Source organism: Cherax quadricarinatus, unplaced genomic scaffold, assembly GCF_038502225.1.
Source record: "Cherax quadricarinatus isolate ZL_2023a unplaced genomic scaffold, ASM3850222v1 Contig792, whole genome shotgun sequence".
Taxonomy (NCBI): Eukaryota; Metazoa; Arthropoda; class Malacostraca; order Decapoda; family Parastacidae; genus Cherax; species Cherax quadricarinatus.
In genome coordinates this window covers 1-131,501 of record NW_027195818.1, presented here as the reverse complement: position 1 = coordinate 131,501, position 131,501 = coordinate 1, and the positions used below count along the sequence as shown (strand labels likewise).

At 41.9% G+C, this 131,501-nt stretch overlaps 1 protein-coding gene across 1 annotated transcript; it reads left to right on the top strand.

Moving 5' to 3' along the window:
- The first annotated feature begins 30,239 nt into the window (after window positions 1-30,239).
- LOC128703042 (uncharacterized) lies at window positions 30,240-110,767 on the top strand. The gene is made up of 8 exons (XM_070080692.1): window positions 30,240-30,386; window positions 41,800-42,028; window positions 50,814-50,923; window positions 55,982-56,092; window positions 75,519-75,579; window positions 101,829-101,975; window positions 109,517-109,725; window positions 110,750-110,767. The coding sequence occupies exons 1-8, from the start codon at window positions 30,240-30,242 to the stop codon at window positions 110,765-110,767; spliced, it is 1,032 nt and encodes a 343-aa protein (XP_069936793.1).
- Window positions 110,768-131,501: the final 20,734 nt, after the last annotated feature.

Here is a 131,501-nt window from a genome sequence, read left to right as displayed (position 1 = left end):
AGGCAGTTGGAGGCAGTGGAGATGTCCTGTCTAAGGGCAATGTGTGGTGTATATATTATGCAGAAAATTTGGAGTGTGGAAATTAGGAGAAGGTGTGGAGTTAATAAAAGTATTAGTCATAGGGCTAAAGAGGGGTTGTTGAAGTGGTTTGGTCATTTAGAGAGAATGGATCAAAGTAGAATGACATGGAAAGCATAAAAATCTGTAGGGGAAGGAAGGCGGGCTAGGGGTCGTCCTCGAAAAGGTTGGAAGGAAGAAGTAAGGGAGGTTTTGTGGGCGAGGGGCTTGGACTTCCAGCAGGCGTGCATGAGCGTGTTCGATAGGAGTGTTGGAGTGTGAGCAGGGTAATATTTAGTGACGGGATTCAGGGAAACCGGTTATTTTTATATAGCCGGACTTGAGTCCTGGAAATGGGAAGTACAATGCCTGCACTCTAAAGGAGGGGTTCGGGATATTAGCAGTTTGGAGGGATATGTTGTGTATCTTTATACGTACATGCTTCTAAACTGTTGTGTTCTGAGCACCTCTGAAAAAACAGTGATTATGTGTGAGTGAGGTGAAAGTGTTGAATGATGAAAGTATTTTCATTTTGGGGATTTTCTTTCTTTTTGGGTCACCCTTCCTCGGTGGGAGACGGACGACTTGTTAAAATAAAAAAAAAGGAAATGACAAGATGGAAGGGATAGACTCAGAGGTGTCTCTGTTCGCAGATGATGTGAAGTTAATGAGGAGAATTAAATCAGATGAGGATCAGGTAGGACTTCAAAGAGACCTGGACAGGCTGGACACATGGTCCAGCAACTGGCTTCTAGAATTCAACCCTGTCAGATGCAAAGTCATGAAGATCGGAGAAGGGCAAAGAAGACTGCAGACGGAGTATAGGCTAGGGGGCCAAAGACTACAAACTTCGCTCAAGGAGAAAGATCTTGACGTGAGTATAACACCGAGCATGTCTCCGGAAGCACACATCAACCAGATAACTGCTGCAGCATATGGGCGCCTGGCAAACCTAAGATAAGCGTTCCGATACCTAAGTAAGGAATCTTTGAAGACACTGTACACCGGGTACATCAGGCCCATGCTGGAGTATGCAGCACCAGTTTGGAACCCACACTGGGTCAAGCACGTTAAGAAATTAGAGAAAGTGCAAAGGTTTGCGACAAGGTTAGTTCCAGAGCTAACGGGAATGTCCTACGGAGAAAGGTTAAGGGAAATCGGCCTGGCGACACTGGAGGACAGGAGGGTTAGGGAAGACATGATAACGACATACAAAATACTGCGTGGAGTAGACAAGATAGACACAGACAAGATGTTCCAGAGAGGGGACACAGAAACGAGGGGTCACTCTTGGAAGTTGAAGACTCAGATGAGTCAAAGGGATGTTAGGAAGTATTTCTTCAGTCATAGAGTGATCAGGAAGTGGAACAGTCTGGCGAGGGATGTAGTGGAGGCAGAAACCATACATAGCTTTAAGACGAGGCGTGATGAGGCTCAGGGAGCAGGGATAGAGAGGACCTAGTAGCATTCATTGAAGAGGCGGGACCAGGAGCTGAGGCTCGACCCCTTCAACCACAATAAGGTGAGTACAATTAGGTGAGTACACACAAAAACCCATGTTACACAAATAACCCGCACATAAAAGAGAGAAGCTTACGACGACGTTTCGGTCCGACTTGGACCATTGACAAAGTCACACTAACAGAGGTGGAGCAGGACGGCTATATATAGGCAGGAAGAGGTGGAGGTAGTAGTAGTAGTAGTAGTAGTAGTAGTAGTAGTAGTAGTAGTACAAGAATTGTATATAATACCGACAAGATGAAATTAAGACACATGCACAACACCCGGGCATCCCCATCGTAGACGTTTCGCCATCCAGCCAGCCACTGAATGGCGAAACGTCCACAACAAAAACAACCAGACGCCGCACATGTGTCTTAATTTCATCAGTAGTTGTAGTAGAAGAAGAGGTAGTAGTAGTGGTAGTGGTAGAAGTGGGAAATAAGGATGACGAGCCAGTCAAAAACAAAGGAAGGGGAGCACTGCAAGAGAGCTAGATGCCCACAGAGGGAGAGCAAGCGCACAGAGGTGCGTGAAAGGGGAAGTGGTGAAATAAAATAAATGAAGAAGGAACAGAAACACGAGACAAGAGAGAGAAAGACAACCCAGAGGAGAAAAGGAAAGAGGAAAGGGGAAGAGGAAGAAGAAAAAGAAAGAAAAAATGAGGATTCAGGTTAAGTCACGGGTGTTCTGAAGTTTGGAGCATTTTACAATGTAGTGGGAGAGGAAGGCATCTACAGAGACGAAGCCAGGGCTAAGGTTCATACAAGGAAAGTTGTGTATTAGAGAGGATTCAACTAGACGGCGACTGTTCGAGTTGGAAGTAGGGAAGACAGTTTTAGCAGAAGACCAGTCAATAGGATGGCTATGATCTCTGACGTGACAGAAAAGAGCATTGTTAGTGTCGGCAAGCCTAACACTATTTTTGTGCTCCCTAAGTCTGTCAGAAAGAGATCGACCAGTTTCTCCGAAGTATTGAAGAGGACAGGAGGAGCAAGAAATAGAGTAGACACCAGGAACATCTGTAGAGGGAGGAGAGGTATGAACGAGATTAGTGCGAAGAGTGTTAGTCTGGCGGAAGGTAAGCTTGATGTCTAAGGGACGGAGAGAATTGTTGAGATTAGAAAGACCGGAAATGTAGGGAAGGCAGAGGATAGAAGAGTTCCCAGGAGTAGAGAGTTTGGGAGAGAAGAAATTGCGTTTAGCACGTGAGAGGGCAGAGTCTATGAAATGGGAAGGGTAGCCAAGACGGGAGAACGAATTATGAAGAGTGGAAATTTCTACTGGAAGGAACTGAGGATCACAGATGGGGATGCCCGGGTGTTGTGCATGTGTCTTAATTTCATCTTGTCGGTATTATATACAATTCTTGTACTACTACTACTACTACTACTACTACTACTACTACTACTACTACCTCCACCTCTTCCTGCCTATATATAGCCGTCCTGCTCCACCTCTGTTAGTGTGACTTTGTCAATGGTCCAAGTCGGACCGAAACGTCGTCGTAAGCTTCTCTCTTTTATGTGCGGGTTATTTGTGTATCGTTCCAGTCACGGTATTGTGCCTTTTTGTTATTTAAAAACCCATGTACTCACACACATAGACCCACACACACACACACACACACACACAAACACACACACACACACACACACACACACACACACACACACACACACACACACACACACACACACACACACACACACACATACACACACACACAACATCTCTCCATGGGTCCTTAGAGAGGGAGCAAACATGCTTTATGTGCCACTAACAAAAATCTTCAACACATCCACTGAAACTGGGCGACTACCTGAGGCATGGAAGATGGCAAATGTTGTCCCAATTTTTAAGAAAGGAGACAGACAAGAGGCACGAAACTTCAGACCTGTGTCACTGACGTGTATAGTATGCAAAGTCGGGGAGAGAATCATCAGGAGGAAAGTGGTGGAGTACCTAGGAGACACAAGCTTATAAACGACAACCAACACGGTTTCAGGGAAGGAAAATCCTGTGCCACAAACCTACTGGAGTTTTATGACAAGGTAACAGAAGTAAGACACGATAGAGAGGGTGAATAGACTGCATTTTCACGAACTACAAGAAGGCCTTAGACACATTTCCTCACAAGAGGTTAATGCAAAAGCTAGAAGATCAGGCATGTTTAACTGGAAGGGCACTGCAATGGATCAGAGAATATTTAACAGGGAGGCAACAACGTGTAATAATACATGACAAGAGGTCATGTATCATTACTAGTGCTGTTTTTGGTATATGTGAATGACATAACGGAAGGGATAGACTCAGAAGTGTCCCTGTTTGCAGATGATGCGAAGTTAATGAGAAGAATTAAATCGGTCGACGATCAGGCTGGACTACAAAGAGAGCTAGACAGGCTACAAGCCTGCTCCAGCAACTGGCTCCTTAAATCCCGGCCAAACGCAAAGTCATGAAGATCAGGAAGGGCAAAGAAGACCGCAGACAGAGTATAGGCTAGGTGGCCAAAGACTGCAAACCTCACTAAGTGAAAAAGATCTGGGGGTGAGTATAATATCGAGCACATCTCCTGAGGCACACGTCAATCAGATAACTGCTGCAACGTACAGGCGTCTGGCAAACCTAAGAATAGCGTTCCGATACCTCACTTAGGAATCGTTCAAGACTCTGTACACCATGTACGTCAGGCCCATACTGGAGTATGCAGCACCAGTTTGGAATCCACTCCTTGTCAACCACGTCAAGAAATTAGAGAAATTGCAAAGGTTTGCAACGAGCCTATTCCAGGAGCTAAGTGGATTGACCTATGAAGATAGGTTAAGGGAAATCGGCCTGAAGACACTGGAGGACAGGAGGGCCAAGGAAAACATGATAACGACATATAAAATACTGCGAGGAATTGACAAGGTGGACAAAGATAGGTTGTTCCAGAGATGGGACACAGAAAGAAGGGGTCACAACTGGAAGTTGAAGACTGAGATGAGTCAAATGGATGTTAGAAGTATTTCTTCAGTCAGAGTTTTCAGGCAGTGGAATAGCCTAGCAAGTGAGGTAGTGGAGGCACTGATTTTACATAGCTTTAAGATGAGGTATGATAAAGCTCATGAAGCAGGAAGAGAGAGGACATAGTAGCACTCACTGAAGAGGCTGGGCCAGGAGCCGAGTCTCGACCCCTGCAACCACAATTAGGTGAGTACACACACACGCACACATTTTCGTGGACTGTAAGAAGGCGTTTGACACAGTTCCTCACAAGAGATTAGTGCAAAAACTGGAGGACCAAGCAGGGATAACAGGGAAGGCACTATAATGGATCAGGGAATACTTGTCAGGAAGACAGCAGCGAGTCATGGTATGTGACGAGGTGTCAGAGTGGCCAACTGTGACCACCGGGGTCCCACAGGGGTCAGTCCTAGGACCAGTGATGTTTCTGGTATTTGTGAACGACATGACGGAAGGAATAGACTCCGAAGTGTCCCTGTTTGCAGATGACGTGAAGTTGATGGGAAGAATTCATTCGGTCGAAGACCATGCAGAACTACAGAGGGATCTGGACAGGTTGCAGACCTGGTCCAGCAATTGGCTCCTGGAATTCAACCCCAACAAGTGCAAAGTCATGAAGATTGGGGTAGGGCAAAGAAGACCGCAGACGGAGTATAGTCTAGGGGGCCAGAGACTACAAACCTCATTCAAGGAGAAAGATCTTGGGGTGAGTATAACACCAGGCACATCTCCTGAAGCTCACATCAACCAAATAACTGTAGCAGCATATAGGCGCCTAGCAAACTTCAGAACAGCATTCCGATATCTTAATAAGGAATAGTTCAGGACCCTGTACACCGTGTACGTTAGGCATATATTGGAGTATGCGGCACCAGTTTGGAACCCACACCTAGCCAAGCACGTAAAGAAACTAGAGAAAGTGCAAAGGTTTGCAACAAGACTAGTCCCAGAGCTAAGGGGTATGTCCTACGAGGAGATGTTAAGGGAAATCGACCTGACGACACTGGAGGACAGGAGAGATAGGGGAGACATGATAACGACATACATAGGAATTGACAAGGTGGACAAAGACAGAATGTTCCAGTGATGGGACACAGCAACAAGGGGACACAGTTGGAAGTTGAAGACACAGATGAATCACAGGGATGTTAGGAAGTATTTCTTCAGCCACAGAGTAGTCAGGAAGTGGAATAGTTTAGGAAGCGATGTAGTGGAGGCAGGATCCATACACATAGCTTTAAGCAGAGGTATGATAATGCTCAAGGTTCAGGGAGAGTGACCTAGTAGCGACCAGTGAAGAGGCGGGGCCAGGAGCTTGGACTCGACCCCTGCAACCACAACTAGGTTAGTATACACACACACACACACACACACACACACACACACACACACACACACACACGCACACACACACACACACACACACACGCACACACACACACACACACACACACACAGGCAGGAACCATACACAGTTTTAAGACGAGGTTTGATAAAGCTCATGGAGCGGGGAGAGAGAGGGCCTAGTAGCAACCGGTGAAGAGGCGGGGCCAGGAGCTAGGACTCGACCCCTGCAACCACAAATAGGTGAGTACAAATAGGTGAGTACACACACACACACACATGAAAATTTCACACATATCCTTATCACTATCAGTGACCTGACCAGAGTTACTCTTAAGTGTGCCAATCTTGTCCCTAATCTTACTTCTGTATACCTGAAAGAACCCTTTTGGGTTAGTCTTTGAATCCCTTGCGACCTTAGCCTCATAATCCCTTTTTGCTTTTCTTGTTCCTTTCTTTATTTCTTTCTTTACGTTAGGTTAGGTAATCGTGTACTAGCAAAAAAATATCAATTATAAAATGCAGCTATACATCAAGGTGATAAAGCTTTTCGGAGAGTGTCACAGTCACACATCTGACTGTTTAAGCTACAGTAATATACTGACTTTGATTATGATGAGGGGCTGCGGGTAACATTCCCTCCCTCAAGTCCTTAGCCTTCCTACATGTTTGTAGTTTCTCTCTTTCCTGTCAGTACTACATCTGTTGTTTGTTTTGTCCTTACAAAAATTGGAAGCTATTTTTGTCCTTTTCTGTTTAAGCCTTCTAGAGAATTTCATGTATTGTCTGCACGCACTCACACACACACACACACACACACACACACACATATACAACAGGCCTAGTGTCTAATCGACATGTGCCTAGTACAAAATGGTAACTAACACACACACACACTCATGCACACACACTCACATACACACACACATGCATGGGCGAAAGGGACTACTTAGTAGGAACAATCCAGTGTGAGGGCCATAATGTGATAATTGCAGTAATTTACAACCCACCACAGAACTGCAGGAGACAAAGAGAAGAATACGATGAGAGCAACAGAGCAATGGTCGACACACTAGCCGAGGTGGCCAGGAGAGCACACATGGGGGGAGCAAAGTTACTAGTTATGGGTGATTTCAGTCACAAGGAGACTGACTGGGAAAATCTGGAGCCCCCATGGGGGGTCCCGAAACATGGAGACCCAAGATGATGGATGTGGTACTGGAAAACCTCATGCATCAACATGTTAGAGACACTACCAGAGAGAGGGGTGAGGATGATCCAGCAAGACTGGACCTTATATTCACCTTGAGTAGTTCGGTCATCGAGGATATCATGTATGAAAGGCCCCTAGGAGCTAGTGATCACGTTGTTCTGTGCTTTGACAACATAGTTGAGCTTCAAGTGTAGAGAGCAGTAGGAATAGGGTGGGAAAAACCAAACTACAAAAGGGGGGGACTACTCAGGCATGAGGAACTTCCTGCAAGACATTCAGTGGGAGAGAGAACTGACAGGAAAACCAGTACAAGAAATGATGGACTGTGTGAAAACAAAATGCATGGAGGCAGTGGAGAGGTTCGTTCCCAAGGGAAACAGAAATAATGGGAAGAACAGAACGAGTCCTTGGTTCACCCAAAGATGAAGGGAGGAAAAAACTAGGTGTACTAGAGAATGGAAAAGGTACAGAAGACAAAGAACTCAGGAAAATAAAGAGATTAGCCGAAGAGCCAGAAACGAATATGCACAGATAAGAAGGGAGGCTCAGCGACAATATGAAAATCACATAGCAACGAAAGTCACGTCTGACCCGAAGCTGTTGTATAGCCACATCAGGAGGAAAACAACAGTCAAGGACCAGGTAATCAGACTGAGGAAGGTTGATGGGGAGTTCACAAGAGACGACCGAGAGGTATGTGAGGAGCTCAACACGAGATTTAAAGAAGTATTTACAGTGGAAACTGGCAGGACTCCAGGAAATCAGAACAGGGGGGTACACCATCAAGTGCTGGATGAGGTACACATAACCAAGGAGGTGAAGAAGCTGCTATGTGAACTTGACACCTCAAAGGCGGTGAGACCAGACAACATCTCTCCATGGGTCCTTAGAGAGGGAGCAGAGATTCTACGTGTGCCATTAACAAAGATCATCAACACATCCATTTAAACTGAGGTATGGAAGATGGCAAATGTAGTCCCAATTTTTAAAAAAAGGAGATAGACATGAGGCATTAAACTACAGACCTGTGTCACTAACGTGTATATTATGCAAAGCCATGGAGAGGATCATCAGATCATCATGGAGAGTGGTGGAGCACCTGGAAAGAAACAAGTGTATAATCGACAACCAGCACAGTTTCTGGGAAGGAAAATCCTGTGTCACAAACCTACTGGAGTTTTATGACAAGGTGACAGAAGTAAGACAAGAGAGAGAGGTGGATAGAATGCATTTTTTAGACTGCAAGAAGGCCTTCGACACAATTCCTCACAAGAGGTTACTGCAAAAGCTAGAGGATCAGGCACACGTAACAGGAAAGGCACTGCAATGGATCAGAGAATACCTGACAGGGAGGCAACAACGAGTCATGGTACGTGACGAGGTGTCAGAGTGGGCGCCTGTGACAAGCGGGGATCTGTGCTGTTTTTGGTAAATGTGAACGACATAACAGAAGGGATAGACTCAGAAGTGTCCTTGTTTACAGATGATATGAAGTTAATGAGGAGAATCAAATCGGTCGAGGATCAGGCAGGACTACAAAGAGACCTGGACAGGCTAGAAGCCTAGTCCAGCAACTGGCTCCTTGAGTTTAACCCTGCCAAATGCAAAGTCATTAAGATTGGGGAAGGGCAAAGAAGACCGCAGACACAGTATAGTCTGGGTGGCCAAAGACTGCAAACCTCACTCAAGGAAAAAGATCTGGGGGTGAGTATAACACCTAGCACATCTCCTGAGGTGCACATCAATCAGATAACTGCTGCAGCGTACGGGCGTCTAGCAAACCTAAGGATAGCATTCCGATACCTCAGAAAGGAATCGTTCAAGACTCTGTACACCATTTACGTCAGGCCCATACTGGAGTATGCAGCACCAGTTTGGAATCCACACCTGGTCAAGCACGTCAAGAAATTAGAGAAAGTGCAAAAGTTTGCAACAAGAATAGTGCCAGAACTAAGGGGATTGTCCTACGAAGAAAGGTTAAGGGAAATCGGCCTAACTACACTGGAGGACAGGAGGGTCAGGGGAGACGTGATAACGACATGTAAAATACTGCGCGAAATAGACAAGGTGGACAAAGACGGGATGTTCCAGAGATGGGACACAGAAAGAAGAGGTCACGATTTGAAGTTGAAGACTCAGATGAATCAAAGGGATGTTAGGAAGTATTTCTTCAGTCATAGAGTTGTCAGGCAGTGGAATAGCCTAGAAAGTGATGTAGTGGAGGCGGGAACCATACATAGTTTTAAGACAAGGTTTGATATAGCTCATGGGGCAGGGAAAGAGAGGACCTAGTAGCAATCAGTGAAGAGGCGGGGCCAGGAGCTACGACTCTACCCCTGCAACCACAACTAGGTGAGTACAGAAGTGTCCCTGTTTGCAGATGACGTGACGTTAACGAGGAGAATTAAATCAGACGCGGACCAGACAGGTCTACAAAGAGACCTGGACAGGCTGGATGTGTGGTCCAGAAACTGGCTCCTAGAATTTAACCCCGCCAAATGCAAAGTCATGAAGATCGGAGGAGGGCAAAGATGACCGCAGACAGAGTATAGGCTAGGAGGCCAAAGGCTGCAAACCTCACTCAACGAGAAAGGCCTAGGAGTGAGTATAATAACGAGTACATCGCCAGAAGCACACATTAAACAGATAACTGCTGTGGCATATGGGCGCCTGGCAAACCGATACCTCAGTAAGGAATCGTTCAAGACTTTATACACTGGAACTCACATCTGGTCAAACACGTCAAAAATTAGAGAAAGTGCAAAGGTTTGCAACAAGGCTAGTTCCAGAACTAAGGGGAATGTCCTATGAAGAAAGGTTAAGAAAAATCGGTCTGACATGAGAGTCAGGGGAGACATGATAACGACATACAAAATACTGCGTGGAATAGACAAGGTGGACAGAGACAGGATGTTCCAGAGATGGGACACAGAAACAAGGGGTCACAATTGGAAGCTGAAGACTCAGACGGGTCACAAGGATGTTAGGAAGTATTTCTTCAGTCATAGAGTAGTTAGGAAGTGGAATAGTCTGGCAAGCGATGTAGAGGAGGCAGGAGCTATACATAGTTTTAAGACGAGGTATGATAAAGCTCATGGAGCAGGGGGAGAGAGGACCTAGTAGCGGTCGGTGAAGAGGGGGTGCCAGGAGCTGAGTCTCGACCCTTGCAACTACAATTAGGTGAGTACAATTGAGTGCACACACACACACACATGCACACACAGGACTAAAATGATGGAGGTGGTACTGGAAAACCCCATGTGCCAACACGTATCGGACACCACCATAGAGAGAAGAGAGGATGAACCAGCGAGACTGGACCTAGTATTCACCTTGAGCAGACCCCTCGGCGCCAGTGATCATGTGGTTCTGGGCTTCGAATACATAGTAAAGTTACAGGTGGAGGGGAAGGAGGAAGGGCCAGACAAATGAAGCCAAACTACAAGAAACGGGACTACGCGAGCATGAAGAATTTCCTGCACGGGTTTCAGTGGGACAGAGAACTGGCATGGAAGTCAGTAAACGAGATGATGGAATATGTGACAACAATATGCAAGGAAACTGAGGAGAGGTTTGTACCCAAGGGTAACAGGAGTAACGAATAAGCCATGGCTCAAGCAAAGGTGCAGGGAGGCCAAAACCAAGTGTGCTAGGGAAGGGAAGAAGTATAGAAGGCAAAGAACCCAGGAGAATAAGGAGAGCAGTCGTAGAGCCAGAAATGACCCAGATCTGACGCAAAGCTGATGTGCAGCCATATTAGGTGGAGAACAACAGTCAAGGACCAGGTAATCAGACTGAGGAAGGAAGGAGGGAAGGTCACGAAAAACGACTGTGAAGTATGTGAGGAGCTCATCATAAAATTTAATGAAGTGTTCGCAGAGGAGACAGAAGGGACTCTAGAAAGGCGGAGAGGTGGGGAACACCATCAACTATTGGACAAAATATGTACAACCGAGGAAGAAGTGAAGAGGTTGCTAAGTGAGCTAGATATTTCAAAGACGATGGGGCCGGATAACTTCTCTCCATGGGTCCTGAGAGAGTAAACAGGGGCGCTATGTGTACCACTAACAACAATCTTCAACACATCTATCGAAACAGGGCGACTACCTGAAGTATGGAAGACAGCAGATGTAGTCTCAATTTTTGAAAAAGGAGACAGTCACGAAGCATTAAACTACTGACCAGTGTCATTGACATGCTTAGCATGCAAAGTCATGGAGAAGATTATCAGTTTGGAACCCTCACCTAGCCAAGCATGTAAGGAAACTAGAGAAAGTGCAAAGGTTTGCAACAAGACTCGTCCCGGAGCTAAGGGGTATGTCTAACAAGGGGAGGTTAAGGGAAATCGACCTGACGACACTGGAAGACAGAAGAGAAAGGAGGGATATGATGACATATAAAATACTGAAAGGAATCGACAAGATGGACAGAGACAGGATGTTCCAGAGATGGGACACAGCAACAAGGGGTCACAATTGGAAGTTGAATACTCAGATGAACCACAGGGATGTTAGGAAGTATTTCTTCAGTCACAGAGTTGTCAGGAAGTGGAATAGTCTGGGAAGTGATGTAGTGGAGGCAGGATCCATACATAGCTTTAAGCTCATGGAGCAGGAAGAGTGACCGAGCAGCGACCAGTGAAGATGCGGGGCGGGAGCTGTGACTCAACCCTTGCAACCACAACTTGATGAGTACAATTAGGTAAGAAAACACACACACACACACACACAAACACACACACACACACACACACACACACACACACACACACACACACACTTCAAAACAGCCATCTTAAAAAACCTGACAGTCTTGTATAATAGTCGGGAAAATAAAAGTAGTGAGCCAGATGGTCCTGTCACCCCTTGGTACTGACTTGGACATTATTATTATAACCAAAAAGAAGCGCTAAGCCACAAGGGCTATACAGCACTGCCTTGGACAATACCTGTAAGAGTAAAGAAATGAAAACCAGTGCACCGGAGGGGAACAGGAGTCCTGGTGCTGGGGAAACAAGAATACCTGGAGTGGGTTTCGGGGGTCAGCGCCGCAATTTAGGTGTTTTTTTGTTCTTATGTGTGCCGTGAAGGTTCTCTGTATATTTTCTTGGTCAACAATTTTGCTAGCCTTAAAGGGGGCAGTTAGTGTACAGCAGTATTCGAACCTTGATAGAACAAGCAATTTGAAGAGAATTATCTTTGGCTTGGCATCCCTAGTTTTGATGGTTCTCATTATCCATCCTATCATTTTTCTAGCAGTTAAGGTAGATACATTGTTGCGATCTTTAACGGTGAGATCTTCTGACATTATCACCCCCAGGTCTTTCACATTAATGTTACGCTCTATTGTGTGGTTAGAATTTGTTTTATATCCTGTTACAGTTTTAATTTCCTAAAGCTTTCCATATCTGAGTGGCTGAAATTTCTCTTCATTGAAATTCATATTTTTTTCAGTGGCCCATTTAAAGAATAGGTTGATGTCCGCTTTGAGTCTTGTGGTGTCTTCGATGGAGGACACTATCTTGGGTGTCCTCCACAAAGGAAGACAGGAATCTCTGGCTTATATCACTGTCTATGTCAGACATGAGGGTGAGGAATAGAAGGGGAGCGAGTACTGTGCCTTGTGGAAGAGAGCTTTTCACTGTAGGCGCCTCAAACTTTTTCACTATTTACTAGGAAATTATAGATCCATCTGTCAACTTTTCCTGTTATTCCTTTATAACATATTTCGTTTGCTCTTACACCATGGTTACACTTGTCTAAATCTTTCGGAAAGTCTGTGTATACTACATCTGTGTTTTGTTTGTCTGCTAGAGCATCCAGGACCTTGTCATAGTTTTCCAGTAGTTGGGACAGGCAGGAGCGACCTGCTCTAAACCCTTGTTGCCTTGGGTTGTGTAACCGATGGGTATCTAGATGAGTGGCAATCTTGCTTCTTAGAACCTTTTCAAAGATTTTTTTGCATGGGATGTAAACGCTATAGGTCTGTAGTTCTTTGTTATTGCTTTACTGCCCCCTTTTCGGAGTGGATCTATGTCTGTTGGTTTTAGCAGCTGTGGGATGACCCTTATATCCATGCTCCCTCTCCCTACAATGTTGAAATCACATGACAGGGGCTTATTATAGTTTTCGATGAACACAGATTTTCACGAGTCTGGGTCTGGGGCAGAGTGCATTGGCATGTCATTTATCGCCATTTGGAAGTCATTTGGTGTTAGAATGATATCAGACAGGTTCGAATCTACCAAATTCTGAATCTCACTCATAAAAAAATTTATGTCTTCGACTCTCAGTCTGGTTAGCAACATGCTAAAAACTCAGCCACACTGAGACTTGAGTAACTCACTCATTTCTTTGCCGTCATCTGTGTAAGACCCATCTCGTCTAAGTAGGGGCCCAGTACTGGATGTTGTTCTCGACTTAGATTTGTCATAAGAAAATAAATATTTGGAGTTTCCTTCAATTTAATTTATGGCTTTTAGTTCTCCCCGCGTTTCTTGTCTCCTGTAAGATTCCTTTAGCTTAAGTTCGATGTTTGCTATTTCTCTGACCAGCGCCTCCCTTCATATTATATATATTGGCCTGTTTTAGCCGCTCTGTTATTCTTCGCATTCGCCTGTATAGGGAGCGCCTCTCCCTTTCTAGTTTGCATCTTCATTTCCTTTTCTTTAAAGGAATATGCCTTGAGCATACTTCGAGTGGCACAGAGTTAATTTTTTCTAGACATAGGTTTGGATCCACGTTGCTTAGGATAGTTTCCCATCTTATTTCATTTAGACATTAACTTATGAGAATATTAATAATAATAATAATAATAATAATAATAATAATAATATCTTTATTTATACAAGTACATGTACAAGGTATACAGACCATAGCTGGCATCAATGACACACTACTATATAGAAAGCCGATTGTTATACAGAACATTTCTGGCAAGTTAGGTCAATTTTGTCCCAGGATGTGACCCACACCAGTCAATTAACACCCATTTTGTTGACGGGGAACACAGACAACCGGTGTAAAGAAACACACTCAATGTTACTACCCTCGCTGGGGAATCGAACCCAGACACTCGCTGTGTGAAGCAAAAGCTTTAGTCACCAGGCCAGGGGGCACCTTAATTAAATTGTCAGGCATACCAACTAAAGGGGACAAGAAGATACAGACCACTTAGACCATAGGAAACAAACCAGGGTTGCCACAACCACTCCAGAGATGGAGGTTTTTTAGTCTCAGGAAGGAAAAAAAAAGCTGGCAAGAAATGGCAGAAATCGTACACCAAATCAAATCACTTCTGGAGCGGAGGTACAATCAGTGACTTCCACTCCTAAACAACAGATATTAGTGCCAGCAAACAAAGCCTCCCTACATACCGTCAATACGACAATATTTATCGTTACAAATATACAGAGTTTAAATCCAGCAACGAACGACAAAATACCTATCATGAGAAGACTGCTGACAGAGTCAAACGCAATGTTTGACAACTAAATATGGATCCTACAAATGTGACAGAGTCAACAGGCAACAAGGAGGGGGGAGGTTGGCTTGTACGTCACAGAGTCGCTCATTTGCTCGGGACTACTAAACACCTCAAATGATGTAGTTGAAGTTCTGGCAGTAAAAATTGAAAACCAATGCCTTGTCATTGTGGTAGTATACAAGGCTCAGGATGCAACTTCCCAGCAATTCTAGGAACAGCTTTTGAAAATTGGCTACTGTCTGAAAAATCTCCCAACTCCTGCCCCAAGCATCTTGCTACTGGGAGATTTCAACTTGAGACACCTAAAATGGAGGAGTGTAGCAAATAATATTTTAGCGGAGATCACCCTAGGAAGCAGCTCAGATGAAAATTCACACACACACGACTATTAAATTTTTGCACCAAATTCACCTTAAAACCAGCAAATATTAGAGTCTACAAGACTAGAAAATACGCTGGACCTCATCTTCACTAACAACGAAGATCTGATACGTACAGAGGTACAGATATGTATGCACAGGGCTCCTGACCAGCAAAATGTGACGATTCATGGGGGTGCCTTCACAAAATTCACCTTCAGTAAAAAAACATACAATGGGAACAAGTCAACCATGTCCTAAATGAAACAAGCTGAGAAGATATCTGAAACAACATGGATCCGAACCTTTACCTAGAAAAAGTAAACTCTGTGGTTCTTGAGGTCTGCTCAAGGCACATTCCATTAAGATAAAGAAAGAGAAGATGTAAACTAGAAAAAGAGAGAGACGCTCCCTATACAGAAGAAGGCGAAGAATCACAGAGCTGCTGAGAAGGGCCAATATATCAGAAAAACGATGGGAGGCACTGGTCAGTTAAACAACAAATACCAAACTAAAACCGAAGGAATCTTACAGGACACAAAAATCGCAGGAAGAACTAAAAGCCATAAATTGAAAAAAAAAAAAAGACTTCATCTCTTTTGGCAAACCTAAGGGAAAAACAACATCCAGTACTGGGCCCCTATTTAGGCGGGATGGGACATACACAGATGACAGAAAAGAAATGAGTGAGATACTAAAGTCCCAATATGACTCAGTGTTCAGCGAGCCGTTACCCAGACTAAGGGTCCACAATGTAAATGAATTCTTTAGGAACGAGACCCAAAATCTGGTCATCTCAAAAATCTCTGATATTATCGTAACATCACAAGACTTCGAAAATGCAATGAATGACATGCCCATGCACTCTGCCAAAGCCCAGACTCATGGAACTCCGCGTTCCTCAAGACCTGCAAGAAGCCCCTGTTACATACCTTCAGCATTCTATGGAGAGGAAGCATGGCAACAGAGGTCATCCCACACCCACTAAAAACAACAGACATAGACCCACTCTAGAGAGGTGGCAGTAGAGCATTTGCAAAGAACTGCAGATACCCATCACTTACATAACCCCGGGCAACATGGGTTTAGAGCAAGACGCTCCTGCCTGTCCCAGCTACTGGACCACTATGACAAGGTCCTAGATGCTATAGAGGATAAGCAAAATGCAGATGTGCTATACACAGACTTCGCAAAAGCCTTTCGCAAGTGTGACCATGGTGTAATAGCACACAAAATGCGTGATAAAGGAATAACAGGAAATGTTGGTAGATGGATCTATTACTTTCTGACAAACAGAACACAAAGAGTAATAGTAAACAGAGTAAAGTCTGAGGCAGCACAGTACTCGCTCCCATCCTATTCCTCACCCTCATACCTGACATAGACAAAGATGTAAGCCATGTGTGTGTGTGTACTCAACTATTTGTAGTCACCTATTTGTGGTTGCAGGGGTCGAGTCCTAAGTCCTGGCCCCGTCATTTCAATGGTTGCTACTAGGTCCTCTCTCTCCCTGCTCCATGAGCTTTATCAAACCTCGTCTTAAAACTATGTATGGTTCCCGCCTCCACTACACCACTTTCTAGGCTATTCCACTGCCTGACAACTCTGTGACTGAAGAAATACTTCCTAACATCCTTTTGACTCATCTGAGTCTTCAACTTCCAATTGTGACATTTTGTTTCTGTGTTCCCTCCCCAGAACATCTTGTCTTTGTCCACCTTGTCTATTCCGCGCACTATTTTATATGTCGTTATCATGTCTCCCCTGACCCTCCTGTCCTCTAGTGTCGTCAGGCCGATTTCCCTTAACCTTTCTTCATAGGACATTCCCCTTAGCTATGGAACTAACCTCGTCGCAAACCTTTGCACTTTCTCTAATTTCTTGACGTGCTTGATCAAGTGAGGGTTCCAAACAGGTGGTGCATACTCCAGTATGGGCCTGACGTACACGGTGTACAGTGTCTTGAACGATTCCTTACTAAGGTATCGGAATGCTGTTCTCAGGTTTGTCAGGCGCCCATATGCTGCAGCAGTTATCTGGTTGATGTGTGCTTCCGGAGACATGCTCGGTGTTATACTCACCCCAAGATCTTTCTCCTTGAGCGAGGTTTGCAGTCTTTGGCCACCTAGCCTATACTCTGTCTGTGGTCTTCTGTGCCCTTCCCCGATCTTCATGGGATTAAATTCGAGAAGCCAGTTACTGGACCAGGTGTCAAATCTGTCCAGATCTCTTTGAAGTTCTGCCTGATCTTCATCTGATTTAATTCTCCTCATTAACTTCACATCATCTGCGAACACTGTGTGTGTGTGTGTGTGTGTGTGTGTGTGTGTGTGTGCGTGCGTGCGTGCGTGCGTGCGCGCAGCAAGTTTGATACGTCGTCCCATCTTAAGACAACAGTACAAGAAACTATTGGCTGGCACGTAGGTACCTTACTGCCCAGTGAGCACCAGACTTCCACTAACAGTTCAGTTTAGCAGACTACAAGCTGCACTGCAACAGTCACCATAAAAATACAAATGTAATAAGTTTATAATGACTAACATCATCAGATTAAATAAGTGGATCAGTTCAACTGTGACAGTGTTAACTGCACTACCTCAAGTGGATCAGTTCAACTGTGACAGTGGTAACTGCACTACCTCAAGTGGATCAGTTCAACTGTAACAGTGGTAACTGCACTACCTCAAGTGGATCAGTTCAACTGTAACAGTGGTAACTGCACTACCTCAAGTGGATCAGTTCAACTGTAACAGTGGTAACTGCACTACCTCAAGTGGATCAGTTCAACTGTAACAGTGGTAACTGCACTACCTCAAGTGGATCAGTTCAACTGTAACAGTGGTAACTGCACTACCTCAGGTGGATCAGTTCAACTGTAACAGTGGTAACTGCACTACCTCAGGTGGATCAGTTCAACTGTAACAGTGGTAACTGCACTACCTCAAGTGGATCAGTTCAACTGTAACAGTGGTAACTGCACTACCTCAGGTGGATCAGTTCAACTATAACAGTGGTAACTGCACTACCTCAAGTGGATCAGTTCAACTGTAACAGTGGTAACTGCACTACCTCAGGTGGATCAGTTCAACTGTAACAGTGGTAACTGCACTACCTCAGGTGGATCAGTTCAACTGTAACAGTGGTAGCTGCACTACCTCAAGTGGATCAGTTCAACTGTAACAGTGGTAACTGCACTATCTCAAGTGGATCAGTTCAACTGTAACAGTGGTAACTGCACTACCTCTCACCAAGAACATATTAGAAGACTCGGGAGGGAGCGGTAATGTTCAGTGACTTGCTCTTCAACATGTTAGAATCCTAGCTACAAAACAAACACCTGGATCATCATAACATTAATTAAAAAAGACCCAGGGATCAAAACAAAATCTTTCCTATCTCATCCATAAAACAACAGTTTTCCTATCTCATCCATCTGGATACCTCTCCAGACTGTGGAACAGAACTCTTCTCCAGGCTGAGGGACTGATCACCTCAAAATAAGTCTTCCAGGGTCATGGATTGATTACATCGTCTTTATATCTCTACTGCTTATGCTGCCTCTGTATTCGATTGAATAAGTCTACTGTGCAGGCGAAACGTTTCGGGATAAAGATGCCTAACTGTTGCATATGCGTCTTATCAACTTGCCACATCAACTATCATGAAGACGCTGATGAAGAAGTTAGGTCTACTCCATTGTTAAAACCATCCTGCTGAAGGATATCAGATCTGAAAGATTAGAAAACACACATACCCAGAGACCTGAGAGCTTTACCATTAGTATAACATGTGTATGGGTGATCAAAACTCACCAGATTATTTGGAAGAATGACTGCCATGATGACGCTGGGGTAACGTTACCCGTAACAGATGAATGCAGTTACCACATACGAGTCTTCCAACCTTGCTTATTACATATGAAAGCTCAGTGAAAATGATGAGGCGCACCACCTTTATTCATTATATAGACGAATGTCTAGTAGTCAGTGGCTTTAAGCCTGGTGGAATGGAGTAGCCGAATGTCTAGTAGTCAGTGGCTTTAAGCCTGGTGGAATGGAGTAGCCGAATGTCTAGTAGTCAGTGGCTTTAAGCCTGGTGGAATGGAGTAGCCGAATGTCTAGTAGTCAGTGGCTTTAAGCCTGGTGGAATGGAGTAGCCGAATGTCTAGTAGTCAGTGGCTTTAAGCCTGGTGGAATGGAGTAGCCGAATGTCTAGTAGTCAGTGGCTTTAAGCCTGGTGGAATGGAGTAGCCGAATGTCTAGTAGTCAGTGGCTTTAAGCCTGGTGGAATGGAGTAGCCGAATGTCTAGTAGTCAGTGGCTTTAAGCCTGGTGGAATGGAGTAGCCGAATGTCTAGTAGTCAGTGGCTTTAAGCCTGGTGGAATGGAGTAGCCGAATGTCTAGTAGTCAGTGGCTTTAAGCCTGGTGGAATGGAGTAGCCGAATGTCTAGTAGTCAGTGGCTTTAAGCCTGGTGGAATGGAGTAGCCGAATGTCTAGTAGTCAGTGGCTTTAAGCCTGGTGGAATGGAGTAGCCGAATGTCTAGTAGTCAGTGGCTTTAAGCCTGGTGGAATGGAGTAGCCGAATGTCTAGTAGTCAGTGGCTTTAAGCCTGGTGGAATGGAGTAGCCGAATGTCTAGTAGTCAGTGGCTTTAAGCCTGATGGAATGGAGTAGCCGAATGTCTAGTAGTCAGTGGCTTTAAGCCTGGTGGAATGGAGTAGCCGAATGTCTAGTAGTCAGTGGCTTTAAGCCTGGTGGAATGGAGTAGCCGAATGTCTAGTAGTCAGTGGCTTTAAGCCTGGTGAAATGGAGTAGCCGAATGTCTAGTAGTCAGTGACTTTAAGCCTGGTGGAATGGAGTAGCCGAATGTCTAGTAGTCAGTGGCTTTAAGCCTGGTGAAATGGAGTAGCCGAATGTCTAGTAGTCAGTGGCTTTAAGCCTGGTGGAATGGAGTAGCCGAATGTCTAGTAGTCAGTGGCTTTAAGCCTGGTGGAATGGAGTAGCCGAATGTCTAGTAGTCAGTGGCTTTAAGCCTGGTGGAATGGAGTAGCCGAATGTCTAGTAGTCAGTGGCTTTAAGCCTGGTGAAATGGAGTAGCCGAATGTCTAGTAGTCAGTGGCTTTAAGCCAGGTGGAATGGAGTAGCCGAATGTCTAGTAGTCAGTGGCTTTAAGCCTGGTGGAATGGAGTAGCCGAATGTCTAGTAGTCAGTGGCTTTAAGCCTGGTGGAATGGAGTAGCCGAATGTCTAGTAGTCAGTGGCTTTAAGCCTGGTGGAATGGAGTAGCCGAATGTCTAGTAGTCAGTGGCTTTAAGCCTGGTGGAATGGAGTAGCCGAATGTCTAGTAGTCAGTGGCTTTAAGCCTGGTGGAATGGAGTAGCCGAATGTCTAGTAGTCAGTGGCTTTAAGCCTGGTGGAATGGAGTAGCCGAATGTCTAGTAGTCAGTGGCTTTAAGCCTGGTGGAATGGAGTAGCCGAATGTCTAGTAGTCAGTGGCTTTAAGCCTGGTGGAATGGAGTAGCCGAATGTCTAGTAGTCAGTGGCTTTAAGCCTGGTGGAATGGAGTAGCCGAATGTCTAGTAGTCAGTGGCTTTAAGCCTGGTGGAATGGAGTAGCCGAATGTCTAGTAGTCAGTGGCTTTAAGCCTGGTGGAATGGAGTAGCCGAATGTCTAGTAGTCAGTGGCTTTAAGCCTGGTGGAATGGAGTAGCCGAATGTCTAGTAGTCAGTGGCTTTAAGCCTGGTGGAATGGAGTAGCCGAATGTCTAGTAGTCAGTGGCTTTAAGCCTGGTGGAATGGAGTAGCCGAATGTCTAGTAGTCAGTGGCTTTAAGCCTGGTGGAATGGAGTAGCCGAATGTCTAGTAGTCAGTGGCTTTAAGCCTGGTGGAATGGAGTAGCCGAATGTCTAGTAGTCAGTGGCTTTAAGCCTGGTGGAATGGAGTAGCCGAATGTCTAGTAGTCAGTGGCTTTAAGCCTGGTGGAATGGAGTAGCCGAATGTCTAGTAGTCAGTGGCTTTAAGCCTGGTGGAATGGAGTAGCCGAATGTCTAGTAGTCAGTGGCTTTAAGCCTGGTGAAATGGAGTAGCCGAATGTCTAGTAGTCAGTGGCTTTAAGCCTGGTGGAATGGAGTAGCCGAATGTCTAGTAGTCAGTGGCTTTAAGCCTGGTGAAATGGAGTAGCCGAATGTCTAGTAGTCAGTGGCTTTAAGCCTGGTGGAATGGAGTAGCCGAATGTCTAGTAGTCAGTGGCTTTAAGCCTGGTGGAATGGAGTAGCCGAATGTCTAGTAGTCAGTGGCTTTAAGCCTGGTGGAATGGAGTAGCCGAATGTCTAGTATTCAGTGGCTTTAAGCCTGGTGAAATGGAGTAGCCGAATGTCTACTAGTCAGTGGCTTTAAGCCTGGTGGAATGGAGTAGCCGAATGTCTAGTAGTCAGTGGCTTTAAGCCTGGTGGAATGGAGTAGCCGAATGTCTAGTAGTCAGTGGCTTTAAGCCTGGTGGAATGGAGTAGCCGAATGTCTAGTAGTCAGTGGCTTTAAGCCTGGTGGAATGGAGTAGCCGAATGTCTAGTAGTCAGTGGCTTTAAGCCTGGTGGAATGGAGTAGCCGAATGTCTAGTAGTCAGTGGCTTTAAGCCTGGTGGAATGGAGTAGCCGAATGTCTAGTAGTCAGTGGCTTTAAGCCTGGTGGAATGGAGTAGCCGAATGTCTAGTAGTCAGTGGCTTTAAGCCTGGTGGAATGGAGTAGCCGAATGTCTAGTAGTCAGTGGCTTTAAGCCTGGTGGAATGGAGTAGCCGAATGTCTAGTAGTCAGTGGCTTTAAGCCTGGTGGAATGGAGTAGCCGAATGTCTAGTAGTCAGTGGCTTTAAGCCTGGTGGAATGGAGTAGCCGAATGTCTAGTAGTCAGTGGCTTTAAGCCTGGTGGAATGGAGTAGCCGAATGTCTAGTAGTCAGTGGCTTTAAGCCTGGTGGAATGGAGTAGCCGAATGTCTAGTAGTCAGTGGCTTTAAGCCTGGTGGAATGGAGTAATTGGTACTGTGTAAACACTTCATCTGCTCTGGGGTACTTGAGTATATCCTCATTGTCCATCCTGAATTTGTTAGCATTAATTAGCTACCCAGTGGTGGCCCAGTTGTATATTTGTGGTGTATGTATGTGTATATGTTGGTATACAACATTAAAGAGGGTGTAGCACAGATACCTGAAAATTACCTGTAGTTAATGTTGTTTAGGCTAGCTTTTATGAGTATAGTGCAGTTATGTATCCTTAGGCATGACCATCATTCTACATACTTATGTTTCATTCTGTTCCTTCGTAAGTCATCCAAATTTCCCTCCCTCTTCCTCTTTTTCCCCCATTTCCTAAATATACTTTGTCTCCTACTCTCTAAGATACCTGAAGAATACATCCAGGGTTCAACGCTCATGAGGCCCGGTCCGAGACCACGCCTTCCGGTGGAGTGTACTCACTTAGTTGAGGTTGCGGGGGTCGAGTCCGAGCTCCTGGCTCCGCCTCTTCACTGATCGCTACTAGGTCACTCTCCCTGAGCCGTGAGCTTTATCATACCTCTGCTTAAAGCTATGTATGGATCCTGCCTCCACTACGTCGCTTCCCAAACTATTCCACTTACTGACTACTCTGTGGCTGAAGAAATACTTCCTAACATCCCTGTGATTCATCTGTGTCTTCAGCTTCCAACTGTGTCCCCTTGTTACTGTGTCCAATCTCTGGAACATCCTGTCTTTGTCCACCTTGTCAATTCCTCTCAGTATTTTGTATGTCGTTATCATGTCCCCCCTATCTCTCCTGTCCTCCAGTGTCGTCAGGTTGATTTCCCTTAACCTCTCCTCGTAGGACATACCTCTTAGCTCTGGGACTAGTCTTGTTGCAAACCTTTGCACTTTCTCTAGTTTCTTCACGTGCTTGGCTAGGTGTGGGTTCCAAACTGGTGCCGCATACTCCAATATGGGCCTAACGTACACGGTGTACAGGGTCCTGAATGATTCCTTATTAAGATGTCGGAATGCTGTTCTGAGGTTTGCTAGGCGCCCATATGCTGCAGCAGTTATTTGGTTGATGTGCGCTTCAGGAGATGTGCCTGGTGTTATACTCACCCCAAGATCTTTTTCCTTGAGTGAGGTTTGTAGTCTCTGACCCCCTAGACTGTACTCCGTCTGCGGCCTTCTTTGCCCTTCCCCAATCTTCATGACTTTGCACTTGGTGGGATTGAACTCCAGGAGCCAATTGCTGGACCAGGTCTGCAGTCTGTCCAGATCCCTTTGTAGTTCTGCCTGGTCTTCGATCGAGTGAATTCTTCTCATCAACTCCACGTCATCTGCAAACAGGGACACCTCAGAGTCTATTCCTTCCGTCATGTCGTTCACAAATACCAGAAACAGCACTGGTCCTAGGACTGACCCCTGCGGGACCCCGCTGGTCACAGGTGCCCTCTCTGACACCTCGCCACGTACCATGACTCGCTGCTTGTCTTCCTGACAAGTATTCCCTGATCCATTGTAGTGCCTTCCCTGTTATCCCTGCTTGGTCCTCCAGTTTTTGCACCAATCTCTTGTGTGGAACTGTGTCAAACGCCTTCTTGCAGTCCAAGAAAATGCAATCCACCCACCCCTCTCTCTCTTGTCTTACTGCTGTCACCATGTTATAGAACTCCAGTAGGTTTGTGACACAGGATTTCCCGTCCCTGAAACCATGTTGGCTGCTGTTGATGAGATCGTTCCTTTCTAGGTGTTCCACCACTCTTCTCCTGATAATCTTCTCCATGATTTTGCATACTATACATGTCAGTGACACTGGTCTGTAGTTTAATGCTTCATGTCTGTCTCCTTTTTTAAAGATTGGGACTACATTTGCTGTCTTCCATGCCTCAGGCAATCTCCCTGTTTCGATAGATGTATTGAATATTGTTGTTAGGGGTACACATAGCGCCTCTGCTCCCTCTCTCAATACCCATGGGGAGATGTTATCTGGCCCCATTGCCTTTGAGGTATCTAGCTCACTCAGAAGCCTCTTCACTTCTTCCTCGGTTGTGTGCACTGTGTCCAGCACTTGGTGGTGTGCCCCACCTCTCCGTCTTTCTGGAGTCCCTTCTGTCTCCTCTGTGAACACTTCTTTGAATCTCTTGTTGAGTTCTTCACATACTTCACGGTCATTTCTTGTTGTCTCTCCTCCTTCCTTCCTTAGCCTGATTACCTGGTCCTTGACTGTTGTTTTCCTCCTGATGTGGCTGTACAACAGTTTCGGGTCAGATTTGGCTTTCGCTGCTATGTCATTTTCATACTGTCTTTGGACCTCCCTTCTTATCTGTGCATATTCGTTTCTGGCTCTACGACTGTTCTCCTTATTCTCCTGGGTCCTTTGCCTTCTATATTTCTTCCATTCCCTAGCACACTTGGTTTTTGCCTCCCTGCACCTTTGGGTAAACCATGGGCTCATCCTGGCTTTTTCATTATTCCTGTTACCCTTGGGTACAAACCTCTCCTCAGCCTCCTTGCATTTTGTTGCTACATATTCCATCATCTCATTAACTGGCTTCCCTGCCAGTTCTCTGTCCCACTGAACCCCGTTCAGGTAGTTCCTCATTCATGTGTAGTCCCCTTTCTTGTAGTTTGGCTTCATTCGTCCTGGCCTTCCTGCTTCTCCCTCCACTTGTAGCTCTACTGTGTATTCGAAGCTTAAAACCACATGGTCACTGGCCCCAAGGGGTCTTTCATATGTGATGTCCTCGATATCTGCACTACTCAAGGTGAATACTAAGTCCAGCCTTGCTGGTTCATCCTCTCCTCTCTCTCTTGTAGTGTCCCTTATGTGTTGGCACATGAAGTTTTCCAGTACCACCTCCATCATCTTAGCCCTCCATGTATCTTGGCCCCCATGTGGGTCCAAGTTCTCCCAATCGATCTGCTTGTGGTTAAAGTCACCCATGATCAGGAGCTTTGCCCTGCATGCATGAGCTCTTCTGGCCACTCTAGCCAGTGTGTCAACCATCGCTCTATTGCTCTCGTCGTACTCTTGCCTTGGCCTCCTGCTGTTCTGTGGTGGGTTATACATCACTGCTATTACAACCTTGGGACCTCCAGAGTGAAGTGTTCCCGCTATGTAATCACTTTCTTCTCCGCTGTCTCCTCTCTCCAGCTCATCAAAATTCCAGCGATTTTTGATCAGCAACGCCACTCCTCCACCCCCCCTGTTCCCTCTGTCTTTCCTCAGGATTTGGTATCCCGTTGGAAAGATGGCATGTGTGTGTGTGTGTGTGTGCGCGCGCGCATGTGGAGGTGTGTGCGTATATATATATATATATATATATATATATATATATATATATATATATATATATATATATATATATATATATATATATATATATATATATATGTATTTTTTTTTTTTTACCAATAGGAATATTTTATTACATAATATGGTACAGAAGATTTAAGAGATACATTGTTAATATAAAGGTGGCATATAAGGTACATGTTGTTACGTGTGTATCACCGATTATAAGGCGAAAATCTCATCCAGCTCCTCAGAGCTGGGGCGTGTGCCCAAAATGCAGTATGCATTACCCCTTTGAACAGCCGCACTGAGCCGCTGGAACAGAAAACTAGCTGCCCTGGGATCCCTAGTTACCCTGATGAGTCTTTTTCCCAGCTCCTTAAGGAAATTAGATGCACTCTTTCCCCATGAGCCAAGGGTCTCTGAGCCTATGGGAACAAACATATAATGATGGGCAAGTTCTCCATATTTTCTAGACTTTTGGGACTCCCTGAAGCTGGCAGCTGCCCCTCCTTCCTCCCTGGTGTATTGGAGATAGGTATCAGCCAAGGTAGATGCACATGTATAGTCCCACACCACCTGCTTCCCATCTGTCCAGGCTTGAAGGGTGATACCATCTGGACGCTTCTGGCTGCCATCAGATCTGCATAGTTGGGGTGGCTCCCTTACTGCTGGGCATCCAGCTGTTGTGAGGCTCCTCTTGATAATGTTATTAACCTCATGTCTTGCAATCTTTCCCTCGGATTTACGGCACACAAGACCATGGTACCCGAATCGGTCTGCTGCTTCACTGCCACAAATACATCTGTGTTCGGCGAGAATAGGGGCGGCAAGTCGAAGGGCAATACCGATGCGGATGGTCTGTGGGTCGAGGCGTGTGCCAAGGTTGGAGTTGGGAACAGCCAACAGAAAGTCCCCAGCATGAGGGGCTCTCACTGCCAGGAGGCGGGCTCTATCCTTCCCTGACACACTCTGGAGCATTGTTGAGGCAATATTTTCCACTATTGGACCATCCCAGTGCGATTGTTTGTAGTTGTTGGGGGGAGCAGGTCTGGTTTCAGAGCCCGTTAGATTGTCCCAGATCATTGGTCCGTCAATGAATTTTTGGTCCTGGACTCCAATCTTGTCCCTAAGATGTTCAGGGAGAATCGCTGCTACAAGCTCTCTGGATGCAATACACGAGGACAGAAAAGCAGGTAACGCAATCTGTGATGACTTGCGGACACCAATGCCTCCTAGTCTGACTGGAAGTGTAGCTTGGTTCCACTGCCCGTCTTCTAGAGTAAGGTTAAGTACTTTCGTAAAAATCTGCCTCAGAATACTGTCATATTCGTGCAGTATAGGGTTATCATATGAAGGTGCACATCTTAGGAAATATGTCAACCTGGGCAGACTCAAGCACTTTGTGAGAAGGTACAAGGCATCGTGGGTGTCCAGATTGCCTATTCGTTGTTCCATTCTCCTTAACTCTTCCAATTTCTTCCTGAGAATTGTGTCAATGGCATTGCTTCCCAGAGGTGCTCCTAGCAAGACACTATTTGTGGGGGCAATGACTGCTGCTCCTACTAGTTTTGATCTCACTGCATTTATCACTTGTTGACTGACTGAGATGATTTCACATTTGAATGGATTCAGGATGAGACCCATTTCCTGTCCCCGTGTCATTACCTGTGTAAGGTCATGTAGGAGGGACTCCTTTGTACCTGCTAGTGTGCCATCATCTAGGAACCAGATGTTTAGCTCGCTGGTCAGTCTGACTGTGATTTCCCTAACTGCAATACAGAAGAGAAATGGTGCAAGAGGATCTCCTTGTTGGACACCCTCCGATGATGTGATTTCATGCTCTCCAAAGAGAAGCATTGATTCCTTGCTATACCCAGCTGAAACAAAAGGGAAGAGACCAGGGAAATGTTCTTGTACTGCTGCTAATACCACGTCTCTTTTCAGGAGATTGAACGCATTCTTGAAATCTAATTTTACCACTGCATTGTCCTCAGGCAGGTTGTTGATATACGCCCTTGTTGCATGAACCGCTGCTTCACTTCCTTGAGAGACCCCAAAGCCAAGCTGGTTTGGTTGAAGCATCATGGCTGCCTGTGCACGAATACTTCGGACAGCAGCTTTGGATACGAGGCGGCGTAAGGTGTTGCCTACTGCAATTGGCCGAATTCCTCCATCCTTCTTTTTAAGTGCACAAAGTGTTGCACCAAAAAATAAAGGTCTAATTTCATCAGGAATCAGACCAGCCAAGGAATTGTTGACGAACCTTGTGATCTCTGAAAGCAGTGTCTCTGCAATTTCCCAAATAACTGGATTAACCATTTCCTTTAAATGCTGTGGCCTTATTCCAGTGTAACACCCAGCAGAGCCAGATGGGAACGACATTATTGCTTTGTAAATGTCTGAGTCTTCCACAATCAATGGTTCCATAGTGGGGACAGAGGTGTTGGAACTGTTGGTGCCACTGGTTTCCCTGGCAGGGTGCTTTCCTCTAAGTGCTTCAGCCGTGTCAGCATCCCTGGGAGCAACTGTATCTTCACTGGTAATAATTCTGATTGCCCCTACTGTGTTGCCCTCTTCAATTTTCTTGCTCACATGGACTCTGACTTTTTCACTGTCAGTAGAGTGAGTGGGGGTTCTGCCTCTCCCTTTTTTGTGTTGATGGGGAAGGTGAATGAGGTTATCAACTCTAGGAAAATCTCTTAAGGATTTAATTATCATTGAGGCTAGCCTCTTTCCCCTTCTTTCCGGCACAGCTAAGCAGACATTGCCAAAAAGTAGCAAGTTGTGCCATGCCTTGATGGTTGGTGGAGCATTTAAGATAGTGGAACCATCGTTTACTTTTTTCAGGAGGTCTGTAAGTCTCCCAGCTGCGTGTGGACGGGCTGCTTTGGGAATATGTGTGAGTGTCCTCGTACCTGTTGCTTTGATTGCTTCCAAGAGATTGTCTGATGAGATGAAATCTGTTGGAGTGGGTTCAGGTGCCTGAGGTGGCTCTGGATCATCACTTTCCACAGGAGGACATCCTGAACCTGGGCAACTACCGTGTTTGCGGAGGAAACCATTAGAGTTGAGACAACGAAGCTGTAAGCATGACCGACACTTGCCTCTCCTAGTATTGCCAGCCGTGCCATTTCCCTGGCTGCTTGCTTCCTCCTGGTTGGCATCCATCTGCTAGACTAGACAAAAGGAGTGGAATATGACATGCTGGGTGGGTATGGTGCGCGGAAGGTAGTGAACTTGACCATGGTGGCCTGGTGGAGTTTGAGGGGCTGGGAGGGGAAGGGGAAAACTTCCCTTGGGAATTAGGTGGGGGAGGCGCAGGTTGAGTGGGGTTATCCCGGGGAGTACAATACACATGGACTTGCACACTATATATTGTTCACACTGTCTTACAATACACATAACTTTATTTGTTTCCCATGTACACTATGAACAATGTGGGTATGGGCACTGCTGAACCAATGTGTTCACTCACCATCTAGTTACACATCCCGCCTCTTCCACCCACCCCCGTGACGTGGGGGTGGATGCACTGACTGGTCACTCCCTCGTTAACATTAATTTCACATTGTTTTTCCATAACATACGCCTTTAAATAGTCCATGCATTGACACAATCATTTATTTCCACGTTAACTGGAAGCATGGTGCTGGATATAGATGTTTTTATAAGAGCTTTTCGAGGTTTGTATGTACGATAATCTTGGCCGGTACTCATAAACAGTGTAGGCCTTATACTCCCCCACCCCTCCACTGGCCGTCTTCCTCACTACCACTACCACTCATCAACATATTATATATATATATATATATATATATATATATATATATATATATATATATATATATATATATATATATATATATATATATATACTTACCTTGATTAGCAGGGGAGTCAGTGGTACCTTTAACCTCACTAACCACGGAAGCACACTCGTCCTGGAGAATAGAGAATCGATTTCCTACCTTCACATCTTCTATATTAACCTTCCTTATTTTCCTTCTTCCTGAATTGTGAACCACCCAATCCTACAAGAACCAAGCGCCCAGCCAAGCTAGATGTGTTACCCTTGATCCGAGGACATACGGTGGTGTGGGAGCTTTCAAGCTAATTTCATTCTCATGCCTGTTTGGTGTACTAGCCTATGAGCAGCATATATATATTATTGTAACCACGAACGAGTGGTATTGATCAATAACACTGTGCTAGCCAAGGATTCAAACCCATGTTGTACTGGCTAGAGCTGTGTTGTTATTGATCAATACCACTCGTTCGTGGTTACAGTAATATATATATGCTGTTCATAGGCTAGTACACCAAACAGGGATAAGAATGGAATTAGCTTGAGTGCTACTGCTAAATAAGCCATCATGGGGCCAAAGAAAGTTCCGAGTACGAAAAGTACGAAAGTGGCATACACGTGGTTGATCTCACCAGTATGTACGGGAAGGTGTCACCCTTTTTACCCCACACAAATCTGAAAATATTTGGGATATTTCAAAAAGTGCATAGTAATCTTGTAAATCAATCATTCTTTTATGTTTGTTGTGGAAATCATTTTAATTCGTTCATTATTAATAATGTTTCACCACAAAATAGGTAAATAACTAACTTCTGGAATAATGGCCGAAATGCGCACATGCCCGAGTACTCGGGGAATTATTTTTTCCCCTGAAAAGAATCGTTTTTTTTTCACTGTTCTCGTATGTTATGAGTGTCTATTACAGTTTACCCTCAGCTAGATTTGTTTTCTCTTATAAGAGTCACTAAAGAATGGGTAATAAGCCGTCATTTTATGCTAGATAGTATTTATACTGACGTATTTTTTTATGTTTCAATGCTATTAATATGTCACCTTATGTCATAATAGATCAATTATGATATATAAATAAGCCTTATTACTGATATTAGCATCAAAGGTCATGTGAGGTCACTGTCCAAAGCTGTCTGGGAATTAGCACGGGGTGTTATCGAGACCATGGCTTGCTGTAGTGTCTTGGAATCTGAGGGTAAGGTGTTTAAGAAGGGTAAGGTGTTTAAGAAGGGTAAGGTGTTTAAGAAGGAGGTTCTACTTCTTCAGGAGGAAAATAGGAGTCTGAAGCTTCGCATAGATGGCTTTGGGAGTGTGAGATGGTTGGTGCTGATAAGGAGGAAAAGGATACCAGCAGTGAGTTAAAGAGTTGTAGCTACTTTAAGTGGCAAGTGGTTCACAATTCAGGAAAAAGGAAGATAAGGAAGGCTAATAGAGAAAATGTGAAGGTAGGAAATCGATTCTCTGTTCTCCAGGACGAGTGACTCCCCTGCTAATGAAGGTAAGAATATTCTAATTGTGGGAGACCCTCAGGTAAGATATATGGACAGTGCTTTTTGTAACAGAGATAGGAAGGTCAGACAGAGGGTGTGTCTCCTAGGAGCTGGTGTTGGTGACATAGTCAGCAGGTTGGATAATATCATGTCAGGTAATGGGAACAAGCCATTATCTGTCATAGTGCTGGTGGAAATGACGTCGTGAAGGGTAGGAGAGAGGAGCGGCTGGATACATACAGGTCAACCTTAGATGTAGTCAAGTCTAAGGGAGGGATCCCAATCATATGAAGCATCTTGCCTAGAAGGGGAGTGGGCAATGAATGGATGTCTAGGACAATTGGTTTAAACTGCTGGCTAGATAGGTACTACAAGGAACTTGCAATCCCATTTATTGATAACTGGAACAAATTCTATGGTAAACATGATATGTATGCAAGAGATGGGGTTTAACTCTCTGGGGCTGGAGTGGTTGCATTAGCCATTTCGATTAAGGGGGTCATTGATGACTTGTCTAGGAATTTAAACTGATATGACTCACGAAATCGTAATGACACGATTGCAAACAAACCATCACATTGACGGCTCTGAGGGGACTTGAGCTAGAGTTCGTCACGGCCACGCTAGCTGGAGATTCGTCTGTAAAAAGCTGCATTTGTGGTCACAGTGGTGCTTATGCTAACCTTCCTATGGTGTAGAAATATACCTAGTTGTACGAATTTTATTGTGGCTAACTGGTCCAGTGGCTAACGCCCATGGTATGGTTTAAACTGACAGATTATAAAGGTATAGGTGTTTGTGGGAAACAGTCAGGCTGCAGTACTAGGGTTGAAAACAGTAGATATTACCAGGATACCCCAGGGATATGTTTAAAAGACAATATTCAAAATAAAGTTGCTAGCAATGGCAAAGCAATTGCTCAACAAAGAGAAACAGTAGAGAGCAACGAGTGACTAGCTCACTTAATCACTTAAGGTTTACTATACAAATAGTAGGAGTCTAAGAAATAAGATAGATGAGCTAAGATTACCTGCAAGTGAAGGTAATATAGATATTATTGCTATAATATTGGAACAATGTGACAGGAAATCTTGAGTCTAGTGACTTTATTGATACGGTTCAGGATTGCTTTTTAAAACAGTTTGTGACAGAGCCAATTAGAGGAAACAACTTGCTTGACTTTGTTCTTGCCAACAAAAAATCACTAGTTAATAATCTTGAGGTTAATGATGAGCTTGGGGAAAGCAATCACAAATCACTTAGTTTCAATATGTCATAGAATTACCCAGATAACTGCAATCAAGTCTCTGTCCCAGATTTCCACTTGGCCGACTTCATGGGACTGAGAAATTACCTGAGTGGGTTAAATTGGGATGACCTGACTATGAGTCAGGTAGGTGATGTTGGTTGCCAATATGACGTATTTCCGAGCATAGTGCTATCTGCCCAAACAAATTTTGTTCCGAGAAGGGAAATTAGATCTAACAAAACTGATCCCAAATGGATAAATAATAGATTAAAACATCAAAAGTGGGGATGGGCAGTTAAGAAATCATTATATTAAATTAAAGAGAGAAAAAAAGAAAGGAATAAGAAAAACAAACCCTGATTATGAGGCTAAAGTCGCAAGGGATTCGAAGACTAACCCAAAATGGTTCTCTCAGGTATACAGAAGTAAGATTAAGAAGACAGGCCCAATTACGAGTAACTCAGGTCAGATCAATGACAGGGTTAAGGAAATGTGTGACCTTTTCAATACCTATTTCCTCTCAGTTTTTACTCAGGAAGATACTAGCGAAATTCCAAAAATAATGAATTATGAAGATCAGGACGATAATAAACTATGCACTATTGGGGTAACTAACTTAGTCACACAGCACACACTCTTGCTGTGTGACTAAATTGATGGTTCTGTTCACCAACCCACTGGTGCAGCTGGTAGTGCTGCTGTTGTCGTACAGAGTGATGGTTCTCTTAAAGAAATTGGAGCACGCATCAATAATTGGGCCTCTACCCTTCAGACAGAACTGTTTGCCATACTCCATGCACTCAAATGTGTCCATGTATCTAAGATTGACACTTTAATTGTAAATGATTCTCTGTCATCCATAAATGCTCTCAACTCATTAAGTATAAATTGTGGCATGCTTGTGTCAGAAGCCAGACATAGGTATGGTAAGATTATGGACAGTGGAGTCAGAGTGCACATGCTGTGGATTCCATCTCACGTTGGTCTTCAGATGCATGATAAAACTGATAAATTGGCTAAGCAGTATGCTCTCAAAGAGGGAGTAGATTACAATCTTGGCTTGTCATGTAGTAGTTTGAGAACAATAATACGAAAAGAACTTCAACTCAATTTTATTGACTTAAGACTCAGGGAGATTGACACCAGTGAGCCCATCTATCATCATTCTATCATGCAGGAGGAGCCACATGTCTATGGTGCATCCAACAAAATAAGCAGACTCTTGGATGTCACTACCGCCCGGCTCCGGCTGGGTTACAAGTATCTTTGGCAGGTTAAATCACCACCACCAGATTTAGGCCAAGGGAATGTAAACTTTGCGAGATGGACTATTGTCACACCTTGCGTCATTATGTACTGGAGTGCGATAAAATTAATGAATTTATAGACAATTCACTCAGAAATGTTCAAGGAATGGCAAAGTATTTTATCCACAGTGGTATATTACAAACCATTATGGAGAAATACCCTGACTTTGCTCCCTGTAAATAAAGCATTACCACGTGTGTGTGTGTGTGTGTGTGTGTGTGTGTGTGTGTGTGTGTGTGTGTGTGTGTGAGTGTACTCACTTAATTGTACTCACCTAATTGTGGTTGCAGGGGTCGAGACTCAGCTCCTGGCCCCGCCTCTTCACTGATCACTACTAGGCCCTCTCCCTCCCTGCTTCCTGAGCTTTGTCATACCTCTTCTTAAAACTATGTATGGTTCCTGCCTCCACTACTTCACTTGCTAGGCTATTCCACTTCCTGACGACTCTATGACTGAAGAAATATTTCCTAACATCCCTGTGACTCGTCTGAGTCTTCAGCTTCCAGTTGTGACCCCTTGTTTCTGTGTCCCCTCTCTGGAACATCCTATCTCTGTCCACCTTGTCTATTCCCCGCAGTATCTTGTATGTCGTTATCATTTCTCCCCTGACCCTTCTGTCCTCCAGTGTCGTCAGTACGATTTCCCTCAACCTTTCCTCGTACGACATTCCCCTGAGCTCTGGGACTAGCCTTGTTGCAAACCTTTGTACTTTCTCTTACTTCTTGACGTGCTTGACCAGGTGTGGGTTCCAGACTGGTGCTGCATGCTCCAGTATGGGCCTAACATACACAGTGTACAGGGTCTTGAACGATTCCTTATTAAGGTATCGGAACGCTATTCTCAGGTTTGCCAGGCGCCCGTACGCTGCAGCAGTTATTTGGTTGATGTGTGCCTCCGGTGACGTGCTCGGTGTTATGGTCACCCTAAGGTCTTTCTCCCTGAGTGAGGTCTGTAGTCTTTGTCCACCTAGCCTATACTCTGTCTGCGGTCTTCTTTGCCCCTCCCCAGTCTTCATGACTTTGCATTTGGCAGGGTTGAATTCGAGAAGCCAGTTTCTGGACCACATGTCCAGCCTGTCCAGGTCTCTTTGCAGTCCTTCCTCATCCTCATCCGATTTAATTCTTCTCATCAGCTTCACATCATCTGCGAATAGGGACACTTCAGAGTCTATTCCTTCCATCATGTCGTTTGCATATATCAAAAATAGCACTGGTCCTAGAACTGACCCCTGTGGGACCCCGCTCGTTACAGGCGCCCACTGTGATACCTCTTCACGTACCATGACTCGTTGTTGCCTCCCAGTCAGGTATTCCCTGATCCATTGCTGTGCCCTCCCTGTTATATGCTTCTGATCCTCCAGCTTCTGCACTAATCTCTTGTGAGGAACTGTGTCAAAGGCCTTCCTGCAGTCTAGGAAAATGCAATCAACCCACTCCTCTCTCTCGTGTCTTACTTCTGTTACCTTGTCATAAAACTCCAGAAGGTTTGTGACACAGGATTTGCATTCCATGAACCCATGTTGGTTTTCATTTATAATCTTGTTCCATTCCAGGTGTTCCACCACTCTCCTCCTGATAATCTTCTCCATGACTTTGCATACAATACATGTCAGAGACACAGGTCTGTAGTTTAGTGCCTCGTTTCTGTTTCCTTTCTTAAATATGGGAACTACATTTGCTGTCTTCCATTTCTCAGGTAGTTGCCCAGTTTCAAGGGATGTGTTGAAGATTGTGGTTAGGGGCACGCACAGCATCTCTGCTCCTTCTCTAAGGACCCACGGGGAGATGTTGTCCGGTCCCATCGCACTTTGAGGTATCACGGTCACTTATCAGCTTCTGCACCTCCTCCTCGGTTGTTCGTATGTCATCCAACACTTGTTGGTATATTCCTTCATGATGTTCCCTTCTGTGCTGTCTTCCCAGAGCCCTTCCTGTCTCTACTGTAAAAACTTCCTTAAATCTCCTGTTTAGCTCCTCACATACCTCCTGATCATTTCTTGTGAGTTCTCTACCTTCTGTCCTCAGTCTGATCACCTGGTCTTTGACTGTTGTCTTCCTCCTGATGTGGCTATACAACAGTTTCGGGTCAGTCTTGATTTTCGATGCTATGTTATTTTCATACTGTCGCTGGGCCTCCCTCCTTACCTGTGCATACTCATTCCTGGCTCTGCAACTAATTTGCACGTGTTCTCTGCCTTCTGTACTTTTTCCATTCTCTGTTGCACTTTGTTTTTGCCTCCTTACACCGTCGGGTAAACCAGGGGCTCGTTCTGGTCTTCCCATTGTTTCTGTTGCCCTTGGGAATAAACCTTTCCACTGCCTCCTTGCATTTTGTTGTTACATATTCCATCATTTCATTTACTGGCTTTCCTGCCAGTTCTCTGTCCCACAGAACCTCCTGCAGGAAGTTCCTCAACCCTATGTAGTCCCCCCATTTATAGTCTGGGTTTTCCCATTCAGCTCATGTTACTCTCTCCACTTGCAACTCTACTATGTATTCAAAGCACAGAACCACGTGGTCACTAGCTCCTAGGGGACTCTCATATGTGATGTCCTCAATGTCTGAACTGCCCAGGGTGAACACAAGGTCCAATCTTGCTGGTTCATCCTCCCCTCTCACTCTGGTAGTGTCCTTAACATGTTGGTGCATGAGGTTTCCCAGCACCACATCCAACATCTTGGCTCTCCATGTTTCGGGACTCCCATGTGGCTCCAGGTTTTCCCAGTCAATCTCCCTGTGGCTGAAATTCCCCATAATCAGCAACTTTGCTCTGCTGGAGTGAGCTCTTCTTGCCACCTCAGCAAGTGTGTCCACCATTGCTCTGTTGCTCTCTTCATATTCCTCTCTTGGCCTCCTGCAGTTCTGTGGTGGATTATACATCACTGCAATGACGATTTTGTGCTCCCCAGACTGAAGTGTACCTACTATGTAGTCCCTTTCTTCTGTCTCGTCTATGCCTCCCATTTTCTCGAATTTCCATCGGTTTTTACGAGCAGAGCAACCCCTCCTCCCCCTCTGCCCCTTCTATCTTTCCTCATGATCTGGTATCCTGGTGGGAAGATTGCATCTGTTATTGTTTCCGTGAGTTTTATTTCTGTAACTGCTATGATGTCTGGGGACTTCTCATTGATTCTTTCTTGCCATTCCTCTTATTTATTCGTTAATCCATCCGTATTTGTGTACCAAACCTTCAACTTCTGTTCTAATACTGTAACTGTGGTCCTGGGGGAATACTGGGGTTGGGAGAGTAGGAGCCCTGGTGGGGGCCTGTGGGGGGTTGCAGTGAAGGTGGAGGAAGAGCTCCCATAGGGGGTTGCTGTAGCGGTAGGGTTCGTGGTGCAGGGGGTATGAACAGAGGGATCGGTGTGTGATGGTTGGTATGGATTGTTCAGTTGCCTTGGGGGTGTCGTGGCTGGAGTCCTTCTGCAGGTGTTTCTGGGGGGTGTGCTTGTCCTTCCACCTGTGACTGGGTTATTCTGCTCTTCTTTGTCATTTCCTCCCATTCCTCCTTTAGTTTTTGCACTCTCTCTTTCAGTATCATCCTTTCCTCCTGTGTTCTGTCTCGATCGAGGTACTAACTCATGAACTCCTGTTTGCCTCTCAGCCGTGCTTTCTCCTGCAGGATCATGGTTCGAGTTGATTCTGCCTTGAAAATTACTTTGAGAGGCCGTTTCCTTCTCTTTGTGAACCACCCAATTCTCCGAAAATTTGCCACCTGGGTCATGTCTCCCTCGCCTATCCCCTTCATACCTTCAATCGCTTTTTTCTCCTCCTGCTTTCTTTCATCATAAGTTTCCCCTTCAGCTTCGTCTAGCCCATAGACAAAAACTGATCTCTCCCTTTCCACCTCCCACTGTGACTCCCATTGCATCCTCTGAGGTGTTTTAGTTCCTTCCTGTGGAGTGTTCCTTCAGTCCCTTCCCTAGCTGTGGCCCCTATGCTCATTGGTTTGTCCTTCCTGCTCACCTGTTCCTGGCCCCCACAAGTGTCTGGTAAGGTCCCTGCACATGTCCTAGTTCCTTCAATGTCTTCCAACCTCTCATTCTGTCCTAGTGTGCTCCCTGTCTTTGTTTTGGCCCCATGGGGGTTTGACAGGACCTCTGCATACAGTTTAGCTTCAATGCTCCCTTCAGATCCTTTGTCTGTGTCTGATGTAAACATTGCTGATGCTACTTCTGTATTATCTTTGTCTCTAGGCTGTTTCAGATTTCTCAGCTCCTCTTTTAATCTCTGTATCTTGGCTTCTGCTACTCAGGCATGTTGCTCCCACCTTCTGCATTCTGCTGCTAACCTCTCCTCCATCTTCCTTGCAAGCTCATCTAGCCTCCTTCCCCAGTCTTCCTCCCTTTTTTTGAGCTCTGCCTCCCCGTCCTCCCTCCCAGAGTCTTCCTTCGGGCCCTTGGCTCTCATCCTAGTTCTAGGTTGCCCCATTGCACCACAGAAGGAAGGGGGAGAGATGGTTAGGCAGAGGGGAATAGATGGTTAGGGGGAGGGGAATAGATGGTTAGGGGGAGTGGGGATGGATGGTATGGGGGAGGGGGAGGATGGTTATTGGAGGGGGGAGAGGTGGTTGGGGAGGGGGTTAGATGGTTTGGAGAAGGGATTAGATGGTTTGGGGGAGGTGTTGGTGGCTAGGGGGAGGGGAGAGGTGGTTAGGGGAAGGGGGAGTACGTGTTTGTGTCAAGTGTATATGTGCTTGTGTATGTGTGCTTGTGTATGTGTGTGTGCATGTGTGGGAGAGGGGTGGGATTAAGGGGGAAGGGGGGAGGGGGAGAGAAGGATGAGGGTAGAGTGACACCTATAAGCAGGGGAGGTGTGTGTGTGTGTGTGTGATGGGATTAGAAGGGGAGGGGAGGGGAAGAGAAGGCTGAGGGTCGAGTGACCGTTTGATAACAGGGTCATTACGGGTGTGTGTGCGTGTGTGTATGTGTGTGTGTGTGTACATGTGTGTGTGTGTGTACCCGCCTAGCTAGGGTGTGTACTCACCTATTTGTACTCACCTATTTGTGGTTGCAGGGGTCGAGTCCTAGCTCCTGGCCCCGCCTCTTCACCGGTTGCTACTAGACCCTCTCTCTCCCCGCTCCATGAGCTTTATCAAACCTCGTCTTAAAACTGTGTATGGTTCCTGCCTCCACTACGTCATTTTCTAGGCTATTCCACTGCCTTACAACTCTATGACTGAAGAAATACTTCCTACTATCTCTCTGACTCATTTGTGTCTTCAACTTCCAATTGTGGCCTCTTGTTTCTGTGTCCCCTCCCTGGAACATCCTGTCCTTGTCCACCTTGTCTATTCCACGCAGTATTTTATATGTCGTTATCATGTCTCCCCTGACCCTCCTGTCCTCCAGTGTCGTCAGGCCGATTTCCCTTAATCTTTCTTCATAGGACATTCCCCTTAGCTCTGGAACTAACCTTGTTGCAAACCTTTGTACTTTTTCTAGTTTCTTGACGTGCTTTATCAAGTGCGGGTTCCAAACAGGTGCTGCATACTCCAGTATGGGCCTGACATACACGGTGTACAGTGTGTGTGTGTGTATGTGTGTGTGTGTATTCGCCTAGTAGAGGTGTGTGTGTGTATGTGTGTATATGTGTGCGTATGTGTGTGTGTTCATGTGTTTGGCGGAGATTGGTACTAGGGTCTAAAGCTTCTGTAAAGTGTCTACTCTTGTGTGTGTACTCACCTAATTGTACTCACCTAATTGTGGTTGCAGGGGACGAGACTCAGCTCCTGGCCCCGCCTCTTCACTGATCGCTACTGGATCCTCTCTCTCTCTGCTTCCTGAGCTTTGTCATACCTCTTCTTAAAACTATGTATGGTTCCTGCCTCCACTACTTCACTTGCTAGGCTATTCCACTTGCTGACAACTCTATGACTGAAGAAATACTTCCTAACGTCCCTGTGACTCGTCTGAGTCTTCAGCTTCCAGTTGTGACCCCTTGTCCCTGTGTCCCCTGTGTGTGTGTGTGTGTGTGTGTGTGTGTGTGTGTGTGTGTGTGTGAGTGAGGGAGAGATGGTTAGGGGGGTAGGGAAGGGGTTGTTGTGGTTGAAAGATCTATTATACCTCTCTGTCGTGTAGGTTCAAATTTAGTCCCAGTTGTCTTTCCTAGTATTGCTACTCTCTCCACTTATTGCCCTTTCTGGATTTAAGTATCAGTTACTGCTGGTTATTTTCCTATTCCTTGCTCACATTGAGAGAGGACTTCCTAGCTTCCTAAGTATTCATACTGCTAATAACTACCGATGGTAATACTACGTTACCCCTCACTGTGTTTGTTTAGTATTAAATTATTGTAAACAAATCTAAAATATATTTAGTTGGGTTAGGCTAAAATAAATTGATCTTTTTCTAATAAGGTTAGGTAAGTTTTCTAAGATTCTTTTGGTGCAAAATTAAAATTTTTTACATCAACATTAATGAAAAAAATATATCTTTAAACGTATAAGAGCAAATTTTAGAAAGGACTTAATTTTAAATGAGTTCTTGCTAAATGACCAGTTTTACATATTCGGCACGACATATATATATATATATATATATATATATATATATATATATAAAAGCATAGAAAGCCACAGAGTAATCGAATTTTTGAGGGGTATGTTTTTGCTGAGCGATTGGGTTCCATATCGGCTCCTAGTGATCTGGGCCAAAATCAACCCGGCTTCATTTCCTCGGATCAAGTCTAGCCGCTGAGAGTGTTAATGTCATATCTCACTTTCAAAGATCACAACGCTGTATCTTCCACAACTGCTAACAAAATAATAGGATGGATAATGAAAACCTTCAAAACTAGATATGCGAAGCCCTTGATTATTCTCTTCAAATAACTTGTTCTCTCTAGGTTGGAATATTTCTGTACACTAACGGCCCCTTTCAAGACAGGCGAAATTGCAGGCGTGGAGAATGTTCAGAAAACTTTCATGGCACGTTTAAGTACAATAAAGCACCTAAATTACTGGGAATGGATGAAGCCCCTTGATTCGTATTCTCTGGAATGCAGGGGAGAAAGATAATATATACTTTGAAAATCCTAGAGGGACTAGTCCCAAATTTGCACTCGAAAATTACTCCTTACGAAAGGAAAAGGCTCGGCAGGAGATGCAGCATTCCCCCAATGAAAAGCAGGGGCGCCACGAGTACACTACGAGACAACACAATGAGTGTAAGGTGAACAACACTGTTCAACAGCCTCCCAGCATACATAAGGAGAATTACAAATAAACCCCTGGCTGCTTTCAAGAAGGCGATGGACAGGCACTTAAACTCAATATCTGACCATCTGAGATGTGGTTCGCACTCTGTCCTCAATATTCAACTTATCCAGTTGTTGTAATAAAGTTGGTAGAATTACCGACAATATGTAAAGTAAAAGGACACAAGTGTAACTAATGTGACATTTTATTGTGGCAACGTTTCGCTCTTCAGGAGCTTTATCAAGCCATCGTAATGGCTTGATAAAGCTCCTGAAGAGCGAAACGTTGCCACAATAAAATGTCACATTAGTTGCACTTGTGTCCTTTTACTTATCCAGTTGTTGTAATTTATCCTGCCCTGTATACCATTTTAGACCCAGGTCCAGGATGAATATCACCATTTTGTTCTGTGTGATTTATAGTTTGTCTTTTATTTTATTTTGTTAAAGCAGAAAACCACGAAGAGCAAGAATAATCAACTTAATATTGTATGAGAGCTTCACTTGACACTCTGCCTCTATAATCTGTCTCGACAATTTGTTACCTGTTGCTCAAGTAGGACTTAAATCAGTTTACAGAGCCTATGCTGATAGCGTTTAGTTTCTTACATAATAACTAGCTGTATTGAAGGCCTTTTGCAAGTCAGGGTCATCATACCATTGAGATTCCCTAAAGATATCTGAGTTCTCAGGTAGTTCATCAGATTAATTAGGAAGGTGTCAGTCGAATAAGAACGCCTGAATCTTGATTGGTAACTATGAAGAACGTTTTTGTCAATAAGAAACTTAACTGCTTGACAATACACCCCTTTCTAGCAGGTTAATAGTTGCTGATATCACATAGCATTTCTGTAGAAAATAGGAGTAACTCTGGCCTCCCTGAACCTCTCTGGGATGGTATTGGTGGTGATGGACAAATTTATTATGAGCGCAACGGTGAGTGGCAATTCAGAGGCGCCATTTCATAGTAATCTGGCGAGATGTTATCTGGACCGGTGCTTTTAACTGACTTTAAATTAGTTCTTTTCGCAGGAAGTCATAAGATACATCTACAAGTTGGAAACTTCTTGGGGCGTTGCCTTCACTACTGTAGTAACTTTTAAACTTATTGTATCCTGTGTTAAGGGTATTTAATGCAGCTTAGTGATTAATATTAATTAAACAGTTATGTACAATGAATGAAAACAAACTGCCACTTTAGTCGTTATTGATATTTAACACTATGTAAGATTTATCTACGGGTTTATGGCAATACTCCAACTCTTCTAGTGTCTTGCCTTGGCTCCTTTTATAAGCTTCAACACTCTGTTACCGACCCTATGAAATCCATTTAGTGCTGTAACATCCTGTCTGTTTGACCTAAATCATTTTAGCAACTCATTCGTTTTGGAGACAAATTCTGTATTAAGTTGAGTCTGCTGTCAAATATATTCCGTAAAATTTGAGCACTGTGTAACATGATAATTTATCTTATGTACAGGTGTGCCAAGGTGACACCATTGTGGTCGACGTTAAAAACAACTTATTCGAAGATGGCATTACGATACACTGGCACGGCATGACTATGCAGGGACCCGAAAACTCTCCTGGCACTCCCTACATGGATGGTGTCCCATTCCTCACACAGTGTCCTATTCCTCCTGACACCTACTTCAGATATTCATTTTATGTTCCTGATGCTGGCACCTACTACTACCATTCACATGCTGGTTTGTATTCTTCTCTTAGTTGCAATGGGAAATTGTGATAAACTTTTGTAATTTTGGATAAAAGGTGGAATAAAATACAGACGAATAGGGATAGGACATATGTCAGTAAGTCATCAGTCCTGACGAAGCCATTCATGGTACAACATAAGAACATAAGAAAGAAGAAACACTGCAGCAGGCCTACTGACCCATGTGAGGCAGGTCCAAGTCACCTCCCGGCTTAAACTAATGGCCCACCTAATCAGGTTAGGTCACATCCGCTTAAGGAAAGAGCACAACATCAGACCTATTAACACAAGCTAGTCAGGTCCAACTCACACCCACCCACACCCACTCATGTATTTATCCAACCTTTTTCTAAAACTACACAACATCTTAGCTTCTATGACGGTGCTCGGGAGTTTGTTCCACTCATCCACAACTCTATTGCCAAACCAGTGCTTTCCTATATCCTTGCTGAATCTGAATTTTTCCAACATAAAACCGTTGCTTCGAGTTCTGTCATGACTAGATATTTTTAGCACGCTATTTACATTCTCCATATTCATCCCTGTTTTCCATTTATACATCTCAGTCACATCCCCCCTAATTCTTTTATTATTATTATTATTATAATCAAGGGGGAAGCGCTAAACCCATAGGATTACACAGCACCTGTGGGAGAGGGGTGGATGTGGAAAGTATTCAGGCCTAATTCAGGGAACCGGAGCACAGATCCAATTCCCTAGATCAAGAGCCCCTTATCAGTGTCAAGGAACCCCTAATTCTACGCTTTTCTGGAGAGTGCAGATTCAGGGCTCTCAGTTTATCCTCATAGGGAAGATTTCTGATACATGGGATCAACTTTGTCATCCTCCTCTGTACGTTTTCCAGAGCATTTATATCCAGAACTGTGCAGCATAATCTAAATGAGGCCTAACCAAGAATATAGAGAGTTGAAGAACAACCTGAGGACTTCCATTATTTATGTTCCTTGATATAAAGCCGAGGATTTTGTTCGCTTTATTGCAAATACTTATGCACTGTTGTCTTGGTTTCAGATTGCCGCTAACCAGAACTCGCAAATCCTTATCGCAATCAGCAATATAAAAATCTACATTATTTAGTTTATATGTGGCATGGTTATTTTCCTGTGGAATGTTAAGAACTTTGCATCTGTCTATAATAAACTGCATCTGCCACTTTTCTGACCACTGCATCAGTCTATTCAAATCATCCTGAGTGCTCTAATGTCTTCATTAGAATGAATTACGCAATGTATTTTGGTGTTATCAGCAAAATTGCTAATGTCGCTAATTACTCCCTAATCAATGACGTTAATATGAACTGTGAACAACAAAGGGCCCAATACTCATGACATGCCCTCACTCTGATTTTTACCAATTGATGCAAACTCTCTGCTGCCTGTCTGTCAACCACACCTCTTCCCAAGAAAAAATTTCTGCTCATATTCCACGTGCCTTAATTTTCCTCAATAGTCTTTGATGTTGAACTCTATCAAAAGCCTTACTGAAGTCCATATACACAGTATCATATTCATTACCATGATCTACCTCTACAAATACCTTGGAAAAAAAGTTAGTTAATTCGTAAGACAGGAACGCCCCTTTGTAAACCCATGCTGATATTCATTGATCAATTTATGCCTTTCAATATGGATACGAATTTCCTCGGCAATTATTGATTCCATAAATTTTCACACTATCGAGGTAAGGCTTACTGGTCTATAGTTCGAAGCTAAGGACCTGTCACCTGCTTCGCAAATAGGTATTACATTTGCCATTTTCCACCTGTCTGGCACTATGCCTGTTTGTAGTGATATGTTGAAAAGACTAGCCAAAGTTTGCTAAGTTCCTGATTCCTTTAAAACCTTTGCAAACAGTTCATCAAGACCTGGGGATTTGTACGGTTTTAATTTCTCTATTTGTCTGAGGACCGTGTCACTAGTTACCCTAATTGTGCATAGTTTACTATCGTCCTGTTCTACATAATTTATTATTTCTGGAATTTCGCTAATATTTCCCTGCATAAAAACTGAGAGGAAATAAGAGTTAAAAAATTCACGCATTTCCGTATCACTATCAGTGATCTAACCTGAGTTACTTTTGAGTGGGCCAATCTTGTCCCTAATCTTACTTCTATATACATGAAAAAAATCTTTTGGGTTAGTCTTCGAATCCCTTGCCACTTTAGCCTCATGATCTCTTTTAGCCCACACCCTCTTATGATACGCCTATATATGCTTCTCTTTTGACCAGTAAGATGTTTTTATCTATTGCTTATCCATTTTGGATAATTTTTGGTTGATGTAATTTCCCTACGTGGAACATAAGTTGTCTGGGCAGCTAGAACTATGCTCTGAAAAAGTCATATTGGCAACCAACACCATCTACCTGACCCATAGTCAGGTCGTTCCCATTTAGCCCACCCAGGTAATTTCTCAGTCCCATGAAATCGGCCAAGCAGAAGTCTGAAGCAGAAGTCTGAAGCAGAAGTCTGAAGCAGAAGTCTGAAGCAGAAGTCTGTAGCAGAGACTTGATTGTGATCACAAACTAAGTGTTTTGTAATCACTTTCCCCAAGCTCATCATTAACCTCAAGATTATTAACTAGTGATTCTTTGTTGGTAAGAACCAAGTCAAGCAGATTGTTTCCTCTAGTTGGTTCTGTCACAACCTGTTCTAAAAAGCAATCCTGAATCGTATCAAGAAAGTCACTAGACTCAAGATTTCCTGTCATACTGTTCCAATCAGTTTGTCTAAAGTTAAAATCTCCCATCAACTCAACATTTTCATGTCTAGATGCCTAATGAGTTTTGTCCCATAGCAGGTTACTGAACTCCCTATCAAGATTTGTGAGCCTATAAATCACACCCAGAATTAATTTGTTATGACTCTTGAGAAACTGTAGCCAAACAGATTCTGTGTCTGATGCTTCTGATCTTATATCATGTCTAAAACAATTTAAATTATCTCTGACATACATCGCCACTCCACCACCCTTCCTGTTGACCCTATCTGTGTGGAATAGCTCATAGCCTTGTATGTGACATTTAGAAAGCATTTCTCTATCGTTCAGGTTGAACCAGGTCTCTGTTATAGCAATAATATCTATATTGCCTACACTTGCAAGTAATCTTAGCTCATCTATCTTATTTCTTAGACTCTTACTATTAGTTTAGTAAACCTTATGGAAGTTAGTCACTCTCTGCCCTCTACTGTTTCTTTATTGATCAATTGCTTTGCCTTTATCAGCAACTTTATTTAGAATATTGTCTTTTAAACATATCCCTGAGGTATCCCGGTAATATCTGAGGTTTTCAACCCTACTACTGCAGCCTGATTGTTTCCCACAAACACCCATACCTCTATAATCTATCAGTTTAAAGTCCTAGACAAGCCATCAGTTACCCTCTCAATCGAATTGGGTAATGCAACCACTCCAGTCCCTGAGAGATGTACCTCATCCCTTGCTAAAAAATTTGTCCCAGTTATCAACGAATGGGATTGCAAATTCCTTGCAGTACCTGTCTAGCCAGCAATTTACATCAATTGCCCTAGACATCCATTCATTATTATAATCAAATAATAAAGTGCCCACTCCCCTTCTTGGCAAGATGCTACATATGACTGGAACACCTCCCTTAGACTTAATTACATCTATGGCTGACTTGTACTTATCCAGCAGCTCTTATCTCCTGCCCTTCCTGATATCATTTCCACCAGCACTAAGATAATGGGATTTTTCCCATTACCTGACATAATATTATCCAACCTGAGAGTAAGACACATGTGCAACATCTGGGTATCTTTATTGTAGACGTTTCGCCATCCAGTGGCTTTATCAATACAAATTCCAGGACATAACTTGAAGACAGTAGAACTATATACAGAAGATGAGGTAATCAGTCCCTCAACCTAGGAGTAGGTGCGAACAGCACCATAGTCGTGGAGATGGAGAGGTTGAGGGACTGATTACCTCATCTTCTGTACATAGTTCTACTGTCTTCAAGTTATGTCCTGGAATTTGTATTGATAAAGCCACTGGATGGCGAAACGTCTACAATAAAGATACCCAGATGTTGCACATGTGTCTTACTCTCATCTTGTCGGTATTATATACCATTCGTACACATTATCCAACCTGTTGACTATGTCATCAACACCAGCTACTGGGAAGCACACTGTCAAACGTTCCATCTCTGTTACAAAAAGCACTGTCCATATATCTTACTTGTGAGTCACCCACAACCAGAATGTTCTTACCTTGATTAGTAAAGGAGTTAGTGATACCTTTAACCTCAATAACCACTGAAGCACACTCATCTTGGAGATCACAGAATCGATTTCATACCTTCAGATCTTCTCTATTAATATTCCTTACCTTGATACTTCTACCTTTATTAGAGACACATTCCACTTGAAGTGGCTGCCACTCTTCAACTCACTGTTGGTAACCTTTTCCTCCACACCGACTCCACCCTTCGCACACTCACTCCCACACACACTTCACTCGCACACACACTTCCATCTACGCGAATTTTCAGCCTCCTATTTTCCTCTTGGAGAAATTGAACCTCCTCCTTCAACATTTTAACCTGAGATTCCAAAACACTACAACAACCCATGGTGCTCTATAAAGCTCCACACTAATCCCCCAGACAGCTAGGACAGGATGACCTTTCATGACCACTGACCTCAGCGTACGTGTTCTCATTTAAATTTTCTAACACTGTACATGTGTCTTATTTAAAATTTATAACTGTAAATATATGGGCGAGTCTCGAACACGCAATCAAGAAATCACCTGTCGCTAGAACTGTTACATCATACAGCAGTTTTAACAGGTGTTCCAAATTCAGACGACAAGTTTGGGTTATCAATATCGCTTCTTTCATCAGCATGTCTCTTTATGATCAGGGCCAAGAGCTGGATTTGAGAATACAGTTATTGATGAGAGAAATACTTTAAAAAACTGTAGCTGTGATCGCAGTTAGGGGCATTTGTTAACATTAAAGAATATTAAAGAATATTGGTTTGTGTTGTTCCTTAGTGAATTCTAGATTATAAGTTTGGGGATCGCCATTTTGTTAAATATTTTGCATGAACAATAACGAAATCACCAAAAGATTAATACATATCGATATGATTTACAAAGAGCGTCTTCAGCCCCGTTTAACAGCTGGACTCTTTCTGGTTTCGTAACAAGAAATTATTTAAGAATTCGCGATCATGCACCAAATAGATAAAATTTAAGATTTTTACAAGTAAAGTTGTTTAATTTATATATATATATATATATATATATATATATATATATATATATATATATATATATATATATATATATATATATATATATATATATATATATGTCGTGCCGAATAGGCAGAACTTGCGATCTTGGCTTAATTAGCAACGCTCATCTTGCCATATAGGACAAGTGAAAATTTGTGTTTGCAATAATTTCGCCAAAATCATTTTAAACCTAACGAGAAAAATATATTTCACTGTGTTTGTTTAGTATTAAATTATTGTAAACAAATCATTGAACGTAGCTCAGGTGTTGGAAGAGAACACCACGGATGCGAGTGATAGCGACGTGGTAGACTCATTAGCCAAGGCTTTAAATGTGCTATTGGATGACAAGAGTATTGGGCAGGTTGGGAGTCCAGACCTAGTTCTTGGGCCTGCTGTGGATCAGGGCATGGAACAGGGTAAGCGGTTGGCGCAGTTTGATATGAATGTCTTGATGCAAGCGGTGGAAGTGGAGGTCCACCGGGACACTGTAACAGACGACATGATGCAAGCAGAGGGAGCATCATGGAAGCGCGCTGCTGCGCTATCTGACTCCGAGGAAGTGCTTACACCTGCTCAGCGCACTGGGAAAAAGTCCTGGCGGAAGTTATGCAGAGAGGACCCAGCGGCCCTAAGGGGCAGGAGTTGGTTAATAGCGTTCCTAAAAGGGGGGGAGAGGGATCGAGGTGTCACGAAACGATCTGGTGGCAAGACAGTACCAGGGTCAAGAAGAAAAACCACTCTGTTGGCTTCAAGTGCATGACATTGAACGTTAATGGATTGCAATCAGAGAGAAAGTGTGTATGGTTAAGTGAATATTTAGTGCGTAATAGTGTTGATGTGATGTTCGTGCAAGAACACAGCTACAGACCAGGCTATGAGTTGAAGGTGATTGGGTATAATGTGTATGTGGAGCATGCGATAAGGTTGAAAGGAGGAGTTGCCATTCTGGTAAGGGAAACTAGCCCGTTCGTAGTGAGGCATTGTGAGGGTGGGGAGGGGGGGGTGATTCGTGTGGATGGGTGGTGGGGTAGGGTACAGATGAGTTTGGTGTGTATGTATGGTCCGGCAGAGGGAGATGTGCGTATTAAGAATAAATTTGTGAAGGATGTCATAGTATATTATTTGCGTGCTTTGCCTGGTGTAGCTGTAATTGGTGGTGATTGGAATTGTGTGATAAGGCGTAAGGACGTGGAACCTAGAGGGGCAGGGTATTGTTCGGGGATTTTGGGGGAATTATTAAATGGGGTGGGGTTAATGGACGTTGGGGGGGGGTTGAAGAACATACTTTTGTTAGATGTGGATATGCGGCTAGGCTCGATCGCTTGTATGTGCCCCAAACAGTAATAGCAGAGTGCGTGTGGTGGACGCGGTTTTTTCGGATCACAGGGGAGTACTGGTGGACCTAGAATGGGAGGGATTGCCTAGAAGGGGTCAAGGTTATTGGAAGTTAAATGTGAAGCTGTTGCAGGGTGAGGAATGTCGTCAGTCTTTTGCGCAATTGTGGGAACGGTTGGTGGATGAAGCGCCTGGGGATGATCAGGGCCGGATTAAGAAGTCTCCGGGCCCTAGGCTATTCGCTTACCCGTAACTCAAAGGGGCGGGGCCCCTTTGAGTTACGGGTAAGCGAAGCGACCCCTTCCAGCTTGGGAGTGGGGGGGGGTCGGTGTGAGCCTGTTCAAGGTCTAATTAAATACATTCTGGCTATTTAGATTAAATTTAATAGGGAAAGTACATCAAGACAACCAAAACCATTTACCAACAGCCATTATAACTATCTTGTTAAATCATGCATTTTAAAGAGAATAAACTCAAGACAGCATAGTATTACTAGATTAGGCTATTAAAGTAGTGACATCATGTACCTATTATATTCGGCATAACCACTACAGCACTATTATTCCCTTTATAAATCACTGACCATTATTGTTATCATTGCATCATGCATAAGACTATCAAATCATATAAACTCAAGAAAGTAAAGAATTGTTTATATTCACAGGCACTTCTTAAATAAACTTTTTTCTGGATTTCATATTGGCAAAATCATCAATTATATTCTGAAAATCAATATTTCTTGTTAGATCAGATTCAATGGTCAACAAGGCTAGGTTACACAATTTGTCTTGGCTCATTGTTGAACGGAGCTGGTTTTTCACTCTTTTCAAAACAGAAAATGAATGTTCTCCTTCACAGTTAGTAGCTGGAAGTGTTAGGTAAAGGCGATACACTATGTCAACATTAGGGAAGGTTTCTGAGATACCTGCATTTCTTAAATGTTTCAAAGCAGCTGAGGGCGCACATTTTTCAGGTGGAGCTTTAATCTGATTCATATACCCAGAAAAATGAACTATTTCTTCAACAAATGTGTCCTGAACATCTGCTGAAAGGTGTTGTTGCAACTTTAATGCAGCTTCTCTCAATTCTGCATCTGGCATAGTAGTAATTTTGAACAGAAATCCAAACTTGTCATTGAGATTCTGGTAGATTTCTTTTCTTTTCACCAATTCTGTAATCAGTGAATCCAGAATGACGAAGTATGTAGCTGTCTTACATTTCTGCCTTGGTAGCAACACAATTTCATTGTCTGACTCTTCAAAATTGCGTTTCCTCTTCCTTGACCGCTGATGATCAGCCCGGTAACTGTAGTCTTTCACCAGCAGTTTAGCTTTCTCTTCAAACATTTCAAAAGCTTCATCATTGCGAAGTGAGCTTACAAATTCCACTAAGCCTGCATAGAGGTTAGCACAAGTAGCCATTTCAATTTCAATTTTCTGAAGTGTCTTGTTCGTGGCATTTAACCGTTCCAGTATACAGTCCCAAAGCACACAGAGTAAGGCCAATTCAAAATCTTCCAATTTTGATGCTAAGCTGGCTGCTTCGCTTCTTGTAGTTGCTGTCTGGTCTTCATCCTCTGCTATTTGGATCAAAGCAGAACGTATTTCAGCAAAGCTGTCTTTCAAAGCATGTGTTGCATCATGCTGCGCTGGCCACCTTGTTGTTGATAATGATTTGATGACATAATGATTTGATGACATCTCCATGAATGGTTGACTTGAGTACACTCCACCGATGCGTTGAAGCAGAGAAAAAATTAATGAGTGCTTGTAAAAGTCCAAAAAATGAAACTGCAGCGACACAACACTCCGCAGCACATGACCCAACAAGATTAAGATTTGCATTATTTAGTTTATATGTGGCATGGATGAATCTTATTGTAGCTAGCTGGTCCAGTGGCTAACGCGTCGGTCTGGAGTTTTATGACTCCCTGAAAGCGGAATCTAACCCCACCCGTGGTACAGTTTAGGTCTGTATTAGTTGTATCAAGTAGTAGCAAAAATGAATGTTGTTTATCCTTCTGTGTCACTATATTAAAATGGCCAGAAAACCTTCCACTGAATATTTTGTTAAAAGTATTCATAATTTGAATTTTGTATTTGTATTCTCTTTTTAGTTGCAAATTTGTATTTTATCCTGGATATCTTTACAGAATTTCAGCGAGGTGATGGCCTGTATGGCGGCATCATCGTGCGTCAGCCGCCTGGGGAGGATCCCAACTATAACACCTATGACTTTGATCTTCCTCAACACACTATATTGGTATGTTATTGTAATGGATCTAATTATTTTATTATTTGTTATTCTCTTTAGCACACGTTAAGTGCTTTGTCAGATTCCCTGAAGAATCTTTGCGTAAGGTAGAAAGGACATCATATTATCTGGAGAGAGTTTATCTGGAGAGAGTTCCGGGGGTCAACGCCCCCGCGGCCCGGTCTGTGACCAGGCCTCCTTAGGTCAGTGTCCCAGGATGCGACCCACACCAGTCGACTAACACCCAGGTACCCATTTTACTGATGGGGAACATAGACAACAGGTGGAAAGAAACACGTCCAATGTTTCTACTCTGGCTGGGAATCGAACCCAGGCCCTCACCGTGAAGCGAGAGCGTTAACCACCAGGCCACCATGGGAACGACATGAAAGACTTCATTTCTTCTAAAATACAATTGTTTGATGCACAACCACACTGTTGCACAAAACGACATAGTTCAATAGGCTTTAAGCCCAATTAAGCTATAGACATAACGATATACACAGGAGTGTCTCTCTCACTGTTGCTGTGCAGTCTTGAACCTAATAAATCTAATAAACTAACCAGCCTGTAGACCCTGGGTTGTACTATACACCGAGAGGTACTCACCTATTTGTGGTTGCAGGGGTAGATTCATAGTTCCTGGCCCCGCCTCTTCACTGATTGCTACTAGGTCCTCCCTCTCCCTGCTCCATGAGGTTTATCAAACCTCGCCTTAAAACTGTGTATGGTTCCTGCCTCCACTACGTCACTTTCTAGACTATTCCATTTCCTGACAACTCTATGACTGAAGAAATACTTCCTAACGTCCCTTTGACTCATAGGAATCTTCAGCTTCCAACTGCATCCCTTGTTTTTGTGTCCCCTCTCTGGAACATCCTGTCTTTGTCCACCTTGTCAATTCCTCGCAGTATTTTATATGTCGTTATCATGTCTCCCCTGACCCTCCTGTCTTCCAGTGTCGTCCGGCCGATTTCCCTTAACCTTTCTTAGTAGGATAATTCCTTTAGCTCTGGAACTAGTCTCGTTGCAAACTTTTGCATTTTCTCTAATTTCTTGACATGCTTGACCAGATGTGGATTCCAAACTGGTGCTGCATACTCCAATATGGTCTGGCGTATATCGTGTACAGAGTCTTGAACGATTCCTTACGGAGGTATCGAAACGCTATTCTTAGGTTTGCCAGACGCCTGTATGCTGCAGGCATACAGGCGTCTGATGTGCGCCTCAGGAGATGTGCTTGGTATTGTACTCACCCCAAGATCTTTTTCCTTGAGTGAGTTTTGCAGTCTTTGGACATCTAGACTATGCTCTGTCTGCAGTCTTCTTTGCCCTTCCCGATCCTCATGACTTTACCAACTGCTGGACCAGGCTTGTAGCCTGTCCAGGACTCTTTGTAGTCCTGCTTGATCCTCGACCAATTTAATTCTCCTCACTAACTTCACATCATCGGCAAACAGGGACACTTCTGAGTCTATGCCTTTCGTTATGTCATTCACATATTCCAAAAAACAGCACAGGTCCTAGGACTGACCCCTGTGGAACTCCGCTCGTCACAGGCGCCCACTCTGACACTTCGTCACGTACCATGACTCGTTGTTGCCTCCTGTCAGATATTCTCTGATCCGTTGCAGTGCCTTTCCTGTTATGCGTGCCTGATCCTCTAGCTTTAGCTTTAACCTCTTCTGAGGAACTGTGTTGAAGGCCTTCTTGCAGTCCAAGAAAATGCAGTCTATCCAACCCTCTCACTCGTGTCTTACTTCAGTTACCGTAACATAAAAGTCCAGTAGGTTTGTGACACAGGATTTTCCTTTCCTGAAACTTGAGTCTTTCTAGGTGATCTACCACTCTCCTCCTGATGATCTCCACGACTTTACATTCTACATACGTCCGTGACACTGGTCTGGAGTTTAATGCCTGGTATGTCTCCTTTCTTAAAAATTGGGACTACATTTGCCATCTCCCATACCTCAGGTAGTTAGCCAGTTTCAATGGATGTGGTGAAGATCTTTGTCAGTGGCACACACAGCATCTCTGGTTCCTCTCTAAGGACCCACGGAGAGATGTCTGGTCCCACCGCCTTAGAGGTATCAGATTCACATAGCAGTTTCTTCAACTCCTCCTCGGTTATGTGTACCTCATCCAGCACTTGTTGATGTACCTCCCTGTTCTGAATTCCTGGAGCCCTTCCTGTCTCCACTGTAAATACTTCTTTAAATCTAATGCTGAGCTCCTTACATACCTCTTGGTCGTTTCTTGTGAACGCCCCACCTTCCTTTCTCAACCAGATTACCTGGTCCTTGACTGTTTTCCTCCTGATGTGGCTATACAACAGCTTCGGGTCAGACTTGACTTTCGATGCTATGTCATTTTCGTATTGTCGCCGTGCATATTCGTTTCTGGCTCTTCGGCTAATCTCCTTATTTTCCTGGGTCCTTTGTCTTCTGTACTTTTTCCATTCTCTAGCACACTTAGTTTTTGCCTCCCTACACCTTTGGGTGAACCAAGTACTCGTTCTGCTCTTCCCATTATTTCTGTTTCCCTCGGGAACAAACGTCTCCTCTGCCTACTTGCATTTTGTTGTCACATAGTCCATCATGTCTGTTACTGGTTTTCCTGCCAATTCTCTCTCCCACTGAACATCTTGCAGGAAGTTCCTCATGCCTGTGTAGCCCCTCCTCTTGTAGTTTGGTTTCCCCGTCCTATTCCTGCTACCCTCTCCACTTATAGCTCAATTATGTAATCAAAGCACAGAACCACATAATCACTAGCTCCAAGGTGCCTTTCTTACGAAATATCCTCGATGTTCAAACTACTCAAGATGAATACCAGGTCCAGTTTTGCTGGATCGTTCTCACCTCTCTCTCTCTGGCAGTGTATCTAACATGTCAGTCAGTCAGTCTCCTTGTGACTGAAATCACCCATAAATTTGATCTCCCCATGTGAGCTCTTCTGGCCACCTCGGCTAGTGTGACTACCATTGCTCTGTTGCTCTCGTCATATTCTTCTCTTGGCCTCCTGCAGTTCTGTGGCGGGTTGTACATTTCTGCAATTATCACCTTTTGGCCCTCAGACTGGATTATTCCTACTATGTAGTCCCTTTCGCCCATTCCATCCATTCCATTTCCTCAAATCCCCACCGATTTTTAATGAACAGTGCAACTCTTCTTCCCCCTCTGCTCCCTCTATCTTTCCTGAGGATTTGATATACGGGCGGAAAGATTGCATCTGTTATCATTCTGTTGAGTTTCATTTCTGTGCTATTATGTCTGGGGATGTCTCCTTGATTCTTTTATGCCACTCCTCACACTTATTTGTTATTCCGTCTGCATTTGTATGCCAAACCTTCAACTTCTTTACTAAAACTGTTGTCTTAGTAGTTGCTATGAAGGTGGAATGGTGGTTGGGGGGCAATGGGTATGGCATGTGTGTTTTGGGTTAAAATGTGTGGTTGTATTGGGGTTGTCCTGTTTGTGGGTCTTCTGTGTGTGGTTGTGAGGGAGGTTGTATTTGATCTTCCTCTTGAGTCTGGGTTCTGTCCATTTCCATCTTCACCTCTCTTTCCTCCTTTCATCTTTGTATCATCTCTTTCAGTTTGTGCCTTTCTTCTCGTGTTCTGTCGCAGTCGAGATTCACCTTCCGGTACACCATGTCCCTTAGTCTTGCTTTCTCCTGCAGGATCCTGTTTTGATCCGATTCTACCTTGAAAATCACTCTGACTGGCTGATGTTCATCTCTTAGTATATGTTCGCTGAGTATTCGCTTTAATTATAATTTTAGAGACTTAAATATCCTTGTGGAAAACAGAACAAGTTACATGCAGCCCTGATCATCCATTGTCTATTCGATATCCCTTACACGCATTTAGCCAATTAATATAAAGGTTTCTAACATAACAAGTGCGCATATTTCATTCTATATATGCTGAGAGTATACTTTATTTTAATTTTTAAAGATAAAATTATTACCAGCTGGAAGTGTAGAGGATACAAGTAGCTGTGATGACTCGTGTACTACATAGTCTTAAAGCTGAGTATACCAAAACAATCCAACAATGTTACATATATTATGACGTTTGTGTCTGTTATTATTATAATTAACATTTACTGGTGACTCATAGGGTAAACGCAGTTTTAATTATCCTTGTAAAGAGATGCTTTAATACCAAGTAGACAAAATAGACCAAGAGGGATATATATACAATGACAGGTATATATGTTTGTTCTGTTTAAATGAGAAGAAGCATTTATTTTCATTTTAGGGATGAAGAATTTGTTCACTAGTGAGTTGTAAGTGACTTTAATCCTTCATTACCCTTATATAACAGATAGGCTTCAAACCTAATTAGCTAACTTATAACACTCGTATATTTACAACTCTCGGGTGATATTTTTTTCAATATTTATTGAATAATTCATATTATGAATAATTCATCTTTTTAAAAGGACAATGAAAATTATTTTTGTGTGTTAACATTTTAAATTATTTTAAGATATTTCTCTACATATAATCTCATATAATTCATCATATCCTAAAAGATTATTGGGATGGAATTTTGGGAAACTTTCCACAAACATCCTGATGAGTTATAAATTTACATGAAGAGATCAAATCGGATCATTCAGAGTAAAGAATGTCAGAGACTCGATCCTGTTTCCAGTTAGTGCGATACAGACCAAGAAGTGTAGCTCAACTCTCAGAGACTTGCTTTTTTTTTTTAGATCATTTACGGTGTTTGTCTGTTTCACTCACAAGAAAGCATTACGGAACTTGGTAGACACCGACACAAACCGACAAGTAGTGATACCGACACAAACCGACAAGTAGTGATACCGACATTGTTAGATAAGTAACTTTCCAGTTCCTAAGTTTCAGGCTGGATTTTATTAAGTAAATCTCAACATGGAAGGATTTATTAAAAGGACCTTTTAATAAATCCTTTTTTTCCCGTTACAGAACATAGATTAATTATGAAAAAATAGTAAAAATGAGTTCTTATACATTAAAAAAAATATAATTACGGGTAATAGGTTAATTATCCCCAACACAAAATAATTTTTATTGCAGGTCCAGGACTGGATGCACAAACCAACAATTGAAAAATTTATTCATATGGCTTATGGGAATGGAAGTGAGTCTCCAGAGTCAATGTTAGTAAATGGTCGAGGCCCTTACCAGGTGGGTGCTACTGCTATATACGTATATGTAGTGCCGAATAGGTAAAACTTGCGGTTTTGGCTTAAATAGCAACGCTCTTCTTTCCGAAGAAGGCAAGCGTAAGTTTATGCATGCAATAATTTCACTTGCCCAACGAAAAAATATATTTCATTTTGTTTATTATTAAATTATTGTAACCTTATCTAAAATATTTTAGTTGGATTAGGCTAAATTAAACTGCGCTTGTTTGTGATAAGTTTTCTAAGGTTCTTTTGGTACAAAATTAATTTTTGCATTAACAAAAATATAAAAAATATATTTTTAAACGTATAAGAGAAAGCTTTAGAAAGGATTTAATTTTAAATGAATTAACATAAGAACATAAGAAAGAAGGAGCACTGCAACAGGCCTACTGGCCCATGCGAGACAGGTCCAATTCTTGCACCGGCTTAAGCCAATGCCATAATCTAGTCAAGTCAGGTCACATTCACTTAAGGAAGGAGCACGGCATCTGACTAGCACAAGTAAGTCAGGTCCAACTCACACCCACCCACACCCACTCATGTATTTATCTAACATATTTTTAAAACTACACAACGTTTTAGCCTGAATAACTGTACTCGAGAGTTTGCTCCACTCATCCACAACTCTATTACCAAACCAGTGCTTTCCTATATCCTTCCTGAATCTGAATTTTTCCAACTTGAAACCATTGCTGCGAGTCCTGTCTTGGCTGGAAATTTTCAGCACGCTATTTACATCCCCTTTATTTATTCTTGTTTTCCATTTATACACCTCGATCATATCCCCCCTAATTCTACGCCTTTCGAGAGAGTGCAGATTCAGGGTCCTCAGTCTATCCTCATAGGGAAGATTTCTGATACATGGGATCATCTTTGTCATCCTCCTTTGTACGTTTTCCAGAGCATTTATATCCATTCTGTAATACGGTGACCAGGACTGAGCAGCATAGTCTAAATGAGGCCTAACCAAAGATGTATGGAGTTGAAGAACAACTTGAGGACTTCTATTATTTATACTTCTTGCTATGAAGCCAAGGATTCTGTTAGCTTTTTTTGCGAGCACTAATGCACTGTTGTCTTGGTTTTAGATTACTGATAACCAGAACTCCTAAATCCTTTCTGCAGTCGGGTATTATTAAGATCTACATAATTAAGTTAATATATGGCATTATTTTCCTGTCCAACATTTAGAACTCTGCATTTATCTATGTTAATAAACTGCATCTGCCACTTCTCCGACCACTGCATCAGTCTATTCAAATTATCCTGGAGTGCTCTGTCCTCATTAGAACGAATTGGACGGCCTATTTTGGTGTCATCAGCAAATTTGCTTATGTCACTGTTTATTCCCTCATCTATGTCGTTTATTTAAATTGCGAACAACGAGGGGCCCAACACTGGCCCTTGTGAAACACCACTTGTGACGTGCCCCAAATTCTGAATTCTCCTCTGCTGCCTGTTTGTCAACCATGCCTCTACCCAGGAAAAAATTTCTCCTCCTATATCGTGAGCCTTAAGTTTCTCAATATCCTCTGATGTGGAACTCTATCGAATGCCTTACTGAAGTCCATATACACAATATCATATTCAGTACCATGATCTACCTCCTCAAATCCCATAGTGAAAAAGTTAGTAAATTCGTAAGACAGGAACGCCCCTTTGTAAAACCATGTTGAGATTCATTAATCAGTCTGTGCCTATCAAGATGGATACGAATTGCTTCGGCAATTATTGATTCCATAAATTTACCAACTATGGAGGTACAGCTTATTGGTCTATAGTTCAAAGATAAGGACCTGTCACCTGCCTTGTAAATAGGTATTACATTTGCCATTTTCCTCTGGTCTTATATATTGAAAAGATTAGACAAAGGAATAAGTTCCTCTTTACAGTCCATTAAAACCCTTACAAACAGTTCATCAGGGCCTGGGGAGTTGTTTGGTTTAAATTTCTCTATTTGCCTGAGGACCATGTCACTAGCTATCGTTCATAGTTTATTATCATCCAGTTCTACATAATTTATTATTTCTGGAATTTTGCTAGTATCTTCCCGATTAAAAACTGAGAGGAAGTAAGTGTTGAAAAGTTCACACATTTCCTTATCACTGTCAGTGATCTGACCTGAGTTACTTTTAAGTGGGCCTATCTTGTCCCTAATCTTCTGTATACCTGAAAGAACCCTTTTGGATTTGTCTTCGAATCTCTTGCGACTATAGCCTCATAATCCCTTTTTGCTTTTATTCCTTTTTCTATTTCTCTCTTTAATTGAATATACTGATTTCTTAACTGTACATCCCCTCTTTTGACTTGTCTATATGTGCCTCTCTTTTGACCAGTGAGATGTTTTAATCTATTGTTTATCCATTTGGGATCATTTCTGTTAAATCAAATTTACCAACTTGGAACAAAAGTTGTCTGGGCAGCTAGCACTATGCTCTGAAGCACGTCATATTGGCAACCAACACCACCTACCTGACCCATAGTCAGGCCATGTCAATTTAGCCCACCCAGGTAATTTCTGAGTCCCATGAAGTCGGCGAAGCAAAAGTCTGGGACAGAGACTTGACTGCAGTTAACTGGGCAAATCAATGATATTTTAAAACAAAGTGTTTTGTAATCACTTTCCCCAAGCTCATCATTAACCTCAAGATTATTAACCAGTGATTCTTTGTTGGCAAGAACCAAGTCAAGGAGGATGTATCCTATAGTTGGTTCTGTCACAAACTGTTTTATAAAGCAATCTTGAACCATATCAAGAAAGTCACTAGAATCAAGATTTCTTGTCACATTGTTTTAATAAATTTCTCTAAAGTTAAAATCTTCTATTAACACAACATCTTCATATCTAGATGCCTTATGAATTACGTCCCATAACAACCTACCACCCTCCCTATCAAAGTTCGGGGCCTACATATCCCCATTCAAAATCATCTCTATTTCTGTAACATATTGTTCATTATATCAAATGAGACCAAGAGAACGAGAATTCAATCACTGTGAAAATCCACCACAAAGTCTCTGTAAGTGTATTTTTGGGGCTCTGAAACGGATTAATCTGATTTACATTATTCCTTATGAAAAAAATTCGTTCGGCACTTGAACAGATTGGCACTCGAACAGCCTTCTGGAATGAATTAAGTTTGAGTACCCAGGCTCCATAATATATATATATATATATATATATATATATATATATATATATATATATATATATATATATATATATATATATATATATATATATATATATATTTATATATACATATTTATATATACAGTAAGATCACAGTAAACAGGTGATATCAGAATATGCAAAACAACCACTGTGAAAGAATAGTGAAATACCAAGCGCTTTCGTGACTTCTCACATTATCAAGGAACTATAAAGGACAAAACGTCAAAGGAAGGCAAATAATGGGTCAAGACTACACCTCACCATCACGTCACCTAATACTCTACCCAAGAATTAAGATTTAATGCTTGTCTAATGTATCATTAAATTCTTCCAAAATTTTGTTAATTATAATTGAATCCAATTTATATAAACCAAAATATTCATAGTTTCAAAACTACTTTTCATGAAACATGATTCAACTATATTCCTGTCGACCATGGATTTGTTTGATACAACTTTCTCAGCCTTTTGAAAATCAAATGGATGGTTAAAATCTCTCACATGAATAAATAGAACATTAGAATCTACTGTCATTTTGCCCTACATCGTATCTTGTATACTTATTTATCCTCTTTTTCTTAAAATATGTATTACCTATAATTAAATCTCTTTCTATACAAAGTTTATTCAAAGGGCCCTCAATATCATTTACACCTGGCACCCCAAACTTACCTATCACACCCTCACTAAATGTTTCACCTACTTTAGCATTTAGGTCCCCTTCCACAATTACTCTCTCACTTGGTTCAAAAGTTCCTATACATTTGCTTAACATCTCCCAAAATCTCTCTCTCTCTCTTCTCTACACTTTTCTCTTCTCCAGGTGCATTCACGCTTATTATGACCCACTTTTTGCATCCGACCCTTATTTTAATACACATAATTCTTCAATTTATACATTTATATTCCCTCTTCTCCTTCCATAACTCCTCCTTCAACATTATTGCTACCCCTTCCCTAGCTCTAACTCTCCCAGATACTCCTGGCTTAATCTCATTTATTTTCCCCAACGGAATTCGCCTTACCCCTTCAGCTTTGTTTCGCTTAGGGCTAAGACATCCAACTTCTTTTCATTCATAACATCAGCACACACACACATATATATACACACATTATATATATATATATATATATATATATATATATATATATATATATATATATATATATATATATATATATATATATATATATATATATATATATATATATATATATCTCCGAACCCAAGCTGCTTTGGCCCATCTCATTGTGAGCGAAAACGCATGATGCCTTAGACCACTAGACCACACAATCCTTAACAATGATGCATCTAGCCAAGCTTGATGTTGTACCCACCATCGAAGGACATGAGGTGGTGTGGACGCCTCTGATCTAATTTCATTCTACTCTTAAGAAAATCAGGAACCATGAACAGAAATACTCCTGATAAATCACCTTACCTGATCAGGAGAAGAATGGAGGTGAAGTGACTCTCCAAACTTCAACCCACACCAGGTAAGGTCAATACTACCAAGAACAGAAATTAAAGCAAATCACACCCATGGAACTGGAGTCTAGCCACAGCCCGCTAGATGGAAGTGCTGGCAGTAATGCCCTAATGGTTCCTGGGTGTCTGAACAACCATAACCTCACTTATTACCGGCTTTTCCTTCACACACACACACACACACACACACACACACACACACCAGGGGGAGAAGAAAGCGATCGAAGGTATCATGAAAGCAATAGGTAGAATCAGCTCAAACCAGGATCCTGCAGGAGACAGCACAACTGATGGACAAACCAGAGTACCGGAGCGTGTACCTCGATTGTGACAGAACACAGGAAGAAAGAATGATACTGGGAGAGAGGGTACAACGACGAAAGGAGGAACGGGATGCATTGATGAAGATGAGCACAACCTAGACTCAGGTGGAAGGTCAAACACACCCTTCAGAAACCCCCCGCAGAAGGATTCCAACCACGACAACCCCAAAGCAACTGAACAATCTCAACCAAAACCTGCTCACTGTTCCCTCTGCCCCCACCCCCCACATCACAAACCCCACCCCTGCAGCAGTCCCCTATGGGCACTCTGCCCCCATCCACCCCATCACAAACCCTACCCACACTGAAACAACCCCAAAACAAGTGAACAATCTAAACCAAACCTCACACACTGTTCCCTCTGCCCCCACCCCCCACATCACAAACCTTACCCCTACAGCAGCTCTCTATGGGCACTCTGCCCTCACCCCACCATCATAAACCCCACCCACACCGCAAACCCCCATAAACCCCCTCCAGGGCTACCCCTCCCCCCAACCCTAGTATTTTCCCAGGACCACCGTGATAGAAGGTTTGGTACATGAACGCAGATGGAATAACGAATAAATACGAAGTGAGGTGAGGTGAGGTGAGGTTCTGACGAGAGCTTTGGTGAGATGGGGAAGAAAGAAGGATGAGTAAGGATGGAATGTGTGAAAGGTTAAGGGGTGTGGGGGAGAGGTGGGGTTTTAAAGGTAAGTGGCCTATCACTTTGGTGCAATTGAATGCGTGTGCATACGTGTTGTGTAATTCGTGGTAAAGTTATGTTTATAGGATAGGAATACCTCCTACCCGTCAGTTGTACTCCGCTATATCAGGTGTATACCGGTGAGTCACTGAATTTTAAGGATGCATACTGTATGCAATTGCCTTTGTTTTTTTTTTTCCCAAGAGGCTGGTCGTAAGGCTGCAGCTGCAGGTGGTAGTTGCAGGTCGTTTGATGGAGGTTGGTTGCTCACCTGGAGTTGGCTGGCTAAGCAGTTTCTGAGGTTGTGTCTTGCTAGAGGATAATCGTAGGTGTTACAAGGTTAGTTGGGAGGTGTTGATTAATAGAAGTGAGTCACCCAGAATTGGGGAGCATTAGTCCATGTTACTGGACGTAGAATGGTTCTGGTGGTATCCATCCTTCATCGGGGAGGTCGCTTAGGATTTTTGGTCGAGGGAAGCTCTTCTTGTGGATGAAGCGTCGAACTCTTTGTTGGAGGGTCATTCTTTGGGATCTGTGGAGGGGGAGTGCTATTGGTGTAGTCGGTCGTGTTCGATGGTTGGGGAGGGTTCTCTCTGTCAGGTACATAGAGTTCCTGCATGTCATATAGTTGTCTCTTCATTAGTTTATCTAGCCTGACGTTGGTTGCAGTGATTCTCTGTTGTATGTACAGATCTTCGGTCCTGATTCTGTCTCTGAATCTAGCGCCAGTGATAAAGCGGAGGACTCTGTTTTGGACTCTTTGGAGTTTTAGCATGTTGGTTTTGGATGTTAGCAACATGGGTACATAAGGGTATTCTAGCAGAGGTCTGATCATCTTCTTGTACAGGTGTTGTTTGATGTGGGACGGGCTGCCTTAAATCGGTAAAGTTGGCCAAGGTGGGCTTTCGCTAGGTTCACTTTTTTGGTTATGTGGGATGTAGAGTTGAGTAATCTGTCGATCTCGTATCCTAGGATCTTGTTTGGATTCCTAATAGCAATTCGGGTGACTGTGATGGAAATGCCCCCTTTGTCTTCAATGGTTGATGGTAAGCAGCTGATGGTGCTGATGATGACTTTGTCTGGGTTGGTTGTGATTCTCCATTTCTTCTCCCACTTAGCTGTTCTCCTTAGTTCTTCATTCATTTTCTCTATTGCTCTCCTATGCTTATTTGCACCAGCGATGGGGGTAGAAGAGACTACATGGATAACATCGTCTGCAAATTGGGTGATGATGGTATCATTGTGTTCAGGCTGAGGGGAGGTCGTTGACGTATATGTTGAAGTTTATAGGACTGAGGCAAGAGCCTTGGGGTACTCCTGCTGTCGACGTGAAGGGAGTTGTTTCCGTGCCGTGGAAGGTGGGGATGATTCTTCTTCCGGTTAAAAAGTTGTAGATGAGCCTGAGAAAGGTCCAGTTGGGGTCAGGGAGGTCTGCGAGTTTGAAAATGAGACCATCGTGCCACAGGCTGTCGAAGGCTTTGTGTACGTACCTGGTTGCAATCAGGGCCAGGTTTCCTTGCTCCTCAGGTTGGCCACAGCATCGAGGATGATATTTATAGCATGCTGTGTGCTGTGGCGGGACCTGAAGCCGAACTACCTTTCAGAGAATAGGTGGTTGAACTCCATGTAGTAATTCAGCCTGCTAGAGATTATTCTTTCGAAGGCTTTGTCCTTGACTTCGAGTAGGGAGATGGGCCTGTAGTTTTCAGGGTTGCGGTTGTCCTTGTTGGGTTTGGCGATGAAGATCATCCTTGCCGTCTTGAATGCCACTGGGAAATGACCTGATGCCAAGATGGCACTGTAGATATTTATTAGTGACATCTTGCAGTTGCGGGGAAGGTACTTTAGTTGTTTAGCTGTTATGCCTGATGGGACAGGTGCTGTGTTTCTCAGTCGCCCAATGGCATGGGACACTTCCCTGAGAGTAATTGGTCTGGTTAGAGGGTGTTCGTTTTCGAGAGATGTGTTAAATGATGGTATAGGATGGAAATCTTCCAGGTTTTCGTCACGCCATTGGTCGACTCGCTGGTAATGGTTATTATTAAATCTTCTGCTGTCGTTGTGTGAGAGAATGTTCTCCCATACTTCGCCCATCAGCTTGGCTTGGTCTTGTGGGTCATCGAGCAGGGTAGTCACTTCCTCACCCTCTTCGTCGGCGAAGGAGTGTGTGAGGTGTTGAGTGGGAGTGTGGTTGGCCCTTAGGAGTCCACGGATCTTGTTCCAGAATTGGTCTGGGTGGCGTTTATACTGGTTTGCTTGGCGCACCAGATATTCCCAAACATCTTTTTTATGTTGGGTTATTAGGGCGATTAGCTCTCTTCTCATTCTTAGTAGAACTTCCCGGGTGGGTTGCACTGTGTGAAAGTGTCTGCTGCACTCAGATTGGTAGTTATTCATTCTGTCCTTGATTTCCCTGGTTGGTTTGTATTGTTGGTTGATCTTGGACGTTGTTAGTGCGCAGCATGCTTGTGTGGCTTCATTGATTCTGGCATGGAGGGAGTTAACCGCCTCATCTATTGCAATGGAGGGATGGTTTTCAAGAGGGATAGTTTGGTCGTTTCCTAAGAAGGCCCTGAAGGGGTCAAATCCTAGTGTCTTTAGGTTGGGTCTGGGGAGGGTGGGTGTTCAGAACGGAGTGGACTGGAGCTTGATTACGACGGGGATGTGATCTGGACCGACGTTGCCACCTGGGGAGAGACTGCAGTGGAACAGGTCGCAGTCTCTGTTTGTAAGTACTACGTCTGGGGCACCTGGGTGGTGGCCCACGAACGACTTAAAGAATGAGCCTTGGAATGTAAGGCCATTCGCAGCCATTATATTGAATAGTTGTTTCCCTTGTGGTCGCCTTGGGGATGGGCGGCACCACAGCTGAAGAGAGCGGGGTGGTGGACATTGAAGTCCCCTGCTAAGACAGTATGGATATTTCTACTGAGTAGTCTGTGTAAGGGAATAGATTCAGTATATGGTTGTCTGGGAGGGAAGTACCCTGTCCCTGCTAGAAGTCGCCTGTGTGATGTTGGCACTTCAATTGCTAGGAGGTTGTCCTCGTCGACATGTATACTGCGAAATTCATGCCCCTGTTTCACTAGGATGGCCACCCCGCTGTGGGGTTCCCTGGATTTCTCGAGAGTTGTGTACCCACGTATCTTTATGTGTTGGTCAGGCCTGGCTAATGTTTCGTTTAAAAGGATAATGTCCGGGTTGTGGCTGCAGAGTTCTAATTCAAGGAGGTAGCGGTTGTTAAAGAAGTGTTGGATGTTAATTTGCAGAATCGTGATCCCCATTATTTTACGTGTTTGGCGGAGTTGCTGTAAAACGAAGATGGGAGTTTAGTAGCACAGTCGCGCGGCGGTTGCATGCGCTTTCTGTTGGAGTTGCGGGAGGGAGTGGGTGGGGAGTTATAGTCTTGGGTGGACAACTGAGAGGAGAACAGGTCATCGTCTATGCTGTTTGCAATGGTGATATCCGATGACGAGTCTGATTCGTCGTCAGACGTCGGGGGCACGTCAGAGTCTACACTTTTTTGGCGAGTTGAGTTGTCAGTCACATCGGCTGCGGACATGGGGAATTATGGAGATTGTACATGGAAAAATATGTCCTGAAATTGGATTTGCTGCTCAGCGGTTGTCTCACACGGGATGGCGGTGAAACCAGGTTGGTCCTTTAGGACGGCCTCAGTGGCGGTGGGTTGTGCATCAGATAATGGTGCAGTTGCTGGAATTGTGGCTTCCCTGCTGGTGGTAGGTTGGTTGAGTGGGGGAGTTTTTAGCGCACTGAGTCGGGGATGATTATGGCTGAAGTGCCATTTGCTACAAACAGCTCATTGAGGATGGTGCATCAAAGTTGGTCATCACCCTTGGACCACTCCTTGGCCAGCATGAAGTTTACCTGGAGTTTGCCTGGAGAGAGTTTCGGGGGTCAACGCCCCCGCGGCCCGGTCTGTGACCAGGCCTCCTGGTGGATCAGAGCCTGATCAACCAGGCTGTTACTGCTGGCTGCATGCAATCCAACGTACGAGCCACAGCCCGGCTGGTGAGGTACCGACTTGTGTAAGCTGTGTTCTTCATAATCCATTCTTGGATGAGTCCAAAAGGGATGGGATAGGAGGGAAATCCTTGGGATTGGTGAGGACCAGGAGTGGGGTGGGGGTGGGGGGCTAGGGGGTGGGGTTCCAAGCATTACCAGAGTTCGATAGGTTGAGGAAAGATTCATGAGACATAGTGGGAGGAGACTGTGCGGCCTTTTTTTTTTTTTGGTGCTGGCCAGTTTCTTGTTTTCCAGGATTTTTGGACTTCAGACTGGTCACTGCCTTACCGAGGAGTGGCATGAAAGAATTAATGAAAAGTCCCCAGACACCATAGCAGTCACAGGAACGAAACTCATTGAGACAGTAACAGATGCAGTCTTCCCACCGGGATATCAGATCCTGAGGAAAGATAGAAGGAGCAGAGGGGGAGGAGGGGTTGCAATGCTCATAAAAATCCGATGGGGTTTTGAGGAAATGGAAGGCATGGACGAGATAGGAAAGAGGGACTACATGGTAGGTACAATTCAGTCTGGGGAACATAAGGTAGTCATTGCAGTGATGTATAACCCACCACAGAACTGCAGGAGACCAAGAGAGGAATATGAATAGAACAACAGAGCGATGATGGACACACTGGCTGAGGTGGCACGAAGATCTCAATCGTGCAGATTTAGTTGATAAATTAAGCACCTTGACCGACTTAAATGATTGTAACATGGTTAGTTTTGATGCTACTTCCTTGTTTATAAAAGTTCCTGTTGATGATTTATTAAGTTTCTTATCTGAAGAACTTGTTAATTATGATTTACCATTGCCAGTTCCTGTTATCATTAAACTTATTAAACTTTGCAGCATTGATGCAAAATTTGTATTTAATGATCAGTTTTATACTCAGAAGTTTGGTATGGCAATGGGAAATCCTCTTTCACCTGTTCTTGGTAACTTGTACATGGAATTTTTGAAACAAGATTGCTTAACACAATCCTCCCTAATAGAGCTAAATGGTTCAGAAATGTTGATGATATTTTGTGATTATGCCTAAGAATGTAGATATAAACCATTTCCTTGTTAAATTAAATAGCTTAGTCCATTCTATAAACTTTACTGTTGAGTTTGAAGAAAATAACTCACTGCCTAGATGTTTTAATTATTAAGGGTAACAATGACTTTAAATTTAAAATTTACAAAAAAAAAACTACAAATATCTGTTCCTATGCACACTATTATTCTTCACTGTCGGTTTTCTCATCAATGTTTTTTCAGAAATTTGCGTATTTGTAGTCCAGAGTTCATAGATGAAGAGATATTCAAAATTTATGATATAGCTAATGATCTGAAACATCCAAGAAACGTAATTGATAAATCTTTTAAAATTTCTAGAAATACTTTTTACAATCCAAAAAAGACAACCAACCTTATTCAACTAAAAATATGTTGGTTCTCCCTTACCATGAAAACTTGGTTGATATGCCTTCTCTTCTTAAGACTTTTAATATCAAAGTTGTATTTAAAAATCTTGATACAGTAAAAGAAAAACTTTTGATAGCGAATTCCACCCAAAATGCTGACTGATGTCTATAAGATTCCTTGTAAAATTTGCGATAACTTGGTTATGGTCAAACTGGTAAAAGTCTCGAACTAAGATTAAAGCAACATAAATATTTCATTAGAACTGGACAGGTTTTTAATGCTCTATTTATTCATGTGAGAGATTTTAACCATCCAATTGATTTTCCAAAGGCTGAGAAACTTGTATCAGGCAAATCCATGGTCGACAGGAATATGACTGAATCATGTTTCATAAAAAGCAGTTTTGAAAATGATATGTATATTTCCTTTGGTTTAAACAAATTGGATTCATTTATAATTAATAAAATTTGGGAAGAATTTAATGATACATTAAGCAAGTAATAAATCTTAATTCTTGGGTAGAGTATTATGTGGGTTTCACAGAGTCAGGCGTCGTCACGCGTGTGTGAGGTGTAGCTTTGCTGTGGTGACGTGATGGTGATGTGTAGTCTTGGCCCTTTATATGCCTTCCTTTGATGTTTTGTTTTTATTGTTCCTTGATAATGTGAGAAGTCAGGAAATCGCTTGGAATTTCACTATTCTTTCACAGTGGTTATTTTGCATATGTATATATATATGTGTGTATATATATATATATATATATATATATATATATATATATATATATATATATATATATATATATATATATATATATATATATATATGCAATAAGATCACAGTAAACAGGTGATTTCAGAATATGCAAAACAACCACTGTTAAAGAATAGAGAAGTTCCAAGCGATTTCGCGACTACTCACAGTATCAAGGAACAATGAAAGTAAAGCATCAAAGGAAGGTATATAAAGGGGTAGCCCACACCTCACTATCAGATCCCACAACAACGAAACACCTGGCGCGAGACAGCAGGCCCGCCGACCGAACTAGGCAGGTCCTTCTTACAACCCACCAACAAACTATTCTACTCAAGAAATAAGAAATTTAAAAAATTATTTGTCCAATGTATTATTAAATTCTTCCCAAATTCTATTAATTATAAACGGATCTAATTATAAATGGATCAGACCAATTATTAGCTCCATAGGATCAGTTTCATATAAATTATCCAAATGGCTTGTTGATATTTTGAGCCCTATTGTTGGCAAAATTTCTAACTTTAATGTTAAAAACAACATAGATTTAGTTGAAAAATTAAGCTCCTTGACTGACTTAAATGATTTTAACATGGGTAGTTTTGATGTTACTTCCTTGTTTACGAAAGTTCCTGTTGATGATTTATTAAGTTTATCTGAAGAACTCGTTAATTATGATTTACCATTGCCAGTTCCTACTATCATTAAACTTATTAAACTTTGCATTGTTGATGCAAAATTTGTATTTAATGATAAGTTTTACACTCAGAAGTTTGGTATGGAAATGGGGAATCCTCTTTCACCTGTTCTTAGTAACCTATACATGGAATTTTTTGAAACAAGGCTGCTTAACACATTCCTCCCTAATAGAGCTAAATGGTTCAGATATGTTGATGATATTTTGTGTCTTATGCCCAAAAATGTAGATATAGACCATTTCCTTGGCAAATTAAATAGCTTAGCCCATTCTATAAATTTTACTGTTGAATTTGAAGAAAATAACTCATTGCCTTTTCTAGATGTATTAATTATTAAGGGTAATAATGAATTCAAACTTAAAATTTACAGAAAACCTACAAATAACTGTTCCTGTGTCCACTATTATCCTTCCCATCAAGATAGAGTTAAACTGTCTGTTTTTTCATCAATGTTTTTGAGAGCTTTACGAATTTGTAGTCCAGAGTTCATAGATGAAGAAATATCCAAAATTTATGAAATAGGTAATGATCTGAAATACCCAAGAAATGTAATTGATAAATCTTTTAAAGTTGCTAGAAATACTTTTTACAATCCAAAAAGGGACAACCAGCCTTATTCAACTAAAAATATGTTGGTTCTCCCTTACCATGAAAACTTGGTTGATATGCCTTCTCTTCTTAAGTTGTATTCAAAAATCTTGATACAGTAAAAAAACTTTTGATAAAGAATTCCCCCCAAAATGCTGATGGATGTGTCAATACGATTCCTTGTAAAATTTGCGATAAAGTTCATTACGGTCAAACTGGTAAAAATCTCGAACTTAGATTAAAACAACATAAATATAGCATTAGAATCGGACAAGATTCCAATGCTCTATTTATTCATATAAGAGATTTTCACCATCCAATTGATTTTCAAAAAGTTGAGAAAGTTGTATCAAGCAAGTCCATGGTCGACAGGAATATAATTGAATCTTGTTTCAGAAAAAGCAGTTTTGACAATAATATGAATATTTGCTTTAGCTTATATAAATTAGATCCATTTATAATTAATAGAATTTGGGAAGAATTTAATAATACATTGGACAAATAATAATTTTTTAAATTTCTTATTTCTTGAGTAGAATAGTTTGTTGGTGGGTTGTAAGGACCTGCCTAGTTCGTTCGGCGGGCCTGCTGTCTCGCGTCAGGTGTTTCGTTGTTGTGGGATCTGATGGTGAGGTGTGGGCTACCCCTTTATATACATTCCTTTGATGCTTTACTTTCATTGTTCCTTGATAATGTGAGTAGTCACGAAAACACTTGGAACATCTCTATTCTTTCACAGTGGTTCTTTTGCATATATATATATATATATATATATATATATATATATATATATATATATATATATATATATATATATATAAAAAATATATATATATATATATATATATATATATATATATATATATATCCTCTTCCATAGCATCAAACGAGTTGATAAGACAAATTCTTCCTGATAACCTCGGTGACTCAGCAGGAATACAGGACCCTAGCTACACCAGGGCCATCACTGAATGGGAGACTCTTGCTGCTCCAGCACCAAACCCTAGTGCAGCACTGGTTCACAAATAGTCAAGCTGGGATGGCCCGATCGCTGAAAAGGTGCTTACCAACATGCTCAGGGCTGCAACATCACATAAGGAGACTGCCTATCTCCAGGCTGTGAGGGCACATCACTTAGGGGGCTTCCTCCAAACAATTCCCATATCGGCAATGGGAATGCGACTCGACCCTAAGACCCTCTGTATTGCAGAGTCTCTGCGCCTTGCTGCCCCAATTCGTACATAATATATGTGTATTTGCGGTGAAGCACAAGCAGACCAAAATGGTCTACACGGTCTTAACTGTTCCAAAACCAAGGGCTGGCATGTAAGACACAATGAGGTCAATGACATCATAAAGAGAACCCTTGCTACAGCTGGATGCCCAGCCGAGAGGGAGCCCCGATCACTAGCAGCCAACAATACACACAACCCAGAAAACCGCCCCGACGGGATCACCATCTATCCTTGAAATAATGGCAAGCTCTTAGCATGGGGCTATACCTGTGTGTCCACACTGGCTGACACCTATATCCATCACAGTGTCGGGCGACAGGGAGCAGCTGCTGACCACAGGGAGGAGTACAAAATCAGCAAGTACAGGGACGTAAGTCAACAGTATCAATTTGTCTCAGTGGGATCAGAGACCTTGGGATCATGGGGAAAAAATGCCACATGTTTCCTCAAAGAATTGGGTTCCAGACTCATCGACACCACCAGGGACCCAAGGGCAGCCACTTTCATGATCCAGCACCTCAGCATAGCCATCCAGAGGGGAAATGATTGCTGCATACTTGGATCGAGTCCGGCTTCGGAGGAGCTGGAGGAAATTCATGATCTTTAATACATTGTACAATTGTATTCATGTTTGTGTCTTCCTGCACATGTATTCTGTTTATCAGTAAATGTTCACATAGAATATAAAATATATAGGGGTGGTAGGAGAAGAAAATATTCAAACAGCTCCGAGGAGAACCTTGAGTTTTCCCTGAGGTACGTTTATTGTCTTCTTTGAGGATGAGGGTCCCTGCTTTTAGTATATATATATATATATATATATATATATATATATATATATATATATATATATATATATATATATATATATATATATATATATATATATATATATGTATAGTTAGTTTTGATGTTACTTCTTTGTTCACGAAAGTTCCTGTTGATGATTTATTAATTTTCTTATCTGAAGAACTCGTTAATTATGATTTACCATTGCCAGTTCCTACTATCATTAAACTTATTAAACTTTGCATTGTTGATGCAAAATTTGCATTTAATGATAAGTTTTACACTCAGAAGTTTGGTATGTCAATGGGAAATCCTCTTTCACCTGTTCTTAGTAACCTATACATGGAATTTTTTGAAACAAGGTTACTTAACACAATCCTCCCTAATAGAGCTAAATGGTTCAAATATGTTGATGATATTTTGTGTCTTATGCCCAAGAATGTAGATATACACCATTTCCTTGTTAAATTAAATAGCTTAGTCCATTATATAAACTTTACTGTTGAGTTTGAGGAAAATAAATCATTGCCTTTTCTATATGTTTTAATTATTAAGGGTAATAATGAATTCAAATTTAAAATTTACAGAAAACCTCCAAATAACTATTCCTTTGTACATTATTATTCTTCAAATCATGATAGAGTTAAACTGTCTGTTTTCTCATCAATGTTATTGAGAGCTTTGCGTATTTATAGACCAGAGTTCATAGATGAAGAAATATCCAAAATTTATGAAATAGCTAATGATCTGAAACATCCAAGAAACGTAATTGATAAATCTTTTAAAATTGCTAGAAATACTTTTTACAACCCAAAAAGGGACAACCAACTTTATTCATCTAAAAATATGTTGGTTCTCTCTTACCATGAAAACTTGGTTGATATGCCTTCTCTTCTTAAGACTTTTAACAACAAAGTTGTATTTAAAAATCTTGATACAGTAAAAAAAAACTTTTGATAAAGAATTCCCCCCAAAATGCTGACGGATGTGTCTATAAGATTCTTTGTAAAATTTGCGATAAAGTTTATTACGGTCAAACTGGCAAAAATCTCGAACTAAGATTAAAACAACATAAATATAGCATTAGAACTGGACAAGATTCCAATGCTCTATTTATTTATGTGAGAGATTTTAACCATTCAATTGATTTTCAAAAAGTTGAGAAAGTTGTATCAAGCAAGTCCATGGTCGACAGGAATGTAATTGAATCTTGTTTCATAAAAAGCAGTTTTGACAATAATATGAATATTTCCTTTGGTTTATATAAATTAGATCCATTTATAATTAATAGAATTTGGGAGGAATTTAATAATACATTGGACAAATAATAAATCTTAATTTTTGGGAAGAATAGTTCGTGGGTTGCCTAAAGGACCTGTCTAGTTGGGTCAGCAGACCTGCTGCAGTGTTCTCCTTCTTATGAGTCGCGCATCAGGTGTTGCTTTGTTGTGGGATGTGATGGTGAAATGTGGTCTAGACCCTTTATATGCCTTCCTTTTATGCATTACTTTTATTGTTCCTTGATAATGTGAGTAGTCATGAATGCGCTTGGAATTTTATTATTCTTCCACAGTTGTTGTTTTGCATATATATATATATATATATATATATATATATATATATATATATATATATATATATATATATATATATATATATATATATATATATATATATATGGGGTAGGTTTAAAAATGTAGTGTTAGAGTGTTCAGCAGAAGTTTGTGGTTACAGGAAAGTGGGTGCGGGAGGGAAGAGGAGCGATTGGTGGAATGATGATGTAAAGAGAGTAGCAAGGGAGAAAAAGTTAGCATATGAGAAGTTTTTACAAAGTAGAAGTGATGCAAGGAGGGAAGAGTATATGGAGAAAAAGAGAGAGGTTAAGAGAGTGGTGAAGCAATGTAAAAAGAGAGCAAATGAGAGAGTGGGTGAGATGTTATCAACAAATTTTGTTGAAAATAAGAAAAAGTTTTGGAGTGAGATTAACAAGTTAAGAAAGCCTAGAGAACAAATGGATTTGTCAGTTAAAAATAGGAGAGGAGAGTTATTAAATGGAGAGTTAGAGGTATTGGGAAGATGGAGGGAATATTTTGAGGAATTGTTAAATGTTGATGAAGATAGGGAAGCTGTAATTTCGTGTATAGGGCAAGGAGGAATAACATCTTGTAGGAGTGAGGAAGAGCCAGTTGTGAGTGTGGGGGAAGTTCGTGAGGCAGTAGGTAAAATGAAAGGGGGTAAGGCAGCCGGGATTGATGAGATAAAGATAGAAATGTTAAAAGCAGGTGGGGATATAGTTTTGGAGTGGTTGGTGCAGTTATTTAATAAATGTATGGAAGAGGGTAAGGTACCTAGGGATTGGCAGAGAGCATGCATAGTTCCTTTGTATAAAGGCAAAGGGGATAAAAGAGAGTGCAAAAATTATAGGGGGATAAGTCTGCTGAGTATACCTGGTAAAGTGTATGGTAGAGTTATTATTGAAAGAATTAAGAGTAAGACGGAGAATAGGATAGCAGATGAACAAGGAGGCTTTAGGAAAGGTAGGGGGTGTGTGGACCAGGTGTTTACAGTGAAACATATAAGTGAACAGTATTTAGATAAGGCTAAAGAGGTCTTTGTGGCATTTATGGATTTGGAAAAGGCGTATGACAGGGTGGATAGGGGGGCAATGTGGCAGATGTTGCAAGTGTATGGTGTAGGAGGTAGGTTACTGAAAGCAGTGAAGAGTTTTTACGAGGATAGTGAGGCTCAAGTTAGAGTATGTAGGAAAGAGGGAAATTATTTCCCAGTAAAAGTAGGCCTTAGACAAGGATGTGTGATGTCACCGTGGTTGTTTGGTATATTTATAGATGGGGTTGTAAGAGAAGTAAATGCGAGGGTCTTGACAAGAGGCGTGGAGTTAAAAGATAAAGAATCACACACAAAGTGGGAGTTGTCACAGCTGCTCTTTGCTGATGACACTGTGCTCTTGGGAGATTCTGAAGAGAAGTTGCAGAGATTTGTGGATGAATTTGGTAGGGTGTGCAAAAGAAGAAAATTAAAGGTGAATACAGGAAAGAGTAAGGTTATGAGGATAACAAAAAGATTAGGTGATGAAAGATTGAATATCAGATTGGAGGGAGAGAGTATGGAGGAGGTGAATGTATTCAGATATTTGGGAGTGGACGTGTCAGCGGATGGGTCTATGAAAGATGAGGTGAATCATAGAATTGATGAGGGAAAAAGAGTGAGTGGTGCACTTAGGAGTCTGTGGAGACAAAGAACTTTGTCCTTGGAGGCAAAGAAGGGAATGTATGAGAGTATAGTTTTACCAACGCTCTTATATGGGTGTGAAGCATGGGTGATGAAAGTTGCAGCGAGGAGAAGGCTGGAGGCAGTGGAGATGTCATGTCTGAGGGCAATGTGTGGTGTGAATATAATGCAGAGAATTCGTAGTTTGGAAGTTAGGAGGAGGTGCGGGATTACCAAAACTGTTGTCCAGAGGGCTGAGGAAGGGTTGTTGAGGTGGTTCGGACATGTAGAGAGAATGGAGCGAAACAGAATGACTTCAAGAGTGTATCAGTCTGTAGTGGAAGGAAGGCGGGGTAGGGGTCGGCCTAGGAAAGGTTGGAGAGAGGGGGTAAAGGAGGTTTTGTGTGCGAGGGGCTTGGACTTCCAGCAGGTATGCATGAGCGTGTTTGACAGGAGTGAATGGAGACAAATGGTTTTTAATACTTGACGTGCTGTTGGAGTGTGAGCAAAGTAACATTTATGAAGGGATTCAGGGAAACCGGCAGGCCGGACTTGAGTCCTGGAGATGGGAAGTACAGTGCCTGCACTCTGAAGGAGGGGTGTTAATGTTGCAGTTTAAAAACTGTAGTGTAAAGCACCCTTCTGGCAAGACAGTGATGGAGTGAATGATGGTGAAAGTTTTTCTTTTTCGGGCCACCCTGCCTTGGTGGGAATCGGCCAGTGTGATAATAATAAATAATATATATATATGGTTCAACGAAGCGCATTATGTCATTTTTATTTTAAAGGTGGACACCCATCCTGAATTACTTAAAAGAGAGAGAGACAAGCTGAATATTTAAAACAACAACATAGTTAATGATGTAATCTTTTATTCCTTCTTTCTTTATTCAATACTATTTATTTACATCAGAAAGTTTTAAGAAAAATTCAATCTTACCGAGTTATTGCCTCTGTTTGTTTGTCTTATACTCTGCACTTGAATTTTTTGAAGTACTGTTATTTTGTCATTATTTTCCAGAATGACAATGACTCATCAATCGAAGCTTCAATTCCTTATACAAGATTTAAAGTCATGTCAGGTAAAGTATAATTTTTTATTTTTGAAGATGGTCAGGGCATTTACTAGAAAATAAATTTACGAAATATTCTAACCTGAAATGTGCTAAGCTGTTCCTGTAACTACTAAGCCATGAAGACAAAAATAAAATTCTTACTTAGACTATGGATTCCAGTTCCTCAGCTTAAGTGAGATGATCACCAAAATAATTTACAACATTTCCCAATGTATCAAACAACAGAAGATTTAGAAAAACATTGCTGAGCAATCTATATTTCTCACTAGCCGCGAGTTCAACCCCCGTCAGTACGTGGTTTGGCCTAAATCTATGTTAACATTGCTAAGAACAATCTCAGTCACATGCGTCGAGATTTACACAGTATGTGATTCACATATTATGTGACTATGTTAAATACTTAGAAATTTATTTTATTAGACAACTCTCAGAGATTAAATTAATACAGAATATTAAACTGTATCACAGGTCCATATGTTTGAGCACATTTGACTTTAATGAGTGAGAACTTAATAAAGAGAAAATTATACGCAACTACGAATAAACTATAATCATATATGTTTAAACATAAATTTCCTCTAGTAATGAATACACTAGAAATATAATTTTAGCATAAATAGATATTAACCAAATGGTCAAACAGATTTTTGAACAACTGGTTACTAACAGTGTCATTAATGAGGCTCACCTCCTTACCTAGTTTTGTCCTGGTTTAAACTCTCTTTCTGATTCTATCTAATCCTATATGTAATATAATAGATCCTGTACATTGATCACCGACTACATGGAACATTTAGGATGCTTCCCAGAGTGTGAAGATGTGGTACAATATTGTTCCACCTGGAAACATATATTATCAGCTATACTTCCCAGAGTGTGAAGATGTGGTACAATATTGTTCCATCTGGAAACATATATTATCAGCTATACTTCCCAGAGTGTGAAGATGTGGTACAATATTGTTCCATCTGGAAACATATATTATCAGCTATACTTCCCAGAGTGTGAAGATGTAGTACAATATTGTTCCATCTGGAAACATATAATATTATGCAGAGAATGCGTTCACACCATCAACAAAATTGTGGAAAATAATGTATTTTCCAGGAAAAATACAGTGTATTTTTTTGTAAATTAGTGTAATACATTGTATTTAATAAAATTAATGTCATAAAAAAATGGGAAATTCTGCGCCTGCACAGAAGAGACTCGCCATTGTTGTTTGAATTTAGTAACAAACGTTAGTGAATAATGGGAAGAATTTTTGTGCTCTAGAGGTAAAATTGTTGGATGTGTATTCCTGCATAACTTGAGATATCAGGCGACTGGACAAGACAGCTCCATTAACCTCAGATAAGTTTATTTATGTTGTAACTCTGGCCAGTGTTATTTTCATGGATAGACAGTGAGGTTTTCTGAGTATGATACACATTAATCTCCAGTCAAATTGGTGAGTGATATTAAGATATATTCTCCTTCTATTATGTAAATGTGTGTATATATATAATCATTTATTAATTTTAATATACAGTCCACCAATTTTTAGATTTTCCAGAATTCCTGGTGTGTATGCATATTTCATTTGTAATTAATAGGTCTAGGGCAACTTGTGCACATGACAGTTGTAGGTATCGAAGGAGGACATTTTTGTGACCTAGGTGTCCCAAATTCCTTGTCTAAGTAACTTTGATAAATAATAATTATCTGTGTTACCATTTCCCCTCAAGGAAGGTTCCTTGATGTTGGTGAGGGGCTCTTGATTTAGGGAATTGGATCTGTGCTCCAGTTCCCCGAATTAAGCCTGAATGCCTTCCACATCCCCCCCCCAGGCGCTGTATAATCCTCCGGGCTTAGCGCTTCCCCTTGATTATAATAATAATAATGTGTTACCATTTACTGGTATGTACATTATGAGTTACATCCGTTGGTCTTTCTTGAACCGGATGTAATTAGTGAAGTCATTAATTAGTTAATTACTTAATAAGTATATGTGAAATGACAGATGGAGGTGGATGTTAAGTTCACAAATTTACTTAATGTGTAGTGGATTATAATTATTACAATATTAATTTGGATAAGCCAAGTGTGGCTAAAGATTATATTAATGTGTATAATAATTTTGCTATGCCAAATTCTGGCAAGGATTTATATTAATTTGTATAATATTAATTTTGATAAGCCAATTCTGGCTAAGGTTTGTATTAATGCACATTTAAAATTTATATTATAATTTTCTTACATGTAATTGCTAAGCTCAAGTGTAGCTAGGATTTATTCAAAGGTAAGTTGTATCAGTGTTGTAAGTTGTAATCAGTGTTATTAACTAAGTTGAATTTAATACATTACATCATGGTTGAAAATGAGGAAATTAATGTAGAAGACAAACATATGGAATATAGAGCAAAGAAAGCATCACTGCAGGCTAGAAAAGGGCATGTAACAAAAGCATACAATAAGTGTTTGGAATTAATGAATCAAGAAACTGTGAATACCGATGATTTAAAATTGTATTTAGATGCTTTAGGGAATAGATATGATTCATACAAATTATATTACAACAAATATGAAGAAGATTTGTTAGTAAACTGTGTAGATGAGACTGAAGTAGATCTTATGATTAATCAGTATTATGAATTAGAAGAAAAGATTCTTGTAAAAGCCAGGCTTTGAATAAATTAAAATGTGTAAACCAAGCAGTTAATCAGTCTGCACCAACAAATAAGATGTCTTTACCAAAACTCCCAGAATTATGTTTACCTGTATTTAATCCTGGAGAAAATTGGGAGGAATTTTGGTCAATTTTTATAGCAGCTGTGCATGACAGGAGTGACATAGCCTGTGTAACTAAATTATTTTACCTCAAAGGACAGGTAAGAGGAGATGCTCACATACTCATACAAGCCTTTCCCAATGTAGATGACACTTACAAGGAAGCAATTGACTTGTTGAAGGTCACTTATGGTAATATAGAACAAAGTAGGTTGGATCTAGTGAATATCAGGACATAACTTGAAGACAGTAGGACTATGTACAGAAGATGAGGTAATCAGTCCCTCACCCTTGGAGTAGGTGCGAAGAGCACCGTAGTCGTGGAGATTCTCCACGGTTGAGGGACTGATTACCTCATCTTCTGTACATAGTCCTACTGTCTTCAAGTTATGTCCTAGAATTTGTACTGATAAAGCCACTGGATGGCGAAACGTCTACAATAAAGATACCCAGATGTTGCACATGTGTCTTAATTTCAATATCATTGTTAATTTAAAATCTCCAGATTACACTTACAAAGGTTTACAGCAGTTTAGAGTTAAACTTGAGAGCACTCTCAAAACTTTAAGTAATAAATATAATCTGAAGGAATCAGACTGGTTATTGAATGCCATAGTACAGAATAAATTAAGCTATAAAACACTTGAATGACTCTCGAATAAATATCACAAGGACTATTTTGGACTGGAGGAAATAAGACTAGGTCTACAAGAATTAATTGTTCAGTTGCAGACCAGCCAACCAACTCATTTTAAAGATGCAACACATAATAACTCTGAGGTATCTGTCAAGTTTCACAAAGGGAAAAATTATGCCAATGTTAATAATCAAAATTCATTTCCTAAAAAAAATTGCCTAGGTACATATCAAGTAGCAGGAATCAGAAATAATGATTCTCCACAATGTAAGAAGAATAAGTACCCTCCTAAGGGTAGCCCAGTTAATAAGAAACCAGTCTAAGAAAAGAGAGATTGTCTTTTCTGCAAGGGTACTCATTTTTCTAAGAATTGCAACGCATACAATTCATGGAATGATAAAGTTGAAAGATTGGAGGAACTTGATAGATGTATCAGGTGTTTGGGTAATCACAATGTAAAGGATTGTCATGCCAAATTAAACAACTGTTATCAATGTCACAAAGGAAGACACCATATAGTCATGTGTAAGGGTCTATATGACAATGTTGATAATAATGATAATGTTGACAATCCTGACACAACAGTAGCTAATGTAAAAATTGCTGCTAATGTTAATAATGATGTTTTTGCTGAAGCAGCCTTACCTGTGTTACAGGTAAAAATTGATGATAAAAGGCATAAATCAAAAAATGTAACTGCATTATTGGACCAGGGATCCCAACGTACTTTCATAAAACGTAAATGTCTTGATGGTATGAAAGTACAGATGGGAGATCCCACAACTTTAAAATTATCTGGTTTTCTCTCAATTGTATGACACTGTTTATGTAACTGTCAGGTTGGGCAATGAGAAAAAAACGTGTTAATGCAGTTATTGTAGATAGACTTCCAGAGAAAATATCTACAGTAGGGCTTAGTAAAGCTACAGAAAGACTCTCACATAATGTAAATTTAGCACCTTCTGGTGTAAGTGATGATTCTGTAGGCCCAATAAATATTTTGATAGGTAGTTACTATTATGCCTCCTTTGTAAAGGGTATGGTAAAGAAATGTGGTGTCACCCTTTTAAAGACTGAAGGAGGCCATGTAATGTATGGTAGGATTCCTCGTAGCAATAATTCATGACTAGAGGAAACTACAAATACCATAACTGTGTGTCTTACTTATGAAGTCGTGCCCCAGTATAATTCTTCCATAGAAGATGGTGTTGAGCCAGTGCATAAATTGTGGGAATTAGGCTGCACTGGAATAAATGTAAATGAAGAAAGTCCAGACGATTCTTTTACTCTGGAACAATACCTGAGAGATGTAAAATTTGAATCTGGACAATACTGGGTACGACTTCCGTGGAGACTGAACCATCCAGAATTGCCCACTAATTACAGAATGGCATATGGGCAGTTAAAGGCTCAGCTCTGCTAACTGAGTAAGACACCAGAATTGTTAACTGCCTATAATGATATAATTGCTGAACAATTAATTAATAAATTTATAGAAGAGGTACCTCCTGAGCAAGCCAAAATTTATGGTCACTATTTGCCACATCACGCAGTGAAGAAGGATTCGATGATCACTCCTCTGAGAATTGTGTTTAATTGTAGTGCCAGGAGTAACAAAAATGTACATAGTTTAAATGACTGTTTGATGACAGGTCCGTCGTTGACGGAAAAATTAGGAGAAATCTTATTAAATTTCAGGGTGAAGAATTATGCCTTTACCTCTGACATAAGTAAAGCTTTCCTAAGAGTGGGTTTACAAGAGGCTGACCTGGATTGTACCTGCTTCTTATGGCCTGAGAATCCTAGTTACCCACTTAGCCCTCTGAAAACCTTTCGCTTTAGGAGTGTATTATTTGGTGCTACATCCAGTCCGTTCCTACTTCAAGCGACGATAAATGCACACCTTAAACGTACAGGAAGTCCTTTGAGTAAAGTAATGAGCAAACAATTTTATGTGGACAATTTCCTGGGTGTGACGTAAACTGAAGAGGAACTGTTAATGACTTATGGAGAGGCTAATAAAATAATGCAAAGTGCAAATATGCCTCTGAGGGAATGGAATAGTAACTCGTCCAAATTAAAGGTCAAAATAAGTAAAGATTACCCTGGAGATGAAGTACCAAAATGTAGTAATGTATTGGGTTTAACTTGGGATACTGAGAGAGATTTGTTAATGTTAAAACCTAATAATTACAGTATGCCCAATAAATTAACTGAGAGAGTCTTGCTTGCTGAAGTTTCCAAATGTTTTGATCCACTAGGTTTAGTGTCACCCCTTACTATAAGAGGGAAATTATTAATACAGGAAGCATGGAAACTTAAATGTGCTTGGGATGAAACTCTACCTAAGGAATTCATTATGTTCTTATGTCTCCAATTAAATCACGTACCTTACCTCAGTTGGAATTAACAGCCATTTATGTAGGTGTCAAATTAGCTAATTATGTAAGAAATAAGTTGCAAGAGATAAATATTAGCGACACTGTAATTTGGTCTGATAATGAGGTATCCTTACAATGGATTCGTAATGGAAACAGTAAAATTGTGTACGTACAAAACAGAGTCACTGAAATTAATCAGATACAGGAGAAGTATAATAGTTTGGGTCAGCATATGTTAACATTTAATCATATACCTGGTGAGGAGAATCCAGCTGATTTCTTGTCTCGAGGTTTACCTTATGCTAAATTTGTAAATGCTGTATCATGGTTTAAAGGACCGAGCTGGTTGGTAAATAAAGCTAATTGGCCCCTACAAAAGGAGTATATTGCTTCTGTTGAAATTACTGTGACTTCCCCTCCGATAGTTTGTCCTCCCTTAGCCATTGATATAAATAGGTATTCTTCTTTACCCAAACTAATCAATGTAACTAAGTTGGTGTTTAAATTTCTAAACAAGATGAATATCTCATATAAGTTTTCACATCCTCTTGAATATTGGATAAAGAGGGTACAAGAAGAAATCTATGGAAATGAGATTAAATTGATAATGGAAAGAAAAATTGTGAAAGGTTCCATAATAGAGAAATTGGGGCTGTATTTAGAGAACAATGTAATTAGGTGCAGAGGTAGGTTACAAAATGCTGAATTGGGTGATTATGCTAAACACCCTATCTTACTGCCCAAAACTCATCATCTAACAAATTTAATTGTTCTAAATGCCCATAAAAATGTAATGCATGGTGGGGTACAAGATACCTTAAATTGTATTAGGGAAACTTTCTGGATTCCACAAGGATGGCAGAGTGTAAAAAGAGTGATTAAATCTTTTGTAATATGTCTCCGTGTGGATGCCAGATCCTATATGTACCCAGGTCCTGCACCATTGCCAAAGGAGCATGTACAATTAGTGAAACCATTTGATGTAACAGGTGTAGACTACAGTGGTCCAATAATTTTAACAGGTACTTCAGATGGTGTTCCACTGAAAGTGTATGTTTGTTCACCTGTACTGCTACTAGGGCAGTTCATTTAGAAGTGGCACAGGACTTGTCTGCAGAACAGTTTATACAGCTGTTTCGAAAATTTGCAGCTAGGAGATCCTGTCCGAGATTGATGATTTCGGATAATGCCACAAATTTTGTAGCAGGTGCTCAACATTTGATAGAGTTAAATAACAGTAACGATGTTCAATCTCTGTTAACCCAGCGAGGGTGTACCTGGAAATTTATTACTCCTAGAGCCCCTTGGCAGGGGGGGCTGTACGAAAGACTGATAGGCACAGTGAAGCGGTGTCTCCATAAAGTACTACACCGGAAGAAAATTAATTTGGAAGAATTCCGTGCAGTGTTAGTGGAGGCGGAAAATCGGATAAATAATAGGACTCTCTCGTACATGAGTGATACTCCTGATGCAGATGTATTAACACCTTCTCACCTAATATGTGGAAGGAAATTGGAAGCTGCCCCTGTCTATAGAGATAATCCGGAAGAAAGTGATGAAGATTACAATGATGCGGCAGTGTTGTGTAATAAATTTAAAATGTTAAATAAAGTAATTGATCATTGGTCTAATGTGTGGCATAAGGAATATCTTCTTACACTACGTGAACACTTTTATGGTGCGACAGAGGCAGTAAATCGACAGAACATTCAACCAGGTGACATTGTGTTGATTGATGCTGAACAACATCGAACATCGTGGCCTCTGGGCAAAATATTGACATTGTACCCAGGTGCACAAGGAAAGTTTACGCACAATTAATAAATTGATTCCCTTGGAAATAAATGGTATTCAATCAAACGTAAATGAAAATCTGAGGGAAAGTGACACAAGTGATGAAGATAACGCTGACCAGGTGATGCAGGAAGATGAAATCGTAATAAGACCTACTAGGAGAACAGCCACTCAAGCCAGAACTGGCTGGAATCGTCTCCTAAAGGAAGGAGTAATTTAAGTCGTTTAGCAACGAACTCCGGCCTGCCGCAGTGTGGAAAATAATGTATTTTCCAGAAAAAATAGTGTATTTTTTTTGTAAATTAGTGCAATACATTGTATTTAATAAAATTTATGTCATTAAAAATAGAAAATTCGGCGCCTGCGCAGAAGAGACTCGCCATTGTTGTTTGAATTTAGTAACAAACGTTAGTGAATAATGGGAAGAATTTTCGTTCTCTAGAGGTAAAATTGTTGGATGTGTATTCCTGCATAACTTGAGATATCAGGCGACTGGACAAGACAGCTCCAGGAACCTCAGATAAGTTTATTTATGTTGTAACTCTGGCCAGTGTTATTTTCATGGATAGACAGTGAGGTTTTCTGAGTATGATACACCTTAATCTCCAGTCAAGTTGGTGAGTGATATTAAGATATATTCTCCTTCTGTTATGTAAATGTGTATATATATATAATCATTTATTAATTTTAATATACAGTCCACCAATTTTTATATTTACCAGAATTCCTGGTGTGTATGCATATTTCATTTGTAATTAATAGGTCTAGAGCAACTTGTGGACATGACAGTTGTAGGTATCGAAGGAGGACATTTTTGGGACCTAGGTGTCCCAAATTCCTACTTGTCTAAGTAACTTTGATAAATAATAATTATCTGTGTTACCATTTACTGGTATGTACATTATGAGTTACATCCAGATAAATGCAATTTTCCAGAAAAATTATGAAAACCCTAATTCTTAAATCTTATTCCTACAATTTACCAAAAACTGCGTGACAAAATTCAAAACAGGGGTCAGCGAACTTTTTTTGGGAATTACCCCAAAACAAATTTGTGTACAGTAAGATTCCCCACTAAACCTGAAAGTCTCACAGAATGTAGAAAAACACAACGAGGATTCAAATTCAAAACATTTTATTGAACCCATGTATGGAGAATAGTTACATAAACTGAGAAGTATTTATTATACGCGATAAAGCAAATTTAAAAATAAAACACAAAATTAACAAAATAATAAAATGAAAAATTAACTCCATAAAATAAAAAGTAGTAAGAGAAAAATATAATAACAAGTCTCATTAGGGAACTAAAGAATTTCGTTGTCAACAGTTTCATTTCAGGTTTTGGATCAATGATGTTGTTTTATTTTTAATGCATCATGTCTTTTTCCTAATTGATGTCATCTGAAGGATAAAAGTGAAAAATGATTGAAAAACGGATGAATAATGTGATTTTAGCATCTTAAATAATTTTAACATTGTTACTCATAAAGACCGGGATACAAAAAAAGAAATCACAGAAAACAGAATAGAATATAAAATTAATAGAAAGCTGCCAAACATTTATATCATTATTTGAGCACTTTCAAATATCCATAAATGAATCAAAAATTCTAAAAAAAAATAAATTATAATTAAATTATTACATTGTACACTCCTAATTGTTATGACAAATCACAAAACACTAACTTTCCTTGGTCATCGAAAGTCTTACACCTACTAACATGAACAATGAACTTCTATCGACTGCGAGCAGAGACAATTATTGATAGCGAGACAGGGCACTAGGCCAAAAATCAGGTGACGGTGTGTCAACAATGGGATGTGCGGTTGTCGTGCCGGCTCCCGAATTACTGCTGTCACGAGCACTGTTGCCAGCCACTACAGTCCTTACCCGTTTTACATCACTGCTAACTTAAGAAATGGTCAGTATAAATTAGATTTTTAATTTTATTAATAAACTACAAATTATTTGTTTGAAAAAAATATAACTCATTTATTAAATAAGGAAATTTTGTGCAATTTTATTTATGTTTATTGAGCCTTCATTACCCCGAGCTCTTTTATTTTTATCCCATATGGGGTAATTTACCCCAGTTCCCCAACCATTGGTCTAAAGTAATCTGGATATTTCATATAAAAATGAAGCTGCAGACTAATGCGAGTAAAAGCACTCACATATCTGAGGCGAAGACTTCAGAGCAGTAAGGTGTATGTAAACATGTTAGATCTGCCAGGGACATCGACATAATATATAACTTGCCCAGCTACTACTGCACACAGTTTTTAGAAGGTTACAGGTGGTGTGTTGCAAGACTGTAACATAAGTATTATAAGATCAGCAGTAAGGAAGCAGGCATGAGGTTCATTTAGGTACGGGTGTGCATGTGCTTGCATATCTCACATGACCTGTTCTCAGCAGTAGTAGTGATGAAGGCGGCTCAGTGACTCCTGCGGCAGAGTGGCTTCCTTTTCCTGAGCGGTCTCTGCGGCAGAGTGGCTTCCTCCTGAAAAGGGCTGCGGCTGAGTGGCTCCCTTTCACTCCTATATGCTAATGACCTTTTCACACATATATGCTAATGACCTTAACCCCGCCCACGACCCCCACCCATGACCTCCCCCACGACCCCCACACCCCCCCACCCACGACCCCCACCTGCGCCCTCACGCCCGCGCCCCCGCGCCCCCTCGAGCCCCCGCGCCCCCCGCCCGCGCCCCCGCGCCCCCACGACCCCCCACCCGCGCCCCCGCGCCCCCAAGCCCGCCCCTCGCGCCTGGCCATCGCCCCCCCGCGACCCGAATTTTTTTCCGATTTTTTTCAAATTTTTTTTAAATTTCTTGTGCTCTCCTCGAATCAAATTTTTGAGGTTCCCCTTCTCCCCCACTTTCACCCACACCCCAATTTCTCGAAATTTTTTTCTCGAAATCAAAGTCTCCATCTCCTCGGATCAAGTTTTTCTCGATATCAATAATACAAAGATTTCCCCCACCATCCACTTCTACCCTCTATGTCCAAGTATGTCTCCTCCATCTCCTCGGATCAAGTTTTTTGGATCCCCCCCTCTGGGTATAAGCATTCAAAATGGACTCCCACTTTCACCCCAATTTTTTTTCTCTCTATAATACAGACTCTACTTTCTCGGATCAAATTTTTGAGGTTCCCCCTCCCACTTTCACCTCCTTCCCCAATTTTTTTTTCTCGATAATACAAAGACTCCATCTCCTTTGATCAAGTTTTTGTATTGCCCCTCCCACTTTCACCCCCACCTCAAATTTTTTCGAATTTTTTTTTCTCGATAATATAAAGTCTCCATCTCCTCGGATCAAGTTTTCTCGATATCAAAGACTCCAATTCCTAGGATCAAATTTTTCTCGAAATCAAAGTCTCCATCTCCTTGGATCAAGGTTTTCTCCTCCATCTCCTCGGATCAAGTTTTTTTGGATTCCCCCTCTGGGGGTAAGCATTCAAATGAACTCCTCCTATGGGGCATGGTGCTCTCTCTTACTACAGGTCTAAACAAGTGTGACGTCACCCCACCTGTGTTTACTCGGCGGTCAGTGACGTCACGTGATGACCTCACACATACAGGCTGAATCTTGTCGACTTATCCCCTATGTCAGTGACGTCACATGATGACCCCCCACACACAGGCTGAATCTTCTCGACTTCCCCCCTACACATTTCATATACAACATAGGGAAAACATTTTCACTCTTAACCCAGGATAACCCAAATAATTTCACATTTTTTCGTTAATGCCCACATCAGTCCACAATTTCTTTACAAAATACAACACAAGTCTAGACATTTTTCTCGTTTTAACTATTTCATCTCAGGTCACTCCCCACGATGTAACCTTCTCTCTCTCCTTCTCCCCACCCTCCCGAACCCTCACACTCCCACCAACACCTCACAATTTTCACTCATAACCCCCAATTTTTCTCGTTTTAACTATTTCATCAGAAAAAGTCACCACAACACTTATAACCACTTTTCGATTAATTCACTAGTCACAATTTTACATATTACGAAGTTAATACGCACACACACCTCACTTTATTTTGAACACCTTCAAAACACTCTCATAAATCATTTGAATACTCACAAAAACACCTTTGAATAGTCTCAAACACCATTTGTGTACTACTAATACACCACTGAATTCAGTCAAAACACCACCAAAATCACCATAAACTAAGATCAACATAACAGACTAACACCCATTTTTCACACAAATCCCCTCAAATCACTATAACCAAGACGATTATCAATTTCTATGAGTACACTCTCCTCCAACTAAGATATAACATGAACGCAAAAAACATGAACACAAACCAAACACACACGAACACTTACAACAGAATCAAGTCTTTTTTTCGATATCTGTAGTTCGACAACAACACCCACAACACCCACATCCCACATCACCCACAACCCACATCACCCACACCCACAATTTTTCTCGTTTTAACTAATTTCATCAGAAAAAAAGTCACAACAACCCACAACTTATAAACACTTTTCAGCACATCCACAAATGCATCTCATCACCCATCTCAAATCCACTAAAATCACTGTAACCAAGATATTCACAAAATTCTGTAACCACCTAACACACACAGACAACTCACTTTACTTTGAAAACTACCAAAAACACCATCAATTACCATTGAATACTCCAAAAATATCATTCAAACACCCCCAAAACACCACTGAATACTACACTAAATTTCTAATAAAATCTATCTCCTCAACTCCACATAGTTAGTATTATACTCATAACCCCCACAATTTTTCTCAGTTCATCTATTTCATCAGAAAAAAAAAGACACCCGCATTTTTGACTCAGTAATATTCACATGTCACAAATTTTTAGAAAACACTCATTTTTTTTATAAATATATCACGAACACATCCAACTAAGATATGATATAAATCACATTTTTAGCCACATTCCCTCAATTTCGGTAATATGGACAAAATTGATTGGGATAACATTTAGAACATTTCCAAATTACGTTGGAGTATATTCAAAAATATATTGGAACACTTCCAAAATACATTAGAGTACTCCAGAATTACTTTGAACGACTCCATTTTTGGATATTTCCAAATTAGTTTTGAAAACTTTATCGTAAAATCGAACATTATTTTCTTGTTGGTAAACACACTCAATGGTAGAAATATTTACTCGATTTCCGAATAGAAACACATTCCTCGCTCTGAGAGACTCCTTGAGCTTATATGCCTTACCCCAAAGTATTGCATCATGATTTTTGTAGAATCCCCTCCAGCAAGGCCATGAAATTGTGTTCACACCCAAGGTAGATTTAAGATAATCATCTCTTTCCAGACCAACTGTGTCCTCTTGTTCTAAAATTTTGTGAGGTCACAGGGCTGACAGACACCATGAAATTAACTTAAATGAGATATAACATTTGTATTCTACCTCAATACTTTTTTTCATGGTAAGGTTTGATTGATTTAAAACTTCATCATGTCTTAAAAATTTTTATTAAACATTTCTCTTTTTAATGAATGAAACATCATATATTATTAATCTTGGTGTAACAACACGCTCTAAACATCATAAATCCTCCCCTCTAAGTCTTGTTCTTCCAAGCCCCGTCACATCGGTACCTGTAAATTTTAATATATTTTTTTTATTTCATTAGCATATAATGGGGAGAAATTTGCACCATCACCTGTAAAAGATATAAACCAACTAAAAGTTACATATTTTTTCACTATCCCAAACATATGCTTCTCGTTAACTTAAATATCTTCCCATTCTTGACTTAAAAGCATAATCGTACTGTGTCCCCTTATTAACTTTAATGAATTAAAAGCGTCTTGTTAACTTAAATGATGTAAGTATTATGGTAGACATGATTCTTGGTTTTCAGCTAGAGAGAGAAGGCCGGAATGGTAAGTGACACATTTCATGAAGAGATAAATATGAGTTATATATATTAATTCAAATATATCTCTCTCTCTCTTCAAGTTATAATTACTTCCTCATAATAATTTAAATGAATTAAACCACTGATACAAGGTAAATAATTTTGCTTACCTCATGAGGGATACCAAGCACTTCCTTCAATTCTAGAAGACAATAACTTCGAATCATCTTCTAATTCTTGACCTTGGTTAATGTTTTTCATTTCTTCTTTGACAACCATTGTTGATCGAATACCTTCTTCCTTAAATTTCATTATCATATCTTCGAGTATAGGTTTATAATGTGTATTCCAGATATAATCATTTGAAGTTTCATACCTCCCAATACCTTTCAGAAAGATAACCTCTCGTATATTTTTATTGTCTTTCACACTTTTTATGACTCTCTCAATGGATTTCTTGAAATATCTTATTCTGTCTGCGATAATATCTTTCTTTAAACCATACATCAAATGGGAATCTCTTGATTTTTCAATTAAATTTTGAGAAATGGTATTTTCCTCCAATGGTCCAGCAATACCAAATTGGCTTATTATGGCTGCTAAATAAGGAAGATTCAATTTTCTTTGATCCAGTGAAGGTTCAAACTGGATAACAGTTCCAGAAGTATCATGATCTTCAACTCTGCATCTTCTCAGATTAAATAATGGTTCTCTACTCCGATACACATCAGCATAAGGATATTTCTTACCCAAATAATAACTTGCACCATATCCTTTTATAGCAACACAATTCGCATGAAAAATAATGCAGACGTTGTCACGACAATATTTTTCATCGTACAATTTTCCTTCTTCAATTTTAAAATATTTTTCCATCCTATTGTCTGTCTCCATTTTCTTGAGATGGTTAGTGTCACCCTGGTGGAAGAGGTACTAATGTATGAACAAGAAAGAACAGAGATGTTTATACTCATCACCATTCCTGCCAGACGTATGATCTCTATTCAGTTGCCTAATAAGGTTTTAGAGTGCTGGTGAATAAAAAAAAAAAGTATTATAGAGATATTTTATTTGTCATATTTTACAATAATGATAACAGTATTTCTACAACGTTTTTTTTAATTCCTTTGCAAAATCATGAATGATTTTAAGATATGCATGCCAATCACGTCCGGCTGAAGCACATCTAATTCCTTCTGGAAACACAACTTTTTCCATTATAACCCCATTGGGATCTGTTAATAACCACTTAACAAGATCATTCATGCACTCTTTGAATATAATCTCACGACCTTTCTTTGTATCTAAATATTTGCATGTATTATAGTAGGCCTTATCAACTTTACAGTTCATATAATACTTATGTGGAGGTCCCATCGCATACTGTGCGAACATATTGGCAATCATGGGGTTATTTTTTCCATTATTTACAAATTTTATGCTCCCAAATTTATCACGAGTGACTTCACTAGCTAGATTTGCTTTATGACATCCAGGTGATCTAAATAAATATGGATTGCTAAGTGGTAAAACCTGACTTAAAGCATCAGCAAGACCTCCCTTTTTCAATTTAACAGCACAACAATTTGCTTGTTGTACTAAAAGAATTTTATCACTGCCACTAAAATCTTTTGTAATATTACCTTTCATTACCGAAAGATATTTTTCTTCATCTTTTGTTGCTTCTTTACCTGCAATTTTTATAAAATATAGTATTATATCCCAAAAATTAAGTTTGTTACTCAACAAATGAAAAAAAAATATTTCTCATTAGAATTTCTAAAAATTACATTGGAGGTGAATTTACTCAATAATATCTCATTAAAAACTCACGTTCAAAATCTTCCATTGCTATAAGCATTTCTTTATCGGTGAGATATAGATCAGTCACCTTCCTTCGTTTTGGAGGGTTGTGATCAAGGTCTTCTATCAAATTAATCATTTCTTTATCAGTTCAATGATGTGTAGACACTTGCTTCAATAACAAATTTTTCACATGTAACTTCCACGTCTCCATCTAAATACTCTTGTAACTCAATACGGATGTGTCTTCTTATACTCTTTTCACCACGAGGGTTGTCGAGTTAGTAGTTTTTATAACTATATGTGTAGAGAAATTTGTTCTATGAAAAACACTACGTGGCATCACCATGACGATAGGTGAATGAACCACCACGAGTTTAGTGTCATACAGGATGGGGATCATAACTTACTTCAATGGTATTATGATATGTTATTACTATACCGATGGTGCATACTTGGAAATGCATGAAGACAATTAAAGGTAAGATAATTTGTTCAATGAGTATCGTGACGTCATACTTTTAGTTCATTTAAAATAATAAGAGGAAGATGCTCTAACCTGTTTTAACGTGTTGTTGGATAGTGACGTCACAAGCAAGTAGTAAGTGTTGCCAAAAAAATGTCTGAATATTTCTTTTTACTGAAAAATAAGGAAAGTTAACAATGACTAAACATATTATTTGAAATATACAATGGATAATATATATGCTTTGAAGAAATCCCCTGTAATGTGTATTTGTATTATTAAAAAAAATGATATTCGATGATGACAACGATTGAAATTTTTGGTATAAATATTTGGAGTGAAATGGTAAGGAATCACTTGAGCAGAAGAAGAAATATGGAGGTGGTTGCGACAAAACATACTAGTGTGGTGTTTATAGAAATGTTATATACAATTAAGAGTCGAACCCATTCAAAAAAGAGTTGATGCGGAACATGTTCTCTCAAAAGAAGTGTTTGTAGCTGAGGTACGAGAAATGACTCAACGAAGAAGAAATATTGGAAAATTTATTGTTACGAGAATGTGAATGGAGTAGTCATTTATCTCAAACTTTTATTATACCAAAGCCCAAAAAATTATGAAAATGGATTTTGAAATGGCTGATCCTAGTTTAGGTAAGTTTAATGAAATTTTTCAATTAATACTATTTAGCAACTCTCTATGTGTATGGGAGAGTTGTGTGTAAGTCACCCCCAGACATTGTCCGGAAACCACATGGAAAGCATCTAATATGGGGAAACATGGCGATTTCATTGTTATTTGTGAAAGACACAGTACGATTATGCTTTTAAGTCAAGAATGGGAAGATATTTAAGTTAACTAGAAGCATATGTTTGGGATAGTGAAAAAATATGTAACTTTTAGTTGGTTTATATCTTTTACAGGTGATGGTGCAAATTTCTCCCCATTATATGCTAATGAAATAAAAAACAATATATTAAAATTTACAGGTACCGATGTGACGGGGCTTGGAAGTACAAGACTTAGAAAGGAGGATTTATGATGTTTAGAGCGTGTTGTTACACCAAGATTAATAATATATGATGATTCATTCATTAAAAAGAGAAATGTTTAATAAAAATTTTTAAGACATGACGAAGTTTTAAATCAATCAAACCTTACCATGAAAAAAAGTATTGAGGTAGAATACAAATGTTATATCTCATTTAAGTTAATTTCATGGTGTCTGTCAGCCCTGTGACCTCACCAAATTTTAGCACAAGAGGACACAGTTGGTCTGGAAAGAGATGATTATCTTAAATCTACCTTGGGTGTGAACACCATTTCATGGCCTCGCTGGAGGGGATTGTACAAAAATCATGACGCAATACTTTGGGGTAAGGCATATAAGCTCAAGGAGTCTCTCAGAGCGAGGAATGTGTTTCTATTCGGAAATCGAGTAAATATTTCTACCATTGAGTGTGTTTACCAACAAGAAAATAATGTTCGATTTTAAGATAAAGTTTCAAAACTAATTTGGAAATATCCAAAAATGGGGTCGTTCAAAGTAATTCTGGAGTACTCTAATGTATTTTGGAAGTGTTCCAATATATTTTTGAATGTGCTCCAACGTAATTTGGAAATGTTCTAAATGTTATCCCAATCAATTTTGTCCATATTACCGAAATTGAGGGAATGTGGCTAAAAATGTGATTTATATCATATCTTAGTTGGATGTGTTCGTGATATATTTATAAAAAATGAGTGTTTTCTAAAAATTTGTGACATGTGAATATTACCGAGTCAAAAAATGCGGGTGACTTTTTTTTCTGATGAAATAGATGAACTGAGAAAAATTGTGGGGGTTATGAATATAATTTTAACTATGTGGAGTTGAGGAGATAGATTGTATTAGAAATTTAGTGTAGGGAGGAAATGTGGGAATTTCTATAAAATGGATATTAGCTGGTAGTGTTGATCTTAGTTTGGGTAGTATTCAGTGGTGTTTTGGGGGTGTTCGAATGATATTCAATGGTATTCAATGGTAATTGATGGTGTTTTTGGTAGCGTTCAAAGTAAAGTGAGTTGTCTGTGTGTGTTAGGTGGTTATAGAATTTTGTGAATATCTTGGTTACAGTGATTTTAGTGGATTTGAGATGGGTGATGAGATGCATTTGTGGATGTGAAATGTGATTTTTGTGTTTGTTCTGAAGAGGTGTGATTGGAAACGGGTGAGTGGATGTGAAGAAATGTGAGTGAGATGGAGAGGGGTATGGGGAGGGTTGTATTAGAAATTTAATGAAATATGGGGGGATTTTACTGAAAATAAAGGTAATGTGTGAATAATTTAAAAGAATTTAAAGAATTGAAAAGTTATGATATATTGGAAAAGAATGGAGGGTGTAGAAACATGTCTCAGTATTTGGGTAGTGAGATTAGTTGTTGTGAGTATAATATCAATTTATGTGGATACAAGGAGATGGGTATGGAGAGGAATTTATTAGAATTTTAGTAATGTAGGGAGGAATGTGCATTACATTTAAGATTCAATTAAAAGAAGGGGAAAAATTTGTATCAAATAAATTGTGAATAAAATGGGAAGTGATGAGGGTGGTGGGTGTTGTTGTCGAACTAGAGTTGCTGAAAAGTGTTTATAAGTTGTGGGTTGTTGTGACTGTTTTTCTGATGAAATTAGTTAAAACGAGAAAAATTGTGGGGTGTGGGTGATGTGGGTTGTGGGTGATGTGGGATGTGGGTGTTGTGGGTGTTGTTGTCGAACTAGAGATATCGAAAAAAAGACTTGATTCTGTTGTAAGTGTTCGTGTGTGTTTGTTTGTGTTCATGTTTTTTGCGTTCATGTTATATCTTAGTTGGAGGAGAGTGTACTCGTAGAAATTGATAATCGTCTTGGTTATAGTGATTTGAGGGGATTTGTGTGAAAAATGGGTGTTAGTCTGTTATGTTGATCTTAGTTTATGGTGATTTTGGTGGTGTTTTGACTGAATTCAGTGGTGTATTAGTAGTACACAAATGGTGTTTGAGACTATTCAAAGGTGTTTTTGAAGGTGTTCAAAAGATTTGCAAGAGTATTTATGAAGGTGTACTGGGAGTATTCAGCGGTGATTTGGCTGTGTTCGAATGATGTTTTTGGAGTATTCAAAGGTAATTGATGGTGTTTTTGGTGTTGTTCAAAGTAAAGTGTTTGAGTTAGTTTTTGTGATACTGTTGTAAAAGTCTGGAGAATGAGGGAGTAGTATGGGGGATGAGTTGTAATTTAATGAAATATTTAAGTGTAGATAAATTAAAGCTGTCAAATCTTATTTGGGAGTATTCAAAATGTTGTCTTGGAAGTGTTTCAGTGTTGTTTGGAAATGTTCAAAGGTATTTTTGTGAGTATTCAAATGATTTATGAGAGTGTTTTGAAGGTGTTCAAAGTAAAGTGAGGTGTGTGTGCGTATTAACTTCGTAATATGTAAAATTGTGACTAGTGAATTTATCGAAAAGTGGTTGTAAGTGATGTGGTGACTTTTTCTGATGAAATAGTTAAAACGAGAAAAATGTCTAGACTTGTGTTGTATTTTGTGAAGAAATTGTGGATTGTTGTGGGTATTAACGAAAAAATGTGAAATTATTTGGATTATCCTGTGTTAAGAGTGAAAATGTTTTCCCTATGTTGTATATGAAATGTGTAGGGGTAAGTCGACAAGATTCAGCCTGTGTGTGCGGCCATCACGTGACGTCATTGACATAGGGGGAAGTCGACAAGATTCAGCTTGTATGTGTGAGGTCATCACGTGACGTCACTGACCGCCGAGCAAACACAGGTGGGGTGACGTCACACTTGTTTAGACCTGTAGTAAGAGAGAGCACCATGCCCCATAGGAGTTCATTTGAATGCTTACCCCCAGAGGGGGGAATCCCAAAAAACTTGATCCAAGGAGATGGAGACTTTGTATTATCGAGAAAAAAAATTTCGAAAAAATTTGGGATGGGGGTGAAAGTGGGAGGGGCAATCCAAAAACTTGATCCAAGGAGATGGAGTCTTTTTATTATCGAGAAAAAAAAATTGGGGACGGGGTGAAAGTGGGAGGGGGAACCTCAAAAATTTGATCCGAGGAAGTAGAGTCTTTGTATTATCGAGAGAAAAAAAATTGGGGTGAAAGTGGGAGTCCATTTTGAATGCTTATACCCAGAGGGGGGAATCCAAAAAACTTGATCCGAGGAGATGGAGGAGAAATACTTGGACATAGAGGGTAGAAGTGGATGGTGGGGGAAATCTTTGTATTATTGATATCGAGAAAAACTTGATCCGAGGAGATGGAGACTTTGATTTCGAGAAAAAAAAAATCGAAAAAATTTGGGGTGTGGGTGAAAGTGGGGGAGAGGGGGAACCCCAAAAATTTGATCCGAGGAGAGCACAAGAAAATTAAAAAAAAATTTGAAAAAAATTGGAAAAAAAATTCGGGGTGTGGGGGCGATCCGGACGACGCTGCAGAAGGCGCAGCAGAAGGCGCGGTCGGGCGTGACGGCCGGGCGCGAGGGGCAGGCTTGGGGGCGCGGGGGCGCGGGTGGGGGGTCGTGGGTGGGGGGCGTGGGTGGGGGTCGTGGGTGGGGTCATGGTTGGGGGTCGTGGGTGGGGTCATGGGTGGGGGTCGAGGGCGGGGTTAAGGTCATTAGCATATAGGTGTGAAAAAGGTCATTGGCATATAGGTGTGAAAGGGAGCCACTCAGCCACAGAGACCGCTCAGGAAAAGGAAGCCACTCTGCCGCAGGAGTCACTGAGCCGCCTTCATCACTACTTATATATATATATATATATATATATATATATATATATATATATATATATATATATATATATATATATATATATATATATATATATATATGTGTGTAAGTCGTGCCTAATAGGTAAAACTGGTCATTTAGCAAGAACTCATTTAAAATTAAGTCCTTTCTATAATTTTCAATTATACGTTAAAAGATATATTTTTCTCATTAATGGTAATATAAAAACTGGTCAGTTAGCAAGAACTCATTTAAAATTAAGTCTTTTCTAAAATTTTCTCTTGTTCGTTTAAAGATATATTTTTTCATTAATGTTGATGAAAAAATTATAATTTTGCCCAAAAGAATCTTAGAAAACTTACCTAACCTTATTACATAAGAAGATAAGAACATAAGAAAGAAGGAACACTGCAACAGACCTACTGACCCATACGGAGCAGGTCCATGTCTACCCCCGGATTAACCCAGTGACCCACCCCCCCGGCTTTGCCCAATGACCCACCCAGTTTAGTCACCTCCACTCAAGGAAGGAGCACGGCGCAAGACCCAGCAGCACAAGCTAGTCAGGTCCAACTCACACCCACCCACACCAACTCATGTATTTATCTAACCTATTTTTAAAACTACACAACGTTTCAGCCTGAATAACTGTACTCGGGAGTTTGTTCCACTCATCCACAACTCTATTACCAAACCAGTGCTTTCCTATATCTTTCCAGAATCTGAATTTTTCCAACTTGAAACCATTGTTGTGAGTCCTGTTTTGGCTGGAAATTTTAAGCATGCTATTTAGATCCCCTTTATTTATTCCTGTTTTCCATTTATACGCCTCGATCCTATTCCCCCAAATTCTACGCCTTTCTAGAGAGTGCAGATTCAGGGCCCTCAGTCTATCCTCATAGGGAAGATTTCTGATACTTGGGATCATCTTTGTCATCCTCCTCTGTACGTTTTCCAGAGCATTTTTATCCATTCCGTAATACGGTGACCAGAACTGAGCAGCATAGTCTAAATGAGGCCTAACCAAGGATATATAGAGTTGAAGAACAACTTGAGGACTTCTATAATTTATACTTCTTGATATGAAGCCAAGAATTCTGTTAGCTTTATTGCGAACACTAATGCACTGTTGTCTTGGTTTTAGATTACTGGTAACCAGAACTCCTAAATCCTTTTCGCAAGCAGTAGTATTAAGATCTACATTATTTAGTTTATATGTGGCATGGCTATTTACCTGTCCAACATTTAGAACTTTGCATTTGTCAATATTAAACTGCATATGCCACTTCTCCGACCATTGCGTCAGTCTATTCAAATCATCCTGGAGTGCTCTGGTGTCCTCATTAGAATGAATTGGACGGCCTATTTTGGTGTCATCAGCAAATTTGCTTATGTCGCTATTTATTTCCTAATCTATGTCGTTTATCTAAATTGTGAACAACAACGGGCCCAACACTGACCCCTGAGGAACACCGCTTGTGACGTGCCCCCATTCTGATTTCTCCCCATTTATGCAAACTCTCTGCTGCCTATTTGTCAGCCATGCCTCTACCCAGGAAAAATTTCTCCTCCTATTCCGTGTGCCTTAAGTTTCCTCAATAGCCTCTGGTGTGGAAGTCTATCGAAAGCCTTACTGAAGTCCATATACACAATATCATATTCATTACCATGATCTACCTCCTCAAACACCTTAGTGAAAAAAGTTAGTAAATTCGTAAGACAGGAACGCCCCTTCGTAAAACAGTGTTGAGATTCATTAATCAATCTGTTCCTATCAAGATGGCTACGAATTGCTTTGGCAATTATTGATTCCATAAATTTTCGCACTATGGAAGTAAGGCTTATTGGTCTATAGTTCGAAGCTAAGGACCTGTCACCTGCCTTGTAAATAGGTATTACACTTGCCATTTTCCACTTATCAGGCACTATGCCAGTTTGTAGTGATATGTTAAAAAGATTAGCCAAAGGTATGCTAAGTTCCTCTTTATATTCCTTTAACACCCTTGCAAACAGTTCATCAGGGACTGGGGATTTGTTAGGTTTTAGTTTCTCTATTTGTCTGAGGATCATGTCATTATTTACCACAATCGTGCAAAGTTTATTATCGTCCTGTGCTACATAATCTATTATTTCAGGAATATCGCTAATATTTTCCTGGGTGAAAACTGAGAGGAAGTAGGTATTGAGAATTTCACACATATCCTTATCACTGTCAATGATCTGACCAGAGTTACTCTTAACCCTATTATAACAGACATAATTTATTTTAGCCTAATCCAACTAAATATATTTTAGATACGTTTACAATAATTTAATACTAAACAAACACAACGAAATATATTTTTTTCGTTAGGTTCAGAATGATATTGGCATATATATATATATATATATATATATATATATATATATATATATATATATATATATATATATATATTCACCTATTTCTTAAAGATACACCATTAATAATGAAGGACTGAAATAATTTTCACAACAAGCATAAAAGAATGATTGTTTTACAAGCTCATATAATTTTTTTTTTGAAGTATCCCAAATATTTTTATTTTTGTATGGGGGTAAAGACCAATATTTTCCTAAATGTCAAAAACTTATAAACTATGAGCCACCTTGTTGTAATTTCTTTTTCCTTATTTGCTTTTTGGCCGATCATATGGAAACTTCGTCACATTATAATTGATATACGATTCTTAAAGTAGACCAAAAAAGAAATCGGATGAAAAATAGAAAATCATAGCCAATTTTCTTCAACTGCCCCTAAGGCAGTACTTGCCATGAAAAATGTACTGATTTTACTATACAATAAAAATTTGGTTTGCCTGTGCAAGGCACTGAAAAAAACTAATATAAACCTTGCTCTCAAGAACAGTGGCACAGAGGTTGATTAAAAACACATTGTCTAATAAGGTTGGTGGTGTTTACAAAGTTCCATGCACTCTGTGCCCTCTCTCATATATTGGTCAAACAGGTAAACCTCTGGAAACCAGATTAGTCCAACACCAGTACTAAATAAAGACGAGCCAGGAGTTGAATGATATATTTAACCATGTCAGTTCTTGTAATCACCCACCGGGGTGGCTTTCTGCCCAAATCATTGTACCCAACAGTTCCATCATGGAAAGAAACGTAATTGAAACCACCCTCCTGAAACATGATACGAACACTATATATAAGGCAAATTATGGGTTGTACAAATTCGATAGCTATTTAGTGGAGTCTGTTGAGCACAACCTTAGACAGGATTGCTCATAATGTCATGGGTCCTGTGATACTCTGATGACGTTCAACTAGTGTGTGAGCACCAAACATCATATTACATCCGTTGTGAATGGTGGCATATTATATATCCCATTTAGCAGTTACTTTATCGTACGTTTACAGGTACACTAGGTTAAGTGGTTGCAATCAATGATGGCTACATGAGAGATATGATGATACATAAATATTAATAGTAAATGGGCAAGTGGGTTTATTCAGGTAGGGATGCACATGGATACGGTTACAATGTTTATTGTACATAGTGGTACATGTGTGGGTATCCTGGGATAGCCTGAGGGAGGCAGATAGAGTGATTAGTTTTCAATGGGATCCAAATCCCAACTAGATTATAACTAGCCCAGTGGATTCCAGTGTTATTCTGGTAGTGGTGTTAAAGGAAGTTTCACAAATAATACAGGCATATTAATCTATACTGAAAATATTGGAAGGCAGTCTTTAGAAATATATGATATACTTCCGAGTATTTCCCCTCGTCTACCAGATCTCGGCCCCTCAAGGAAGGTTCCTTGATGTTGGTGAGGGGCTCTTGATTTAGGGAATTGGATCTGTGCTCCAGTTCCCCGAATTAGGCCTGAATGCCTTCCACATCCCCCCCCCCAGGCGCTGTATCATCCTCCGGGTTTAGCGCTTCCCCCTTGATTATAATAATAATAATACCAGATCTCGGGTGGGGCGGGAATGGTGGTGGTGGGTGGCAAAAGGACCGGTGCCTCTCAGGTTCTGAGAGAAGCTGAAACCACAGAACAAGTGATTTTGAATCATTAACAAAACTGCGGCTAGTCAGGATTCGATCCTGCGTCACCATGCCCAGCCCTGTGAGAACAGGAATCAGGAGTTATAAAATGTAGCAAGAGTAGCAACTGAAGAAGTGAGGGGAAGTTTTCTCAGAGTATGGTAGCCTGAGGTGACGCCAGCCCCAGCTTCTCTCTGAACATGAGAGGCACCGGTCTTATCGCCACCCACCACCACCCTCCCCGCCCCGTCAATTGAATTTAGTTATATTACACATCAGTGAAATATACTTATATCGTTCGCTCTGATTTTCGGAAAGTAATTTCCACAAAAAATATTACTTAAGCTTGTTTGGCAAAATGGTTGTATGCTAGAAAGATCTGACTTATGATTTCTTAAACATACTCCTGATGGTTTCATTGCTTGTACCAACAGGCAGCAGAAACTGTATATGCCTATCAGTTTCATCACTTGTATTACCAGGCAGAAGGCACAATGTATATTCGTTGTTGTTTCATTACCGTATATGCTTATTGTTTTATTGTTTGTATCAATGTGTAGCAGGAACTGTACAGTGTAAGCTCATCAGTATTATAACTTGTATTACCGGACATTAGGAGCAGTATTCCTCATCCTCATATCAGACATAGATAGAGATGTAATCCACAGCATCATGTCATCCTTTGCAGACGATACTAGAATCTGCATGAGACTGTCATCTGTTGAGGACACGGTTAACCTCCAAGTTTTCCAATGGGCAACGGAAAACAATATGATGTTCAATGAGGACAAATTCCAACTACTCCGTTATGGAAAACTGGAGGAGATAATAACTAGAACTGAGTATACTACAAACTCTGATTATACAATAGTGCGGAAAAATAATGTGAGGGACCTGGGAGTGGTAATGTCTGAGGATCTCACTTTCAAGGATCACAACAGTGCCACGATCACAACTGCAAAGAAAATGATAGGATGGATAATGAGAACGTTCAAAACAAGAGATGCCAAGGCAATGATGATCCTTTTCAAATCACTTGTTCTCTCTAGGCTGGAATACTGTTGTACATTAACATCTCCGTTCAAAGCATATGAAATTGCAGATCTAGATAATGTGCAAAGAACCTTTACTGCACATATAAGTTCCATCAAACACCTCAACTACTGGAAACGCTTGGAAGCACTTGACTTGTACTCGATGGAACGCAGGCGAGAGAGAGATATCATAATCTACGCTTGGAATATCCTAGAAGGAATGGTCCCGAATGTGCACACAGAAATCACTCCCTACGAAAGTAAAAGACTGGGCAGGCGCTTCTAAATACCCCCAATGAAAAGTAGGGGCACCATTGGTACACTAAGAGAAAACGCCATAAGTGTCCGGGGCCCAAGACTGTTCAACAGCCTCCCACCAAGCACAAGGGGAATTACCAATAGGCCCCTGGCTACCTTCAAGAGAGAGCTGGACAGATACTTAAAGTCGGCGCCGGATCAGCCGGGCTGTGGTTCGTACATTGGCCTACGTGTGGACAGCAATAACAGCCTGGTTGATTAGGCCCTGATCCACCGGGAGGTCTTGTCCTGGACCGAGCCGCGGGGGCGTTGATCCCCGGAATACCCTCCAGGTAGATATATTCATCTTAGTTTTATTACTTATACCAGGTACTGTATATACTCATTACAGGTTTATTACTTGTGTCAACAGGCAGCCGGTACCGTATGCGAGTGATCAGTAATGCTATACTCAGCTGTCCAATCACAGTGGCTGTTGATCAACACTTACTAACTCTCATCGCATCAGATGGATGGCCAATAATACCTATTACTGTAAAATCCTTCGTTATTTATACAGGTTAGTGGTAACTATTTCTGTGTTGTGGGTTAAATTTATGTGGAACTTTACCAAGATTGTATTTTATACATTTGCTCAGCTGCTTAAAACTGAGTTCTTCTGAAGGGATCTGAGACCGAATCCCAGAAGAGGTGAGACTTATGGGCAAGCTTCTTGTACACCGCTGCTAGTATTTACCAAGGACTGGAGGTACTAGCAGAATCACATTAATAGCTTTACATGTTCCAAGTTTACTATAGGAAGTAATTTAATTTCCATACTATATTCTTTTGTTTTTTTTCGTGGAAATAAAGTACAGCAATAAAGCGAAATAACAAAGTCCAACCAATAAGTCGGAAGATCATTCATATTTTAAAAAAAACACCAAATTTGGCACATATATTCTTTGACACATGTTGAAACATTAATGAAAAGGGTTTGAAGGCCTGAGCTTGTTACCACCCGCAGCTCACAAGACTGCCATCCCCACGAGCCCCTTTGGGGCGGGGCAGATGGCAGACCAGAGGCCTAGCTTCTCCCTACGAGCCCCGTGAGGGCGGGGAATGTGGCTAGGCCTGGAGACAGTTGGTCCCAAAGATGAGGGGGTACTTGTACCTCCTCCCATGGGAGACTTAAGTCTCGAGACACTCCCCAGATAGGGAGCCAAGGCCGGGTCACCACTACTTGGAAAAGACCCGGGCCGGGAGAATACCGGCGAATAAAAAAAAAAAATTAATGAAATCACGAAACAAGTGATTCTGAGTCATTAACAAAACTGTGGCTGGCCGAGGCTCGATCCAGTGCCACCTTGTCCAGCCCCATGGTAAGCCACACAGTGTTCACGACAATAATACACCATTGATCCTACAGACAACATGAGCCAACCCAACATAACGAAACACAAGTAATTAATCATCACTAGCACTTAAATATACTTCCGAGTAGTAATGCTCGTTAATCTTGATCACCAACGTTGCCAATTATGGCGCAAAAGAATAATTCACAAGTTTTACATTCAAGAAACATTGTTCTGGTATTGGTTTTATAGGAACTGATTTGACTGGCTATTCTTTCTACAATATATTTTACCGAAAGCTTTAAACCTCTCATAAAAATAATTTTGTTACTAATTCTTCCCCAATAACAAAAAATTTTTTTGCCAATAATTATTTTTGCCAAATTTTATTACAAAAAATTAAATATTGGGTTACCTGTGTTTAGACTTTGAGTTAAATATTAGCCCTAACTTATCTATATTAAACAACTGGAAGGTTACTTACTACATCAGTAATGGAATATACATTGGCTTATTAAGCCAATGACTACATATATGTTATGATGAATGCAATGTTTTCACAATTAATTATAAATGCAATGGAAGGATTTTCAGGAGAACACAATCTGGAATTAACTTCCAGCAACATTCGAGGAGAACACCAGATACATAAAACATATTGTAACTTACTGAAGTTGATGTATCCTGGAGTGCTTGTGGGACTTTAGGATTACTGGATTGGTAAACAATGTACCTCCTTCGATGTCCACTGTCTCAAGCTCCCCGACTAGCTCCAGGACCCTGGATTAGGAACATATGGTTTACGTACATTTATGAAAATTTACACCAGTAAGACTGACTATTAAGTGGACTGTACATTTACGAGGAATTTAATTGAACTTACTTATTTAAGTATTTTGTTTTGTCTACAAGTTTATAATTATTAATCCTGACGCCACCCACAGTAAGATTACCTAGAAAACTGACCAACATCTAGCAGCCTTACCTGTTGTGTGGGGTTTAATACACACTGGGAGGTGAACAGTAGTTACTGGAGAGCTGAAGCAGTAGAGAGGCAACATGGCGTCATCCACCTACCGGGTACTATTTTCCTTCCATACCTTCCTTATTCTCCTGTTTCTTTATATATCTGGATCCTTCCAGTTGTATTTACACTTATTTTGTACAAAAATCGTCGATATTTCTATGGGTCACTGTAATTCCGAGAAACATTTGTGAACTCTCCAGCTCGTGTTATACCAGCACCTCCATCTTGGTTTCTCGATCTCCTTCCTTGTACACATACGTATATTTATTCAAATTTAGTGATATTTCTGGGTGTGTAATACATTTTCCTTATCAATATTACAATAATTACACTTTACTTAATAAACTTACTACATTAAGTAAGAAAATTAAAGAGAATTTGTTGATTCCCTGTGACTTATCACCTTTTAAACTTCACATTAACATTTCTCAACTGCATTATTTTTAACAAATTATCAATTATGGAACTTTTCCACAGGAGTTATAAAGACTGTCTTAATACAATAGCAACAAATTATCCTGTAAAAACATTAAAGACCTAAATAGCACAAAAAATATAAATGAGTACCTAGAGTTACCTGGGGTTTACCTGGAGAGGGTTTCGGGGGTCAATGCCCCCGCGGCCCGGTCTGAGACCAGGCCTCATGGTGGATCAGGGTCTGATCAACCAGGCTGTTGCTGCTGGCCGCACGCAAACTGACGTACGAACCACAGCCCGGTCGGTCAGGTACTGCCTTTAGGTGCCTGTCCAGTGCCTTCTTATGACACCCAGAGGTCTATTGGTTATACCTCTTATGTATGCTGGGAGGCAATTGAACAGTCTTGGGCCCCGGACACTTATTGTGTTGTCTCTCAGTGTACACGTGGCGCCCCTGCTTTTCATCGGGGGAATGTTGCATCTCCTGCCGAGTCTTTTGCTTTCATATGGAGTGATTTTCATGTGCAGGTTTGGTACCAATCCCACCAGGACCTTCCAAGTCTATATTACCATGTATCTCTCTCACCTGCGTTCCAGGGAATACAGATCAAGGACCTTCAACCGTTCCCAGTAGTTTAGATGCCTTATCGCACTTATGTGTGTCGTGAAAGTTCTTTGTACACTCTCCAGGTCTGCAGTGTAGCTAGCCTTGAAGGGGGCCGTTAGTGTACAGCAGTATTCCAGCCTAGAGAGCACAGGCGATTTGAAGAGAATCATGGGCTTGGCGTCCCTAGTTTTGAAGGTTCTCATTATTCATCCTATAATTTTCCTAGCAGATGAGGTAGATACATTGTTGTGGTCTCTGAAGGTTAGATCCTCTAACAATATCGCTCCCAGGTCCTTCACATTTCTTTTCCGCTCTACTGTATGGTTAGAATTTGTGGTATACACTGACACATTTTTAATTTCTTCAAGTTTTCCATATCTGAGAAGCTGAAATTTCTCCTCGTAGAACTTCATATTGTTCTGAGCGGCCCATTCAAAGATTTGGTTGATGTCCACTTAGAGTCTCGCATTGTCTTCGATGGAGGTCACTGTCATGGTGATCCGGATGTCATCCGCAAAGGAAGATATCTCTATGCCAGAAATGAGGATGAGGAATAGAAAGGTAGCGAGTGCTGTGCCTTATTTAACAGATCTTTTTACCATGGCTGGCTGGGACTTTACTCTGTTTACTATTACTCTCTGTGTTCTATTTATCAGGAAGTTGTAGATCCATCTACCAGCTTTTCTCGTTATTCCTTTATACCGCATTTTGTGTGCTATTGCACCATGGTCACACTTGTCAAAGGCTTTTGCAAAGTCTATGTATACTGCATCTGTATTTTGTTTATTCTTTACAGCATCCAGGACCTTGTCATAGTGGTCCAGTAGCTGGGACAGGCAGGAGCGACCTTCTCTAAACCCGTGTTGCCCTGGGTTGTGTAACTGATGGGTATCTAGGTGGTTGGCTATCTTGCTTCTTAGAAGCCTCTCAAAGATTTTTTATGATATGGGATGTCAGTGCTATCGGTCTGTAGTTCTTTGCAATTGCTTTACTGCCACCTTTGTGGAGTGTGGCTATGTCTGTTGTTTTTAGTGTGTGCGGGATGACCCCTGTGTCCATGCTTCCTCTTAATAAAATTCTGAAGGCACGCGATAAGGATTTCTTGCAGTTCTTGATGAACACGGAGTTCCACGAGTCTGGGCCTGGGGCAGGGTACAGATTCTGGGTTTCGTTAATTAAGAATTCATTTAGATTGTCGACCCTTAGAGTGGGCAGTGGATTGCTGAACACTGAGTCATATCTCACTCATTGCTTGACTGTCGTCTGTGTATGTTCCATCTCGCCTAAGCAGGGGCCCAATACTGGATGTTGTTTTTCCCTTAGATTTGGCATAAGAGAAGAAGTATTTTGTTTTTTGTTTTTTTAAATTTCCTTTATGGCTTTTAGTTCTTCCTGTGATTCTTGTCTCCTATAAGATTCCTTCAGCTTAGTACTTCCCTTCGTATTTCAGATATATTGACGCCACTCAGCAGCTCTGTGACTCTTCGCCTTTGTCTGTATAGGAAACGTCTCTCTCTCTCTAGTTTAAATCTTCTCTTTCTTTTTCTTAATGGAATGTATCTTGAGCAGATCTCAAGAATCACAGAATTAATTTTTTCAAGGCAGATGTTCGGGTCCGTGTTGTTTAGGATATCTTTTCAGCTTGTTTCTTTTAGGACATGGTTTACTTGATCCCATTATATGTTTTTGTTATTGAAATTGAATTTCGTGAAGAGACCTTCATGACTGCTCACATTTTGCTGATCTGGAGCCCTGTGCATACATGTCTGTACCTCTATTATGTTGTGATCTGAGTGAATTGTCTTTGATACAGTTATATTACATATCAGATCATCATTGTTAGTGAAGATAAGGTCCAGCGTATTTGCTAGTCTTGTAGGCGCTACCATTTGCTGGTTTAAGGTGAATTTGTTGCAGAGATTTAATAGTTCGTGTGTGTGTGAATTTTCATCTGAGCTTCCTCCTGGGGTGATCTCTGCTAAAACATTGTTTGCTATACTCCTTCATTTTAGGTGTCTCAGGTTGAAATCTCCTAGTAGTAAGATGTTTGGGGCAGGAGTTGGGAGATTTTCCAGACAGTGGTCAATTTTCTCAAGCTGCTCCTGGAATTGCCGGGAAGTTGCATCTGGAGGCTTGTATACTACCACAATGATAACGTTTTGGTTTTCGATCTTTACCGCAGGAACTTCAAATACATCATTTGAGGTGTTTAGTAGTTCTGTGCAAATGAGCAAACATTTTGAACAGAATTAAAAATTGCAACAAATTTCAGTAAAACTAAAAAACAAAAAAAAAATTCTCTTAAGCAATCGTATAAATTTTTTATTAAAAATCAAGCCAATCAGTTTTTATTTGATATCCATTGTTCATTACCTTGGAATTAACATTTTAACTATTCTTCCACAGAGTAAAATATATGTCGGAAGCTGTTGTGTACTCAAATACATCTACATAGCTAATATAGCAGGAGGTTTACCATAGATGACTCTTTTCTGTTGCTGTGTTGTCATCACACAATACAGACTTAAGTCTAGGCCATTTAATGACCCTGAGAGATTTGTTTTCTCTGTTAGAAACCTCAAAGATATAAATGGCTCAGAAAGTAGATTAACTCTCGAAGCTTTTCAAAGGCAAAGGTACATCAAAGGCTATTACTAAAATTAAATCTTACAGAACTGCAAAACACAGTAAATGCTGTGATCGCTATATATCTCATAAGTTTTGGTGATAGTAGTGGCATTGTGAGAAAAATATTAGCAAAGCTAGCTATTTCGTTTTTTCTGAGACTAGAATGGAGACCAAAAGCAAATATTTGATGAATAAGTCAGAGGAAAATCCTAAGAAAACAAAGTCAACTATCTAATTCATAAGATCTTTAAGCTATGCTTCCGAGTATATTCCCAAGTATTTATTTTGTGGAAAGTCTGCTAGACCACAGGACCGAGATGCACTGATAACATTGATAGTCATGTATGAGAATGTACATTAATTGTTCCTGACAATAAATTACTAGGTAAACTAGCGTTGCCTGATATACATGCTTTAAGAGGCGCAGTGTGACAGAAACTGCTTGACACATCTGTACAATAGACTATACCGAGGTTCTGTCACTGTAACCTTATACAGGCACTGGTCAATGAGGTTCTGTCATTGCAACACCACAGACACTGGTCAACGAGATTCTGTAATTGTTACCTCACATAGACACTGGTCAATGAGGTTCTGTCATTGTAACCTCACAGAGACAATGGTCAACGAGATTCTGCCATTGTAACCTCACAGAGATACTGGTCAACGAGGTTCTGTCATTGTAACCTCACAGAGACACTGGTCAACGAGGTTCTGTCATTGTAACCTCACAGAGACACTGGTCAACGAGTTTCTGTCATTGTATCCTCAAAGAGACAGTGGTCATTAACAAATGAAACATTGGCAATAGTAGAATTACCAACAAACATTGAAATCACTCTTCCGGTATTCAAGATTGTTGATCAAACAAACGTCAGTAATCGACTGACCAATCCTCAAAGAGAGACTTGGAGTGAATGTCCTATATAGTTTGAATTCAACTAGACCAAGATAGAGCTATATCTAAGATGTCATGGTATAGGTCTAATATGGTCAACGAGGTTCTGTCATTGTAACCTCACAGAGACACTGGTCAACGAGTTTCTGTCATTGTATCCTCAAAGAGACAGTGGTCAACGAGGTTCTGTCATTGTATCCTCAAAGAGACAGTGGTCAACGAGGTTCTGTCATTGTATCCTCAAAGAGACAGTGGTCATTAACTGAGATAATGGCGCTAGCAGAGGCTACACGTTTAGTTCATAAGTACATGTATTTACGTGATATTATTTTAACGAAGTGTGTTGTATCTTCGAATACATTATGTAAACAATACATCGAGAATGACTGGTTGACGAGTAAATATAATTATTGCCCATTTAAGCAAGATTTTTAAAGTAGTTTGGATATAATAATAATCTCTTAAATTAAACAGCTAACATTTCTTCCAGAGGCTGGAACAATATTGATTTAAATTTTACAAAGAAACTGAACATACATTTACCTAGATCCTTTATCAATAATATATTGATAACAAAATGCATCTTTGTATTTTGCGTTTAATTATTAACATACAGTTTATTTATCTGGATTAAACTGAGAATCAGAAAAATATAAAAGAAAATCTGAACCTGTTAATGAACACAGAACAACCCTCTCACGTTTTATTTTTATAAAACGAAATAAAAAAAAACTTCCAATTAAACCTTGGAGTCGATGTGTTCAGTCCATCAATCTTGTAGAATGTACATTCTACAAGATTGATGGACTGAACACATCGACTCCAGGTTGAGGGACTGATTACCTCATTCTCCTCCTCTCCTTACGCCTTCCTCTTTGTATTGGACTGATGAAGCCACTGTGTGGCGAAACGTTTCCTGAATAAAGATTCCCATATGCTGCATAAGTGTCTCAATCTTCACCATCCTTATTTAAAAGAGGATACCGTAAAGTGTATCCGTGTCACATTAAATAATTTCTTATTAAAGTTAGCGATATGGGCGAAACTGGGGAGTTATGCCCTGAAATTACAACTCTTCAGCTCATATCATTTCAATGGTGGAACTGAATTTTTTACTGTACCATTTAAGTCAGTAATACCTTAATATCACAAGGCAATTAAACACAAAGACTATTATGTGGAATTTCAGGTGAGAAATGGGATTTTGTGCTTCAGGCTGATCACAAGAAATCTGGAGCATTCTGGATGAGCTTCATGGGAGGACTTGATTGTGAAAATTTAAGAGCTCATCAGTTTGCTCTCTTGGTGTATGATGAGCAAGATGATGTTGATGATCTTACATTACCGAGTAATATGCCGCCCAAGCCTGAGTACACTGTAGTTCCACCTCCTGGATTAGTGAGTAATGACACTATTATCAGTCTTAAGTCCCAGTTTATAATGAATTATTTAATAATAGCCCTTATACAATGCCATATGGATTACGCTTGCTCTTCTTGGTACTCTGCCTTGACAAAAAAACTGAAAGATAGACTGCAAATCACCCAGAACAAAATCGTAAGATTCATCCTGGGGCTGGGACCAAGAGAACATGTAGGCCAGGATGAATTACAGCATTTGGATATGCTGAATGTTGAAGACAGAGTAAAACAACTGAAGCTAAATCATGTTTATAAAATTGCTCACAAACAGTGTCCAGAATATCTTGCTGTCAATTTTGTCAAGGTTGGGAACCAAAGCAATCATAGTACTAGGGGGAGAGAGCACAACTTTGTAGTACCCACAGTCAGTGGCCAGGCTTCAAACACCTTTTATTGTACAGTAATAAAGGAATGGAACAGACTGCCCGCACATGTCAAAGCCAGTCATAGCATGAACCAGTTCAAGAAGAGTGCCAAAAGGTGTCTGATGAATGTAGCTACAGAAAGGGAGGGGAATGATTTTCTATTTTTTAGCTAACATACGTGTAAATTTTACCTTATTCCTTGTAATGACCCTCGTATTGTAGATAGTCTTAATGACCCTCGTGTAGTAGATAGTCTTTTTAGTATGATAATAAGATGTTATCTTCATTGTAGAATAATAAGAAAATATTATAACCTTTATACTATAATAATAAGGTAAAAGGACCCCAATGGAAATAAGTCACTCTGTCTGACTTTTTTGGGTTATCCCAGGTTCTCTACACATATGCTGCTATGTATGATAATTCTATGTAACTGTATTTGTGTATACCTGAATAAACTTACTTACTTACTTACTAAATGTAAAGTAATAGGAAGGGAGAAAGAAACCATCCAAACAGCTTCTACTTTACTGTGTTTGAAACAGAAGCATAAAAAGTGTTATATAACCTGGGAGGAACGTTCTCACTATCTTCCTGTCCCTTGGCCAGGTATCTCACACTTCTGTGCACATTCAGTATTCTCATAATCTTTAATTTCATGTAAATGTCTTATTATTTGCCATAAGATATTTACTTTCCAATTTAACAAGGTTTGTCCAGCATCATAGTGGCTGCCATAACCATAGTGGCTGCCATAACCATAGTGGCTGCCATAACCAAAGTGGCTGCCATAACCGCCATGATCATGGTGGCCACTATGATCATAGTGGCCACCATGATCATAGTGGCCACCATGATCATAGTGGCCACCATGATCATGGCGGCCACCATGATCATGGCGGCCACCATGATCATAGTGGCCACCATGATCATAGTGGCCACCATGATCATAGTGGCCACCATGATCATAGTAGCCACCATGATCATATTGGCAGCCATGATCGAGGAAACATTAAGAATTAAAATAAAATATTTAGGAGTGTGTAGCTGTTATGGCGTGAGACCTTGTTCACTCTTAATTACTGTACATAGCTATAGTTGCATCTGGCTATAAGATCATTGACAATAATATAAATGATATAAACTAGGGCCGGATAAGGCTGGCTACAAAGAGAGAGTGGTAGGTAAGCTAACTGGTACTTCCACTTAAGTGGGTCATAAAATTGAATTTCACTTGTTGTTTCAGTGGTTTAATTTCATTTTCTTTGAACGTCTGTGAGTCCATATGTGTTAGGGCATAATTACAGGTGTTATCGAAGAACATTTATCAGTTAATGGAGCTTGTACACTAATTTATTGCGCTGTTCATTTTCATAATCCCTGACAGTACAGGGCTGCCCAGTGCAGCACGCCCAGGCTGCCTGGGTGCAGCATGCCTGCAGGCTGCCTGTGCAAGCATACCAGCTGCCTGGGTGCAGCACAGTCTGCATGCCTGTGCAGCATGTCTGCACGCAGTGCAGCACGCTCCAGGCTGTCATGTGGCATGCCTGCTGTGCAGCATGCTCCAGTATGTCAGTACACGCCCAGGCTGCCTGTGCGTTACGTCTGCATGCCGTGCAGCACGCCTTGGTACGTCTGGTGCAGCACAGTCTGCATGCCGTGCGTTACGCCCGCGCCGCGCCCAGGGGCTGCCTGTGCAGCATGCCCAGGCTGCCTGTGCAGCATGCCCAGGCTGCCAGCAGCACGCCTGCACGTTGCGCCGCAAGGCCCAGGCTGCCTGTGCAGCACGCCTGAACGTCTTACGCACGCCTGCATGCCAGCCGTACGCTCCAGCCGGTGCAGCATGCTCCAGCACAAGCCAGCATGCCCGTACGCAGCGCAGCAATGCTCAGCGCCAGCCGCATGCCCAGCGCCGCGCCGCGCCCAGGCGCTTGCAGCGCCGCCCAGGCGTTGTGCAAGGCGCCCAGCATGTCTGTGCAGCATGCCTATACGCCGTGCCGCATGTCTGCATGCTCCAGCAGCATGTCGGTATGCTGTGTGCTACGCTCCAGGCCGCCGCAGTGCCGGGTACGTCGCGTATGCCAGCAGCTACGCCCAGGCTGCCGTGTTACGTCTGGTACGCCGCGTGTTGCCGCCCACGCTGTGCCACGCCCTGCGGCCGCCGTGCAGCACGTCCGTACGCAGTGCAGCTACCGCCTGTACAAGCCGTGCAGCACGCCGCACGCCGTGCAAGGCTGCCCAGGCTGCCGTGCAGCACGCCCACGCGCAGCACCGCCCAGCGCCAGTGCTACGCCTGTACGTCTGTGCAGCACGCCCGCCGTGCAACGCCGCACGCTGTGCGCCACGCTCCAGGCCGCCGTTACGCCCGGTACGCCGGGTACACGCCCAGGCCGCCAGGCCGCACGCCCGTACGCTCCGTGCAGCATGTCTGCATGCCCGTGCAGCATGGTCTGCGCCGCCGTGCAGCATGCCCGTACGCCTGTGCGCCCGCACGGTCGTGCTACGTCTGCTGGTGCAGTGCCGCACGCCTACAGTGTTACCGCCCAGGCCGCCGTGCAGCACGCCCAGGCTGCCGTGTTAGCTGCCCAGGCGCCGTGCAGCACGCTCCAGGCTGCCCGCAGTGCGCCCGGCCCAGCAGCATGCTCTGGTACGTCGTGCAGCATGCTCGCCGTCTCCAGCACGTCTGCGGCTGTCAGCAGCGGCCGTCTGCGCCGCAGTCACGCCTGCGCCGCCGTGCAGCACACCAGCCGCGCCAGGCCGCTGTGCAGCACGCTCCAGGCTGCCGTGGGCACGCCGCGGCTGCTGTGTGTTACGCTCCAGGCTGCCGTGCAGCACGCTCCAGGCTGCCAGTGTTGGCTGCCTGTGGCTGCCGCAGCACTGCCCAGGCTGCAGGGCCGCGGCTGCCCAGGCGTTGTGCAGCATGTCTTGCATGCCGTGCAGCACGTCGGTACACGCCGTCGTGCAAGGCTGCCCACGCCGTGCGGTTGGCCCAGGCTGCCGTGCAGCAATGCATGCCGTGCAGCACACGCCTGTACGTCAGCAGCCACGTCCGTATGTCGCCGCACGCCCATAGCGTCGTGCAAGCCACGCTCCAGGCGCCAGCAGCTACGCTCCAGGCGTCAGCCGCATGCCCAGGCTGCCAGTGTTACCGCCCAGGCGTCAGGCCGCATGCTCCAGGCCGCTGTGCAGCATGCTCAGGCCGTTGTGTAGCAACGCCCACGCCGTGCAGCACACGCCCAGCGCCGCGGCATGCTCCAGTACGTTGTGCAAGTTACGCTCCAGGCTGCCGTGCAGCACGCCCAGGCGCTGTGCAGCTACGTCTGCGGCTGCCGTGCAGCACAACAGTTGCCGTGCGTTACGTCTGTACGTCGTGCCGCACGTCTGTATTGCCGTGCAGCATGCCTGCGCGCGTGGCGCCTGCATGCTGTGCAGCATGCCTTGCATGCCGCACGCCCAGCGTGCCGTGCGGTGACGCTCCAGCGTTGTGTTACGTCTGCATGTCGCGCTACGTCTGTATGCAGCCGCACGTCTGCATGCCTGTGCAGCATGTCGGCTGTGCAGTTGGCCGCCTGTGGCTGCCAGCAGCACGCTCCAGGCTGCCGTGCAGCATGTCGCACGCTGCTGTGCAGCCATGTCGGCTGTGCAGTTACGCCCAGCCGTGCAGCTACGTCTGCGCATGCTGCGCAGCACGTCTTGCATGTCGTGCAGCGCCTGGTACGTTGCGCAGCACAGTTTGTTGCAGCGCCGTACGTTGTGCAGCATGCCCAGGCTGCTGCAGCATGCCCAGCTGCCGTGCAGCCACGTCTTGGTACGCAGTGTCGCACGTTAGTACGCCGTGCAGCATGCCGGGCTGTGCAGCGTCTTGCATGCAGTGTCGCATGCCCAGGCCAGCCGTGCAAGCACGCCCAGCCGTGCAGCATGCTCCAGGCGTCGTGCAGCACAAGCTCCAGTACGCCGTGCAGCATGCCTGGCGTCTGTGCAGCACGTTCCGGCTGCGCAGCTACCGCCCGTACGCCGTGCGTTACGTCTGTACGCTGCGCGTGCCACGCTCCAGGCCGCAGTGCCGCACGCTCCAGGCGCCGTGCAGCACGCCTGCGCTGTCGCGTGTTAATGCCCAGGCTGCAGTGCCGCACGCCCAGGCACAGCAGCACGCCTGGCGTGCAGCACGCTCCAGGCTGCAGTGTCATACGCCCAGGCTGCCGCTGCGCAGCAATGCCTTGCTCGTGCAGCACGCCCAGGCCGCAGTGCAGCAATGTCAGCGCCGCGCATGCCTTGCATTGCCGTGCAGCACGCCCAGGCTGCCGTGCAGCCACGCCTGCGGCTGCCGTGCAGCATGCTCCGGTACTGCCCAGCAGCACGCCCAGGCCGCCGTGCGTTACGCTCCAGGCCGCTTCGTGCAGCACGCCCAGGTGCCGCGTTACGGCCTGCTGTGCAGCTACCGCCCAGGCCGCAGTGCAGCCACGCCCAGGCTGCCGTGCAGCACGCCCAGGCCGCAGTGTCGTACGCCCAGGCCGTGCAGCATGCCTTGCATGCCGTGCAGCAATGCTCCAGGCCGCAGCGTCAATGCTCCGTACGCCGTGCACGCCCAGGCAAGCCGCGCAAGCGCGCCCAGGCCGTCGCAGCACGCCCAGGCCGCAGTGCATACGCCCAGGCCGCCGTGCGTTGACGCCCAGTACGTCGTGCAGCATGTTTGCATGTTGTGCAGCATGTTTCAGGCTGGTTGTGCAGCATGTTTGTATGTCAGGTAAAGCATGCTTCAGCGTGTTGTGTAGCATGTCTGTGGCAGTAGCATGTTTGTATGTTGTGTAGCATGTTTCATGGTGGTAGCATGCTCAGGAATGTTGTGTAGCATGTCGTATGTAGTGCTGCATGCTCTGTATGTTGTGCAGCATGTTTGTATAAGCCAGTAGCACATTTGTATGTTGTGTGGTAATGTCATGTTGTGTAGCATGTTTGTGATGTTGTGTAGCACAATGCTGTATACACATGTTGCAATATATTTAGTAAGTGTTAGTGAAGGTCAACATACAGCACTGGGTGCAAACAGTACTGTGGTAACTGTAAAGCTGCAGGTGCTAAGGTATGTCAGCGTGGCATTACATGTGCAGGCCAAAGGTCAGGCATGTCACAGATGCTGTATGCCAGTGGCATGTCATGTCGGTGGCAATGCTGTCAATACCACAACATGTTATATGTTCAGGGCGCTGCAGCAACGTCAGAGATGCTGCATGTCACACGTTACGCTACAGAAAACGTATATTGTTAATGTGTAGCAATGTATGTTATGGTATCAGGCAGTATAACGTCATATATATGAATACAGCTTCAGTGAAACAATGTTGTATGTCGTATATGTTTGTATGTCAGAAAACAAAGGTTAGCAATACCATATTGTAAATAAACAAATAAACAGTAATGAATGTTGAAAAGAATGTCAGTACAAGTGGCACAATAGTTAAAAATGTGCTCGCATGTTTGTATTGTCTGCGTCGTGTAATGTCAGGTACTGGTGCAGCACGCTCACGTGCCACTGGCGTCATACGCATTAAACATAGTCGTCGTATGTTATACGTCAGGTAAATGGTATGTTATATGTTTATGAAACAGTGCATTGTCGCGTCATACTAAACAGGCTATAATGCTCAACAGATATTGTCATGTCAAAGCGTCGTTTCAGTGTCGGTAGCATACCAGGCAACAAAGCACGCAGCAATGTAAGCAAACAAAGCGTTAGAGTACACGAAGGTTGAAGGTTAACAGGTGCTCAGTAGTATAGCTGAATAAACAGGGTATGAACGTTTTACAATAGCATGAATATAACAAGCAATGTCAGGCGTTCAAAGCAAATAAACATGCAGTTTGTGGTATGTCAGCGTTAATTTCGTATGTCAGCATGCTCATGCGGTAGCATGCTCGCGCAAAACATATGTTTCAGAAAACAGTACAGCAAGTTTCAGGTATATTGCCGCAATACAATTAGGCAAACAGCAATGTCATGTCCAGCATAATATCATACAATATATGCTTATGTCTGTCAAAGCATGTTTAGTTGGGCATACTGCTGTAGTTAGTTGCATGTTTGTACAGCCAGTAGTATGTTTGTTGTAGTATGTCTTTGTATGTTTGTGTAGCATGCTTCCAGGCTGTTGTGTAAAGCATGTTTCAGCTGTTGTGTAGCATGCTCTGTATGTTGTGTAGCATTATTTTACGCTGTTAAAATATACGTTTGTATTGTCACAGCAAATGTCGGTATAAACAAACACACATCGTGTACGCAGTATACTATTGCAGCATACCAGGCACAGTATACGTCATGTTAGTGGTGGTTGTCAGAAGTGCCAGCAGCATGTCAGTGCCAAGCGCGTCAGGCGCGCAGTACGTCACGTATATGTCAAAAAGCCGCATACGCCTGTAATGTTACGCTCATACATATATGTCATGCTATATACTTAATACAGGTATATCATGCTGCAGTATCTACAACAGAAAGCACACAGTCAGCAATAATACTACCAAATAGTAAGGTTTCAGCGTTATACTTAACATATATCAACAAATGTCAAAACAGTAGCATTATATGGTGAGAATGCTATGTTAGCAATGTCACACAGTACTGTAAGGTTACATACAACAGAGTAAGCGGAGATGGTTTGAAGTGTTATATGTTGTATGTTGTAGCAACGTTGGCTATATATACGTTGTGTAGCATGCTTAGATAAATAGCAACAAAATAAATACAAACAGCGGTGGTGAATAAGTCATAGAAGTGTAGTAGCACAGCCAGCAACACAGCATGTCAAATGGGAACGTCAGGCGTCGTAGCAGCACATTGTTTGCACATGTCAGGTCTGTTGGCATTAAACATATATGTCATTGTCGTGCATGTCATATGTTAAAGGTCACACGCTGTCGTATACACAACAACAACATACTGTTATACAATTGTATGTTAGCAACAGTGAACACGTTTTATGTTAGTAAGGCACACGCATGGTTGCAGTACAGCTGTATGTTGTGGCAGCGTTTCAAGTAATGCACAATACATGTCATAGCACGCTATATACTGTCATACATACAAATGCTTTGCAAAGAGTAGTTGTCAAAGTATATACCGGTATGTCAGCATGTTTGGCAATACAGGTGTCAGGCGCAAACCGCAAAACATCAGCACACCAGGCAGCGCATGCTCGTGGCGTCAGCGCCCACGGTGCGCTGCCCAGGCTGCCCAGGCAGTACGCTCCAGGCTGCCGTGCAGCATGTCTGCGGCTGCCTGTGCAGCACGCCTGCATGCAGCGTGTTACCGCTCCAGGCCGGCGCAGCTACGCCCAGCGCCGTGCAGCACGCCTGTCGTGCAGCACGTCTGCGGCCGTCGTGCGTTACGCCCGGCGGCCGTCTGGTGCAGCCACGCCTGTACGCAGTGCAGCACGCCTTGTAATGCAGCGCAGCACGCCTGCGGCGCCGTGCAGCCACGTCTGTCGCGCGTTACGCCCAGGCCGCAGTGCAGCACGCCCAGACAACGGCAGCATGCCTGTACGCAGTGCAGCACGCTCCAGGCGTCAGCAGCATGTCTTGCTGCCAGCAGCACGCCCATACGCAGTGCAGCACGTCTTGTACGTTGTGCAGTACGTCGGTACGTCAGCAAGTTACGCTCCAGCATGTTGTGCAGCACGTTTGCGCATGCAGTGCAGCACGCCCAGTACGTCGCGCAGCATGGGCTCTGCTCGTGCAGTTACCGCCCAGGCGCAGTGCAGTTGGCCGCCCAGGCTGCAGTGCAGCACGCCCAGGCTGCAGTGCAGCACGCTCCAGGCGTCGTGCAGCTACGTCTTGCTGTGCAGCACGCTCCAGGCTGCAGTGCAGCACGCTCCAGGCTGCAGTGCAGGCGCCATACGTGCGCAGCACGCTCCAGATGCAGCAGCACGCCTGCATGCCGTGCAGTACGCTCCAGGCCGCCAGGTAGCACAGCTCCAGAGCTGCAGTGGTTACCGCCTTGCATGTCAGTGCACGCTCCAGGCCGCTGTGCAGCATGTCTGCATGCAGTGCAGCATGCTCCATGCTGTGCAGCATGCTCAGATGTCAGGCAGCATGCCCAGGCTGCAGTGCAGCATGCTCAGGCTGCAGTGCACACGCCTTGTACTGTCGTGCAGCACGTCTGTACTGTCGTGCAGCTACGCTCAGGCGCAGTGCAGCACGCCCAGGCTGCTTGTGCAGCAAGGCCTACTGCAAAGTGCCTTGCGTTGTGTTACGTCTGGTACGTCAGCCGCACGCCTGTACGTTGCGTAGCATACCCAGGCGTTGTGCAGCGTCTGTACGCAGTGCAGCAATGCCCACTGTGCAGCGCAGCAGCTCCAGGCTGCAGGCAGCATGCTCCAGCATGCTGTGCAGCATGTCTGTACGTTGTGCAAGCTACGCCCTGTACGTCGTGCAGCATGCTCCAGGCGTCGTGCAGCACGTCTGGCTGTGCAGCATGTCTGTACGTCAGGCCGTACGCCCAGGCGCCGTGCGTTACGCCTTGGCTGCGCAGCACGTCTACTGTCAGGCAGCACGCCTGGCTGTGCAGCGCGTCTGGTACGCCGTGCAGCTACCGCCTGTACGTTGTGTCGCGCGGCCCAGGCTGCCTGCAGCAGGTTTGTATGTTGCGTGTTAATGCTCCAGGCTGCCGTGCAGCACGTCTGTACGTCAGCAGCACGCTCCAGGCCGCCAGTGTTACCGCTTCCAGGACGCTGCAGCATGCCTTGTATGTTGTGTAGCATGTTCAGGTTGTGGTGTGCCATGTCTTGTACGTTGTGCAGTACGTTTGGTTGTGCAGTGCAGCACGTCGGTAAGGTTGTGCAGTTACGTCGGTACGTTGCGTACATGGTTCCAGGCCAAGTCAGCAGCATGCCCAGGCTTTCAACAGTGGCTAACGCCCAGGCTGCCGTGCAGCACGTCAGGCTGCCGTGCAGCCATGCCCAGGCTGCCGTGCAGCTACGCCTGTACGTCAGCAGCCATGCTCCATGCCAGTGTTTCGTCTGGCTGTGCAGCAGCACGTCGGTTCTCGTGCCACGCCCAGGCGTCGTGCTGGCCGCTCCAGGCCGCAGTGCAGCTGGCTGCCCAGGCTGCCGTGCAGCGCGCCTGTGCCGCCGTGTTACGCTCCAGGCCGTTGTGCAGCACGCTCCACTGCCACAAAGCATGCCTTGCATGTCAGCATGCTCCTTGTACATGCAGCATGCCCAGGCTGCTGTGCAGTTACTGCCCAGTGTCAGGCAGCGTTTGTATTGTCAGGTGTAGCATTGCCCAGGCTGTTGTGCAGCATGTCGTATGTAGTGTAGCATGTTTGTGGTTGTTAGCATGTTTGTATGTTGTGTAGCATGTTTGTATGTTGTGTAGCATGTTTGTATGTTGTGGTATTGTTTGTAAGGCTGTAGCATGTTTGTATGTTGTGTAGCATGTTTTGTATGTTGTGTAGCATGTCGGTTGTTGTGTAGCATGTTTGTATGTTGTGTAGTATGTTTGTATGTTGTGTAGCATGTTTGTATGTTGTGTAGCATGTTTGTATGTAGTAGCATGTTTGTATTCACTGGCATGTCAATCCATGTATTGTCTGAGAACTTTTATCTCAGAAGATTATTCTCACGGAATACTTGCCACCATTGAACTGATTGCTCTTGCTGTACCAGCTGTGGAGTTAAGGATAGGTTATGTATGTTGATAATTCTTGCTTATTTATTGGAATTGCAGCTACTCAGCCAGCTTCTTGGGTGATTTTTATTTTTTCATTGCTTTTATTATTTTATTTTATTTATACCTAAAGTCTGGTTATTGCTGCATAAGACGTTACTGCTTCCAATTTTTCTTGGTTTCTTTCTTTGCTTTCACTTAATAGTTCTTTACTTATGGGACATTTAACCTTCGAATAAAATGCTGGTTTTTAACATTGGAGTGTCCATTGTTATCACATTAAGTGATTATAGTAATACAAGTCTCAACTGCAAAGTGATGGTGATAAAGGTTTTCTTCTGTGTTCATGGAGTGTCTGTTCCATCACCCAGAGCCATCACTCATAGTGGCATTACGACTACAGGCGCCATCCTTCCGCGCTATGGAGATTGCACTTGACCCAGATACTTGAGGCATTACTACGTAGTAACTGCGAGGGGCTTTGAACATTTTGCATACTGAGGTACGCAAGCATTGATTATTTGTCGCAACAATAATATAAAATGGGGCATGTTTTAAACTCTAATCCGTACCTACTTACATTTATGCTTGACGCTTATAGTGGGCTGAAGAATCATCTGTTGCCAATGTCCAGCAATATCGTAAGCATTCTTATGCCCATTTGCCCGGTACCATGAGGCTGCGGTCAGTACGCTGAGGTCAGTGGGTCACGTGTGATCATACTCGCCTGCTTTGGAGTTAGCGTGGCTGTTACCAAGCACCATGACTTGTTGCAGTGTTTTAGAATCTTCAGGTTCAAGTAGTTGAAGAAGGAGATCTTCTACTCTAAGGAGGAAAATAGGGAGTTTATTTCTACATACATTGATTTTGGGAGTGAGTGTGAGAAGGATTTAGCTGGTAAGGAGGAAATTGTCACCAGCAGTGACGGTGGCAGCCGCTTTAAGTGGCAAGTGGTTCACAGTTCAGGAAGAAGGAAGATGAGAGTTTATAGAGAAGATGCGAAGGTGGGAAATCGATTCTCTGTTCTCCAAGACGAGTGTACTTCAGTGGTTAGTGAGGTTGAAGGTACCACTGATTCTCCCTGCTAATCAAGGTAAGAATATTTTAATAGTAGGCGATTCTCAGATAAGGTATATGGACCGTGCATTTTGTAACAGAGACAGAAAGGTCAGACAGAGAGTGTGTCTTCCTGGAGCTGGTGTTGGTGACATAGTCAGTAGGTTGGATAATATTATGGCAGGTAATGGGAACAAGCCCATTATCTGTCTTAGTGTTGGGGGTAATGACATGGGGAAGGGCACGAGACAGGAGCTGCTCGATAAGTACAGGTCAGCCATAGAAGTAGTTAGGTCTAAGGGAGGGATCCCAGTCATATGTAGCATCTTGCCTAGAGGGAAAGTGGGCAATGAATGGATGTCTATGGCAATTAGTATAAATTGCTGATTAGACAGGTACTGCAAGGAACTTGCAATCCCATTCATTGATAACTGAGACCTATTCTTTGGCAAACGTGATATATATGCAAGGGATGGGGTTCATTTCTCTGGGGATGAAGTGGTTGCATTAGCCAATTCGATTGAGAGGGTAATTGATGACTTGTCTAGGAATTTAAACTGATAAATTATAGAGGTATGGATGTTTGTGGGAAACAATCAGGCTGCAGCATTAAGGTTAAAAACAACAGTTATTACCGGGATACCTCAGGGATATGTTTAAAAGACAATATTCAAAATAAAGTAATAATGGGAAATTTTACGTTTAGACAAATTGATTGGAACAATATGACAGGAAATCTTGAGTCTAGTGACATTCTTGATACTGTTCAGGATTGCTTTTTAGAACAGGTTGTGACAGAACCAACTAGAGGAAACAATCTGCTTGACTTGGTTCTTGCCAACAAAGAGTCACTAATTAATAATCTAGAGGTTAATGATGAGCTTGGGGAAAGTGATCACAAATCACTTAGTTTCAATCTATCATGGAATTGCCCAGATAACTGCAATCAAATCTCTGTCCCAGATTTTCGCTTGGCCGACTTTATGGGACCTGAAAAATTACCTGGGTGGGCTAAATTGGGATGTCCTGACTATGGTTCAGGTAGGTGATCTTGGTTGCCAATATGACGTTTTTCAGAGCATAGTTCTAGCTGCACAGACAACTTTTTGTTCCGAGTAGAGAAATTAGATCTAACAAAAATGATCCCAAATGGATGAACAATAGATTAAAGCAACTCATTGGTCAAAAGAGAGGCATATATAGGCGTATCAAAAGAGGGGATGGGCAGTTAAGAAACCAATATATTCAATTAAAGAGAGAAATAAAGGAATAAGAAAAGCAAAAAGGGATTATGAGGCTAAGGTTCCAAGGGTTTCAAAGACTAACCCAAAGGGGTTCTTTCGGGTATACAGAAGTAAGATTAGGGACAAGATTGGCCCACTTAAGAGTAACTCTGGTCAGGTCACTGACAATGATAAGGATATTTGTGAAATTCTCATTACCTACTTCCTCTCAGTTTTCACCCAGGAAAAACTAGCGATATTGCTGAAATAATAGATTATGTAGAACAGGATGATAAAAAACTATGCACGACTGAGGTAACTAGTGACATGGTCCTCAGACAAATAGAGAAATTAAACCCTAACAAATCCCCAGGTCCTGATGAACTGTTTGCAAGGGTGTTAATGGAATGTAAAGAGGAACTTAGCATACCTGTGGCTAATCTTTTTAACATATCACTACAAACTGGCATAGTGCCTGATAAGTGAAAAATGGCAAATGTAATACCTATTTACAAGGCAGGTGACAGGACCTTGGCTTTGAACTATATGCCAATAAGCCTTACCTCCATAGTGGGAAAATTTATAGAATCAATAATTGCCGAAGCAATTCATAGCCATCTTGATAGGACCAGATTGATTAATGAATCTCAACTCGGTTTTACAAAGGGGCGTTCCTGTCTTAAACAAATTTACTAACATTTTTCACTAAGGTGTTTGAGGAGGTAGATCATGGTAATGAATATGATATTGTGTATATGGACTTCAGTATGGCTTTCAGATAGAGTTCCACACCAGAGGCTATTGAGGAAACTTAAGGCACACTGGAATGGGAGGAGAAATTTTTTCCTGGGTAGAGGCATGGCTGACAAATAGGCAGCAGAGAGTTTACATAAATGGGGAGAAATCAGAATGGGGGCACGTCACAAGCGGTGTTCCTCAGGGGTCAGTGTTGGGCCCGTTGTTGTTCACAGTTTATATAAACGACATAGATGAGGGAATAAATAGCGACATAAGCAAATTTGCTGATGACACCAAAATAAGCCGTCCAATTTATTCTAATGAGGACACTAGAGCACTCCAGGATGATTTGAATAGACTGATGCAAAGGTCAGAGAAGTGGCAGATGCAGTTTAATGTTGACAAATGCAAAGTTCTAAATGTTGGACAGGTAAATAGCCATGCCACATATAAACTAAATAATGTAGATCTTAATACTGCTGATTGCGGAAAGGATTTAGAGTTCTGGTTAGCAGTAATCTAAAACCAAGACAACAGTGCATTAGTGTTCGCAATAAAGCTAACAGAATTCTTGGCTTCATATCAAGAAGTATAAATAATAGAAGTCTTCAGGTTGTTCTTCAACTCTATATATCTTTGGTTAGGCCTCATTTAGACTATGCTGCTCAGTTCTGGTCACCGTATTACAGAATGGATATAAATGCTCTGGAAAACGTACAGAGGAGGATGACAAAGATGATCCCATGTATCAGAAATCTTCCCAGAGACTGAGGGTCCCGAATCTGCACTCCCTCAAAAGGCGTAGAATTAGGGGGGATATGATCGAGGTGTATAAATGGAAAACAGGAATACATAAAGGGGATGTAAATAGCGTGCTGAAGATATCCAGGCAAGACAGGACTCGCAGCAATGGTTTCAAGTTGGAAAAATTTAGATTCAGGAAGGATATAGGAAAGCACTGGTTTGGTAATAGAGTTGTGGATGAGTGGAACAAACTCCCGAGTACAGTTGAGGCTAAACGTTGTGTAGTTTTAAAATAGGTTAAATAAATACATGAGTGGCTGTGGGTGGGTGTGAGTTTGACCTGACTAGCTTGTGCTGCTGGGTCTGGTGCCGTGCTCCTTCCTTTTTTTTTTATTATCACACCGGCCGATTCCCACCAAGGCAGGGTGGCCCGAAAAAGAAAAACTTTCACCATCATTCACTCCATCACTGTCTTGCCAGAAGGGTGCTTTACACTACAGTTTTTAAACTGCAACATTAACACCCCTCCTTCAGAGTGCAGGCACTGTACTTCCCATCTCCAGGACTCAAGTCCGGCCTGCCGGTTTCCCTGAATCCCTTCATAAATGTTACTTTGCTCACACTCCAACAGCACGTCAAGTATTAAAAACCATTTGTCTCCATTCACTCCTATCAAACACGCTCACGCATGCCTGCTGGAAGTCCAAGCCCCTCGCACACAAAACCTCCTTTACCCCCTCCCTCCAACCCTTCCTAGGCCGACCCCTACCCCGCCTTCCTTCCACTACAGACTGATACACTCTTGAAGTCATTCTGTTTCGCTCCATTCTCTCTACATGTCCGAACCACCTCAACAACCCTTCCTCAGCCCTCTGGACAACAGTTTTGGTAATCCCGCACCTCCTCCTAACTTCCAAACTACGAATTCTCTGCATTATATTCACACCACACATTGCCCTCAGACATGACATCTCCACTGCCTCCAGCCTTCTCCTCGCTGCAACATTCATCACCCACGCTTCACACCCATATAAGAGCGTTGGTAAAACTATACTCTCATACATTCCCCTCTTTGCCTCCAAGGACAAAGTTCTTTGTCTCCACAGACTCCTAAGTGCACCACTCACTCTTTTTCCCTCATCAATTCTATGATTCACCTCATCTTTCATAGACCCATCCGCTGACACGTCCACTCCCAAATATCTGAATACGTTCACCTCCTCCATACTCTCTCCCTCCAATCTGATATTCAATCTTTCATCACCTAATCTTTTTGTTATCCTCATAACCTTACTCTTTCCTGTATTCACCTTTAATTTTCTTCTTTTGCACACCCTACCAAATTCATCCACCAATCTCTGCAACTTCTCTTCAGAATCTCCCAAGAGCACAGTGTCATCAGCAAAGAGCAGCTGTGACAACTCCCACTTTGTGTGTGATTCTTTATCTTTTAACTCCACGCCTCTTGCCAAGACCCTCGCATTTACTTCTCTTACAACCCCATCTATAAATATATTAAACAACCACGGTGACATCACACATCCTTGTCTAAGGCCTACTTTTACTGGGAAAAAATTTCCCTCTTTCCTACATACTCTAACTTGAGCCTCACTATCCTCGTAAAAACTCTTCACTGCTTTCAGTAACCTACCTCCTACACCATACACTTGCAACATCTGCCACATTGCCCCCCTATCCACCCTGTCATACGCCTTTTCCAAATCCATAAATGCCACAAAGACCTCTTTAGCCTTATCTAAATACTGTTCACTTATATGTTTCACTGTAAACACCTGGTCCACACACCCCCTACCTTTCCTAAAGCCTCCTTGTTCATCTGCTATCCTATTCTCCGTCTTACTCTTAATTCTTTCAATTATAACTCTACCATACACTTTACCAGGTACACTCAACAGACTTATCCCCCTATAATTTTTGCACTCTCTTTTATCCCCTTTGCCTTTATACAAAGGAACTATGCATGCTCTCTGCCAATCCCTAGGTACCTTACCCTCTTCCATACATTTATTAAATAATTGCACCAACCACTCCAAAACTATATCCCCACCTGCTTTTAACATTTCTATCTTTATCCCATCAATCCCGGCTGCCTTACCCCCTTTCATTTTACCTACTGCCTCACGAACTTCCCCCACACTCACAACTGGCTCTTCCTCACTCCTACAAGATGTTATTCCTCCTTGCCCTATACACGAAATCACAGCTTCCCTATCTTCATCAACATTTAACAATTCCTCAAAATATTCCCTCCATCTTCCCAATACCTCTAACTCTCCATTTAATAACTCTCCTCTCCTATTTTTAACTGACAAATCCATTTGTTCTCTAGGCTTTCTTAACTTGTTAATCTCACTCCAAAACTTTTTCTTATTTTCAACAAAATTTGTTGATAACATCTCACCCACTCTCTCATTTGCTCTCTTTTTACATTGCTTCACCACTCTCTTAACTTCTCTCTTTTTCTCCATATACTCTTCCCTCCTTGCATCACTTCTACTTTGTAAAAACTTCTCATATGCTAACTTTTTCTCCCTTACTACTCTCTTTACATCATCATTCCACCAATCGCTCCTCTTCCCTCCTGCACCCACTTTCCTGTAACCACAAACTTCTGCTGAACACTCTAACACTACATTTTTAAACCTACCCCATACCTCTTCGACCCCATTGCCTATGCTCTCATTAGCCCATCTATCCTCCAATAGCTGTTTATATCTTACCCTAACTGCCTCCTCTTTTAGTTTATAAACCTTCACCTCTCTCTTCCCTGATGCTTCTATTCTCCTTGTATCCCATCTACCTTTTACTCTCAGTGTAGCTACAACTAGAAAGTGATCTGATATATCTGTGGCCCCTCTATAAACATGTACATCCTGAAGTCTACTCAACAGTCTTTTATCTACCAATACATAATCCAACAAACTACTGTCATTTCGCCCTACATCATATCGTGTATACTTATTTATCCTCTTTTTCTTAAAATATGTATTACCTATAACTAAACCCCTTTCTATACAAAGTTCAATCAAAGGGCTCCCATTATCATTTACACCTGGCACCCCAAACTTACCTACCACACCCTCTCTAAAAGTTTCTCCTACTTTAGCATTCAAGTCCCCTACCACAATTACTCTCTCACTTGGTTCAAAGGCTCCTATACATTCACTTAACATCTCCCAAAATCTCTCTCTCTCCTCTGCATTCCTCTCTTCTCCAGGTGCATACACGCTTATTATGACCCACTTCTCGCATCCAACCTTTACTTTAATCCACATAATTCTTGAATTTACACATTCATATTCTCTTTTCTCCTTCCATAACTGATCATTTAACATTACTGCTACCCCTTCCTTTGCTCTAACTCTCTCAGATACTCCAGATTTAATCCCATTTATTTCCCCCCACTGAAACTCTCCTACCCCCTTCAGCTTTGTTTCGCTTAGGGCCAGGACATCCAACTTCTTTTCATTCATAACATCAGCAATCATCTGTTTCTTGTCATCCGCACTACATCCACGCACATTTAAGCAACCCAGTTTTATAAAGTTTTTCTTCTTCTCTTTTTTAGTAATTGTATACAGGAGAAGGGGTTACTAGCCCATTGCTCCCGGCATTTTAGTCGCCTCATACGACACGCATGGCTTACGGAGGAAAGATTCTTTTCCACTTCCCCATGGACAATAGAAGAAATAAAAAAGAACAAGAGCTATTTAGAAAAAGGAGAAAAACCTAGATGTATGTATATATATATATGCATGTGCGTGTCTGTGAAGTGTGACCAAAGTGTAAGTAGGAGTAGCAAGATATCCCTGTTATCTTAGCGTGTTTATGAGACAGAAAAAGAAACCAGCAATCCTACCATCATGCAAAACAGTTACAGGTTTTTGTTTCACAGTCATCTGGCAGGACGGTAGTACTTCCCTGGGTGGTTGCTGTCTACCAACCTACTACCCTTTCTAACCATAGAAGTTATACGGCGCTTCTGTGATACAAAGGTCACCTAACCACAAACAAATGCAGAAGTTGTCTGCACTATTCACACAAGTACGAGGCATCTGAAGGAAGAAAACAACACTTAGAAGATAAACAGAAAATTTATTCATTAATTTATCATTATAATATAGAGCATGACAGCTAAGCAGAAGTATTTTTATAATTCAGTACGAAAAAAAAATAATATAATACCTCACATGATTATCAATAGTGTATATTTATTACAAGTTTAAAAATGTTTGGCTAAGAAAATCACCGACCTTTCACCTTAAAATATAAACGACATCACAACCACCTTCTCATGACAACTGGAACAATAATGATGATCAGTGAGACTGAGTGTGGTAAGAAACACACTGCAGCAAGCCTGTTGGAACCTGTTGTGACACGTAGGTGTATATTGAAAAGTAGAGTTAACAAACAATTTTAACCATGATAGTCATGATCAGTGACCTGAAATTAGTTGGAAATTGCTACCTGGTCTCGAAAGCATTTTAGTTGTTGACCAGTGATGATCTGTTTCTGAGGCGTTTTCCTGCCGTAAGTTGTAAGGTTTCCATAGTAGGGGTGGATTTATCTATCCTGGACATAGAACGGCTCTGGTGTTACCCATTCTTCTATATCTTCATGGATCACTCAGAATCTTTGGTCATGGGAAGTTCTCCTTGTGAATGAAACGTTGGACTCTTCATTGGGGGGACATCCTGTGGGTCCTGTGGTGAGGTGTACTGATGATGTAATGGTGGTATTAGCTAGGTTGGGGGTTGGGGAGAGTTTTCTGTTTGGTATATACTGTTCTTGCATGCCATATAATTGTCTCTTCTTTAGTTTGTCTAGCCTGTTGGATGTGCAGATCTTCCATTCTGATTTTGTCCCGCAGTCTGGTGACTGTGGACATGGGCACAAAAGGATATTCAAGCATAGGTATTATATAAGTGCGTCATGCTACGGGAGCTGATTAAACCTGTACAGTTGACTGAGGTGGGCTTTTGCTAAGTTTATCTTTTTGGTGAAGTGTGGTGTGGAGTGAGTAATCTGTCGATCTTGTAGCCCACGATCTTATTCAGGTTTTTGATAGCGATAAGTGTATCTCTGGTTTCAACTGTTGTGGCAAACATCCGATGGTGCTGATGAGGAGCTTGTCAGGATTGTTTATGGTTCTGCATTTCTTCCCTCCCGGTTGCTAGTCTACGTAATTCAGCATTCATATTTTTTACAACCCTTCTACCCCTGTGTTTGTCCAGGTGAAGGGGTGGATGAAACTACACGGATAATATCGTCAGCAAATTGTGTAATGATGATGTCATTAAATTTAGATTGGGGAGGTCATATACATACATGTTGAAGAGTACTGGACCTCAGGCACGAACCCTGTCGCACTTCCGCTGTTGGTGTGAATGGTTCCTCCGTCTTGCGTTGAAGGTGGTGATGATGCTTCTACCTCTTAAGAAATTATATATAGGTCTGAGAAAAGTCCAGCTGCGATTTAGAAAGTAGACAAGTTTGAATATGAGGTCATCGTGCCACAGGTTATCAAAATCCTTGTGTACATCCCGAGCTGCAGTTAGGTAAGACTGCCCTGTTTCCAGCAGGCTGCCCACGGCATCGAAGATGATATTGATAGAGTGTTGGGTCTCACGATGGGTCCTAAAACCAAACTGCTTTCGGTGAAGAGGTGACTGAAATCCATGGAATAGTTCAGTCTGTAAGAGTTGATTTTACAAAGACTTTACCCTTAACCTCAAGTAAGGAGGTAGGTCAATAGTTTGTGCTTATCATCCTTGCTGTTTTAAATGTCACGGAAATTGTCCGGAGGCCAAATGGCATAATAGATATTAACCAGACACATCTTGCAGTTTCGGGTTAGACACTTTATTTGTTTCATTGTTATGCCTGAGGGGCCAGGAGCTTTATTCCTCATACTGCCTATGACTTGGCACATCTCCCATAGGGTAATTGGTCTAGTAAAGGGAGTGTTCATCTTCGAGAGTAGATGTGTTAAATAGTTGGAAATCTGCCTTGTTGTCATCTGTCCATTGGTTGACTCACTGGTAATGGCTATTACTGAATCTTCTACTATCATTGTGTGAGAGGATTTTCTCCCCACACTTCACCCATTAAGCTGGCTTGGTTTGCAGGTCATGAAGGTTGGTAGCCACTTCCTCATCGTCTTCATCGGTAAAGGAGTGTGTTAGGTATTGTGTAGGCGTGGGCTTAGGCCCACAAGAGCTGGCGAATCATATCCCAGAACTGTTCGGGGTGATGTTTGCATTGGTTAGCCCAGAGAACAAGATATTTCCATAATTCTTTCTTTATTGGCGGGGTGATTAATTCCCGTCTCATCCCCTGCAGTAAAGTCAACGTGGGCTGTCCCATCTGGTGGATCCTGCTACACTCTGCGTGGTAATTTTTCATGATATCTTTAATTTCCTGGTTGGTTTGTACTGCTGGTTTATCTTTTGATGATGTTCGCAGCATGCAAGGGTGGAATCTGAGATTCTTTCGTGAAGGGAGCTGATTGCTTCGTCTTTGCAGTTGAAGACTGGTTCTCTAGCAAAACAGTATGGTATGTGGTCTCTGAAGGGGTCAAAGCCTAGTGTTTTTAGTTGGTTTTGGTGGCAATTGGTTACCCAGGTAGAGGGAATATCATCCGATCCGACATTTCCGCAATCTGTGTCCGTAAGGACTACGTCGGTGTCCCCGGTAAGGACCCACATATTTGAAGAATGGGCCTACAAACGATAGGTTTCTTGCTGAGGTTAGATTCAGTACTTACTTTTCCTTATGATCACCTAGTGGTTAGGGCGGCGCCGCAGATGAAGAGAGCGGGGTGATGAACATTAAAAAAATCCCTTGCCAGGACTGTTGGAATATTTCTACTGAGTATCCGGTGTAGGAGGATGGACTTTTTCTACGGCTGCCTGGGAGGAAAATATCCCACTATTACCCACAATTTTAATCCTGGCGCAGAAGTCTGTTGACATATTCTTCGATGTCCTCAAGCATTTCTTTAGTGCTGCGTAGGTGTTCAGGCTCGCCAGTAAACTTGACAGTCCCATATCGGAGTCGAGTGTAAAGTTCTTGGCAATACATTGCATTACTATATTGGTCAGTTGTGACTCGCCATTCTGCGTAGGTAGGCGCTGGTGTTGCCTTTGCATCAGGTATTCTTGCTGCTTTCAGGCAGGTTGGTAGGCTTTAGGTGAGGATTGTGATTGATCAGTAGCAGTGGCGGTGGAGGTCGTAGGTGGGTTGTCAGCGGTGATATTTGTAGCAGAGGCGGTGGAAGTCGTTGGTGACGTGTCAGTGGTGATATTTGTCGCTGGTTGGAGTCGGTTCTGCGCGAGTACAGTGCTCTGGTGGAGGAATCCCGTCTGCAGGAACTGCAAGGTTGATGTTCTTTGAAGTAACCTTGAGTATATCTGCTGAGGGTGGCGAATGAGGAAAGATAAGACTATTGTTGAGTCTGAGGAGCCTCATTGATAATGGAGTTGAAGGTTCCTGGAGCTGCCATATTCTGCAAGTGCGCATATATCATGCAGCAGTAGATCTTTGTTGGAGCACCGTCACGTAGTGGCTGGAAGAAGTATGTTCCCGCTGAAAGACAAGGGTAACGTGGCGTGAGAATTTTGGTGGTATCAGCTTAGGTTTTGTGATGGCGGCGCACGTTGGTGACCTTGTACATGGTTTCTTTTGTTCTTCGTCTAGGTTTTCCTTGAGGATTTCTTTCAAAGGGCAGTTGGCAGCAAGAGTGTGATGGTTCCTCTTACAGTTCAGGTATGTAGGCGGAGCGGTGGTGAAGCAGGACTTAAGTCGTGTCCTTAAGAAATCTTTTAAATATTATCAACATTATGTATATATGTTACAATAAACTTTATAGGAAACAAATAATCCATATGTATGTTCTTGACATTTTATCGTTTTATTTGTCAAGTTTAAGATTATGAAAATTGTTT

What these genes read in the sequence shown, in the direction of transcription:
- LOC128703042 (XM_070080692.1), top strand. Translation starts at nt 30,240, where the DNA reads ATGGCTTGCTGTAGTGTCTTGGAATCTGAGGGTAAGGTGTTTAAGAAG. An exon ending in GCATAGATGGCTTTGGGAGT is followed by an intron (nt 30,387 to 41,799) that starts GTGAGATGGTTG and finishes TCTTATGTACAG; the next exon opens with GTGTGCCAAGGTGACACCAT. An exon ending in AAGATTTAAAGTCATGTCAG is followed by an intron (nt 75,580 to 101,828) that starts GTAAAGTATAAT and finishes TTGTGTCAACAG; the next exon opens with GCAGCCGGTACCGTATGCGA.